The following is a 110,150-nucleotide window of genomic DNA, read 5'->3' on the forward strand; positions in this document are numbered from 1 at the left end:
GTATTTGGGAATTGTTTTTCAGAATAAATAAAAATACAATAGAAGCTAGATAATGCTAATTTGTGGTTTTCTAAGTCAATTTGCAGTCATCCTTAGGGATAGTTTGGTGTTCCCTGTTTCTATTTGTTAGACACACCTCATCCAGTTCAGCTGTCTCAGTTGACAAAAGCGGAAACTGAGGACTCTGAGAAAGGGGACTTGACCTGTCATATCTATAGTAAATCAGGGTCAGGATTTGAACACAGGACATAACCTCATAGACATACAGCTGGAAGGGACCTCAGAAGATATTTAGTCCATTTTTCTCATTCTACAGATAAAGACACTGGAGACCACAGCTGAAGGGTCTTTCCCAAGCTGTCATTATCAAAAGTGGAAATTAAATCCAGATTCGCTCACCACTAGATATTACTGCCCCATCCCTATTGGTGCAGAGCCCATTGGTTCATGGCATGGAGGTTGCAATTCTCACTAGAATAGTGCTTGTTAAATAGCCTACACGGAGGCTGTCCCAGGCCCTCTGGGGCTTCTTGCTCCATCCCTGAGAACACGGCCCTTGAGTGCCATGGAGAGGTAGTGAGCTCTCCATCACCGGAGGACTTCCTGCATGGGGATGCTGCTTGGCCAAACACGTGCAGAGAAGTCAACGTGACCTTTGAGATACCTTCTAGTCCAGAATCCCTGGGGCTCTTTGAGGGCAGAGCTGGGGGAGAAAATGGCAAACAAGGCCCACAGCAGGGGGACTGCAGGGACAGATTAATGAGGGGAGGAAATGAAAGGAAGCAATCTCCGGGTTGCCTTGGCTCAGTGACAATCATGGAGAGGAAGGACAGGGACAGTCTCGCCCTGCCGTGTTTGCAAGGTGGGAACTCACCAGGGGAACGGAGCTATTTCTGGGAACATCCAAGGAGGCGGCAGGAGAGGAGAGGGAGGAGGGAAGGATGGGGGTGGGGGATGCCCATCCATTAGACGTGGCAAGGGATACAGGGAGGGGACAAAGTCCTGTCGGGTTCTGAGTAATGGATCGTGTCAGGGAACTGGGCCGACGTCACTCACTTAATATGAATCTGGACCAGATGGCTCTGGAGGGGAAAGTGAGGCAAGAGACCTTGCACAGCCCTCCCTCACTTAACTCCGTTTCCTTTGCATGTTGCGGCATCTTGCCCCTGATGTTTCGGTCCTCTTCGAGAACAAAGGACAAAAACCAATAACAGCATCAATAACAACAAAAATAACAACAATAGACAGTGCCAGAAGGGATGGTGAAGGCTATTGAATCTCCTCATTTTACAGATGAGGAAACTGAGGTCCAAGCAGGAGACATGACTTAGAATTTCACAGATCCATACATAGATGGGAGGGACTCCAGAGATCAATGAGTGCAGAAGAATCAGCTTGCCCATGGTTACTGGGGCGTCCAGTTGGTCCCAACTAGCAAAGTGAGGATTTGAACTCAGGGGCCCCAAAATCAGAGCCTTTAAGGTTTCTCCAATTCTGAATCTAGAATTCCTCAGCCCTGTCTGTGACTGAGTAAATCCTCTCCCAAAAGAGGCAACATGATAGTGGCGGGGAAGGACCTGGGTTTAAAAGGGCCAGAGATTATCAAGCCCTGAATGATCATCTCCATTTTACAGAAGAGGAAAAGGAAGCTCAATTTGTTTTCATCTGACAAGCCTTGGACCGAAAGCCGGGGAGACCGAAAATCCCCAACAAATCTTGATTTTTAGGAGTTAACATTTTTTCACCAAATGCACCCGCAAAAGGAATGTAGCCTTTTGTCCATTTTACAGATGGGGAAACTGAGGTCCAGAGAGGAAAAATTCTTTGGCCTAGGTCACCTAACTTAAGGGGTTAGTTTCAGTGCCCTGGAACTCCGGGATGTATCCTTTTCTCCAAGGACATTGCAGCCTGGCTGTGACTGCAGCACCGCCTAGGGGCCTCCTTGGGCACTGCAGCCCTTCCAGTTGTTTTCTGGGATCGGAAATGGAAGAAGTCAGAGAATGTAGTCCTAGAACAGAGGTCATTTAGTCCTATCCTGTCATTTTACAGATGAGGAAACTGAGGCCTAAAGGACATAAGTGATTCTCCACAGGTGTTTTCTTTTCCTTGCCCAGGTTGAGATGAGATGTTTGTAAAATAGCATACAGTAGGTGCTCTATAAATGCTTATTCCCTTATGCAGAAGTAAGCTCAGAGACAGCATCCAGATCTTCTTTCTTACACTCTGCCATCTAATTGACTCATTATATTACAGCTGGGGAAACTGAGATCCAATCAAGGCAAAATGACTTGTCCACAGTCCTATCACCAGCGCTGGAGGTGCAAGGTTCAAATCTTGTGGCTGGAAATCTCCCAGCTCTGTCATATACCAATTATGTGACCTTAGATAGACGACCATTCTGATGGTAGATGGATGGATGGATAGGTGGATAGGTGGATGGATGAATGAGTGGATGAATGGATGGATGGATAGATGGATGGTGGATAGATAGGACCTATGACCTCCTAGGTTTTTTCTCTTCTGTAAATGGGAGAAATCCTAATACTTGTACAAACCATGCACATCTCATGGGGAAGCAGGCTCCAGGAACCCCAAATCTATTCAGGTGAAACACCCTTTGAAGGGGAGGGCATCAGAGAGCTCCCAATCATGCAGCTTGCAGGTTTCCTGGCTGGTATTTTGGAGACCTATTATAGCATCCACATTTTACAGATGGGGAAACTGAGGCCCAGAGAAATTAAATCACTTGTTCAAGAGTATATAAGGAATGTTAGTATGTGTGTGTGCAGATTTGAATCCAGGTCCTCTTATTCCAAATCCAATCTTTCCCTACTATGCCAAAGGGTAGCTTTTCCCAGCTTTCTTGACTCTTCTCAGAGAGGGCGTCCAGGTAGTCCCAACTAGCAAAGTGAGGATTTGAACCCACGTACTTTTACCCTAAAATCAGCATCTTTAAGGTTTCTCCCAATTCTGAATCTAGGATTCCTTGATGCTCAAAGGAAAGGCAAAGGGGGACTCCTTATGGAATCCCCCAAATCCCAGGGGAAATTTGCTAATGCCCTTGATTAGTGAGTATGAAAGAGGGGGGAGAATGGGCTTTCTCAAGCACAGGTTAAAACTACAGGTAAAGAGGAAAAAAATCCCAGCGTCAGCTCCTTGAGGGCAATGATAAAATGATGGGTCAACCAATCAAGAAGTACATACAAAGCACCTATTCTGTGCACACACTGAGGATACAGAGCCCCCAAAATGAGAATGGTCCTTGACCTCATGGAGCTTTCATTCATATGGGAGAAAACATGGACCTAAATCTACCTCTAAACTACCAGTTTCTGCTTAAATGATGGCCCTCACCAACAAGAGCAAGTCCAAGCTTTTGGAAGGCAGTGTCCAGGGTCTTCCCGGGTCTTTTTCTTCTTAACCAGGCTGCCCTCCTCCACTGTGACCAGAACCTCTTAAGAACTGTGGCCAGAGGAAAGCGCTCAAGACTTTGGCCTTGTTCAACTCCTGCTCAACAAGCCGCCATGGCTCCTCCTTGCCTTGCTAACCAGATACGACATGTCTGCTTGGCATTTAAAGCCTTTCACAATCTGGCTCCGACTGATCTTTCCAGGCTGATGACACATTCCTCCCCCTCATACACTCTCTGTTCCTGTGGAACTGTCCTGTTCTCCGGCTGTTCCCTGAGCACATTCATCTTCGACCTTGGTGCCTTTGTATAGAGTTTTTGCTGGAATCCCAGGGTCCTTTCAAGGTTCCCACCAAATGCTAACTCCCTCAGGAGTCTTCCCTGATTCACTCAACCGGCAGTGTCTCCCTCTCAGTTTTGTCTCAAGAGGAATGGGAGGAGACAGATGAGCTCAAGATTAGAGGTTCTTAACTGAGGGTCCATGAATTTTTATTTATATATGTAAGTATATGTATATGCACATATTCATACATGTGTGTATATATAAACACACATTCCCACACATATACATATACCTATTTATGTACTGGTGGATGGATGGATGGATGGATGGATAGATGTATAGATGGATGGATTGATGGATGATGGATGAATGGATGGATGGTGGATATGGATGGATGGATGGTGGATAGATGGATGGATGGTGGATAGATAGAGGGATGGTGGATAGATAGATGGATGGATGAATGGATGATGGATGGTGGATAAATGGATGGATGGATGAATGGTGGATAGATAGATGTATAGTGGATAGATAGATGGATGGATGAATGGATGATGGATGCTGGATAAATGGATGGATGGATGGTGGATAGATGGATGGATGAATGGATGATGGATGGTGCATAAATGGATGGATGGATGGATGGTGGATAGAAAAATGTTTGGATGGATGGATGGATGGTGGATAGATGGATGGATGGATGATGGATAGATGGATAGACAGATGGATGGATAGATGGATGGATGTCACATAAATGGATAGGTAGATAACTATATTTTAACATAACAGCTTTCCTTTATAATCCTATATATTTTATTTGTACTTTTAAAAAATGAATGGGAGAAGAAGACCACAATATTCAGGTAGAGGAATCCAGGATACATAAAAGATGAGAACCCCCTGAGCATTAGCTGTGAACCTCTGGTGTTCTGAGTTCTGTTTTGGTATCAGGGAGCCTTGCTCTGACACTCTCTTCCTGTGGGATCTTGGAAGAGACCCTTCCCACTCTGGATTTCAGGTATGTTCTCCATGAAATGAGTATATTTATCTTGCCCAGTTTGCTGTCAATGTCCTTTGGGAGGATTGAGGGGCTCCTGTGCAGGAAAACAATTTGTTAACTAGATAACGCCTCGCCTCCAAGGGGACAGACCACAATTTTTCTTGGCAGCCCTGGGTTCCCAAAGCCTCTCCCAGGAGAGCATGGATCCTGGCAGGTCTGGTGTTCTGGAAAGCCTTTGGGCCTGTCTCAGAGATGGAAGATATCTCTATTGAGGAGGACCAGCTGAGCCGAGCCGGGAGGGATTCGTCACCGGGTGGGATTTGTCACCGGGCTGTCCACAGGGCGAGAAGTATTTTTGGCCACAGCCTCCCCTTTGCCTGTAACTGAGCAGCAGGGGTCTGTACTGATAGAAGCACGGGCCCTGCGGTGTGGCAGCAGGTAGCGTTGGCAACACGGATGTGGCGGACAGGGAAACAGATTTAGCTTCATGTGATTGAGAGCTGGAAAGCTTTGTGGAGATATTCTGGTCCAACCCTCCTCCCCTTTCATATAGAAGATATGACGATATTGTGCATCAGAGAGCATGAGTTCAGATCTATTGATGTGACTATGGAAAGTCAGCTTCTCCAGCCTCAGTTTCCTCACTTGTAAAAAAAGTGACAGGACATGATATCCTGTGAGGTTTCTTCCAGCTACCATGTTCTCCTCCCCATCCCTCCTGGGGAGGAACGCTTCTCCCCTCCCCCTTTCCCCTGTATCCCTCTGTCTATCTGGAACTAAATCTGGGATCCTATGAAACCCAAAATGAGTGTGTCATTTGACCTAATTAGTCATTGGATTCTGCATCAAAGTTTGTTTAGTCATTTCAGTCATGTCTGACTATACGACACCATTTGGGGTGTTCTTGGCAAAAGTACTGGGTGCTTTTCCATTTCCTTCTCCAGTTCATTTGACAGATGAGGAAACTGAGACAGACAGAATAAATTAACCTGCCCAGTAAGTGTCTGAGGACCTGCATCAGAAAACATGGATTCAAATCCTGTCTTGTCCCTTAGCCTCTTTCCCCAGTCTGAACCTCTGTAAAATGAGAGGCTGCTGCAGTCTCTCACAGCTAGGAATAACAATCCTGTGACCATAAACACGGGGTTCCTTCCACCGACTGCACAAATATCCTGGTTCCTTCACTTACCAGTGGTCCTGGACATGTCATTCCCCTTAATCTGTAAAACAGAAATAAAAAGCAATTTGTATTTTCCGCCTCATAGTGTAATTTCCTTTAATCTGTAAAATGGACACAAAAAACAATTTGAATTTTCTACCTCATAGTGTTTTTTGACAATCAAATAAGTTATAAGTATAAAGCAGAAAAAAATAATGAAATAATTGGAGATAGCATTGCAAGTAGATGATGATGATAACAATAACAACAAGAAAGCATAATTGGCAAGTGGTCCTCAACTTGTAATTTCCTTTAATCTGTAAAATGGTAATAAGAAACAATTTGCACTTTCTACATTCGGATTTCTGAATTTACAGTCTGCCCAGGTCCTCCTCCCCCTTCTCTCATCCTTCCAAGGCCATTTCTCTACCTACTATACTACGCTCCCACTACTTGGATGCTAACAATCCATAGACTATTTCTTGAGAAACTACTTTGCAAAATTCAGGCATTTTGTTCCACCAAGAACTTTACTGCCACTTCAGCAGATTCTAAACAAATACTTTTTTCTTATTAAAAAAAATAAAAAACAAACAAAAAGAAAACCGTAGGGGTTGGAGGAGATGACCTTTTAAAATTCTTTTCAGCTTTGGATGGAACAATCTCCTTTTCACTGGAGAGTGATTCCCCATATAGGCCACAAGAGAGCAGCACGAGTCTTGTTTAGAGCTGTCAAAGATTTAAAGCTTCTTTAAGCTGCATGATCAGGGCGAGGAAGGATCTTAGAATTAAGAGCATCAGAATCGAGACAGACCCTGAGATGCAAAATGTCGGCTTGGAGAGAGAATTTAGAATGGGCAGTGTCCGAACTGGAAGGAACCATAGAACATGGAATATGTCAAAGGCTGACTAAACTTTACATTATATTACATTATATATAGTATGTTAAAATATAAATTTAATGACCCAATTTTGCCATATCCCCTCCAACATTTGTCCCTTTTCCTATCGATCATAGATATAAAATGAGTTTTTTTAAAAAGGTTGTGTTAATTTTGCATTTTTCTAATAAATGATTATTTAGAGCATTTTTTCATAACTACAAATTGTTTTGATTTTTTCATCAGAAAACTGCTTGTTCATAAACCTCTTCATCGGAAAACTGTATCCTGTGACCATTTATCAATTGGCGAACGATTCGTATTCTTCGATTCGACAAGGTTCATTACACTTGAGATATCTGAAAATCTGCCTATAAAGTTTTCCCTTAATTTTCTGCTTTTCTTCTGCTCTTGACTATATTTATTTTATTTAGATAAACCCTTTTAAAGTTAATGTAATTAACATTATCCACTTCACACCTTACACTGCTCTCTCTATCTTGTTTATTCATAAATTCTTCATCTCACTATAACTCTGAAGATAATATGTTTCATGTTCTTCAAATGTGTCTGTAATCTCTCTCATTATATCTAGGTCATATATCCATTTTGATCTTATTCTGGTAAATGTTGTAAGATATTGGTCTATGCCCAGTTTCTACCAGTCTGCTTTTGAGTTTCCTCCATCCATAATGAATTCTTTTCCCTCAAAATTAAGCCTTTACACTCGTCAAATACAACATTACTATATTTATTTGCTGTTGTATATTGTATGTCCACTCCATTCCACTTGATCTACCTTTACATTTCTTAGCCCAAACCATTTTGGTTTTGATTATGACAACCTTATAATATAGTTTAAGATCTGGTACAACTCAACCTCCTTCCCTTATATTTTTTATTAGTTCCTTTGATATTCTTGACTTTTGTTTTTCCAAATGAATTTTGTTATTATTTTTTCTAAATCAGCAAAATACATTTTTTTTTGCAATTTAATTGGGAAGGAATTGGGTATATAAATTAATTTCAATAAAATGATTTCTATTACATTGGCCCTGCCTATTCATGAACAATATTTCTCCAATTTTAAATCTGATTTTATTCATATAAAAAGTTTTTTTAAAAATAATTTTGTTCATATAGTTTCTGGGTTTGTTTTGGCAGGTGTATTCCCAGGAATTTTACATTGTCTAGAGCTATAGCTCTTGCTATCTCTTCTTGCAAGGTTTTGTTTGTGATATATAGAAATAATGATGATTTATTGGATTTACTTTATATCCTGGTGTTTTGCTAAAATTATTAACTGTTTCAACTAACTTTTTCGTTGAGTCTTTGGGATTTTTCAAGTCATTTATGGTGGAATTGTGAAGTGATCCAGCCATTTTGGAGAATAATTTTAAATTATGCCTAAAGAGGGTTTTTTTTTTCCTGAGGCAAGTAACCAAATTGCTACTAAATTGCCTTAATCTAGCAATACTACTAGTATGTCTGTTTCCCAAGATGATTAGGGGAAAAGAAAAAGAACTTATATGTTCTAACATTTAGAACTTTGTGATGGCAAAGAACTGGGAATTGTGGGTATTCCCATCAAGTAGAGAAGAGCTGAATAAGTTATGGTATATGATTGTGATGGAATATTACTGTGCTAAAAATGATAAGCTCGATGATCTTAGGAAAACATGGATAGACTTTCATGAAAGAAGAAAGATCAAAATGATCAGAACCAAGAGAATGCTGTATACAGTAACAACATTATTGTTTTAGGAATAACTTTGAGTAGCTTATTTTGATTACTATAAATATCCAAAATACCTACTAAGAATGTATGAAGGAAGATGATGCAGTACCTGCATCCAGAGGAAAAACTGACAAAGTATGCACAGAATGTTTTTTTGCATATTATATATACATACCTATGCATATTTGAATACTATGCATACATACATACATATATACATATATTTTGTCTAACTGAAGCTATCTCTAGAATAAGGAAGGGAGGAAGAAAATTTAAAAAGTTATATAATAACTTTATTATGTATTTTAAAGAAATAGCAAGTTGGGGATGTTACTACATTGTTGGTGGAGTTGTGAACTAATCCAACCATTCTGGAGAGCAGTTTGGAACTATGCCCAATGGGCTATAAAACTGTACACCCAGCGGTACTGGGTCTGTATCCTAAGGAAATCATAATGGAGGGAAAAGGACCCATCTGTGCAAAAATGTTTGTAGCAACTTTTTTTTTGGTGGTAAAGAATTAGAAAGAGAATGGACGCCCCTCAATTGGGAATGGCTGAATAAGTTATGGTATGTGAATGTTATGGAATATTGCTGTTCTATAAAAAATGATGATCAGACTGATTTTAGAAAAGCCTGGAAATATTTACATGAACTGATATTGAGTGAAACAAGCAGAACCAGGAATACATTGGACACAGTAACAGCAAGATTGTGTGAGGATCAATTATGAAAGACTTGGTTCTTCTCGGTGGTTCAGTGATCCAAGGCAATCCCAATAGGCTTTGGATAGAAAATGCCATCTGAAACCAGAGAAAGAACTAAGGAGACTGAATGTAAATCAACACATGCTAGGTTCCTTTCTGTTTTCTGTTGTTTTTTTTTTATCTCTCCCATGATTTTCCCCTTTTGTTCTGATTTTTCTCTCCCAACATGATTCATAAAGCAATGTCTATTAAAAATTAATTAATTAAATTTTCGAAAAGAAATAGCAAGTCATAAATCATATATTTATAGTTTCACATACAATCTTCTTTCCCCCTCCATTCTACTATGAAAATGCTTGCTTTATTTCTTAAATTCACAATATAATAAATAAAATTTAGAACAAAATAAAAAGTAAGGTTGTTGAGCTAGATGAGACTTTTAGATCAGTAGAAAAGGGAATGTTAGTGGAGCCGGCATCAGCCCCACTTCAAGCCCCTGTGTCCACCCCCAGCCTCTCCCTGGGTCCTGTGTCATCAGCCAAATGGCCCAGAGGGTCTCTCCCTCTGTCCACATATTTCTACTTCTCCTTCTCCTCCCCTGAACATACAGGTGCTCATAGCACTTGGTAGTTGAGGCTCCCCAGGATTTTCCTTCCAGACAGCAGGTGAGGAAAGAGCATTGGGAGCCCGGGAGCAGAAGGTCTGGCTTCTTAACCCTGCTTGGTCTGACTGTGGACCATTCATTTGCTTAGCCTAGCTTTCCCTGTCTGACAAATGAATGGCCAAGATTACATGCTGATCCTCAGTGGGTTTTATTCGAGGGTCTCCCATTCCAAAATATCTCTCACGCTCTTGTCACAGTGCCTGAGATTCCACCATCTCCATTGCTCTTCTAACCTTCTGCTCCAAGACTAGTAGCAATAACAGCTCCATTTCTATGTCACCTTCAGACTGGAAGAGCCTTACATTGAACGTATAGTGTAAACCTTCCTATCCCCATTTTACAGATGGAAAAACTGAGGCTCCCTATCTCTCATCCCCTCTCAATAGATATATACCTTGACCTCTCTCTTCAGACATTCATTCTAGAATTCTTTTTCCTTCCAGACACCCCTGTGTGGATTACCTTCTGCAATCAGATAGTTGGTTGGCTGTCCTAGGAGTCCTGTGGGGAAGATAAGGGGAAGGAAGAGGAAGAAATGTTGAATCCATCAAGGGAGTAGAGGGGGTAATGGTAGTTTGGGGAGAGAGACTTCTTGTCCTTTTCTTAAAAGGCCCAGAAATCTTGGCCGGGAGGAGAGAAGAAGGAATATATCTTTTGTTAGAGAGGTGAGGGACTATGGGTACATCACATCGCATACCCTGGATGACAGGCAGCCCATGTGCCAGTTGGTTTTAGAAGGATATTAATTTCCATTATTTCATTTGGAATAATGGAAATACAAGAGATATCAACAAACTTCACAAACAAAAATCAAGAGCCCCTGGTCTAGATTCTTTCTGAGGCAACCTTGGTCTCCTGGGGCTCCTTTCTGCCTTTGCAGCCACAAATCAACCTAGAAATCAGTGCAGCTGTCCTTCAAGTTCCCTGTCCTTCCCTGTCCTCAGTTTCCTATTCCCCCAAACTTAGAGAAACCTTCCTTATCCTGTAAATCTTCTGAATGCCTCCTCTTCCAGGAAGCCTTCCATCCTCTGAGATGTCCTTTGGCTGGCACTGACCTGTGGGAGAGAGCTGAAGTTTTCTAGCACTTTGTAGCTTACAAGCTGTGGGGGGGGGGGGCTAGTTTCTAGCACTGGCATTTGAAAGATCAAAGGTCTTTGCTTTGAGCTAACATTTCTCTTCCTTCTCTTGGTCTCAGTTTCCTTGTGTGTAAAATGAGATGGCAGCAGGATGCACTAGATTCAGAATCACAAGACCCAGGAGATGGGAGTCCCAGCTCTGACTGTGTCTAAATCACTTCCCTAATTTGAACCTCAGTTTCCTTCTCTGTAGAATGGGGGAGGAGGTGCCCTTGATCTCAAGGCACCCTTCTAGCTTGGAGCTGGCAGCAGTGAAAAGCAGATTCCATGGGGCAGGCAGAAAGAACCCGGTCTCATAGGAAGTGATCTAACTCCTGGAGGGCGAAGGAGGCCAGGACTCATCCATCTAAATTCCCTCCACCTGGATCCAGGCCAGGGGAGAGGGCCTTGTTAGCTCATGTCGGATGCTAGGCCCTATCTATGGCAGGGCTGTGTCACCATCTCTGTGGGCAGAGAAATCTTTCCCCTGAAAGGCTTTCTTGGTCCCCTGATAGCCTTGAGTGTTGGAGACTCTGAGTTCGAATCCTTCCTCTTATCTCTAGAATCTTGGACCATGTCCTTCCCCCTCCTTGCCTGCCTCCTTTATCAATGAAAACATTGACAAACTGGCCTCCATCTACCTCTACAGCTACCATACTTATGTGCAGAGACAGGGGAATGGGCCTCTCTACACCCTTTCTAGATCTTCCTGAAATTTCCACCTTTTTCTCTGTCTTCATCATGAAGAGAGACCACTATCAGAGTGAGAAAAAGATCTTGGATCTGGAGTCAGGAAGCATGGCGTGGTTTAAATTTATGTGGATAAAGCTTGCTTATTTATATTGTTTCTTTGTTATTATCCCCATTTGATTTTAAGCTCCTTGAGGGCAGGGAATGAGGACCTCTTTTTGTATCTCCAACATTTTGTACAGTGCCGGACACATATCCGACACTTGACATTCATCAAGTTTATTGATGGATCGATTGATTGGTAGTACACATGTCGATACATGAAGGTAATGGGATATAATTGTTCTATAAAAAATGATGAACAAGCTGATTATACAAAGGCCTAGAAAAATTTACACGAACTGATGCAGAGTGAAACAGGAAGAACCAGGGAATACATTGTGTACAGTAACAGCAACAATGTGTAATGATCAACTATGAAACACTTGGTTCTTCTCAGTAGTTCAGTGATCCAAGGCAATCCCAATAGACTTTGGACAGAAAATGCAACCAGAGAAAGAACTATGGAGACTGAATGTAAATCACTTCTTTTTTTGGTTTTTTTTTTCCTCTCCCATGATTTTTCCCATTTGTTCTGATTTTTCTCTTCCAACATAATTTATAAAACGATGTGTATTAAAAATAAACAAAATAAAATAAAAGTACATGTGTGACCTCAATTGGCTTCTCTCTAAAATGGCTGTAGGAACTTACCTTCCAGCTCTCATCTTCATCTCCTCCTCCTCCTCCTCATCTTCATCACCATAGTCATTTCATCAATCAATCAATAATAATCAAGCATTCCAATGATAAAAACAATCTTAGATACCAGGGAGAGAAATGAAGAGATAGCCCTCTCCTTCATCTTGTCAGGGTGGAGGAAATGGCATATAACATCATATTCTTTTGACATTAATTAATATTATTAATTAATTAATCGGTTTTGATGAATCTTTCTTTTCTGATTCATATCTTTTTTGAAAATTTTTTTATTGAAGCTTTTTATTTTCAAACATTTTCACCATTGACCCTTGCAAAACCTTGTGTTCCAATTGCCCCCTGACTCCCCACCTCCTCTCCTAGATGACAAGTAGTCCAATATGTGTTAAATATAAAAATAAATTCAATACAGGCATAGTATTTATACAATTATCTTGCTGCCCAAGAAGTTTGCTTCATATCTTTAAAAAATATTAGTTCTGAGAGATGTCTCTTTGAAGAGATGTGAGGGATTGATCTAGGGGGAAATCTGGGTAATAAAAATCTTAGCTGAGCTTTGAAGTAATATAGGGAGCAAGAAGCAAAAGCAAGGAGAGAGGCATTCTGGGAATGAGGGATCGCCTGAGTTGTCAATGTGGTGATGGAGTATAAAGAATAGCAAATAAGGCAGTTTGTCTTAAGTGCAGCATTCACGAGGGAGAAGAATGCATGACAAGTCCAGAGAAGTAGATGGAGTCAAGCTTTCAGCACCAAACAATTTGGAATTTTTCCTAGAGGCAATTGGGAGCCACCTGAGCTTCCTGAGCAGGGGTGTGGCCAGGTCATTCGGTGTTGTAGAATGTTTGTTTGGCATGTAGGTGTGTGTGGGGGGGGAAGGAATGAAACAGGGAGAGAGTAGAGGCAGGGAGGCCAGTTAGGAGGCTGAGGTAATAGTCCATCAAAAAGAGCCTCATCAAGGAATCCAAGGAAGCCCCTTCTCCCGAGGCTCCCTTTGTTAAGGTATAGCCCTGCCTAGAATCAGGGGGTGGAATAAATGATGTCTCGAGGCCCTTGCCAAAGTAGAACCCTGGAATTCTTTGCTATATTCCTCATGCTTACATCACTCATATGTATTCATCCTCTTAAGTCATCCCTGTCATCTGCATCATTTTCATTTTTATCCTCCTCCTCCTTCTCCGTTTCATCTTCATCCCCATCAGGTATGTCTCTCTAGTAGAGTGGAGGCAGGGGGCTGGACAAGATGACCTCTCATCTCTCTTTAACATATGGAGTTAATAACATCTTCCATTTATATAATCTTGCCCCCTTAAAAAAAAACCTCCCCCAAATCCAAACTCATGAGTTAAACAAAACAAAGAGTATTCTATTTTATAAAAGAGGAAACAGACTCAAGGAATCAGAGTGGCTTGTTCGAAGTTCAAGGAGACGATGCCTGTAAAGTTTTTTGTAACCTTTCAAGCACCAGGAAAACATGAGTTATTAATGTCACAGAAGGTTTTGTTTGAGCAGAGGCTGGAGTCAGAACTGAACATCAAATCCTTGACTTGTGAGCTGTGTGATATTGGGAAATCACTTAACCTCTCTGCAATTCTTCTTCATGTTTCATATGAAGTATTAGAGGATAATATTTCCCCTATTGGGGTAGGTAAAAATAGGGTAAGTGACCCAGAGGTAGAAGGGATACCAGAGATTAGCCAATCCATTTTACAGGGGAGGAAACTGAGACTTTGGGCTTACCCAAGGTCGAATAATTCATAAGTATCATAGGTGGGATATAAACAAACTCCTCTGATTCCAGGGACACAGTTCTTTTAATTATCTCAGCGATGCAGGTAGCCACCCCACTCTGTCTGCCATTTCTGGATTCTCACCTAAGTTCAACCCAGAAAAGCTCACCCAATATGTTCTTCTAGAGTCAAGAGGAGTTGAGTTCAGTTTGGTCTCAGACACTTACCACCTAGTCACTAAAACTCAGTTTGCCTCAGTTTCCTCATCTATAAAATGAGGATGATATAATGGCACCATCTTCCCAGGGTTGCTGTGAGGATCAAATCAGAAAATCATTATAAAGTGCCTTAGCACAATGCTTGGCACATAGTAGGCACTATATGAACATTAGCTTTTAGTGTGTGTGTGTGTGTGTGTGTGTGTCTGTCTGTCTGGAGAGTGGGAAAGACTTCTTGAATTTCCTTTGTATCACATGGCTCCCAAAGTCACAATCATCCCTTCCCCTTCCCTTTTCTCTCTTTCTTGGATTCTTTGACTCTGCCTCCTTTTAGTAACTCCTTATTTATAACGAGCAGGCACCTCCTCAGGACCCCCCACCCAGGGCCTCTATGGGACCTCCAAGTGAGCCATAATTGTAATCATGGTGTTCCAGTGAGTCAGCACCACCGGAAGGGCAAGGGCGTCCAAAGGATGCCAGCGGTAATATGGCAAAATAACCCTTGCTTGGCTCTCCAGGGTAGTCTTGGGGAATGGGCTTTGTAAACCTGCAAGGACAATCCAAATGTGAGTTATTGTTATTTTTATTATGGTTATGATTCCTGGCAGCATTACCACTAGAAGGTATGTTGCACTTCTAGTCAGTACAGACGTCCAACCTCTGACACTAGGTATAATCATAAGCAATTCCATTTCTGTGAAATGGGTTTTGTTTTATTTTTTCAACTTTTGGCATATGGAAAAGAGAGGAAGTTAGGGATGGTGTACTCTTTTTTTTTGAAGGAGAAGAAGAAAAAGAAAAAAAAAGAAAGAAAGGAATAAAGATAGAAAGAAGAAAATAAAGAGAAGAAATCATTGAAGCATTTTTTAAAAGAATGCACTAAAGAAAAAGGTGAAAGATGAGAAAGAATGACAGATAAGCAAGAGAGCTTTGTAAGTTACATATTGAATTGATTAAAGAGAAAAACAAACTCTTCATAAGAGAGACTCTTGTTTTTGTGTGTCTCTTTTTTTTTCTGTTCTAATTTATATATGGAAATGTCCCTTTTATTTTTTGTGTAAATCCAGAAAAAAAATTCAAAACGAAACACAAAACAAAACAAAAACAAAAAACCACCAAATCTGAAAATGAATCCTTGTGGTCCCTACTTGGCATAAGGCTAATATGAGACTCTAATGGGATGCTATATGCAAATGTTTTATGAGCCTTAGGGAGCCTGACTAGGAAGAGACCTCAGAGGCCATTTTACAGATGGGGAAACCGAGGCCCAGAGAAGGGATGTTATGTGACTTACCAAAGATCCCACGATAAACCCAGATTTGAATCCAATCGCAATCCTCTTTCCATCATCTTGCTTCTGGTAGGGATCCTGTCTTATTTAAACTATAGACACTGAGGAAGGCCCTGACTGAGCTCAGGGTAGATTTTCTCTCTGGAACAGGTCCACTAATGATCTGATCCCTGGGAATTGAGAAACAGGCCTGTGGGATTACTTGGCAGGGCAGGAGGGGGAGGGGGATGAAACATGATCCTCTGTTTTCAAATATCTGAAGGGCTGTCATGGGGAAGAGAGCAGCCTCTGTTTTGTTTGTTCCCGGAGAGCAGATCCAGGACCAGTTAGGGGGAAGCTACAGCGACCCAGACCTCCGCCCCATCTAAGAGAAACCTCATTTCTAACCAAGGGTATGTCCATAGACAAGTCAGCTAGCCACAGTCAGTCTTGGCTTCCTCATCTGGAAAATGGGCATGGTAACACCTCATTTCCCCCACCTCTTAGCATTTTGGGGAAGATCAAAGTAAAATTATGTATGCAAAGCACTCTGTAGACTCAATATAAAGAAGGCCCTTAGGGATGACTCTGGGATGAGGAGGAAAGTATATAGTGAAAGATAATAAGAATGTAAAAGCAGAAGAGATTAAAACAAATATTTTTTTAAATTTTTAAATAGTTTAAGCTGTCCCACAATGGAACAGGATGCCTTGGGAGGTAGTGAGATCCCCATCATTTAAGGAGGCAAGGTCAATCGTCAAGTGTTTATTTTTTATTTATTATATTATATTTATTAAGTATTTATTATATGTGCTAAGCTTTGGGGATACAAAAAAAGGTAGAAGGTAGGTCCCCATTCTGAAGATCACATTCTGATGAAGGCGGCGATATACAATAATGAACACACAAGATAATGTACAGGAATAAAAGAGGTAATCTCTGAAGGAAGGTATTAGCGGTGGGAGATGTAGGTGGGGATGGGGAGGGATGGCCTCTTTCCGAAGCTAGGATTTGAGCTGAGCCTGGGAAGCTAGAACTTAATGACAAGGAGAGAGGGCATTCCAGGCCTGGGGACAACATCCCTCCCTTACAGGAGGGTCAGGAGAGTTTTGGAAAGATAACACCTTGAAGGTCTGATGAAGGAGGAGATACCTGAGCCAGGCTGTGAAAGAAACAGGCTATTCTAAAATCCAGAAGTAAAGAAGCTGTGAATTCTAGTTATAGGGAGGAAACAGCCTATGCAAAAGCCCAGTGGTGGGAAATTGTCATTTTTAAAAAAAATTATTCCCTACCTCTTTGGGGTTTCCTTGGCAAAGATACTGGATTGTTTTGCCATTTCCTTCTCCAGCTCATTTTACAGATGAGGAAACTGAGGCAAATAGGGTTAAGTGACTTGCCCAGGGTCACACAAGCTTATAAGTGTCCAAGGCTGGATTTGAACTAGGTCCTCCTGACTCCAAGCCCAGGACTCTATCCACTGACCATCTAGCTTCCCAATGGTGAAGGATTAGTGGTTTTTCAAGTGAATTCCTGAATGGAGAGGTCAAGCTAGACGACCCTTAGAGTCAACCAATCGACCAACAAGCATTTATTAAGCACCTATTAAGTGCCAGGTGCACTACTAGATGCTGGGGATAGAACAACAAAGAGTGAAACCATCGTTCCTCCCTAAGGATCCCTCAGTTCTGTGTTTAGCTGATCCACAGATGGCTTCAGGTCCCATTTTTTAGAACAAATACAACGGACAACGGGTCCTTTTTTATGTAACTTTGCAAAAGAGACATCCTTTGTTGGATCCCAATCTAGGTCAGGGAACAATGCTCCTTCTTGGTCTAAGTGACCAAGACTGGAGGTGACAGTGGTTAGGGCAGGGGAGGCAGTCACTTTGAGGGGCCTCCAGGAGGGTGAACCTTCATCTGGGGTCCTGACAGTTCCTCTATCACATGACTGTGCCCATTGGCACCTTGGGATATGACTAAAGGCACCTGGTGATGTTGCAAGATCAATGAGTTGTCTCATACCATGGGAGGATGAACAAATACTAAGGGAGGGAGCCACCTTTTGTGCTGATCCAGAGAGAGAGCAGAGGGTCTCCTTTGTTCTTTTTCTTCTTTATCCCTTCTGATTTTTTCCCAGAATGACCTAGAAAATGTTCTCGTGCCCCTCCTTGCCTATAATTGATGCCTTTCCCCAATATTCCTCCACTCTAAGCCTTTTATTTCATGCTTCTCTCCTTGTACCAATTTGTATTCTATCCAGACAGACTTACTGGTTGTTCCTTGAAGTTGGCACTCCATCTACCACCTCCAGGCCTTTGTATGGGCTGTATATATGCCCTCCTCACTTCTCTTTAATTTCCTTCGATTATTACAAATTTATTACAAATATATTACAAATGATTACAAAATAAAGGGTTATTTTGCCATATTACCGCTGGCATCCTTTGGACGCCCGCGCCCTTCCAGTGGTGCTGACTCATTGGAACACCACGATTTCCTTAATTTCCTTTAGTACCTAAATAGCTTAGGTACTATTTCTCATGATAGAGCCTTCTAATTTTTTCTTTAAAAAAATCCCTTAGTTATTCTGGTGAAGTCTATGAATCCTTTCTTAGAATTATGTATTTAAATGCATAAAATAAAATATACCGGATTATAAAGGAAACCAATGGGACTGAAATATTTTTTGCAAAATCAAATTCCTAGACACTCATGGGAAGAAGTCTTCTATGGAAAGCCTGCTATAATCCTTCTCCTCCCATCTCACCCCATCCTACCCCAACTGTTTATACGGTCATCATATTTGATTTACTTCTCTGGTGCTCCCCATAGAAACAGAGTGGAATGATGGATATACCAGAGGGATGCAGGTTCAAATTCCAGCTCTGGCACAAACTGGCTATGTGATCTTGGGTAAATTACTAATCTCTGACTGCTGTAAGCAACATTTAAAGGTTAGAAGTTGGAGAAGGGCCAACCTGTGTCAGGGAGGGAATTTCCTTATTGGGAATACCCTACTTAAGGATATCACAGACTGATCTGCATCCTCTCTTCCCATTAGAATGGAAATTCCTTGAGGGCAAGTGTTTTTTTTGTTTTATTTTGTTTTGTTTTCATTTTTGACTCTTTTCTCTATTTTAATATTTATCATATTTTGCCAGAGGGGTACAAATCCCAATAAATGCCCAGATTTTGAGGAATTGACTGGGGATGGGGATTGCTGTTTATGCTTAGAACATTTCAGAATGTGTGCACATGCATACACACACACACACACACACACACACACACAATTGCTTCTGCTCTTGATTTAGTCCATTGACAGTCAATTCTATCAAAGAACTGCTGAATTGAAAATGACTCATGAGTTCTCAATGAACAATCTTCAAAGGCCAGGCTATTTAATTCAAATAAATGGGTAAGTTCAATTAAAAAATAATCCCATTCAATTCAATCAAGTAACCTGTTAATTTTTTCATTTAAAAAGTACATTATAGCAACTTCAAACCTCCCACTCCTTCACTCCAGCAAACATCAGTTTCACTCAAAAATACCATTGAATTTAGTTGAAAAACCCAGCAAATTCAGTCAAGAAAATAGCCTGGAAATGATTGAAGAATTCATTCAAAGGCAAAGATGATAAAAGAGAAAAATTGCAAAGATAAAAATCGTAAATGTTGGAGGGACTGGGAAAAGCCAGGCACACCAGGGTACTGTTGATGGAAACTGGTCCAACCATTTGGGGAAACAATTGGGAATTATATAAGAAGGGTCCCTATGACCCCATGACCCACACTTTAGTATGGATAAGGTCTCACAAACACAAAAATATTTTTAGCACTATTTTGGGGGGACCAAAAGCAAAATTAGCGTCTGTCAACTTGGGATTTGTGAAGTAAATTGTAGCAAAATCCCAGAATGCTTTAAGGACTGGACCCTCTTTGGCTGGATCCCCGCCCCCCCATTACAGCAGCATCTGAATGTGATGGAATATTATCGCCCTGTAAGAAATGACAAATATGAAGAATTCAGAAACTTGGGGAGACTTTTATGAACTGATGCAAATTGAAATTAAACCAAAACACAAGATGTTTATAAAAACATCAAGGAAAACTACATTGAAAATCTTCTGAACTCTGATCCATGTAGTGATAAGTCTTGGTTTTAGAGGTCGGAAGATGAAACATGCTTCCCACTTCTCAGCAGAGAGGTGGTGAACGACGGGTGTGGAACGAGGCATACACCATCAGATACAGATACAGATACAGATGTGCTGATTTACTTTTTTGACTATGTTGTTGTTCAGTCATTTTTCAGTCATGTCCGGCTCTTCATGACCCCATTTTCTTGGCAGAGATACTGAGGTGGTCTGTCATTTCCTGCTCGAGTTCATTTTACAGATGAAAAAATTGAGATAAACGGGGTTAAGTGACTTGCCCAGGATCACACAGCTAGGCAGTGTTTGAGGCCAGATTTGAACTTATGGAGAGGAGCCCAGTTCTCTAACCACAGGGTCACCAAGTTGCCCTTGTCTTTGACAGTACCTATTGCTTATAAGGCCAGGGAATCCCTGTGAGTCAGGGGAGCCAGAGATATAAAGAGAGAGAGAGAGAGAGAGAGAGAGAGAGAGAGACAGAGAGAGAGAGAGAGACAGAGAGAGAGACAGAGAGAGAAAAGAGTATCAATTTTAAAAATCCATTTAAGAAGCATTTATTAAGTACCTCCTGTATGCCAGGCAGGTATGGGGATACAAAGGAAGGGAACATCCAAGGATCCCTGCCCTCCTTTTCTCCTGGAGGATACACCAGGTACACAGCTCAGCAAGTCCAGGGCCATTTGAGGATTGGGAGGGCCCTCACAATGAGGGGAGAGCTTCCTGGAGGAGGGTGAAGCACCAGAGCCGAGCATGGAAGAAGCCAGCAATCCCAGGAGGTGGCCATGAGGAGGGAGTGCCCTCCAGGCATGTGGGGGGTGGGGAGATGGAATGCCAAGTTCAAGGAACAACAGGGAGGAGCCTGGGGCACTGTCAGTCAAGCTCCTTTGGATGTCTGAGCGCCTGGTCATCCTTCTGAGGCCATAGGATCCAATTTTACAGAATGGGAAACTGAGTCCCAGGGTAGTGAAACGAGCTACTTAGTATCACATAAATGATGGCGCTGGGACTCAAACTCAGACCGGAGGACTCTGAATCTAGAGCCTTAACCACTGGACCACACTACCCTTGTCACTTAATTTAATAATATATGGTTAGCATTTATAGGACTCTCTAAAGGTGAAAAAGAATGTTGCTCTTCACGATAATCCTGCGAGGGAGGGGCTATTTCTTATCTCCATTTTACAGATGAAGAAACTGAGGTTCTGAAAAGTGAAGTGACGGGCCCTGTATTCTCCAGATATTAAATATCTAAAATGGGATTTTTACTCTGCTACCTCCCTGGATTCTTAATTAGACTCTGCCCGCCTAGGAGGCAAATGGGGGTGGATGGGAGCTGGGAGCGGGGAGGACTCGGGATGTGTGTAGGAAGTGTCCACACCATATGACCATCCCCTTCCAAATTATTCGATTTGCGCCACCAAGGACAGACTCCTCTTTAGACTTCCCAGTTCTGCCAGTGCCTCCCATAGTAGTCTACACACAGGAGGCATTTAATGTTTGATGAATGAATAAATAAATGTTTGGCCGATGCAGGTGCCAGATGAAAGCCCTGAAAAAAATGATTGGATTCAGGCCAGTCACCGATTATTTTGAAAACATCCAGTTACTCACTGATCGTTTGAGGGAATTCAATCTTAAAAACAAACACGCGAGATTCTGGGTGTGTCGCCTCCTCCCGGGTCAGGCGGCTCCCCAGGGGGTACTCGGGGACCAGGTACAGAATAGGGGAGGGGGCGATGGTTCCCCGGCCCCTCCTCCCGGTCCCGGCCAGACCCGGTTCTGAATCAGGGCTGTGGGCCAGTTCACGGCCAGTCGATTCCTGGGAAGTTAACCCTGGCAGTGGAGACCTGGAAAGGCTCCAGCCGAATGGCATTTGGGTAAGACTGGAGGGCAGGGCCTAATCCGGTTTAACATTCATGTGTGCCCATGAGCCCTGCTAAGGCAACAGACTGAAACAGTTCCTTTGCCTGACTCAGTAATCCCCGGGATTAAGAGCTGGACAGGACAGAAGCACCCAGAAGGCTGGGATTGAAAGGGACCTTAGAACAAAGAAGGGCACATCTGAGAGGGACATGAGCACAGAGAGTGACGGAGCCCAGAGAAACCGTAGAACGTGGAACTTCAGAGCGAGGAGGGACTTTAGAATCTAGAATTTCAGAGCTGGGAGGGACCTTAGAACATAGAACACCTTTGCAAAATGTCAAAACCAAGGTCTTAAAACAGGGAAGGCCAGAATTGGAAGGGATCTTAGAACAGGGTGTTTCAGAGTTGGGGGAGACCTTAAAAAGTGGAATTTAGAACCGGGAGAGATTTAGAACCTAGGCTGTTAGAGTTGGGAGGGACCTTAGAACACAGAGCATTAGAACATCTTAGAACATGGAATATCTTTTAAAAAATAGGAGGGGCTTTAAAACATAGAATGTCAGAGTTGGGAGGGACCTTAGAACGTAGCACATCAGAACATCTTAGACAAAGAATGTGAAATCTGGGAAGGGCCTTAAAACAGAATGTCAGGGCTTGGATGGACTTTAGGACTGGGATTTTTAAGCTGGAAGGGACCTTGGAAACCAACTAATGTAACCTATTTTTAACCTTAGGTGGTAAGGGCCTAGATTGAGAAGGTTCTAGAGAGAAGAAGACAGGATGTGAAATGATGAGATTTGGCACATTACATTAATAAGTACAACTTCCTAATAACAACCAGGTCGGCAGATTTGAACTCGGGTCCTCCACATCTAAATCCAGGCAGCTTTCTATGACACTGAGTTGTCTCTTATTGTTTATAGTCTCATTATTTATTCAATTGACGGGTAAGAAACTCGGTCAGATTTGAATAGTAGTGAGTAGATGAGCTGGGATTTGAACCCAGGATTCCTAACTCCAAATTTAATTCTTTTTGCCATACTGAGCTGCCTGGATAATGGCAGAGTTGTCTGCCAGACACTCCAGCCTGGGGGAAGAGGAAAATCATTGGTTTAGACATGATCTCATGTAATTCAATGGAAAACTTGGACCAATCACTTATTTGGCCTCAGGCTGACAGAACAGCTGGTTGTCTGGATTTTCTACATGTTTCTACTAGTTATCTTGGCATTTGTGAAAAGACTTTGCCTGATAATGGCTGATGATGAATGTAAAGGAAGAAACAATAACAGCCAGGTCTCTCTGCAGCTCAAGAAGCTTCGGTGGCTCCCTATTGGTTCTTCTTGGCCCTTATGCGTACTTCCAACCTGTTTTTGCAAACCAACTTCCCATTACCCTGCCTCAAAGGGTCATAGGACTGAAAGCTGAAAGAGGCTTTAGAGACCAGTCCAATTTTTTTAATTGACAGAAGAGGAAAAAGGGGGTCACACAGGTAGTGTCTGAGCCCCCTTTCCCGGCTTCTGTCTCTCCTCACATCTGCCTCACTTTGTCTTAGAATTCTTCCCCTCTTCCAGCCTGACTTCAAAAACCACTTCCTTCCCTCATACCAGTAAAATATAAGCTTTTTGAAGGCAGGGATTGCTTCTTTTTTGACTAAATTCCCAATACCTAGCACATAGTAGGAGTCTTTAAAACAATTTTTTAATATAACAAACCTAGAAAATCTCAAGAAACAAAACCATCACAACTGCAAAGAATAGGTTGTATATGAAGTTTTAGTTATACATAGGTTTTTTAAAGTGTATAGGCAGATAGGTGGCACAGTAAATAGAGTACTTGGCCTAGTACTTGCTGAGTTTCCTCATCTATGGAGAAGGAAATGAAAATTCCTCCAGTCTCTTTGTCAAGAAAATGCCAAATGAGGTACTTGGAGTACCTTATAAGCACTTAATAAATCCCTATTACACTTAATTAAATAATAGCTACTAAATAAACCAAACAAAAAAAGTAAAAAGAAAATAATAGCTGACATTTCTATAACCCTTGAAGGTTTACAAACCTATCTCTTTTGAAATATCCCTTACAATATCCAAATAGGTACCATCCTCATTTTACAGATGAGGAAACTGAGGAGGAAAGAATGAGTCACACAGCTTATAAATGTCACCATGTCAAAGAGCTATGATTTTATTGGTGTGGGAAGACCCTTAACATAAGCAGATTGTAACCCTTTTGTAAACAGTTTTCTGAATTGCCATGCTTAGGAAAAAAAATTATCTGATATCACCCAAAGATGATAAAGTCTCTGTGCCCTTAGCTGGTCTGGTCTTTAGACAACAGACTCACAGTTGGATCTCAAGTATAGTGGCACCCGCCATAAGGGAAACATTTCTTGTATAGTAGGACCAGCTTAGGGTAGCTGGGTGGTGCAGTGGATGATAGTATGCTGATCTGGAGTCAGGAAGACTCAACTTCCTAAATTCTAAATCCGGTTTCAGACATTAGCTGTTGGATCCTAGGTAAGTCACTTCACCCTCTTTGCCTCAGTTTCCTTATCTGTAAAAATGAGCTGAAGAAGGAAATGGCGATCCACTCCAGTATTTTTGCCAAGAAAACTCTAAATAAAGTTACAAAGAGTTGGACATGATTGAAACAACTCAAAGACCACCACCACAACAATACCAAAAGGACCTGCTTATTCCCTGCTGACAAAACCCAGAGAGATCCGGTCATGTGCATAGGACCATGAGACATACAAAGAGCACTTGGGGAGGAGAGGAGGTAAATGAGACATTAGACATTAATTAATGATTACTGTGATGATGGTGATGACCAAGAGGGTGATGACAGTGATTAGGGTGACTGATAGCATAGACAAGGGAAAGAGCATTAGCTTTGGGGAGGTAGGAAAGGGGGATAAGAGCTAAATCTGTCTCTGGCTAACTATGAGACCCCGCAAATTTACTTCTCTGGCCCTTATGAAAGGGATCTGAGCCCCCATCTCCCTCCACCCATAATGGACCAAGAATCTCTTCCAACTTTCCTTTCCCTTCTGGCAGAGAGGCGGGGGCTAGTGGGAATACTTGTTACTGAGCTTTCTATATCACCTATTTTTTGGTTAATTGTTTTCTTTGTCATTTTGGAGAATTGGGAGTAGGAAGGAATTGGGATCTAAAGACAAAAGCCACGAAACAAATGGATTTTTTTTAAAAGGCTTCTTCCTAGAACATCTCCCCCAGCAAATGGCAATCGCACTCTGACTGGAGTCTCCCGCTGAGATTGATGGGCTGTCTTGGAAAGTGAGGGGCTGCCCTTCCTATACCGATGGTTGGAAAACTGGAGCCCACTTCTGCCTCTTTGCAATTTCTATGTCCATCCTCATCCCTCCCTGGGTTCTGCCTTCTGGGATCAGAGACAGGGCAAGTCCCTCTTCCCTTTGGCAAGCCTTCAAATGTAGGAGTATGGGAAATATGTTGTGTGCCCCCCCCTCTGTCTCCTTTGCCTTCTCTGAACACAGCCGGCTCTCCTAAGGTATGTCCTCCCATCTTTTCACCATCCTAGGTGCGTTCTATTTAGGGTGACTTTCCTTAAGTAAAGCCCCCCAAGCTAACACCCTTCCATAAATGGTCTGGCCATCTTTCTTTTAAAGTAGCTTTCTCATGAGCCCATATCGAAAATTAGGGTTTATGACCTCGATGTTGGATCAGGACACCCAAATGGTGCAACCGCTATTAAAGGTTCGTTTGTTCAATGATTAAAGTCTTACGTGATCTGAGTTCAGAACGGAGAAATCCAGGTCGGTTTCTATCTGTAAATTCGGCAAAAGAACCAGGGGAGGTTTTGGCCCATCTTGGAGAGTCTCTAAACAGCCTTCTGAAAGCCTCTGAGGCTCCTAGCACCTCAAACCTGGCCCTTCTGGAGGGGGAGCCCCCCTGATTGCTCTCAGCATGCCTTCTGCTAGCCTGGAGCCCCAGGGACATATGAGGTGCTCCGGAAGGAATCAGGGCTTCAGGCCCATTTCACCCTCTAAGAATGAGAACCATGAAGTAAGTAATGGCAGCCAGGGGCAGCCAGGGTGGGGAGGAGCTGCGTTGGGGTGACGCCTGCTGGCTCCACCCACCAGACTGGCAGCTTCTCTCTCTCCACCTCAGCCAGCCTGAGTCCTACCTGGAGGGGACAGGTGTGAGCATCTCTACGGGGCCTCCTGGATCATCCCTCAGGTAACTACTACCTGCTAAGGAAACTAGGTGGGAGGTGAAGGGCTGGCTAAGGGCACGGAGGCTGTGTCTGGCAGGGAGGGCAGCCCTTTGCTGTAAAGAGAAGGAGCTGGGGTCTGGGTGGCCCTCTGGTCTGTCTGGTTATCTTCAAATCACTTCTTGGGGGGGGGGAGGAATGAATTTAGAGACAGGAAGTCACGGGAAAAACAATATTGGGCTTGAATTCTGGAGGACTTGGTTCTGGATTCTGCTCTAACCTAAACTGTGTGATTCTGGAGAAATCACTCAGCCTCAATTTTTCTCATCTGTCAAATGGGGAATAATTAAGGTTGCCTCTATCCAATCACTAGAGTTATTGTGACAAAAGCACTTTGTAACCTTTAAAGAACTATTAAAACAGGCCTTTGATTTTGTCCAGACCAGATGGGGAACTCTCAGTCTGGAAACTCTTAACAACACTGATCCATAATTCTGCTGCTTTAGAGTTTTAAAGATCTGCCTGGAACACTGAATGGTTAAGTGACTTGGCCACGATAAAGAGCCATCTGCACCCAGAGAGACTGTAGGGACTGAGTGTGGCCCACAGCATGACATTGTCTCTTTTTGTTGTCGTTTGCTTGCTTTTTGTTTTCTTTCTCATTTTTTCCCTTTTGGATCTGATTTTTCTTGCTCAGTGCGATAATTGTGGAAATACGTATAGAAGAATTGCACACATTTAACATATATTGGACTATTTGCCATCTAGGGGAAGAATTGGGGGGAAGAGAGGGAGAAAAAAATTGAAACCCAAGGTTTTGCAAGGGGGAATATTGAAAATGATCTGTGCACATGTTTTGAAAATAAAAAACTTTATATAAAAAATAAAGTAAAAACAATGTATCTGAGGCTGGAAAAATAAAGTGACTTGGCCAGACTCACACACAGCCAGATGATGTCAGAAGGAGGAATCGAACCCTCCTTGTCTTAACTCTGAGACTGGCTTTCTAAGGTTTTTTAATGGGGGCTGTTTTCTATGTTCAAAAAACCTTTCCTGCATTGACATTCAAGTCTTATTATTATTACGTAACCTTGCACAAGATTCTTATATGTAGGGGTTCTACTCTTACCATTGAAACAAGCGCTCTTGGGGTCTTCTAATGATTTCGAGCCTCAGTTTACTTTTGAGTCAAATAAGACAAGAAGATGAAATGAGGCTGTTTGGAAAAGGGAGCCAAGACACCAGTCTGGCGTCAGGGAGGATCGAGATTGGAAGGAGATCAAGATTAGGGAATAGGAGAAGGGAGAGACTGGGGAAGCTGGGCCCAGCTACGGAAAATCAGGGTACCCTGAGATACAGCCTGTTTTGTTCTCCATAAACTGGGAAAGCTGGATAAGGATTCTAGAGTCACTTCAATTTTCAGATTTTCTGTTCTAAAGTCTCTGCTAGTTATGACATCCCATGTTCTAAGCTCCCTCCTGGATCTGACATTCTATATTCTAAGCCCCTTCCTAGCTTGGAACGGTTTTCCTCTTCTGAAATCCTTCCCAGTTTTGATGTTCTATGTCCTTAGCATTTGCATACTTCTGGTGTTCTCTGTTTTAATATTTTTCTGATATCTGATATTCTTTGTTTTAAGATCTCATTTAGCTTTGAAATTCTTTGTTCTGAAATTCTTTTCACGTTCTAAGTTCTTTCCCAGTTCTGACACTCTGTGTTCTAAGTTCCTTCTAAGGTCCTCCCTACTTCTAAAGTTCTGCATTCTATGGTCCCTCCCAATGACGTTCCATGTTCTAAGGTTTCTCCTAGTCTTGACATTCTGTTTTAACAGCCCTCCCAGCTCTGGCATTCTGGGTTCTAAGATTCTTCCCAGCTTCAATATTTCTGACATGATCTGTTCTAAGCTCCCTCTCAGTGCTGACATTTTAAATTCCAAGATCTTTTAAGGCTTTTGTATTACACATTCTAAGATCCTTTCAAGCTCTGACATTCTCCCATCTCTGAAATTCTGTGTTCTAGGGTCTTCCCTAGTTTTACCATTCCATCTTCTAAACTGGATATACAGTGTGGCTCTGGCATTCTGTCTGGTAATAACGTCCCTCCTAAACTCTGACATTTTCTGTTCTAGGCTCCCTCCAGCTCTGATCTTCTCTATTATAAGGCCTTTATCCCTTTTGACATTCCCTCTCCTAAGCTCCCTCCCAGCTCTGACATCCCCTGTTCTAAGCCCCCTCCCAGCCCTCACATCCCCTGTTCTAAGCCCCCTCCCAGCCCCAACATCCCTTGTTCTAAGATCCTTCTTAGTTCTGACATTCTTTGTTCCAAGGGCCCTTCCAGCTCTGACCTTCCACATTCTTAGCTCCCTCCCAGCTTCTTTCCAGATCCTGAGTTCTAGGCTTCTACTACATATAGAGGCCAAAGAATCTCAGAGAGCCTGGGCTCCTATTTCCCATCTCTCTCCTATGAGATCTCTAAGTTCTACTTTTGCTCCGGCCACCTTTGCACCTTTGGGAGGCAGAGTGCTCCAGAGCACACTGGAGGCACGAAGTTCTCATCCCTCCTATCCCTGACACTTTCTGTGTGACCTTGGAGGAGAGCCTCAACCCCTGAGAGCTTCTGTGCTGCCACTTCTGGCAGGAGAGGGTTGGGCTGGCCTCCCCCACAGCCCTTCCAGCTCCAGCGCTCCCCGGCTTTCTGGTCCAGGCTGGGGGCTATTCAGGCTGGTGTTTCTGGTCCCCCCGTATGTGTACACACATACACACATACACACATACACTCACTCACTCACACAAATGCACTTTTAGTCCCATTGTCTAGTCGAAAGTGATATATTGCGGGGGGGGGGGGATATAAATGCATGTCTAGTAAGGTTTATTAATATAATAATATGTCTATCGATCATTGATTATATGTATAAATTAATTGATAATTTAATATATAACTTAATATCTAAACATTGTATGTCGTTATTATCTTTAATTAATAAAATGTCTAATCATCATTCATTGAATTGCACCATTATGGAAATAAGCGCGTGTCCGATATTCATTCTCAGTTGATGTCCGGTTGAAATGTTGTTGGTCTTGTTATGTAAGTCTGCACTTTAAATGGCATCCCCCAGGCTCCCGCCCTGGTGATAAACCACCCCCAAATTACAGAAGGGGGTCCGTGGCTTGTTGGTTGTGCTGAAAGGCTCGGAGGAATTGTCCGGGGTTTTCCCTCCTGACTGGATGCAGTGAACTGGATAGCAAGAACAATAAGCACAGGGAGATGGCAAAGTCACGATGGGCTGGGAACTCTTGGACTTCCCTAAGGACGCTTTTTGGGGGCCGTGGAGCAAAAGCAGGAGGGGGAGGGGGGAGCATGGCCAGAATCAGGTAATCGATCAATTAATAATGATGAGCTAAGGACAAAGTGTGTGCCGAGCCCCGGGCTGGGTTCCAGAGACACAAAGCAAGAAAGCCTCAAGGAGCTTGCATTCTATCGGTGGAGGACAATCTGCATGCGGAGATTATAGAGATATACATATATAGGGGTTCGTGGATATGCATATATGTTAGGTAGATAAAATATATTCATTACATCTATATATGTACACATATATGCACATATGTTTATGTGTCTATATAGGTAGGTAGATAGCATGTATTCATTACATGCATATATGTACAGGTACATTGTGTATGCATGTAGATAAATACATTAATTATATCTATATACACACATCTATAGGCATATATATACACACATTGTGAATGTATGTATATATGTAGATAACATATATTAATTGCATGTATATGTGTATACATACATGTGCTTATGTATTAATTCCATGTATATATGTACCCACATATACACCCATGTACATTGTGTATGTATAAATGTAGGCAGATAAAATATACCTATTAGGTCCATATATACGTGTATGTACATGTGTGTATGTATAGCAATTACATGTATATATGTACACATGTGTGTGCATATGTGTATAGGAAGATAAATATATTCATTACATCTATGTCTATATACACACACATATAAATATGTATATATATGTGTGTAGACAGATAAATTATACCCATTACATGTATATATGCACATATATGTGTATATATAGATGTACATGTGTGTATAACATTCATTACATCTATATATGTACACATATACATACACACAGATATGTGTATATATATGCAATATACAGGCAGATCAAATATATTACATGTGTATAATGTGTGTGTATATCTATATAGTTGTGTATGTATATGGTAGATAAAATATATTCATTACATATGTATATATGTACACATAGAAATATGTATACATAGGCATATGTATGTGTATATATGTAGATAAAAATCTATTCATTGCATATGTATATATACACATATCCAGGTATAGGTACATATATTATTTATATTTCTACATAGGCATATATGTGTGTATATGTATATGTAGGTAGATAAAATATAATTATTACATATGTATATGTGTACATATATAAGTATATATGCTAATATAGGCATATATGTGCTTGTATGTGTATATATATGGGTGAGTGTGTATATGCATATAGATGTATATAGATAGATTAAATATATTCATTACCATATATATGTACATATATAGTTGCACACATACAGGCACGTGTATATACATATGTACATGTATAGACAAGATATATTAATTACATATGTGTATATATAGGCATATGTATGCATTATAGAAAAAATGATAATTACAATATATATCTGTACATATAGGTATGTTTATACATGTATAAATATGTGTTCACAATATGTTTATAGGTATATAAATATATTCATTATATACTTATATGTGTACATATATAGCTGTATAGCTATAGATAGATCAAATAATTACACACGCATATATGTACATATATAGGTATGTTGATACATGTGCCATATGCATATGTATATAGATATATAAATATATTCATTATACACTTATATGTGTACATATATAGGCATATATGTGTGTATCTATAGATAGATTAAATGATTACATATGTATATATATATATAGGTATGTTTATAAGGCATATATGTGCATATACATATATGTATATAGGTAGATAAATATATTCATTACGCACTTATATGTGTACATATATAGGCATATATGTGTGTATATATAGTTAGATAAAATACTATATATATATATATAAACTACATTCATTACCTGTGTCTGTTATAATATAGGCCTGAACCTCAGCTGCCATGGCTATAGGGAGCCCCCCCTGGGCAAGCCCCTTCTAAAGGAGCGTGGTGCCCTTTCTAATAATCCTGGTGAGTTGCCCGGCCCTCAGAGAGCCTGGCCATGTCCCCCAGGCCACACAGCTAGCAAGTGTCAGAGGTGGGGCTGTAAACCCGAGGCTTCCTGATTCTCAAGCAGACTCCCAGTTAATTAAACTCTCACCGCATCCAAAGATTCTTTCCAGGACCAGGCTCACAAAGGTAGAAAACAGTATTAGAGACCGCTGGGGGATGTAACAAACGCAAGATGGCACGTGATCAGGAGCAAGGTTCTTCTTTGGGGAAATTTGACAGACAGACAGAATGAATGAATGAAAAAGGATGCATTGAGCGTTGCGTGCTAAGCCCAAAGATACGGAATGGAAAAACAGAACACTGTGCACTCTTTAGAACTATCCTCCTCCTGGTCACTCCAGCTTATAACCCTTCCCCTTCTCTGGCCCACTCCCCTCATCCAAGTCCCGTGGGGTCTCCCCGCTCTGCCCCATGCCCCGAGGTGACCCTCAGCCCCTCTGACCTGGGCTATGGCATTAGACGCTTGTAGGCCCCCCTCACTCAGCTGTCAAAGTGAGCTTCCCAAAGCCCAAGTATGATACTCTCAACCAACTTCAAGAACTCCCTTTTTTTTCCAGCATGATCTGGAGAAAACCCAAGCTTTATAAGCCATCTTTCCTACTTTTCCAGTCTTCCCTTCCTTGTTCCATCCTTCCACTCCCTAAAAGGTTCTCCTGAAAGATTAACAGTGATCTCTGCTGTTGATAAAAGAGCTTCAGATGTTTCCTAGCTGAGCGAAGGCATTTTATCCTGCTTCCCTCAGTTTCCTCATCTGTAAAATGTGCCGGAGAAGGAAATGGGAAGCCAGGTCATTAAGTGAGGTGCCCAGTGACTGCCACGCACTTCTGCCAGGGCCCCTAAATACCAAGGGCCAAGAAGACCCAAATGGGGTCCCAGAGAATTGAACGTGACTAAAAAAACTACTCGCCCAATTTTGCTGTTCCTCAAACAAATTCATGGGATGCCTCCCATGCCATGAAATGCTCTCCCTCCTCATCTCGGCCTCTAGCTTCCTCAAGTCCTAGCTAAAACCCCCCTTCTACAATAGGCCGTTCTCAGCCCCCCCCCAACTTTAGTGTCTTCCCTCTGTGGACACTCCTTTCTACAGCGTGCTTGTACACAGGATTTCTCCCATAAGCCCCAGGTTGTATGGCCAGAGTTCTGCTCCATGTCTGGCCTTTGGGAAGAGCTTAAGAAATGCTTGTTGACTGACTGGACTGACCAGACCTTAGAGGGCTGGCTCTCCAAATAGGGACACCGCAGGCTCCAGGAGGGATGATGGGCAGGGCTCCTGGTAGTTGCAGACATCTCCAGGATCGACTACAGTTCTCAGAGTTAGGGTCAGTGGGCACAGAACTGGCCTGGGAGCTCGGAAGGTCACCCGTACAAATGAGCTGTGGGACCCTGGGCAAGGTTCTCTAAGCCTCTGAGGCTCTGGATTGCAGATAAGGAACCATCTGCATCAAGAGAGGGAGCGTCCTCTGCCAAAGGCATCATGGGTCTAGTTTTTATCCTCATGTCTAGAGTCAGAGGCCGGAGGTGGGTGGAAGGGACAATGTAAAGTCCAGCTGATCCAAGCCACTGGAGGAGCCGTCCCTGATCAGTGCCCTGGGAACCAGGGTTCCAGTCCCAGATCTGAGAGGACCACTTCCCTCTGAGAAAGCAGAACCTTGCATTCTAGAAGATGCAGCCTGGGGCCCAATGGTCCATAGGACCATAGCATCAGGAATTCGAGTCAATGAACATTTTCTAAGCATCCACTGAACAAGGCTCTGATCCAGGAGCTGGAGAGTAAGAGTCCCAGTCCCTGCCCTCGGGGTGTTTACCTTGGGGAGGGAGGCAGGAACTTCTAACCTGTTTGCTGACTTTTTTCCTTGTTCTTTTGGACTCTTTGTGACTCCATTTGGGGCTTTCTTGGCAAAGATCCTGGAACAGTTTGCCATTTCCTTCTCCAGTTCATTTTCCAGATGAGGAAACTGAGGTAAATAGGGTGAAGTGACCTATTCAGGGTCACCCAGTAAGTGACTGAGACTCATGAGGATAAACCTTCCTGATTCCGGGTCTGGCATTTTACCTCCTGAGCCATCTAATTATCTCTCTCTCTCCCTCTCATAAGAAAAATTTTATTTATATGATATATCTACAGTAAAAATATAATATTTATAATTCATATAACATATTATATCATATATATACTATAAATATATTTGTGTTTATATAAAAATATCCTTGTATTATATTTATACACAAATATAATATATGAATATGTAAAGGATCTATTTCATCTATAATAAAATTTATTATAGATAAAAGTAATTTATAGTTATATATTATAATTGCATTTATATAGGACATGTTTACGTGTATAAATGTAGATGTAAATATAGATAGATTTAAATACAGGTGGCCTGTAGTAGGACAAAATGGAAGGCTGAGAGAACGCTCTCACTCGGAGGGCTGGGGAAGGTGACGGCCTCCTGATGGGGGCATAGGAGCAGAGGGTAAAGGGCAAGAAGGAGTCTAAAGGTGGAGGTAAAGAAGGGAATTTATCACCCCATTTTGGAGTTTGTAAACTTGGAAAATGATGAGAAATGAGCCATAATGGATCTCACACAACAGGTGGATCATTTTGTGCTGTAGCTAGTAGGTGATGGGGAGCCAGGGATGGGTTTTGAGCTAGGAAGTAACCTCACCATGACTAGGAGTTTAGGCGGGTTATTTTGGCAGCTCTACTAAGACTAGATAGATGAAGAACCGGGCAGAGAGAAAGGGATGAGATTTATAAGTTGAGTCAGGTCTGGGGTGGACAGTGCCAGAAATCCGGCGCAAGAAGCTGGGAACACCTGGAGAGAATGGGGGTAGGGAGAATAAGAATTATTCTGGGTTGGCTGACTAGAATCTCTGTGTTTGAAAGGACCTAAGGGCACTTACTCTAAAAGAGAACCGAACAGAAATCTCTTTTACGGAGTCTCTGACAAATAGTCCGTGTTTTAGTCCTTGCTGAAATACCTCCGGCGATGGGTTACTCATCACCTCACAGAAAGTGTGCTCTGTTTGGGAAGTTGTTTATTTCTGGCCTTTTATTAGCATTCACCGGGCAGAGAAAAGAGCTTTCTTGGGAGCCGAGTCTGCTGCAAGGCGGGTGACATATAATTTGGAAGCTGAGAGAGACAGGGAGAGGGTGTTGGCGAGTCTCTGAGGACCAAGAGGGCGACCTCTTGGATGGGGACCAGGGATCGCTGGGCCACGTGGAGCTGGTGGGGGCCGGAGGGGCCTGTAGCCAGCCAGCCAGGCCACGTGGGAGAAGTTTCCGAGGGGAACAGCCCCGGGAGCTCGTAGGAGCCACCCCAGAAAACGATCAGGAAAGTGACATCATCCCAGGGAAGCCCATAAAAGCACAGAGGGAGGGGGCCCGGGCTAGAACTCTGGACAGCGTCCACTGAGAGGGAGAGGCAGGACAGACACCCAGCGAGGTGAGGGCCAGCCTGGAGGAGGAGGAGCTCAGGTGGGCAAGAAGGCATCGGGAGAAGGGAGATCGGCCAACGGGGAGGATGCGCCCTCAGCGGGGCTGTCTAGGCTGGCCCCAGAGGAGGCAGGTGGCGGAGCCGGCCCGAGACTTCTGAGAGAGCAGAGACCCAGGTATGTGGGGAAGCAGGTCCGCCCAGGTGAGGGCAACGGGAGGAGGCAGGAGCAGGCAGGGGAGCAGCCCTGCCGAGGAGGGCCCCCTGCCCAAGGGGGAGAGGAGACCCCAGCTGGGGGAGGGCGGCCACCCGGCGGCCCTGCCCTTGTCTCCCTCACACCCACGGCGAGTCACGGAGTCATCGTCATCCATCCTTACGCTCATCACTTCCCGAATGACACCGAGAACAGCCCTGAGAACTGGGCGGGGGGCGTAGGCAAAGGGTTCTAGGGTCAGGTTGAGTCCTTAAAGACTGTTCTTTCTAGAGCTTGGCCTGACAACTGGGCAGTGGTCTTAGAACGGGGAATATGGGAGATGGAAGGGTTTTAGGGCAGGAAATGTCAGAGCTGGGAGGGAGCTTAGAATGCGGAATGTCAGGGTGGGAGATGTTGGACCTTAGAACAAGGACTGTCACAGCCGGGGGAGCCTTTAGGGTTCACAAGGCCTTTAGAACAGGGAATCTCAGAGCTGGGAGGCAGCTTAGAACAAGGGAGTTTATTCTTAAATTTCCTCTTAGATGTTAGAACCGGAAGGAGGCTCAGAACAGGGAATGTCGGGACTGGGAAGGGAGACTGGAACACGGAATGTCAGGATTGGGAGGGACCACAGAACCTAGAACGCCAGAACCCAAAGGGGCCAGCTGGTGTTTGTAAACATGCAGTATCCTTAGAACTTGAAACGTCTAATGCGGGAGGTCACGTGGTCCAACCTCCGCACTCCACAGATAAGACGGAGTCCGGAGGACTGACGTCACGGGTCAGCCAGGTCAGCGACAGAGCCTTCCTTTCCCAGAGTTCTCTATCCTCTCTGATGTTCCCCCTCTGGGAAGGAGGCAGATGGCCCAGCCCAGAGTGTTTGTGGGTCTCCAGAGAGCTTGGGAGAATCTCATTAAAGCCCCCAGTACCACAGGTCCCCAGAGGGGAGGGAGACTAGCTAGCGGGGGGGGGGGGAACCCGGGGTTCTTCCAAAGCTGGGAGGGCTTCCTGGGGAGCTTCATTCTTTGAGTCAAATCCCTGGGGTCCTGGGGCCCTGCAGAGAGGAGAGGAGGGGAGATTGAGGTGGGGAAGGGCGACCTGCAGGACCCTTGAGCCTGGAAGGAACCTCAGACAAAGTCTCTCACTCTATGACCTTACCTCCCCCTCTCCCCCCACACCGTCCCAATCTGCAGCATCCCTGAAATGTAGAATCTGTTTGCATCCCTCTAGTGATGGGGAGCTCTTTCCCTCTCTCAGGCAGCTCTAAACATGAGGGAGTTTTCCCTTTAGAATACGCCAAAATCTGTCTCTACAAATGGGAGGGATGGCAGGGAATCTGGGCTGTCTGGGGGGAGCTGTGTGGGGGGAGGAAAACCAGCAAGCCCTCCCCACCCCCAGCCCGGCTCTGCCGGGGTCCCTCTGCGGCTCCCCAACTTCCCCCGGATTCCCTCCGCCGCCCACACCCAGAAGAATGTTTTGTTGAGCGCTTGGTATTTTCTGGATCTCGGGATTTGGGATTTGTCAGCGGGGAGGGGGGGACACAAAGATTCCTGCAGCGGCCCGGCGAGGCTCCCGGAGTAGGCGGCAGGAATTTCTGGCTCTTCTTGTTAACTAGAGGCGTGCCCTTCTGGGGCGCCTCAGTTTCCTCCTCTGTTGCACCAGAGGATCTGGCTCTAAAGCTCCCTGCGGAGGCTTGGTTTGTGTGACACTGTAGAAGTCATTTCACTCCCCGGGCCTCAGTTTCCCCATCTGTAAATTTAGGAATCAATGACATCTAAGGTCAGTTCTAGAATCAAGGGTTTTTTAAGCGGAGGTCCATGAACTCAGTTTCCCTTTTAGAAATCTTTTCATCACTGTCTTTCATTATAATGAGTATTTTTTGTAATCCTATATATTTTATTATATGCATTTAAAAACATGATTCTGAGGAGTTTGTAGATTTCCCCAGACTGCTGTCAGAGCCATTTGGCCCAAACCTTTCATTTTCCATGTGGGGAAACTGAGGCACAAAGTGATGTAGAGGCTTGCTCGTGAGCATGAGATGACCTCTAAGAATCAATCTAGCATTTTATCTCTGATTGCACCATCTGAAGTCGCTGGTGCTCAGTTTCCCCATTTGTAAAGTGAGGGAGATAGAATAAATGATCTTTGAGATTAGTTCTAGAATCGAGAATCATTTTATTATTTATCATTTTATAATTTTTTATATGAGCATATAAACTTTCTGAACCACATTGGGAGAGGAAAATTGGAACAAAAGGAAAAACCACGAGAGGAAAAAAACAACAGAAAAAAGAGAACAAAAAGCGAGGGTTTTTAAGCTGAGGCCCACGAACTTGCTTTTCTTTTTAGAAATATTTTCATCACCGTCTTTCATTATAATGAGTCTTTTATAATCCTGTGTATTATTGGGTATAATCCTGTATAGAACTGTATAATCCTGTGTATTATATGTATTTAAAAACACAATTCTGAGGAGTTCCTAAGTTTTATCAGATTGACTGCTAAGAGGTCAAGAACTCTTGAGAAGTCCATGAAAGGGGGCCGGGGGTAGAACGCTGGCTCTGGAGTTGAGTTCAAATCCAGCCTCAGACACTGAACACTTTCTAGCTGTGTGACTCTGAGCCAGTCCCTTAACCTCAAATCCCCCCCCCCAAAAAAGAAGAGGTTGGGAAATAACCATATGCAGCAGCAAGTATTTATTAAGCACTTCCTCCGTGCAGGGGCCTGCCCTGGCCCTTGTGGCAGGTACATGGAGGCAGGCTGTGGTGAGGGGTTCTGACACAGGCCTCTAGGAAAGTGGTGGGAGAGCCCGAGGATTTCCCAGCAGGCTTCCTAGGGCAGGGGCTGCAGAGGAGCTGGCCAGGTGAACCCAGGGAGGAGCATCCCGGGACGGGGCAGGGCCTGGCCCATAGGGGCGAGCGCACCAGTGGGAAGGCCCTGATGGAAGCAGGATGTGTTTATGAAGGGAGGGCCCCAGTCTGGATTCCTAGATGGCGGGACCTTGGCTCCTGCTGTCACCCACAAGTACGTCTGCTTTAATTTGGAGCTTTGCCCGCAATTGTGCAAACGCCATCATCTTAATAAGCCTCCTGGAGCCTTTCATCCCTAGATCTCCAAGCACGCTGGGGAGCCTTAATTAGCCAGCTCTTCCTCCTGAGCTCTGGAAGAAGGGGTTATTAGCGTTCCCATTCTGCAGATGAAGGCGGCCCAGCTCCCAGGGAAGTGATTGATCCAGGGGCATGCGGCTTGCCAGCACAGAGGCCAGGAATAGAAGCTGGCTCTTGAGAGGCTGGACTCAGGCGCTTGGTCATCAACATCCTGGTTCCTGCTTCTTCCCAAGCCGCACCTTGGCAGAGTACCAAGCCTTTAATAAGACCAGAGGGGGTCCCGGGTGCAGTCACCTCCAGGTCCAATCAGTTCTCTCCTTTGGCCTTTGTTCCGGCCCTCGGGCCCTCAGAGAGTCTGGGGCAGGGAGGGAGGCCGGCCTCCAGGGAGGCTGCAGGAGAAGCTGCCAGGCTGGGAGGTCAGCCTTCCCACCCCAGCTCTGGGTACCAAAGCCCGACGAGCACAAAGGCTGAGAGCCCCACACTCCTGGAGGCACTGGGGGGAGACGCAGGGGCTGGAAGCTGCCGAGGGGCCTGTGGTGTAGTGCAGGGAACCCTGGGCCTGTCTCTGAGGCTTGCTTTGGGCCAGAGCAGGAGAGGCCCAGGGAGGGGCTGGGTGGTCTCGGAGGCCTCTGTCAGGCCTGATTTTATGAGCTGGTGCTTTGTGACCCGGGGGATGTGGGTCAAGTCACTTCATCTGTAGAATGAGGAAGTGTATTAGGCAGCCTCAGATCACTTTTGGCTGAGCCCATGGCCTACAGTAGAGAGATTTGTGTGAGTGTATACATGTGTCTAGATATGTATATATACAGATGTGTTTGTATATATATGTGTGTGTTATATCTTTAGTTCTCTCTTCCTGCTCCTCCTCCTCCTTCTCCTTCTCCTCTTTTTCCTTCTCCTTTCTTTATCTTCTTTCTTTCTCTCTCTCTTTCTTCTCCCTTTTTCTTTCTTTCTCTCCCTCTTTCTTTCTTCTCCCTTTTTCTTTCTTTCTTCTCCTTTCTTCTTTCTTCTTCATCTTCTTTCTTTCTTTCTCTCTCTCATTCTTTCTTCTCCCTTTTTCTTTCTTTCTCTCTCTTTCTTCTCCCTCTTTCTTTCTTCTTCTTTCTTCTTCTTCATCTTCTTTCTTTTTCTTTTTTTTCTTCTCCTTTTTTCTTTCTTTTTCTTTTTTCTTCTCCTTTTTTCTTTTCTTCTTCTTCTTCTTCTTCTTCTTCTTCTTCTTCTTCTTCTTCTTCTTCTCCTCCTCCTCCTCCTTCTCCTTTTTTCTTCTTTCTCATTTTCTTTCTTTCTTCTTTCTCTTCTTTCCTTCCTTCCATTCTTCTTCTTCTTTTTCTTCTTCATCTTCTTTCTTTCTTTCTTTCTTTTTCTCTTTTTTCTTCTTTCTTCTTCTTTCTTCTTCTTCTTCTTCTTCTTCTTCTTCTTCTTCTTCTTCGTCTTCTTCTTCTTCTTCTTTCTTCCTTCTTCCTTCTTCTTTCTTCTCCTTTTCTCTCTTTTAATAGAAAATCCAGACCAAAGACTATGTATGTGTGTGTGCTTAAACATTTGCATACATACATACAAACACATTCTATATATATACACAATACACATACAAATATCTGGCTAGTAGCCAGATATTTTGTATGTGTATTGTGTATACCCATATATAGACCCATATTTGAGCTGAGCTTTGTAGGCTGAGGACAAAAGGCATGCCTTCCAGACCCTGACAAAAGCTGGTACAGAAAAGAGGCAGAAAGTTTCAATAACTTAGGGAATACTGAGTGAGAGAAGGGGAGTGATGAGCAATAATAATTTGAAAATAATAATTATAGGCAGCATGTATATAGTGCTTTACAAATATGATCTCATTTGATCCCCATAATAGCCCTTGGAGATGGTTGCTATTATTATTATTATACTCATTTTGCAAATGAGGAAACTGAGACGTGGAGAGGTTGTGACTTACCCAGGATCACACGCTAGTAAGTGACTTTGAACATCCAAAGCATACTTTTAGAGGTTTAGGATAACTGTGTCTCTGAGATACTGCCCACCTTATTGAAAACCTATTCATCCCAGAACAAAGCTTTGTTTGCCTCCCCCCCCCCCCCCCCCCCCCCCCCCCCCCCCCCCCCCCCCCCCCCCCCCCCCCCCCCCCGCCCCACCCCAGTGGGAGCTTTTCCATCCTGCCCCATCCGGTCAGATGATAGCTTCTCAAATGGCCCATAATTCCCATGCAGCTTTTTCCACTCTCTGGATGAGCAGTCCATTTCAGATGGGTCGATTTCAAGGCCTATGACTTCTGTCTAAGGAACTCCATAGGACTTCTAGGGAGCTAAGTTCTTTTATAGCTTTTTTGTAAAAAAAAAAAAAAAAAAAAAATTTATTATGAACCTGACAGTCACCCACAGGTAAAACATTTCCATATCTAAAGGGAGAAAAGAGTCTGAATACTTACGAGACACTGCATTTCTGCTACATACAGTTGTTAAACTAATAATTTAAAGTTTGTAAAATATTTAAAATTAAAAATAATTTTAAATCTTTTACATTTAAAATATTTTGAGAATCTTTTACATTTAAAACAATTTAAAAATCTTTTGCATTTAAATAACTTGAGAATCTTTTACATTTAAAATAATTTTAAAATCTTTTACATTTAAATAATTTGAGAATCTTCTACATCTAACATAATTTAAAAATCTTTTAATTTAAAATAATTTGAGAATATTTACATTTAAAATAATTTTAAATTCACAAGGGACTATCGTTGGGATTATTAATCCTGCTTTCTATAAGAAGAAGCTGAGAACCAACAAGTAAGACCTGGTATGGACAAGTCACTTTGTTGGATTCTGTGTACCTCATTAAGCTAAGTGTCACAGCTAAAAAGCAGGACTTGAATCCAGATCTCCCAATTTGAAGTCTAGAGAGGATCTTTTTCAGAACTCAATTCAAGCACTATCTTCCATCTAAGACTTTCCCTGAGTTTCTGGGCTGCTAGTATGTTCTCCCACACATTATTTTGTGGCCTGTGGCACCATATTGGATTTCGGGGAAGAGAGATTGGGTACAAAGTTGGGAGCCTGAGGAACTAGGAGGATGGTGTTGTCTTTGACAGCCATAGGGAAGGAGGAAAGACAGTTGAAGGCATGAGATTGAAGGTCAGCAGAGAGGTTAGGGAAGGCTCGGTAGATCTGATAAACATCAGCACATGGATGGTAATTAGACCCATTGGAGTTGATGAGATCACCCAGTGAAATAGCATTGAGGGAGGAGGGCAGAGGGCCGGCACAGAACCCTGAGGATGTGATCTGGAGGCGGATCCAGCCAGGAACACAGAGAAGGAAGGAGAAGAACCAGCTGTCTCCAAACCTAGAGAGAAGGGAGAATGAAGGAGGTGAAAAGCAACTTCAAAGAGAAAGAGAATGGAGAAACTGGATTTGGCCATTGGGGATTTGAGAGAGTTTAGGTGGAACCCTGGGATTGTGCACTTAGTAAGGGGTTAAGAAGAGATTGAGGGAAAGGGTGAAGGGATCTATTGTAATCATCCTTTTCGAAGAGTTTAGTCATAAAACATTTCCATATATAAAGGGAGAAAAGAGTCTAAATATATATGTACGAGACATTGAATTTCTGCTACATATAGTTATTAAACTAATAATTGGAAATGAAAACGTTTCCTGTTTAAAATAATTTTTAAATCTTTTACACTTGAAATAATTTTAGAATATTTTAAATTGAAACTATTTCCCATATTTAATGAAATAATTACATTTAAAATCCGTTTACATTTGAGATCCAGAAGAGATCCATAGCTAAGCAGGGATGGAAGGATCAGGGGACAGGGGAGAAGAGAGCTTGTTGGTGGGCAGTAGGGAAGGAGCCAGTAGAGAGGGAGAGATTGAAAATAAGGGAAAGTGGGGGTGATCTGTTGGAGAAGACCGGATGGAAGGGAGTGTCCCTTGAGAAGGGAGGGGGGAAGGCCACCTCATTAAGTGAGACAAGGAGGAGGAGACAATGGCAGAAGGAACACTCAAGTGCTATGAGATGGGAAGAGGGGAGAAGAAAGGGCTCAAGGGGAAGAACCTTCTCAGCTGAGAGGGAAGACAGAGAGGATGGCGGAGCCATCTTGGATTCCTTGAGTAGTACACATATGGCGCTTAATAAGTGCTCACTGACAGTAGGGACTCCATAGTAAGTCCTTAATATATATTGGTGATTGATCCATCTTAGAAGTCTTATAGTTGAACCCCCTCCCTTTAGAGTTGGTTGGGGGAGGCGGGGCTTGTACCAGTGTCTGATTGGGAGTCTGGAAGCGCTGAGTTCGAATGCTGACCCACATGTTTACAGGTTGTGTATACCTGGGAATGTTTCTGTCTGAATTTCTCATCTGTAAATTAGGAATGATAATAGCACCTGCTATTATAATTGTTATTGTTGTTATGGAAGAGGAAACCGAGGTCCTTCTACCCCAAAAGGGGAAGTGACTTTTCTAAGGTCACACAGGTGGTTAATGGCAGGCCCAGGTCGCGGAACCCGAAAGTCAGCATTCCTTCCATGACACCACCGCGCTCCTCTCCCTATGCGGGCCCAGCTTCCCTCCGGTTTGTTGGCTAATTCCATGATGAATAAGCCAGTTGGGAGCGGGTTTCAGATTTCCGCGTTTATTCCCTTCCCCACCTTTGTGGAAGGAGACCGGATGGGGGAGGGGAAGGCTGTGTTTCACTTTCTCTTTGAGTATTTAGGAATAAGCACAGATTGCGAATCCCTCCTGGGTCGGTCCATGAACCGGGCTCAGTGCTGGGCTCCGAGGGGCCAGTGGGAGTGTTTATTAAGCGCCTACTGTGTACACCAGGCGCGTGGAGATAGGGAATCGATCAACAAGTGTTTAATAAGCAACTTTGGTGTGCGGGGCGGCGAGGCGGAAAGCCCCCCCTTTTGTCCCCTCCCCCGCCTCCGGAGGGGAATGCCCCCCCCCCCGTCTGGGGGGGGGGTGTGCGGGAGGGAGATCTCTGGCCTGAGAGATGCGCACAGCCCCAGGCCAGGGAGAAAGCGAACCCGGGGGGAGACGGAGTCCTCCGAGAGCCGGGACTCGGCGCTGCGCCGCGGGAGCTGACCAGTTCCCGGTTCCCGGGGAGGGCGGCGCCCGGGCGGGGCCGAGGCCCGGGCTGGGGTCCCCAGGGGGTCTCGGGTGAGGTCGAGGCCGGCCGGCCGTCCTGGCCGAGCCCCGAGCCCGAAGCCGGGCAGTGTCCCTTTAAACGGGCGAGGGAGGGGGCGAGCTGTGCAGGATGACATCAGTGGGTTTGGCCAGCGGGCTCAATGGAAAGTCAATGAGCGAGCGAGGGAGGGGGAGCGGCGCAGCCCCACGCGGAGGCCGGAGGGGCGGGGGGAGGAGGGGGAGGGGAGACAAGAAGGAGGAGGAGGGAGGGGGCAGCAGCTGGGAGAGAGGCAGGCGGGCGGGCAGCGGGCGGGCAGCGGGCGGGCGGGCAGGCTAGCAGGCGGGCGGGCGGGCAGGCAGGCAGGCTAGCAGCTCCGGGCTGCGAGCTGGGTGTAGCTTCACCTCCCCTCCTTCCCCAGCCCAATCCTCCTGCATCCTCCAGCCCTCGGACGCCTGGGTCCCTGGCAGCGCCCGGAGCAGGAGCTGGGCACCGGCCCCTTCCCCGGGGGTAAATTTGGGGCCGGGGGGCCCCTGGGGGAAGGGGGGGAAAGGGCGCCCCTGGCCCTTTGTTTTTCTGGGAGACGGGGGGGCGGGAGGGATGGGGTGGGGGGTGGGGAGGGAGGGGGAGGACAAACCCCCACACCACAGCCCACACGCAAACACTCACCCAGGCCGGTGGGTGGTGAAGGGGGCGCCCCGAGAAAAAGGGTTTTGGGGTTTTGGAATGTTTGGGCCCGGGGGGTGGGGTTTCCCGCAGGGGGAAGTCTTTTGGGTTTTGTTTGCCGCCATGGAGTTTAAAGGGTGGGATTTGGAGAGATGGGGGTAGGCCGGATTGGGAGAGGGAGGGGACCCGGTTGGGGAAGGTGGTGTAGTGTGGGTTGGTTTTGGGGGGGGGAGGGGTATGGGGAGGGAGTGAAATGTTTTTTGTTTGTACCCCCTTGTTTTTATTTTTTAAAAATTACCTTTTTTTTTTTTTTTTTGTTTTGGACCCGTTTCGGTGGTTGTTTCTTTTTGTTTTTGTTTCTTTTTTGGTTTCTGTTTTTTTTCTGTTTCTTTTCTTTCTTTTTTTTTTCTTTCTTTTTTCCCTTTCCCTTTTTTTTTTCCCCCCCCTTTGTTTTTTTTTTTTTTTTCTTGTTTTTTTTGCTCTTTTTTTCTTCCCCTTTTTTCCAGGAGGGGGGATGGGGTGGGGGGGAAGATTTTTTCATTTAAAAAAGTGTTGGTGGTTTTGGATGGATGTGTGTGTGTTGGGGGGGGGGGAGACTTGGGAAAGTTTGGATAAAAAGGCCCAGAAAGGTTTTTTTGTGGAAAAGGGAGGGGGGGGGGCAGTGAAATGACTTCTTTGGATTTCCTCTTTTCTCTGAGTGTGTGGCGTCTGTGATGTGCATATATATACATATATGTGTGTGTATATATATATATATATATATATATAGAGAGAGAGAGAGAGAGAGAGAGAGAGAGAGAGACAGGCTTTTGAGTGTATGTATGTGTACAAAGATATTTATATAGAGAATATTTATTCATATCTAGAGAATTGACTCCCTTGCAATATCCAGGGCCTCCAAGTGGGGTGAGCCCCCTTCCCCCAACAGACTTTCCCCCTGGCTCGCTCTTTTGAAGTAATTCAGATCAAATAGAAGGACTGATTGGAAGGGGTGGGGGAGAGAAACAAGGAAGAAAAGGAATCATGAATGTTGTTTTAAAAATGCCTGCTTTGGTTTATTCTCTGTCTTTCATCTCTAGGGTGTAGCTTCTTCCCACCCTCCACTCCCCCCACCCATTAAAACATTGTGTGAATCTAAAGAAATGGATGGGGGGTGGGCAGAGGGGATGTTGGAGGGGAACTGGGGGATTCTGGGGGATTATTTTATAGAGAGAGAACACCCATTTTTTTTCTTTCTTTCTTTCTTTCTTTCTTTCTTTCTTTCTTTCTTTCTTTCTTTCTTTCTTTCTTTCTTTCTTTCTTTCTTTCTTTCTCTTCTGGTCTGGTCTCTCCTGGCCCCCTTCCCCACATGAAGAGAGTCAGAGTGTTGGAGTAAAAAGCTCGAGTTATCTCTTTATCAAAGGCTTCTCCTCTTTCCAAAGGCACATTCCGTCCTCCCACAGTCTCCACCGTGTAGCCGGGGAGCACTCATCCTCCTCGGATTTTTTTATTTTTGATTGCAGGGCCAGGGGTAGATGGGGGCGCTTCTCAGGCCCCTGGGGACCCTCGTGGAGCATGTGAGGAGAGGAACCCTGGGCGGGGCTGGGGGGAGGAGGTGGGGGGGTCCGCTTCTCCCTCAGATCAATTTCTCCTCGGGTCCCATGGTCCCTCCCTCTGCCTTGCCTCCTGACAGCTCTGGAGGAGTGTGGGGGGTATTTATGTAAGAGGGCCAGACAAGCTCTGTGTCTATTTACCTAACCCGGCGTGGGTATTTATGTAATATAGGATGAGGGCGGATTTATTGGCACCAGCCTATGAGTGCCCAGGCCCGGATGTGTGGTCCCCGGCTGGCACACGCCAAAAACGTACGTCAGGAGCGTGTGTGAGTGAGTGGAGGTTCGCTGTGCATCCGTACTTTTCTCCCTTTGGAGTGTACATACTTGGGAAAGAGGGGCTGGGCTCGCCTCCTGCGAGCACACGCTTGTGCAGTGCTATGCTCATGGTGTCCTTTGTAAACATTTATCCGGAGCCTCCATGACAGTTTTGAAGAGGGGGGGCATGTGGTGGGCGGCAGACTTAGGAGAAGGCCAGGATTGCCCCTGGATTTTGAGCTGGAAGAGCTCCTCTGGGCTGCCCCATTCATTTTACACAAGTGGAAACTGAGCCTGAGAGAATGGAGGCTTTGGCCCAGCTCACGCTCCTGAGACCAGCCGCTTCCTGCATGGAGACCGAGAGTAGGTCGTCATTTCTCAGGGTCCCGACTTGTCCAGGGTGAGGTCAGGCCGGTCTGTGCCATGTCGGGGAGACAGCACGGGGCAGTGGGAAGGGCGAGTCTGGAGGGAGCAGATTCCACTCCTCCATCTGTATAATCCTGCAGAGGTCACTTCACCTGTGTCTCCATTCCCTCATCTGCAAAATGGGCATGTGCTCGTCTCAAAGGGTGGTCGTGAAGTCACAAGGAGATGGGAAACATGGCAAACCTAAAAACTTTATGGGAATGTCAGGTCTGTTGTTCAAACAGCAGTCCAGGTCGTTTTGTGGCGGTTTGAAGGTTTACCCAGTTCTTTCCTCAAAATGTCCACTGTGGACACTGAATTAGTCTTGGTTTTTAGGTGAGGAGGCCAGACCTAGAAAGAGGTCACCAACTGACTCTGCTCTAGAATAACCTCTGGTCAGTGACTTGACCAGGGACTGGACGTTGGGACTGATGTGCCCGTCTTGTCTCGTGCCTCCTTGGCACTGAGTTTTGTTCTGTCTCAGAGTGAGAGCCTGCCCAGGGAGATGGGAAAAGGAGGAAGGAAAAGGAGGTTGACCTGGCTTTCTGTGTTTTCCTGTGTGATTCTGGACAAATTTCTTCCCACTCCTAGGCTCCTCATTGGCAAAAATGAGCAGATATTTCGAGATCTGATGTTCTAGGACTCCTTTTCTGTCCCTGTTCTTCCATGTAGGGAAGAGAGATTCTTCTAGGGTGGTCCCTAAGTCCACACAATTCAAGTCTCCAAAGAGCTCTTGGACAGGAAAGATGGCGGCCTGGGAAGTGGGACTGGATTGAGATCTTGGTTCATAGACCAGGGATGTTTTTGTGTAATGGTCTTGGGACCTCGGGAGCTTCAGGGCACCTCAGAAGGAAAAGAATCAAAATGGATGTCCTCCCTATCCAATCTCCCACAAACTCCCCTATTTCTGAACTCCAGAGACTCTCGCTCAGCCCCCTACCCATCTTATTTATCTCTGATGGGATGTGATGAGCCTTTCAGGGAACCTTCTGTCCTAGACCTTAAAAGGTACCCCAAAGGTACCTTTGGGGTGTAGGTAAAGGGGGTAGCTAATTTCACAGTCAGAGGACATGAATTCAAATGCTGACCTACCTACCATTTATTGACCATATGACCTTGGGCCAAAAGGGTCTCGCAGGTCCTTCAACTCCTGGTATCTTTTCAAGCCTCGGGCCCTCTGAGACCCTGTCTCTGGTCTCCTGAGATATCAGAGGGTGTTGTTGGGAGGGATTCCCCAACCCCTTTTTAAAGGGGGTAGTCACAGGAAGGGGCTGAGTATTGAAGACCAGATCTTTTCAGGAGTTCAGGGGGATCTCTACCCTCAATGATAGCAAGCCTTTCCCCCACTTCTAGGGCAGAGGGAAAGACAGCGCCTTGTGGTGTAGTGAAGACGCTTTTGGATTTGAATTTAGGAAAAACATGGGTTCAAATGATCGCTCAGCTGCCCCCTGATTCTATGAGAAAGTCACTTAATTTCTGAGCTTGTTTCATGTGGAAAACAAGGAGGTAGATAAGATGCCTTCTGAAATCTCCATTATGAGATCCGTGAACCCTTGAGCAAGTAAGACACTGTACAATGGAAGGGCTTGGCCAAGGAGTCCCCTCAGGTCTTTCCCATTTCTGGACCTAAGATCCAGACATGGGGATTGAGAAGGGATTTGGGGGCAAAGCAGGAGGAATGTTCTCTGAGCAGGTCAGGGTGACACTCCGCCGGATAGAGACGGCCCAGTGTCTGTGACCTCATGGTCCATAGCTGTCCCTAAATGTCCCCAAGATGAGCTGGGAATGGGCCAGAGAAGACTGATTGTCTTTCCTCTAATGGACTCCCCCAAAACCAAGAGTGGGTCATCTATTCTTGTCTCTTTTCTCCCCAAAATCCCCTCTTTTCTCTACCCAGTGAGTTGAAATTGAATGGTGGTCACTTCCTTAACTTATTCATTGTTGGGCCATTGGGCAGCCACCCTGAGACTGGCCTCTCGCCTAGAGCCAACGAATGGCTAGTTCCTAGTGGGTGCCCAGTCTGAATGGTCCCTTCCCTGTCTCTTCTTCTGTCCCTTCCCATGACCAGGGTATGGGTACCTGGCAGGCTGAACGCCCAGGTGTCTCTGGGCACCGAGAAAAAAGGTGGGAGAGGGAGCAAACCTTTCCCTTTCTCTTCCAGAAAAAAAGTCACACCCATTGCTCACCTGGGGTTCCTGAGAGACACCCTCTTCTTTTTTCCTGGCCTTTAGGGATGGGTGGGGTCCCATGGGAAGGGCACCCTGCTCTGGCTTCCTCTGGAGTCCTGTTCTACACCTGACCTGGGTTTCCCCATTTCTCCTTTCTTGCAGGGAAACTAAACCATGGAGCTTCGTGTGGGGAACAAATACAGGTTGGGCAGAAAAATTGGCAGCGGCTCCTTTGGGGACATCTACTTAGGTAAGTGCTCTGGTTTCTGGGTCTCCTGGTGAGGACTTGGGAGGGGATCTGTCCCCGGAGGCAGAGCGGCACCTCCAGGGCTGTGACCTGGGCCTTTGGACCCCCAGCTTTAATGTCTGTGCAATGAGGTGACAAACCCATTCCAAAAGTGTTCGCCCGGGCTATTTGTGTGGGGCTATTTGTGTCGGACCCGTGGCCGAGACCCCGAGCTGGTCAGCCCACTCTGACAGAGCCATGTCCTTTTGGGCCCTTGGAGGACAAAGGACAGTCACCAATCCCATCTCATAGCATTGTTAAGATCTGAGCGCTTGGAAGGTTGGAAGGTGCGGTAGAAGGCCAAGCAGAGAGCTCCCTGGTTAGATGGCAGAAACCCCGGCTTCCAATCCCACTTTCTAACCGGGCGACACTGGACAAACTCCTTTTCCCCTCTGGGTCTCAGTTTGCTCATCCGTAGAAATTAAGGGACCTTTGAATCCCAAGCTTCCACCTTAACTCTCTGGTCCTCTGTCCAGGCGCTGGAGCCAGATGCTCTTTGGAGAGGTCCCGGCCCCGGGGGCGCACATGCGCTCTGGGGTGGGGCCGTGACTCCTCCCCCGCCCCCTCCTCCCGGCCGGGGCGTTTGACCCTTCGCGAGCCCTCTCGCTGAAGGTGGTTTGTCCCTGTTGCCGCTGCCACGGCAGCAGCGGGAGATATTTTTAGCTCAGATTACCAGCTGGGGTGACCCAGGTTTCCAGGCCGGGCCGTGGGAACAGGCTCCAGGCGGGTTCGGATCACCCGCCTGCCCTTCACCCCCTTGGAAGAGACTGCTCACTGAAACCGAGCGGAGATGGGGCAGCTTCTGGCCCGAGGCAGCCTCCTCCGGGCCTCCCCACCCCCTTCCCTGCCGGGAGCCCTCCCTGCAATCCGACCCCCCTGAGTCGGCGTCCTCCCTGGGTCCTGTGTCCAAAGTGACGCAGGCTCCCCCATGCGCAGAGCGCCTGGTCCCGGAGCTCGGGGACCTCCCTGCCCGGAAACGCTTCCTGTTGAAAGTTTCAGCTTGCCCTGGTTATTTTTATTTTATTTTTTCACTGAGAATTATGTCTTTCTTCCTGGCTCACTGCCAATCCCCCTCCAGCGAGGAGCGGGGAGCTCGGTGTGTGCAGGATACCCAGAATCCCCAAACCTCCAGAGAGCCCGGCGGCTCAGAGACCCTCCCAGCCGGCAGAAATCTCCATTCCGCCATCCCTGGCGAGGGGAGAGCCAGCCGGTGGTGGGGAGCCCACTTCCCCCAAAGGCAGTTCCATTTGTGGACAGCTTCCTGTTTGGGGTCAGAGGGATGGGGGAGGGAGCAAGCTGCTGAGGAGAGCTGACACAGATCCCTACTCACCCTCTGGATTTTTCTGAGCTTGATCTCCTGTGTATTTTATCTTACCAGATATTCATTCATTCATTTACTCATTTGGTTGCTTGTTTGTTGATCTATTTATTTATTTACTCGTTTGCTCATTTATTTATTTATTTATTTATTTATTTTATTTTGGTGAGGGAGTGGAGAGGCGGTTGGCCATCTAAGAGTTAAGAAGGTCTGGATTCAGATCTTGCCTCTGACGCATACTGACTGGGCATTCACTTAAACTTTCCTGGCTGTCCGCCCGGAAGTAAAAAGAGCTGTCAGTTTGCATCAGTGGAGGGAGTTTTCCATATTGGGAGTTCCCTATAGTAATGAAATCATAAACAGGACAGGTCTGGACTGAAAAACATTCCTTTCAGGTGGTGACCTCAGGGCGGGAGCTGGGGGGGCCGTTACCCTGTCCCTGCACCTAAGGAGCCATCTGAGAGTGAGCTGAGAGTGAAGGGATTTGGCCCCCAGGTGGAATTTGAACACAGACCTTCCTACCTCCTGGGATAATAGATGCTGAGCTGGGAGAGAACTTCGAGGTCCCCCTCTAAATTCACCTCATTTTACAAGGGAGGAAATAGGCCCAGAGTTAGAGCTAGCAGCTGTCTGAGCTGGGATTCGAACCCAAGTGTATCTGACTCCAAGTCTGTGTTCTCTCCGCCATAGCCTCTGAGGCTCTGAGTCTGGGGGTGGGGAACGGGTGCTGACTTCATTAGTGAGCTGTCTGGAGGGTGTCTGAGAAAGGAAGAGCTTTGTTAAACAGCATTTACTAAGCACCTATTAAATGTCAGGCCTGGTACACTGATGTCATCCTTCAATGCTTCAGAGCAGTGGGGAAGTCGTGGCAAGACCTATTTGCAAGATGAAGATGGGATGACAGAGCACACCTCTGTCCTTCAAGGACCCTCAGAGCAGAGTTCAGAGATTCTTGTTTTAATCTAGTGGAAAGTCATCAATAAGCATTTATTAAATACCTACTGTGTGCCAGGCAGATGAAGGACCTGAATTTGAATCTTGGCTCCATTGTTTACTAACTGCATGGCTTTGGTAAATCCTGAAGCCTTAGTTTCCCCTCCTGTAAAATGAAGGATTTGGGTTTGGTGATTTTTTTTATAACTGAATCTACTGGTTTGGTGATTTTTATAACTGAATCTACTGGACTCTGAGCCAAGAAGACCTGAATTCAGATCCTACTGCGGAGCTTAATTAGCTGTGTCATCCTGAGTAGTACACCTAGTGCCCAGGTGCATTCTCCATAAGTGAGATGATTAGTCTAGAAGCCCTCAAGGCTCCTTCCAGTTGTAAACTTCTGTATCGATGATCATAGAATGTAAACTCCTTGAGGGCAGGGACCGTTTGGATTTTGCCTCATCCAGGCTCTCCCGCATAGTAGCCTGTTGATGTAAACTGAGTCACCAGGATGGTAGAGGATGATGGATTGGGGGCCAGAGCAGTTTCTAAACCCCTCGCCCTAAATTGTGTTTGAGGATGAAGACTTAGAGCCTTGAATGGTGACCTCTTAGCGTCCATTGGGTCTTTCCCAAGCGTCACCTCTGTACCTGTGTCCAGGGTCCCATCTGGACACTGTGGGAGGGACAGTGAGATATAGAACAGTCTTTGACCTGCAGAGTTTTGTAGTACGGCTTGGGAGAGCGGTTCATGTCCATGGATCAGAGAAACACATGCATGCTAAACTGTAGATGGGCCCTGCATGGATGAAAGCAATTAAGGAAGGTTTTGTGGAAGAGGCGATTTCTCCCGAAGTGTTTTAGCCACTCCAGGGAAGCTTCAATTCCAATTGTACTAATGTAGCAGCTCCAGGATGTTCGAGTTCCAAAAAAAAAGCTCTGGGAAGGACTTTGAATATCACCTAGGCTCATAACCCCTCCTCTCCACCCCCATTTGGCAGATGAAAACATTAAGATTCCAATTAAGCATTCATTAAGCACCAGCTGTATACAAATGACTACTCTTGGTGCTTGTGGAGAATTCCAGATAACAACATACCTGAGAGTGTGGGAACGTTTATTTTCTCCCTGATGTCGAACAGACATATTAACTTATTTCCAAGTTGGTCTAGTCTGGGATTGAACCCTAAGGACTCACCTTACCCACATTCTCACAAAATTGTATTGAGTGTCAGGAAATTCTGAATTCAAATCCATTCTCAGACACTTAATAACTGGATGACTGGGCCAAGTCACTCATCCCTATGAGCTGGAGAAGGGAATGGCAAACCACTCCACTATCTTCCAAATTCCAAATGCTGTTACAGGGAGTCAAACACGACTGAAAATGTCTGAACGATAAGTTACTGTAAGGCTCAAACGAGATCATATTCATAAAGTATTTTACAAACTTTGAAGCCTTGTGGGAGTGCTAGCAATTATTCTTTTGATTATAATATCTATAATATCCCTGGGATGGGAAGCTCACTACATCCCAAGGTAACCAGCTCATTCTGCTTGAAGACAACTAATATTCATGAATTATTTTTACAAACTTTCAAGCCTTGTGGAAGTCCCAGCAATTATTCTTTAGATTATAATATCCCTGATGATATCTTTCAGTGACGGGAAGCTCACTACATCCCAAGGTAGCCAGTTCATTTTCTTGAAAACAACTAATATTCATAAATTATTTTACAAATTTTGAAGCCTTGTGGAAGTGCTAGCAAGTATTGTTCTTTTGATAATCTGCCATACCCCTGAGAGTACCTTTCAGCGACAGGGAGCCCACTACATAGCCAGCTCATTCTGCTTGAAGACAACTAACAATATTAGCAAGCTCATAGAAGATGCTAAATAAATGCTAGTTGATGTGATAATTCACCTCACTCTGACTCTCTGCCCCCCCACTCCCGCCCCCCAGCATTGATCCTCTTTGTGCCCTCTGGAACTCAAACCCTCTTCCACCTTTTAGGAAATTGAAGGCACCGATCATGTTTCTTCCAAGTCTTACCTTTTCCAGGCTAATTGCCCCCGGTTCCTTCAAACGATCCCTGTCACCCTCCCCTGGACATTCACCAGCTTATCAATATCCTTCCTAAATTTCGGCGCCTGGAACCGAACCCAGTCCTTCACGTGGGGTCCGCCGGGGCAGAGCTATCGGCAACCTGGTCCTGGGCACTGTCTCTCTGGGATCTCATTGGCTCTTGGGGATTCTCTGTTACACTCTTGAATCAGGCTGACTTCTGTCCACTAAAGCCTCTTTCAGAAGGCTGGGTGTCCCCTTGATTCCCCCTTCCCCACCCTCTGGGCTCAGTATCCATCGGCCCAGGCTTGTTTTGAAGTATTCCTCAGGATTCGGGTTTCCCTGCCTCTAGATGGGGACGACTGATGGCCACCGGTTCTCTGGGCACCCCCTTTCTCTCCTTCCTTGCCACACTCTCCGGCCCTTCCTGGGGTCTTGTTGTTCTCCAGAACCCCGGGACATCACTGACCGTTCATTCGTGAATTGCACAAAGGCCTCTGTCTTGTCCCACTGCCTCTTGTCCAGGACCCTCAAACCTGTAACGAATCCTAGCTTCGGTCTGGTTTCTGGAACGCTTTTCCTCTCTCCTGTGTTCCTCCTGGCCCTCCATAGCGTCGATGACCCGTTTCCCCCTTTGTTCAGAGTTCTGGCCAATTCCTCCAAGCGGGTGATGGGACTCGGTGGGGGTGATGGCAGATGGACTCCGCAAGTGGGGAGGGAGGCTGGGCCCGCCACTGGTGCTTCTGTCGCTTTCTAGGACTGTTGGGCTGGCCAGAGGGTTGTGTGGGCCCTGTGGAGGTTGGAGGGCTCGGAGGGTGCATTCCCCCCGTCCCGCTCCCCAAGGAAGACAGCTGGTAGGTAGCGGTGTGGACATTATGTCTCAGACGGCGGTGGTATTGCCCAGCTTGGTTCAGTTGCCTCTTACTCTGGCCAAATGGAGACCCAGGTGCCAAAGTCCCCTTTTGGGGGCAGGGAGCAGAGTTAGAGGAAGGAGTCTCCTCAGGGAGACCCTGCATGATGAGCCAGTTCTTGTCCTGCCAACTTGGCCCCCGTGGAGCTGGGGTGGGCTAAAGATCAGCAGCCTCTCCAAAAAACAGTTGTTTTCCAGACTAGCATGAGTCCCATGAAAGGGAGGTGGAGGGTCAAAGGGAAGAGAGGAAGCTGTTTTGTCCCATCTGCCTTCCTTCTGTCCTTTCGACATTGGAAGGGCGGGGAGTGACAGACCGAGGGCTGGACCTCTGCAAGTCCCATGGCGTGGCTCAGCGGGACTGCTGGGCTAAGATGGCAGGGGCCAGAGGTCAAGGATTGCTGGACTAAGTTGGCAGGGGCCGGAGGTCAAGGCCAGTTACCTTGTTTTCTACTAGAGGAGGTAGGTCTTTGCCGACCCAAAAGCTAGGATTAGCCTCTGACCCACAAGGTCATTGCTCCAGAGCTGGATAACCTCAGAGTTTATCTACCTTATTTTACAGAGAGGGAAACTGAGGCCCAAGAAGGTCAAGTTTAAGGTCACACAAGCAACAAGCATTAAAGTTGGGATTTGAACTCCGATCTCATCCTGCCCTTTCTCCTCTCCTCATTTTTCCATGATCCCCAAAGATACAATTTGTGGATGGTTTTATTTACTTCATTTATTCATATACTCATCTAGTAAGCATTTATTAACTACCTCTGTATACCACATAGGATCCAAAAAGTGAGGGAGAATGAAAGAATTCTGGGTGATAAACATGAATTCACCAGATACTATGTGTTTCCTGTATTCAGGAGCAGTCCAGCATTCAATGTTTGGGACCCAGTCAGGGCTGCTTGTGCTCCTTTTCCCATCTCTGTACACCACATAGAACCCAGAAAGGTGAGGGAAAAAGAATTCTGGGTAATGCATGAACAATTTGGCAAACATTAAGTGCCTACTGTATATTCAATACTGCATTTATTGCTTGGAACCCAATCAGGATTGCTTGTGGTCCTTTTCCTTCTCCTTTAACCACCTCTGTATACCACATAGAACTCAGAAAGATGAGGGAGAATGTAAGAATTCTGGGTAATGCATGAACAATTTGGCAAACATTAAGTGCCTATTGTATACTCAGTCCTGCATTTAATGCTTGGAACCCAGTCAGGGCTGCTTGTGGTCCTTTTCCTTCTCCTGAGGTCTCAGTTTCCTCATTTGAGGAATAAGAAGATTGCCTTAAGTGACCTGTAAGATTAGTGAGGTGGGGTCCCTCCTCCTCCCTTCTCCCCCCCACCCCTCACCCACAAGGAGCTCACCTGTAAAGTTAAATCAATCCACCAGTGAATTTTGCTCCCTTGAGCGTTATGAGTATTTTTTGGGAAGAGGCTGGAAAGCCTAGTGGAAACATTCCTGGCTCGGGTGAGTGGGAAGGAGAACCTAAAACATTGGTGTCTGGAAGGATCCTGCCCACACCTTCACTTTCCATATTAAAGTCCTCCCTGGGGGTCACACTGCTAAGAAGGAGCAGACAAGTGAGCCCTAGGCTATCCAAGTGGAGACGAGCCATGAGGACATAGAAAGTCGGAGCTGGGAAGGAGCCATTTTTCAGAGAAGAAAACTGAGACCCTTTGAGAGGGAGAGACTTCTGACCTAGTGTCTGGAGCTTTCAGGGGCTGTGGATTTGAATTGTGACCCTGGAGACAAGTCATACAAGGCAGTTCCCTCAGCCTGGAAAATGGGGACAATAAGAGCAGTTATGGATGCTGTATTTGGATTGCCTTGGTACTCAAAGGAGATTGCTCCAGACTGTTTTATCGGTGCGGGTTATTATTATTCAAAACACCGGCAACAACGGCGATGGTGATGGTAGCCAGGATTCTGGACCGGGTGCCCTTTCCAGGCTGTGACTTAGAGAAGGTGGCAGGAGACATCGGGCTGGGCCTAGGGAGTCTGGGTGTGAGGGGAGGCTCCCCAGGAGCCGCATTTGGAGGAGTGATGTGGATCACTCTGGCTGGAATGGGGGGGGGAAGAGGGGTCTGAATGCCATGCTGAGGTCGGGCACCCGGGGGGGTGCCAGGAGGCAGATTGGGCCATTCCTAGGCCAGGAGCAGAGGGAGGGGATGGGGAAGGCAGCTATGGCGGGCCGGGACCGCCGGAGGAAAGGCCTTCTTGTGTTTGTGAGCTGGGAATTGTCTGTCGGGCAAGGCATTATGGGGCTGCCGCCGATGGGTTGTCAGGGGCGCCTGTTCCTGGGGCTGGGCCCCTCCCTCGGTGGGTGGGAGGGAGGGAGGCAGAGCTTTGTGCTCCTTTGTCTCAGGCCTGTTAACTCTCTCACCCCTTCCAACTTGTGCCATCTGCTCCAGCCCTGGTGGGGGGGGGGGGCGGAAGGAAGGGGGGGAGAGCCGGGCCTGGGAAGGCAGCCTTGCCCGGGCCTGCCCGGCCTATCTCAGGGCTGCCCGCGGGAGAAACAGCTTTCTGGGTTTGGGGGTGAGAGGGGTCAGAATGTTCTCAGATGTTCTCAGTTCCCCTTTTGGGGGTGGGGAGAAGAAGCAAGGACGGCAACAGAGTATTTTGTAATTTACTGGATATGGAGGCAAAGGTTTAAACTGTGAGACTTACCAGCTGTGGGACCCCTGGCTCCGGGCCTGGCCTGCCCCCTCCGTGGAACAGGAGGGTTGGGCTGGACGATGTCCAAGGCCCCAGGGAGAAAGAACGCGGGCTTGGGAGTTAGAGGGCCCAGCCTGAAACACCCTTTCTATCACTCACTCCCTGTATGACCTTGCCATGGCATTTTTCCCTCTGAGCCTCAGTTTCCCCAACTATAAAATAAAACCGTTGGGCTAAATGAGCCTGAGGGTTCTTTCCGGCTCAAAATCCTTGATTCTAGGAAAATTAACCATTTCTTGCTTCTTCCTTTTACTCCTTTGGGGTCACCCAAACCCACTTACAGGGGATCTGCAAGGTCTTAATTTCTAACACGATAAAAACAATAGATAGAACCCACCGAAACAAAAGCTTTGATAATTTTTAAGACTCTAAAAGGGTCCTGAGACCAAAAGTTTGAGAATCGCTGCCATATTCTAGTGCAAGAGGCTGGAGGGGACTCAGAAAGGGGAAGGAGAATGACAGAATTCTGGGTAAATGTATGAGCGATTCAGCAAAAGTGAATATTCAGTCCTGCGTTCAGTGCATGGGACCCAACCAGGACTGCTTGTGGTCTGGGTGACCCGGAGTGGGTTCTTTTCTTTCCCTTGGACTTCAGTTCCCTTATTTGAGGAAAGAGGAGGTTGGCCCAGGTGACCCATTAGGGCAGCTCTAAGTTCTGTGATCTTTTTGTTGTTTAATCCCGTCCCGTGACCCCATTGAGGGTTTTCTTGCCATTTCCTCTTCCAGCTCATTTTACAGATAAGGAGACTGAGATAAACAGAATGAAATTACTTGCTCAAGGTCATATAACTAGTAAGTATCTGAGGCTAAATTTGAACTCAGATCTTCCCGAGTCCAGAATCAGCGCTCTGTGCACTATGGCCCTACCTAGCTGCTCTCTATGATCTGCAAGAGGAAGTTTTTAAAGTGGAAATTCCCTTTCCTGGACTGAGCTGAGATAGAGAAAGGATTTGGTTCTTACGACATCTTAGAAGGATCTAAGAAGCCAGTATTTTGTGTTATTGATACCTATCAGATGTTAAGTTACATTATCTGACAAGAATCGTTATTGTTCCAACAGCTAATGAGCATTTATTAAACACCTAACATGTGCCAGGGAATACAAAGGGAAAAAAATGAAGCATTTATTAAATACCTATCATATGACAAGGAATACAAAGGAAAAAATGAAGCATTTATTAAACACCTACCATGTGCTAGGGAATACAAAGGAAAAAAATGAAGCATTTATTAAATACCTATCACATGCCAGAGAATACCAAGCAGAAAATGAAGCATTTATTAAATAGCTATCATATGACAGGGTATTCAAAGGAAAAAATGAAGCACTTATTAAACACCTACCATGTGCCAGGGAAAAAATGAAACATTTATTAAACACCTACCATGTGCCAGGGAAAAAAATGAAGCATTTATTAAATACCTATCATATGCCAGGGAATACAAAGGAAAAAAATGAAGCATTTATTAAACCCCTCCTATGTGCCACTGCTATGTAGTGGAAATACAAAGAAAAAATGAAAGCAGCTTCTGTCCTCAAGGAGCTTATATTCTGTTAAGGGGACACTGTATATACAAGATAATTGGGGGAAGGAGGCACTGGCAGCTGGGGAGATGAGGAAGGGCTTCCTGGAGGATATGATTCTGAATCGAAAGAAAGAAAGGAAATAGGGGATTCTGGGAGGCAGAAGTAAGAAGGGAGTATGTCCTGACATGAGTTACAGTTTGTTTAAAGACCAAAGGAGATGTAATGTCGTGTGTCCACAGAAGAGGAAGGTCCAGATCATGAAAGAGCAGTGTCACAAGAGGGAAGAGGGGGTTGAGGAGGAGAAGGTTCTCTCAATTTTGCTGTTGAAGTTTATACATTTAAGGCACGTTACAGGCTCTTTGCTTCATGTTTTTGGTTCCTCGGAACTGTTCTCTGAGATATGTTTTTAGCCCCATTTTAGGCCCAAGAAAGCTGAGGTTCCTGGGGATGTGGAGTCCAGAGGCTGGGTTGGAAGTCTTTTGTCTAGTCTTCCTCAGGACCCCATCTGTCTACAGTAGTGAACACCTCCTCCTTGGTATCTTCTTCTAAGAATCAGGAATCGTGCGTTTGAATCTATTCCCTGACATTTAGTAGCAACACGGACCTGAGGCCTTTCTGGGCCTCAGTCTCTATAGGTGCGATATTTGCAGGGTTGGTGTAGGAAAAGGGCTCCGTGTGATTGTGCCTGGTGCCCGCCCTTAAAACTCTGCCCATTATAGCCAGGCGTGGTCTCCTGGGTGTCTCCTCTCATGAAGCTTCTGGCTTGTTTGGAGTGTGGTTTGGGTTCAAGGTGGGGTAGGCGGTTAGCAAAGCCTTTGGCCATGTCTGTGCTTTTCTTGGCTTAAACTAACTCTCTAACCACAGGGCTTCTTGTCACCCAGAGCAGCTGCTTCTGGGCTTGGAAGAAGGCTGGGGGAGGGAAGGAGCTCTTGCCATAGATTCTGAGTCAGGAGCACCTGGGTTCGAATATTGCTCCTGTCCCTTGTCGTCTGCCAAATCAGGGCCCTTCCCACTCTGAATTTCTGCACTCAGACTAGTGAAGCCTTCAAATTCGGAGCATATTTTGCTTTTCTTAGTGAAGGTAGTGTGGTGTCCACCAGTTTCCTGGGGTGATCTGGGAAGTATGAGGGAAAGAGTGGTTATGTGGACGCAGAGTCCAGAGGCTGGGTTTGAAATGCTCTGGATGGCCGTAGGCAAGTCAGAAAGACTCTCTGAGTCTTAATTTTCTCCTCTGTAAAATACTACCCGTCTCTCTGAGTTATAGAGGGGAATAACTTTTGAAATAAAGAACTATAGAAGAAGCATGAACTAGAAAGAACCCCACCCCCTGCATTTCACATAGTTATTTTTCTTTCATCCCCGTGATCTGTGCCTTTCTTACCTTACTTACTCTTAGACAGTCCCATCTGCTCTCATTTCTGTGGTTGCTAGACTTACATCCTCAGCCTGGGGCTCTCATGTTTGTTTTTAAGGCCTTATGGAAATCCCAGCTCTACTTTTTCTCCTGAAATATGGGGAGAAAGCTTGTAGGGGAGAAAACAGCCTGCTGATGTCTGCTGTCCTAACACAACACACATCCCGAGTTATCAGTGTGGTCCACGGTGGGAAAAGAGTCTCAATACTCATCCGGCTAGACTACCTCATTTCTAGTCTCAGCTCTGCCACAGATTTGACTGTGTGATATTGGAAAAGTCATTTCTATTCTTTAGATCTGTTTCTTCATCTGTAAAATGGGTTGGTGGAAATGTCCATACTTGTCAATGTCAATGTCAGAACAAACAAAGAGATGAAAAATTGATTAAAATAGTCTTTCTGTGTCTGTTGTAGACCCCTCTGGCAGGCTGAAGAATCATGATTTTAAATACATATGAATCCAAAGGAAACTATAATGAAATATAGTTTATTATATGTTTCTTAACCCCAGGCCATCTCTAAGGCTTGTTCCAGATCTAAATCTCCCCTGCCCTTACACAACCATTATAATAAGACCATAGGGGCCTAGATCTATCTCAATGAAAAAGGATTTCAAGGTCTCCTTTTATAGAAGTTTAGTGACTTGCCCAGATAGTACTCATCCGTGGTAAGATTTGAACTCAAGACTTCTAACTACAGAGACAGGGCTCTTTGCACTCTACTTAACAATGTAGCATTACATTAAACATTTTGAAATTAGTTTTCTCACTTGAATGTCAACAGTAACCTCAGGAAATAGTAACATGTAACAGAACTGGCATTAGCATACGTACTTTAGAGATGAGGAAAGGGAGGCCAGACAGGATTAGAAACTGGTCCAATAAATATGGAAATATGTTTAAAAGGGATTGCACATATTTAACCTATATTAGATTATTTGCTGTCTTGGTTGGGGGTCAGATCTTCCTGATTCCAGGTCCAATAGATAAAAAAAAATCCCTTGGATAAGGGAAGGAGGGAGAAAGAAAAATTTAGAACACAAGGTCTTACAAAAATGATGTTAAAAACTATCTTTGGAAAAGTAAAATATTATTGAGAAAAAAAATATATTGAAGATCACACAGGTGTTTGAGTCTGTCTGGATTGGTACCCAGGTTCTTTGACTTTTAAGGAGGTTCCATGTGCCCTTAGAGCAATATTCCTATTTTTTATCCTTAATCAGCTGCTCAGGCTTCCCGTTCTCATCCTCCTGAAAGATATCTTCCTTGGCTAGCTCAGAACCAAGTTGAATCCTTTTTTTTTAAAAAAAATAGTATTTTATTTTTCAAAAAAAATGCAAATAATTTTTAACATTTACCTTTGCAAAACTTTGTGTTCCAAATTTGCCAAGTTTAATCCTTGAAAGAAACCTGCAGGCCCCCAGCAAAGCCTGCAACACCCCACCCCCGACTTTTGATTTTGAAACCAGTTTGGCAAGGCTGGGGATAGTAAACCAGAAATGGAGAGTGGGAGTTGAGGCCTGCTTCCTCCCCTCCCCCTTCAAGTTCCCTGCAATTCTTAGCAGCTAGAAGAGCAAAATGGCAGAAGTGTGCCTTCTGCTCACTTCCTCCTTCTCAGGCCTGCTCCAGCAAGGGCCTGGAGAGCTCCCATGAAGAGACCTTTGCTTTCTTTCCATCAGAAGGGACCGATCCAGTCTGCCACAAGGGAGCTGAAGAGATCAGAAGCCCTAAAACTAAAAGGGATTTTAAAGATTATTGAATGGAAGGTAATTTTATGGACGGGGAAACTGAGGCCCATATAAATGAAGTGATTGGGTTGTTTCACCCAGGGATTAAGAAGAAAACTCAGAATTCAAACCCAGGTCCTTTGACTCCAAAGCCAATGCTGCCTTCCCCAAGTTAGGCTGGATCACTGGAATTATTGAAGTGAGAAATCTGGGCAGTGGAGGTGATTGAGGGAGTCCCCGGTACAAGGTGCCTCGGCACTGGCCACTTCCTTATGGCAAAGTGGGTAGGGAGATATAGAGCCCTGGCTTCTGACCTAAAAGGTAGGCTCGAATCTTCTCTCTGGCATTTACTAGCTGTATGACCTAGGGAAATCACTTCCATTTTATGGACCTCCCTATCCTCCTTTATAAAATAAAATTAGATGGTCTCTGAGCCTAGATCTATGAACTTTAGAAAATGATGAAGATAATAATAATAATAACTTAATAACTAGCTTATAGCACTTTAAGGTTTAGCAAAGCACTTTATAAATATTTCATTTGATGCTCACAATCACCCTGAAAAATAGATGTTATTATTACTATACCTGTTTTACAGATGAATAAACTGAGGCAGATAGAGGTTGAATGATTCTTTTTAGAGGTTACAACTTAGGGTTCTTAGGGTCACAAAGGTTCTAAGTGTTCGGGGTAGGATTTGAATTCAGATCTTTCTGATTCCAGGGCCAATAGATAAAATATTTGGGGCTGGAGGGAAGAGCTATAATTTCTGACTCTAGTCATCAGGAAGAAATGTTTATTAAAGTATACTAGGGCAGTTAGATGGCACAGTGGATAGAGGACAGGCCCTGAAGTCAGGAGAATCTGAGTTCAAATTCATCCTTGGATACTTAGTACATACTGTGTGACTCTGGACCAGTCACTTAACTCCAGTTACCTTGCAAAAAGAATTATTAAAAAAAAAGTATAACAGGTAGTTTACCTATCTGCCCAGTCAGCTTACCTCCCTGGGCTTCAGCTTCTTTGACCATAGCCCTCTGGGGTCTTTTTCAGTCCTTGATCTATGATCCTGTAGCCCCCGGTTTGTCAGAGAGTCTGCAGCTGAGTAAGATTCTGCTCTGATCACAGATCTCAGGGCTGGCTATCTCAGAGGGAGCGCAGTAGCACCCAGAGACTCCCAGAGAATCCTCACTAAAACATAACTGACCGGTCATCCAGCCTCTGCTTTAGGAGGAGGAGGCCACCCCCTGTCTCTTGTGGTCAAGTCTAATTGTATCAAGACTCAACTTCCTTCCGTCTATTGGTCCAAGCAAGGCCAAGTAGAACAAGACTAACTGTCTTTGGGATACCAGGAGCCCCCTTGATGGCCTCTGTCAGCCAAAGGACAGTCCCCATCCTTGTGGGATTCCTCTACGCCTTTGCCTGTGAGAGGAGAGCAGGGAAAGGACAAAAGGACAAAAACACCCCTTCCTCTCCTTCCCCTGCCCTGGCGACATTCCTCCCAAGTTAAAAAGACTGGATTTGAGAGTCAGCAGACCTGGGTTCAAGACTCAGCTCCTGACCAGCTGGGTGATCTTGGATAAGTCACTTCACTTAAGAGATGCTGTTTCCTCGTTTGTAAGATGAACAGATTGGACTCGATGGTTTTTTTCAGTCCTTTTTGACTCTAACTCATTGAGCCTGTGACCATATAATCCAATAGACCCGAGTTCTGGTCCCCGGGCCTTCAGGAGAGTTGTTGAGAGAGTCCTTTCCCTTGCCAGGAGAGAGCTACGCTTGCCCTGTGGGCAGGCAGGTGGGGGAGCTGGGAACTATGTGCGTCCAGGAGATGGAGGGAGTCTCACATCTGTGAAGATCTTGGTCCTCCTCCCAGATCTCCTAGGGGTAGACGCAGTGGGGATCCCCCATCTGTGAGATCAGTGTCCTGACAGGACAAGGCCGGAGCGGCCTTCCTCTCCCGGGCCACTTGCCTAGAAGGGAATGTTCAGTTCTAGCCCGTTGCTGGGGGAACGCTGGGAGGGACCCTTCCTGGCTCCTTCTCCCCACTCCCTTGACATCTCCTGACCTGTTATCTAGATGGGAGATTGGAGAAACACCTTGGACTCTGAGCCTCCCGAATGAATATCTGGAACAGCTTGTGCTGCCCGGTAGCGATCAGGGTGGTGTTCGGGCCTCCTCTTGGACTCTGGCCCCTCCACATGGGACAAAAGAGGAGAGGAGGGATTGGTCAGTCTGTGCCATCCACACAAACACAGATACAGCTCTCAGCCCCTTCATCCTCCAGGTGGATTTTGGAGGAGGACTCTGTCCTTGGGCCGCTGCCAAGTCCCGTGTCCCCTCCCCTGCTCTAGGACCATAGAATTCAGCTTCCTCATTTATAGAGGAGGAAGCTGGGATTCAGAAATAGCAAAGAAACTCAGCTGGGATTCTAGAATCTCGGATCTGGGGGGAAGCTCAAAAGCCGGATTCCTTTCTGCAAACTCCTTTTATATATATAAAAATTATAAATATCAATTAAAATATATTTTGATATTTTATTTTATTGATATGAATTATTGTCAAACATTTGTAAAACGTAAAACTTTTTTCCCCAAGAAAAAAGAAATGAGGGGCAGCTAGGTGGCACAGTGGATAGAGCTCCAGCCCTGAAGTCAGGAGGACCTGAGTTCAAATCTGACCTCAGAAATTTAACACTTCCTAGCTGTGTGATCCTGGACAAGTCACTTAACCCCAATTGCCTCAGCAAAAAAAAAAAAAAAAAAAAAAAAAAAGAAATGAGTAAAAAAAGAAAAAAAATCAAAATCAATGGACATATCTTAAAATAACATATTATATTCATTGTTCCATACTCATAGGCCCTTACCTCTGGAGGGAAATGGATAAAGCTGTCTTGTCATATCACTTTTTTTTTTTAAATAATAGAGTTTTTAAATTTTCAAATGATAGTTTTCAACATTCACTCTTACAAAACCTTGTGGTCCAAAATTTGCTCCTTTCCTTCCCCCCATCCCCTTCCCCTAGACAGCAAGTAATCCAATATATGTTAAACATGCTGCAAACTTGTAATAGGGGTGCAGATAAGGACACATTTGTTCCAGAACAGAGAGCCTGGATTCAAATCCTGTGCCTATGACTTATCAACTGAGTGACTTAGTAAGCCATTCACCCCTCTGGGCTTATTTTCCATTTTGGTAGAATGAGGGCCAGTCAACAGATGTATGATCCATAAGTAAGGAGAGATCCTCTGCTTTTTGATCTCCAGTGCTGGGGAACTCATTGCCTGCCCAAGCATGCTACTTGAGGCTGTACCGTACCTTCTAGAAAGACCAGGTCAGAATCTGCCTTTCGCTTTCTTCCACTCGGGAGGGAACATGGAGTATTCCATTTAGAGGCATGGGCATCCTTGGGGGAGATACTGGAGACAGCTCTGCTTGGCAACCAGAGTCCCTGTCAAATCATTACTTTTGTAGCTTCTGGCACTTAGGAAGAAAAGAGGTTACGTGGGTAAAAATGACGTAAATAAGGATTTGCTCTAAGTGCCACAACTAGTGATCAGACAAAGGTAGGATTTGAACCTAGGTCTGTCTATTAGTTGCTCTGTCCCCACAAATGTTCTTTGGTTGGTTGATTGAGGTTGTGTCAAAAAAATCAAAATCAATGGACATATCTTAAAATAACATATTATATTCATTGTTCCATACTCAGGAAGTATGGTCTCAGAAAGACCCTCAGAGATCTCTAGTTTCAGCCTTGTGAATTACAAGGAAAATTAATTTTTAAAAAATTATTTTTATATCATCTTCATTTCTTAATTTATTCTTTCCCGCAGGATATGTAGTGTTCCATACCCGTTGTCTCCCACCTCTTTAAAGGAATCATTTCAAAATTCAGTTCTGATTGCTTTGTTGTTCCTTCCATTTGTGATGTTAGAGTCGCTTTGTATGGTGTCTTCCAACCAGGAAGAATTTACCAGTCTGAGACTGTTTGGGTTTATTTTGGAGAGGCTAAGGTCTGAGAAAGATGTGGGGTCCGGTCGTATTTCTACATACACTCACTGTGTGACCTTGGACAAGTCACTTAATTGCACTTAATGGCGACTTTCCAAGACGAAAAGGAAATCTCCACGTCTTTGAATCCTCCCCCAGATATTTACTTGGTGACCTTGAAAAAGTCATTTTTGTCAGGCTACTCCCACACAGCTCCATTTGGTTAGAGCGAGTTTCTAACAGTGTAGAGATCACTGGTCAAAATCAGAAAGCTTCTTTCCCCCCCAAATGTACCTAGTCTTCTGGGAAAACAAGTTAAAAAGGAAAAAAGATGGTGTCCAAGTCTCTCGTCCTTCATCCTGCCATAAAATGTGATTCATTGCAGGTCCTGTGACGGTCTGAGATGAGGCTGTTCATACTTGACTCAGTGTCAGGAAATCAGGTCTAAGTTAGAAGCCTGCCCCAGACACCCCCCCAGCTGGCTAATCTCTTTATGAACTCTCTGACTCTGTTTCCCCATCTGTAAAATGGCCATAATGATGATAATTACAGGCGAATCTGTAAAATGGCCAGCATCATCCGTCTCACAGGGTTGTTAGGGGGACTCCAGTGAGATAATGTGTGGAAAGTATGTGCCAACCTTCAAGTACTCTATAAATGCTGTGTATAATTATAATTATCAGGAGAAAAGAACTCTGTCCTGAGAGTCATGAGACTTGGGTGCTCAATTTATTTATTTATTTTTTTACTAATGCTTTTTATTTATAAAGCATATGGGTAATTTTGGGGGCTCATTTTAGCACAGCCACTAACTTATTATGGGAACTTGGGCCTGTGTTTTCCCATTTATCAAATGAAACCCAGCAGCCCAACAGACAAATCTGGCTTCAGATCCTACTTTGGTCCGCTTACTGGTCGTGGACGGTGACTTTGCCCAGATCCCTTGACCTGTACCAGCCTCAGTTTACCCATCTGAAAAATGAGTATAATAACACCCATAACTACCTATCTCAAGGGGTTATTTTGAGGATCCGCTGAGATAATGATGTAAAAGAGCTTTGCAAACTTTGAAGGTTTATATAAATGTCAGTTATTATTCTTACTCATTATGATGATGGCGATAATGATGATGGGGTTCAGCCAGATGAGATCTAGGGCCCCTTTCGGTTCTGATGTTCTGTGATGGTGGGGCCCCAAAGTAGACAAGAGAAGAATAAATACATAAAGTATACCTGGCTTCCAGGGCTTTGAAAGACTCATCAGGGTGATTATTTAGAGCAGGAAACTTTAGAGCTGGCAAGGTTCCAGAGGGCACCTTGTCCAACCTCCTTATTTCACACAGAAGGAATCTGAGGTTCAGACAGGTCAAAGGTTCATTGTCTCAGAGATTTAGAGTTGGAAGAGACCTTGAAGACCATTTAGGTCAATCTGCTCATTTTACAGAATGGGAAACTGAGGCCTAGAATGGCTACATGACTTTCCCAGGATCACACAGCTAGTATGTGCTTGAGGAAGGAAGACTTGAACCCATATCTTCTGTACTTGACTCTGAGTCTATCACACTCTCCACTGACAATCTATTTTTTCAGATCTGAGTTGGATTTGCAGATGGTTGCTCGGATGCTTTGAGCTTCTCTGGTTTTTTTTCTGGCCCTTCTTGGCTGCATATTAGGATAATTGAGCTCTGGCTGGGTATTGGGCTAGCTAAGTCCTGGCTGAGTATTAGGGTAGTTGAGTCCTGGCTAAGTATTGGGATAGTTGAGTCCTGGGGGTATTAAGATAGATGAGGATCCTCCCTGGACCATTCAGCCCATTCCTGGCTAAGGAAAGTGAGACTAGAAGAAAGGTACTTGTTAGGCTTTGACTGCACGTTGGAACTGTGGGTGACCCACTCACAAAATTTATACCAGATAGAATCTCGGAGCCTCCATCTTGCCAGACAGCTGGGAGACAAGTAGGGCCTTGGAGGAGGGACTGTCTGGGCTTTCTGGGTTCAGGTAGAGGTAGAGGAGGTGCTGGAAGACAGGGAGGCCTCCCTCCCCCGGCCTTCTGGGAGCCTGCGGGGCAGCAGATCTGCAGCTTGTTTTGTAGGAACTTTGGGGGAAATGGGCCGCCCATTTAAATTAATTTCTTTTTCTGGACAAAGGATGCATCTGTATTAATATCCTCAGTGGAAGAATCTTTGTCTTCGCCATTTTCAAAGGCCATTACCTAGGAGCCCAATGAAAATGGGCTTTTCAAAGTACTTGGGAGATTCCCTGATTGGTGGGAAAGGACCTGGACTCGTGAGCCATCCACGGCACTTGACTGACCAATCTCAAATCCCAGGGGGTGGCCTGGGAACAGAGAAGATGAGAACACTTTGGGAGGGGGCCCTGTGAAGAGCCCGAGTAGTCTGGGAGGACTTAAGCTAGCAATAGCCAGCAAGCTCGAACCACCCACTCAGTCTGGACCGGGGAGAGATCTTTAATAGATACTCTCTCTCTTTTTTTAGATTTGTGAATACATTTCATTTTGTTTATGACTTTCATTTCCAAATCTTGCCCTCCCCTATTCCCTTTCCATGGAGCCACTCCCTGTGACAAAGAATAAAGAACTAGGCAGAGAGTTGGAAACCTATAATCCCACTGACGAGATGGGCAGATCTCTTGAGCTTGCAGTTGGGCCAATGAATTGCACCGATATGGTGGACTCCAGATGCCCAAGGAGAGGGGCACAGGTCCAGATTGGAAAGGAAGCAGACTCTGGGCCCAGAGTCGGGAAGGCTTCAGTCGCCAACTAGCTGTGCCATCCTTGGCAACTCAGTCTTTGCCTCAGTTTTTTCAACTGTAAACTGGGGATAATAATAGCGACTACCTTCCAGGGGTGATGTGAGGATGAAATGAGATATTTGTAGAGCATTTAACACAGTGCCAGGAACATAGTAGGCGCCATATAAATGCTTATCTCCTTCCACTTCTTTTTCCTGCCTGGTGCTGATCAGTAATGGGATCAATGTAAGAGTAACCACTGTACTTTTAGTCTGGGTGAGATAGGGAGACCCAGCCTCAAAAAGCAAAAGAAAGAAGAAAAGACACAAGGAGAAGGGAGGGAGGAAGGAAGGAAGGAAAGAAAGAAGAAAGGGAAAGAAAGAAAATAAGAAAGGAGTGAGGGAGGGAGGGAGGAAAGAAAAGAAAAAAGAAAGATATGGAAAGGAACAAAAAAATTAAGAAAGAAAAGAAGAAAAAGAAAGGAAGGAAGGAGAGAAAGAAGGAAAAGAAAGAAATTAAGAAAGAAGGGAGAAAGGAAGGAAGAAAAAAGAAAGGAGGGAGAAAGGAAGAAAAAGAAAGAAAGGAAGGAAGGAATAAAGGAGGGATGGAGGGAGGGAGAAAAGAAGGAAACAAGGAGGGAAGGAAGGAAGGAAAAACAGAAATTAAGAAAGAAAGGAAGGAGGGAGAAATGAAGGAAAAGAAAGAATGATGGGGGGAAGTGGGAAAGTGGGAAGGAAAGAAAGAAGGAAGGAAGGGAGGAAGAAAAATATAGAAAAAGAAAAAGAAATTAAGAAGGAAAGGAGGGAGAGAGAAATAAAGGAAAAGAAAGAGAAAGAAAGAGGGAGGGAGGGAGGGAAATAGGAAGGAAAGAAAGAAGTAAAAAAGGAAGGAAGGAAGAGAAGAGAAGAGAAGAAATTATACAAATAAATGAAAGTTTAAAAAGCAGGGTGGGGGAAGCATTTTAGCAAGACTAAGCGACATACCAGCTACATCTGTCAGTGTATGTAACATCCCGCTCCTGTTGCCTCCCACCTCTGTAAAGGAGAGTAGGAACATTGCCTCAGTCTCTTCTGTGGGTATTCTCACTTTCCGGAACCCTAGAGACGGCCTCACATGGCCTGCAGTGCCTGGGAGCAGACAGGGGAAGAACCAGTGGGGGCCAGAACTAAGGGCCAGGAGTTAGTGGCTGCAGGGAGGGACAAAGGCAGCAGGGCAATCTGGGATCAGGTGTAGACAGTCTGCAACCCCAGGGAACTAAGCGGGTTCAGGAGCCCACATGGGGAATCTGGGACTTAGCTGTCAGTAAGAGGAGAAATGTGAGGAGGAGAAAGCCTGGGGCTCAAAGGTGAGGCTCCATGGATCCCTTCCAGGGAACAGTAGATATCGAAGGGATTTCTAGGGCCACTGAGTCCGGCACCCGCCTGAACAAAGGTCCCGTCCTCCACGAGGGCCCAGATAATGACTTCAGCGGGGGGTTGGAGACCACCTTCCAGGACTCCACGGTGGGAGGCTTCTCACACTTAGGAAGAAAGAAACCTGCCTCCCTGGCCCCAGGCTGGAAGCCCTGGCCCAGGGCTGAGGCCTTTGTCGGGGGTGGCTGCTATGGCTCCAGATGAGGCTCTGAGAGGAGGATTCAGGTGGGAGGACTCTGGGATGGGAGGAGGGCAGCCATGGCTCCCACTTCTCACCCCAGCAATGCTTTCTCGGGGAGGAAGACCCAGGTTTGAGCTTGTCTGGCGGAGTTAAAGTTGCTCTACAGCCAGCAGATGGAGGCCGAGCCTTTGGATTAGGGCTGGTCAGGAGTCCAAGACTCCAAGGTCAGAGAGCTAACATATCCCAGGAAAATGATTTGTATCCAGGCTGTGTGACCCTGGGCAAGTCACTTAACCCCAATTGCCTCAGCAAAAAAAAAAAAAAAAAAAGGAAAAAAATGACTTGCCCAGAACCATATAGATCGTCAGGAGCGTAGCTGAAATTTGAACCCTTGTCCATTCACTCTGTCCCATGTTCTGCCACCTGGAAAGACCCCCCTCTATTCTTCCTCACTGTGGGGTCAGTGCCCTCACATGGAGATGGTATCACCCCTATGGTGAGTGCTCAGGACCCAGGAAGTGCTTCATGTTAGATGAAGGAAGGACGGAACAAAGGGCACTGCTGGATTTGGTGGAAACGGACCCTTTGGTGACAGAGGTGGAGGGGAAGTGAGATGGGACATTCCTGGATAGATGACAGAAGAAAGGGCGGGGCTGAGTAGGAGGAGGAGGAGGGCTTCCCTTGGCTCTTGTGCCAAGTGAGGGTGAGAGGGGGTCTCACCCTCTTGTGTTATTATGTGGTACATGGACGGTGGTGGTCAGTTGGTTGCTACTGAGTAAACACATGACAAACTTGAGTGGGGAGCAAAGGAGAATTAAGCTGGAAAGTTAGATCTAGATTAACATTTTCCACCCATTTATCTTTTTTTCTTTTCCTGAGGCAACTGGGGTTAAGTGACTTGCCCAGGGTCACACAGATAGGAAGTGTTAAGTGTCTGAGATCAAATTTGACCTCACTAGTGCTCTCTCCACTGCGCTACCCAGCTGCCCCCTATCCATTCATCTTGCAAACTTTTATTAAGCACTTGCTGTATGCCGAGCATGGGGTTAGAGACTGGGAGAGATACTCAGATGCACTAGTGGCTCTGGGGTTTCATCCATGAGGGTATTTCCCAGCGCCGTCCTGTGAGGTGGTTACAGAAGGTCCAACTAGTGTCCCGGGCCCTCCTCGAGTTCTTGGTCAATCTGTGGGTCCCAGTGGCCCTCATGGGCCAGCCTTAGGTATCCCCAAATCACACTTCCCGCCCTGGCTCACCTCGTTTTTCCCCCTCGCGTGATCTCGCTTACTTTGCTTCCCCTGCGCAGTTCTAAGTTTGTGATGTCATTTGGAATAAGGTGCAATTGTTCAGATAAAATGGATCCCTTCCCTCATGGTGCTTACAGGTGGGTAGGGAGATGATTTTGCAGCGAGGATGAATGAGGCTGCATTTGAACTCGGGTCTCCAGGCCCAGTGCTTGTGCCGTGGGGCACCCCTGGCTGGCCACGGCTGTGAAGGGGGTGGGAGAGGGAAAGATGGCGGAAGTAACCGGGTGGTATAGTGGGAAGCGCCCCCGAATTTTGAAGTCAGGGGGAATGGGTTCCCACACTGACCTTGCCACGTGCCACATGGACATCCTTGGGCAGGGTATTAGTGTTCTGGACCTGCAGCCAGGAAGCCCTGAAGCCAAAACCAGCCTCAGGCTCTGGCTAGCTGTGGGACTCTGGGCAAGAAGCTGCAGCTCCCAGGTTGTCGTGAGGATCGAAGGACAGAATGTTTCCAACCCTTGAAATAGCACAAAGTGCTCCCCATAAGTCCCTTTACCTCTGTAAAAAAGACCAGATGTTCTCTAAAATCTCTTTCCCAGCCCTAACAACTAAGCTTGGCCATTTCCTGTTTTCAGGCCCCTCCCAGCTCTGACATCATCTGTCTAACATTCCCTCCCAGCTCTGACATTCCATGTTCTAAAGTTTCTTCTCTGCTCTGACATTTCCTGTTCTCAGGGTCTCTCCCAGCTCTGACAGTCTTTGTTCTGAGGTTTCCTCCCAGATCTGATATTCCATGTTCTAAAGTTCCCGACTAGTTCTGACATTGCTTATTTTCAGGTTCCCTCCCAGGTCTAACATTCCACATTCTAAGGCTTCATCCCAGCTCTGACATTCCATGGTCTAAAGTTTCTTTTCTGCTCTGACATTTTCTGTTCTGAGGTTCCCTCCCAATTCTAATATTCCATGTTCTAAAGTTCCCTACTAGTTCTGACATTGTTTATTTTCAGGTTCCTTCCCAGCTCTGACATCCCCTGTTCTAAGCTCCCTCCCAGCCCTGACATCCCCTGTTCTGAGCCCCCTCCCAGCTCTGACATCCCCTGTTCTAAGCTCCCTCCCAGCCCTGACATCCCCTGTTCTAAGCCCCCTCCCAGCCCTGACATCCCCTGTTCTGAGCCCCCTCCCAGCTCTGACATCCCCTGTTCTAAGCTCCCTCCCAGCTCTGATATTCCCTGTTCTAAGCCCCCTCCCAGATCTAACATTCCCCATTCTAAAGCTCCCTCCAAGTGTCCAGCATCATCTGTTCCAACACTCCCCCCCCAGGTCTACCATTCTCCGACATTGCCCGTCCTAGGGTCCCCCTGGTTCTGTTTGTTACCTACGCTCCCCAGGAGCTCCTTCTGACCTCATCCCCCCTTGCTTCTCTCTTCAGGTGCCAACATTGCTTCGGGGGAGGAGGTGGCCATTAAGCTGGAATGTGTGAAAACGAAGCACCCCCAGCTGCACATCGAGAGCAAGTTCTACAAGATGATGCAGGGAGGAGGTGAGCGGGGGTCCCCGAGGGGACACATGGTGTCCCCTCCCTTGCTGGAGGGAGGTGGGAGCTGCCATAGTGTTGGGGAGATGGGCTTGGCCGTTTTTTCTCCACTTCTGGCTCCTCTGATTCTCCAGGTGACCTTGGGCCACTTACTGCCTTGGGGAGGACCCTGCCAGAGTTTTGGGAAGGAGGGGGCTATGTAGGCCCAGAATTCCTTGACAAGGGGGATCCCCTGAGCCTGTGTCTCAGGGTGTGGGACTTCCCTGGGTCCGGGGGCTGGGTTGACAGTCTGTGACCTTAGAGTAATGCCCTTTTCCCTCTGCCCCTTGCAGTGGGGATCCCCTCCATCAAGTGGTGTGGCGCAGAGGGGGACTACAACGTCATGGTGATGGAGCTGCTGGGCCCCAGCCTGGAAGACCTTTTCAATTTCTGCTCCCGCAAGTTCAGCCTCAAGACCGTCCTTCTCTTGGCCGACCAGATGGTGAGTTCTGCGGCACATAACTGGCATCCTGCCCCCCTTCCAGTCTTCTTACACCTTGTATACTTGTCCGATGCAGTGACCCCGGCCCCTTAGCTGGGCCTGGTCAAACAGACGCTGCATCTCTTGGCTTTGGATGTTTTCTCTGGGCATCCCCCAAGCCTAGAGCACTGACCACTGACCTTCCTGCTCGCCTTTAAGTCCCAGCTTAGAGCCCACCTTCTACAGGAAGGCTTCCCCAACCTGTCTTAATACCAGGGTCTTATTAGCTATTTATCCTGGATCGAGCTTGTGTGTGTGTGTGTGTGTGTGTGTGTGTGTGTGTGTATGTGTGTGTGTATAAATTTATAAAACAACATATAAATATATGTTGTTGTGCAGTTATTTCGATCTTGTCTGACTTTTGGTGATTTTATTTGGGGTTTTCTTGACAAAATTCCCAGAATGCTTTGCCATTTCCTTCTCTACCTCATTTTATGGATGAAGAAAGTGAGACAGAATTAAGAGACTCATCTGAATTTGAACTCGGGTTTTCTTGGCTTCAGAGCCTGTGCTCTCTCCACTGTGCTGCCCTATAGAAATATATAATGAAATTATCTATGTTATATTTCATATAATACACATAAATGTATACAAATTCATACACATGTGTGTTTATATATTTATAAATACATATGCATTCATACACACCCGTGTGTGTACATACAGATATACATATTTGTATTTATATGTGTGTGTATGTATGTGGGTATATCCATCCATCTTTCTTTCTTTCTCTCTCTTTCTTTCTTTCTTTCTTTCTTTCTTTCTTTCTTTCTTTTTCTTTCTTCCTTCCTTCCTTCCTTCCTTCCTTCCTTCCTTCCTTCCTTCCTTCCTTCCTTCCTTCCTTCCTTCCTTCTTTCTTTTTCTTTCTTTCTTTCTTTCTTTCTTTCTTTCTTTCTTTCTTTCTTTCTTTCTTTCTTTCTTTCTTTCTTTCTTCTATATATCTAGCTATCTCTGTCTTTTTCCTATCTTTCTATCTGTTTATCCTTCTGTTTATCTGTCTAGCTTTATTTTTCTATCTCTTTATCTTTCTTTTTCTCCTTCTGTCTCTGTCTCTATTTATCTATCTATATTCATTTCTCTCCCACATTAGATTGTAAGCCCCTTGAGACTGTTTTTTGCTTCTTTTTATATCCCCAGCACTTAACACAATGCCTGATACATTACCAAATGTTTCTTGATTGACTGACTTAATAAATGCTATTGATTTGACTTGAATAGTGAATGAATATGAGAGCATTTATATGCATTTACTATATACCGAGCACTCTGCTAGGCACTGAGGATACAAAGGAAATCTCCCAGGGGTCCTCAAACTATGGCCTGTGGGCCAGATGCGGCAACTGAGGACGTTTATCCCCTCACCTGGGGCTATGAAGTTTCTTTATTTAAAGGCCCACAAAACAAAGTTTTTGTTTTGACTATACAGACCTCCAACAGTCTGAGGGACAGTGAACTGGCCCCCTATTTAAAAAGGTTGAGGAGCCCTGTGTTTAGACAGTCTTGATTCCCAACTAGCTTGACATTGTAACACATAGAAAAGGAAAAGGTGCAGTGGTCCATTCTCCATGGAGCTTCTATTCCCTAAAGGGGATAAGACATTCAAAAAGATTAGTCATAGTGCATAGCATTCCATGGGAAAGGGATGGAAAATTTACAAAACTGAGTCGTGAGATGTGAGAGGGAAGGGCATTGCTTCTTTGATGGAATAGGGAAGGCTGCATTGGACTTTAAAAGGATAGAAGGGAATTAGTTGGCAGTCTAATGAGGAAGATGATACATGTATGCATATATATATATTTATATATATATATATATATATGTATGTATACATACATACATATATTCAGTCAACCTCTTTACAAGATAAATAGGAAATAACAGAGGGGAGACCCTAGAATTAAGAGGCTTGGGGAAGGCTTCCTGGAGAAGATAGGATTTTAGTTGAGACTTAAAGGCAGCCAAGGAGGTCAGTAGTTGGAGCAAAGGAGAATATTCCAGGAACTCCAGGGCAGCCAGAGAAAATGCTCAGAGATGAAAGATGGAGCAAATTGTTCCTGGGACAGCCAGGAGGCTAGTGTCACTGCATTCAAAAGTACATATGGGGGAGTAAGGTGCAAGAAAGCTTGAAAGATAAGGAGTCAGGTTATGAAGAGCTTTGAATGCCAGGAAGAGGATTTGTCTATGATCCTGCAGTTGATAGGGAGCCATGGAAGCTTATTGAGCAGGGGAGTGATATGATTAGCTGCATTTTAGGAATCGATTTGATGGCTAAATGGATCATGGACTAGAGTGAAGTAATAAGTCAGGACTCCTCATCGTGTGAGACAAGGTGACCTCAGGGACCATCCAGCCTATATCCCTTTCACTTAGAGTCCAGGAGAAGGGACCTAGAAAAGTTGGGGCTTGCCCAAGACCACACAGCCACCAAGTATTGGTATTTGAAGCCAGATTTTCTGACTCCAAATCTGGTGTATTTCCCAGGCTACCATTCACGAATCCATTCATGATTTCACATGAGTTTTACTAGTGAATGGAAGATGGATGTCACATGGGTTGATGTATAGTGATGAAACAGAATGCAAACTTTTGAGAAGCAGTGAAGGAGAGAAAAGGAGACAGAAGTGAAGGAGAAGAAAGAAAAGAGGAAAGAAGATGATGTTTGACTGACATAAAAGCGCCAAAGAAAACCTTTTTTATTATTAAAGCTTTTTATTTACAAAAATATATTTATTTATAAAACATACGCATGGGTAATTTTTCACATGACCCTTGCAAAACCTTGTGTTCCAAATTTTCCCCTCCTTCCCCCCACCCCCTCCACAAGATGGCAGATAGTCCAATACATGTTAAATATGGTAAAGTATATGTTAAATCCAATATATGTATACATAGTTTTAAAAAAAGGATTAGTGACCAACCATTCTGGAGACCAATCTGGAATTATGCCCAAAAAGTTATCAAACTGTGCATACCCTTTGATCCAGCAGTGTTTCTACTGGGCTTATACCCCAGGGAGATCCTAAAGAAGGGAAAGGGACCAGTATGTGCCAAAATGTTTGTGGCAGCCCTGTTTGTAGTGGCTAGAAGCTGGAAACTGAGTGGATGCCCATCAATTGGAGAATGGCTGAATAAATTGTGGTATATGAATGTTATGGAATATTATTGTTCTGCAAGAAATGACCAGCAGGATGAATACAGAGAGACCTGGAGAGCCTTACATGAACTGATGCTAAGTGAAATGAGCAGAACCAAGAGATCATTATATACATCAACAACGATACTGTATGAAGATGTATTCTGATGGAAGTGGATTTCTTTGACAAAGAGACCTAATTCAGTTTCAATTGATCAATGATGGACAGAAGCAGCTACACCCAAAGAAAAAACACTGGGAAATGAATGTAAACTGTTTACATTTTTGTTTTTCTTCCCGGGTTATTTTTACCTTCTGAATCCAAGTCTCCCTGTGCAACAAGAAAACTGTTCGGTTCTGGACACATATATTGTATCTAGGATATACTAGGACATATTCAACATATACAGGACTGCTTGCCATCTAGGGGAGGGGGTGGAGGATAGGAGGGAAAAATCGGAACAGAAGTGAGTGCAAGGGATAATGTTGTAAAAAAAAATTACCTTGGCATGGGTTCTGTCAATAAAAAGTTACTATAATAATAAAATAAATAAATTTTTAAAAAATAAAAATAAAAAATAAAAAGGATTTGTGAGATCGGGGTGTATTTGTAAAGATAGGAAGAATCCAGTGGCAAGGGAGCAACTGAAAAGGCATGAGAGAAGGGCAGAGATGGCTGATTCTAGAGGCACAAGGGGACAAGATGGGAAGGAGAGGGCTGAGATCTAGCACATAATAGGAAAAAGCCATCTCTGGGGACCGATATTCAGGAGAAAACAGGATGCCTTCTGAGGGGTAGAGGAGGAAGCTCCCATCGGATGGTCTCTTCTCCTGGGGTGGGGAATGAGACGTGTACGTGGCTTTGGCAGCCTGGCTTTGGAGCAGTCACTGTGGGGAATGACACACAAAGAGGTTAAAGGTAAAGTGCAGGGCTGTGGGGCTCACTGCTGGGTAGAGAGCTGATCTCAGAAGCAGGAAGGTCCAGTTCAAGTCTTGCCTCTGAAAGAGTCCGACTGTGTGACCTTGGACAAATTATGCAATTTCTCAGTCTGCTAGGAAGACCTCCGGGATTATTGATTTACCGAGCAGGTCCTAATCTGTATTGTAGAGATAATTTCTTTACTAGGAATTCTCTCTACCAATGAAACCACAGGTTCAGTCTAAAAAACGTAGGATGGGGAGGGACAAAACAGGAACTTTACTGATTTCAACAAGCACAACAGGGATGATGTGATGATGATGATGATGAAGAAGCTGAGAGACTAGAACCGAGGTTTCCTAGCTCTTAGTCTAGGTCTCTTTGTCTTATAGAGAGGGAGGTAACACAGGACAAACCAGAGGTCTGAGAAGGGCCATCTTGGGCTGATGGTCTCCCCCTCTCTGAGCCTCAGTTTCCTTATTTTCAAAATATTAAATACACCCAGAATCAGGAGGACCTGAGTTCAAATTCAGGCTTAGATGTTCCTTAGCTATGTGGCCAAGTCACTTTACCTCAGTTTCATCATCTGTAAAATAATCTGGAGAAGGAAATGGCCAAAACTGCAGCATCTTTGCCAAGAATATCCCATATGGGGTCGTCAACAACAACAACAACAATGTCAGTCCTCCTTTGTCCACAAGGTTGTTGGGAGGAGCAGTACAAATCACTTTGCAGACCTTAAAGAGGCAACTAGGGGGCACCATGGTGCATAAAGTGCTGGATCTGGAGTATTTCCTTTATACAGAATGTCCTAAAAGTCTTAGAGCAATTTGTAGTTTTAATAATTTAACTGCACTTATTTTTAGAAAGATATTTTGTATATTAATATTAATAAACATATTCATGAGGAAAACAGTATTTATATCATCTATAAATATATGTATGTGTTTATGTAAAATATAGAAAAATAATATAAGCAATAAATATAAATAAGTAATGATAGATTACTTATATAAAACATGTTTATATATAAATATATATTTCTATGTTTCTCTGTGTGTGTGTGTATGTGTGTGTGTTATTGTCTCCTCCAATAGAGTGTAAGTTCCTTGAAGGCAGGATTTCTTTCTTTTCTTTTCTTTCTTTTTCTTTCTTTCTTTCCTTTCTTTCTTTTTTTTTTGTTTTCTTTCTTTCTTTCTTTCTTTCTTTCTTTCTTTCTTTCTTTCTTTCCTTTCTTTTCCTTCCTTCCTTCCTTCCTTCCTTCCTTCCATTCTTCCTTTCTTTCTTCCTTCCTTCCTCTCTCATTCTTTCTTTTCTTCTTCCTCCTCCTCCTCTTCCTTCCTTTCTTCTTTCCTTCGTTTCCTTCTCTTCTTTGCTCCCCCTCCTCTTCTCTCCTCTTCTCTATTTCTCCCTCCCTTCCTCTCCCCCCTTTTTTGTTTCTTTTTCTGTGAAAAGCTTGTTAGCAGAGGAGGATAATGAAGCTTCCCAAAGAAATTAGCATTTGAATTGGACAGGTTGAATGGGTAGAATCCAATCAACAAAGTAAAGGAAAGAGGGCATTCCAGACAGAGGGTACAGCTTGAGCAAGGACCTAGAAGCAGGAAGTACATGTTGTGTTCAGTGTAGATTACTGGAGGCATTCTATCACAATGTTATGAGAGCAGGGGACAGTTATGTTGGAAGCAGATCTTTCCCTGACCTGGTCTTATACCAATTGACGCCCAGTTTTCTTCTCTTCTCCATCTTCTTGGAGTCAGGGCATTCACTGTTCTCACCCTTGTCTTCCTCTCTCCCCAGATCAGCCGCATTGAGTACATCCACTCTAAAAACTTCATCCACCGGGACGTGAAACCTGACAACTTCCTCATGGGCCTGGGCAAGAAGGGCAACCTGGTGTACATCATTGATTTCGGCCTGGCCAAGAAATACCGGGATGCTCGCACCCACCAGCATATCCCTTACCGGGAAAACAAAAATCTGACTGGCACTGCCCGCTATGCTTCCATTAACACCCACTTGGGCATTGGTGAGTGGTCTGAACTGGGGGAAGCCAGAACTGGGCTGAATATGGATGTAATTGTCCTCTTAAGTCCACATGGACTCTCAGCTGGGGCTATGGACTCCAGCCCCCATTATAGCAGTGCCATTTATAGTACTAACAACAAGAGCAGTGGTTAATATGATGTAGATGTCATCCTTATGACCCTCTATGCTACTAAAATTGTTCTGAGGCTGCTTTAAATGGTCCTAAAGAGAAGTGGCTTAAGCCTCAGTATTCTTAGTCAATCACAAAAGGAAGTCATTTACTTACTTTGCAATAATCCACAAAACATTAAATTAAGAAGAATAACATCAGTCTCTCTCTATATTTTGAAAATAAAAAGCTATAATTAAAAAAAAAAGAATAACAGCAAGGTTAACCATTTGTCCCAAGCCTGCTTTCATCTGAAACCCATTGAAAAAGATGAAAATGAAATAGACTAGACTGTGTGGGTAAAATTATGACTTTGAGTGTTGGGGGTGACAAGGAAGGCAAAGGAGGTAGAGATCGGAAATTGGGCTTGACCCAGAGTAGGAGAAAGTTTCTTGTCTTAGTATTAGTACCTGCTTTTCTATTTTGGCAAAAATCAAGGTATAAACTACCTGAATTATTTCTGGTCATGGAGTTGGAGGAGATTATTGAAATGGATCTGGGTGCTTCCTCCCCTTAATCTTAAAAAGGAAGTCATTAAAATAATACTTAATGCAAGTCTGAAAGCATCTGTACCTTTGTCAGTGTAGGCTTTCTGTCCTCTGACAGCTCAGGACGCCGATGTCCCTGTGCTGAGAGATGCTCTGAACTGGAGCCTAGGCAAGGCCTTCAGAGGCCTTTGTTTGACAGATAAGGAGACTAGGGTCACTTGTCCACTATCACAGATCATGGGATCCTGGCTTTAAGGCCAGAAGGGTTCTCAGAAGCCATCTGGTTATTTCACAGAAGAAGAGACTGATCAGTTCATCCAGGTCCAGTGACCTTCCGGCAGTCACAGAAGTTATAAAGATCCTGGGTTAGAGGGAGAAGGGGTTCCAAAGTTCACCTAATGCATCATCTGCTCACCCCACTTACGCCTGTGCTCACCACAAAAGAGATTAAAAGGGCCTTACCCAGAATCACACAGTTGGGACATGAGGGCCTTTTCATGATGGAACCTCCGTTCTTTTTGTATCACAAGAGCTGGGGGGTGGAGAGGAAAGAGCATTAGATTTGAAAACAGAGGACACAGTTATGATGGAGATGGTGATGTAAAATAAGAGGATTGGATTAAATTAATTTAACAAACATATTTATGCCTTATGCCTACTTGGTGCAGAACACTGTACTAAATTCTAGGAAAAATGAAGTTTTGATAAGACATTCTCTAAACTCATAGAGCATATAATCTAGTAAAATCTGAAGTTAGAGAGCTTCCTGCCCCTTAAGCTGATACACATTAGGATTCTGCCTTAATAATTTGTCAATAATAATTAATAATTAGTTAATACACCTGTCAACTTCCCTCTATATTTCATAAGCCGGACTATAATTAGTGAAGCCAGACCAAGATCCATTGCATCTTACTGGCCTGACATTTGTTGTTCCCAGGCCTAGGCAGTTGAGGTCTGGGATTTCTTGAAAGGCTAAATTTATTATTAATTTTTTCTAATTAAATTTTTTTTCATTTGACAAAATTTCATTTTCTTTCACTTTCCCCTTCTCCTAATTGGGGAAAAAAGAAAAGATAAAACCCATATCTTCAATGTAAATAATCAGAGTCAAGCCAAATTAATTCTCTCACATTAGTTAAGCACCTACTACATCCATAGCCCCATACTTGGTTCTGAGGGAACCACAAAGGCATACCTGCCCTTCACAGAACTTACAACGTAGGTGCACTGCAAGACAATTGCAACATGAGTCACAAAATAATGCTCATCATAAAAGAGGAAATTCAAAGGAGGAAGAAATCCCTTGTAGCTACAGAGATGGGGATTCGGGAAGATTTCATGGAAAAGCTAGCCCCTGTGTTTAGCTTTGAAGGATAGATGTAGAATTTTGATATGCTTAGATTAGGGGTAGGGGCAATTGTAGGAATAATATGAACAAAGGTGCAGGGGTTGGAAAGGGCAGAGCTTGTTTGGAGAACATAGAGTGGACCAGTTTGGTTGTATCACAGGACATGTATAGAGAACAGGATGGGTTAAGGTTAGGACCTAAAAGGGTTAGGACCAGATTAGGGGAGGAGCCTTGAATGTCAGGCTGAAGAGTTTGGGCAATGAGATTAAGCAGTGGGGACTGTTGAGAATTTTGGAGCAAGAGAATCAGAGGAAGGGCCTGTGCATAAGAAAGATGGAAGAGAGAAACTGAAAATAAGGCCATCACTTGGCTATTGCAGTAATCTAAGCAAGAGGAAAGGAGGGCCTGAAGTGGGTATGAGAATGCCCCAAGCTGTACTGAAACCTTTGGCCTTCCTTTATTCATTCAACAAACACCACTGAGTGTTGTAATGCAGTGACTCTAGGTGGGAGACAGAGGCAGGTTGACCTGTATTACTCTTCCCAGCCTTATCTAGTCAGAGGCTTCAGGGGGAGTCTTGTAAGGGCCAATAGATTGAACCAGATGGCCCCTAAAGTCCTTCTTCCTGAGATTTTTAGGATTCCAGGAGGGAATGAAAATGAGGGATGTAGTGTCCAGGTTAAGCTGGATCTTGCCTATGGATATTCTGTTCAGCCAGTAAAAAGTATCTGAGATAGCTATTCATAATCCAAGACTGCCTCTTTGTGATGATAGATTTTATTTTATTTTATTTGGGGGGGGAAATCTAACAAAAGAAATAACTTTATTAGATGATCATTAGATCATTAATATCAAGCAAAGAATACATAAAAAAGGAAGAATATGTCCATTAAAAATACAGATGATGGATTTTAAATGGTGGCTCGGTTGGCTTCTGCTCTCTGGGGCTTCTGGTGTCTTCCCTCTTTGCTCTCTGCTTTATGAGCTGGTGCCTGACTGTCTCTTCCTTCTCTCCCCCTGCAGAGCAAAGTCGCCGTGATGACCTGGAGAGTTTGGGTTATGTGCTCATGTATTTCAATTTGGGCTCCCTGCCCTGGCAAGGCCTCAAAGCAGCCACCAAGAGGCAGAAGTATGAACGTATTAGTGAGAAGAAAATGTCCACACCCATTGAGGTCCTTTGCAAAGGATACCCTTGTAAGTAGCTCCAGTAACCAGAATCGATTATTCCATCAGCAGACATTATTTAACCATTGCCACGGGCCTGGCACTGTGCTGGGTGCTGGGGATACAAGATAAAAGTGGATCATCCCCTGCATCCACCTTCCCTTCCAAAGACACAGGTGTAGAGGGAGATAAAAGATATCTGTGGTGCTGTCCAAGGTGCTGACAGCCACCTAGCTTCCTGCTTGGCCCAAGGCCACCAGCTTGAGGACAATGAAAGGTTTGTAGTTGTCATGGTTGAGTAATGGCAAGGTGATGAAGAAGGGACCAGTAATCTGTAGTCTTTCAGGGACATAGAAGAGGGAAACTCTGGATGACCAGGTTCCTAAGCTCAAATAGGACAGTCCTAGAGACTTTATAAAGAAGAATCAGTCAAGATTTATTAAGCTTCTACTTTATTACAGTAGGACCTGGCATATAAGTACAAAGACTGAGACAATTCCTACTCACAAGAATCTTACATAATTTAAAAAATTTTTTATTTTTTAATGAACAGAAATGTATTTTCTCTCCCTCCCAATCTCCTCCCCACTGGAAAAAGAAAAAAAAAGAATAATCTCTTGTAGCAAACATATCTAGTCAAGGAAAAAAATCTTTACATTGGTTATATATAAAAATGTTGGTCTCATTCTGCATCTTTAGTCTATCATCTCTTTATCAGGAGGTGAAGAGCAGGTTTTGTTTTTCAAATGGGGAATATTACCAAGTTCATATAAAAAGGAGGCTGTCTAACATCTCTTCAGTCTTATATCTATGATCCTCTCAGTGCATGAATAGAGGCACCTTCTTAAGACTAGAATTGGGGGGCAGCTAGGTGGCACAGTGGATATAGCATGAGCCCTGAAGTCAGGAGGACCTGAGTTCAAATCAGGTCTCAGACACATAATACTTCCTAGCTATGTGACCCTGGACAAATCATTTGACCCCAATTGCCTTAGCAAAAAAAAAAAAAAAAAAAAGACCAGAATTGGCTGAGCAGGGGTCCTTCTACAGTGGTAGTGGACAGTTTTCTTCCCAGAAATTGTCTGTACCAATAAAATTAAAAAATCGATTAAAAAAATTCATTAAATTGTCTTCTCAATGAACAAGAGAAAGACTAGAGGGAATGGGAGAATTTGGAACTGAAAAATATTAAAATATTAAATTCAACATTTAAAAATAATTAAAATTAAAAAATAATGAAAAAGGAAATATATTAAGGCTAAGCCAGGCAACTTTACTTCAGACATATGCTTAAGTCTGATCAAATGTGGCAGTGATCAGTGTTCATAGTTCTGGCAAGGCTTTTTCTTATCTTATAAGGGAAGCGACAGCCAGATAAGCATTCACCAGTCAGTACTCAACAAGCATTTATTAAGTACCTACAATGAGGACCTAAGTTAAATTCAGCCTCAGACAATTCCTAGCTCTATGACTCTGGGCAAAGTCACTTCACCCTCTTTGCTTTATTTTTCTCATCTATAAAATGAGCTGGAGAAGGAAATGGCAAAATGCTCCAAAACGTCCAAAATACTTGTTGCCAAGAAAATCCCAAATAGGGTCACGAAGAGTCAAACATAATGGAAAATAACTGAACAACAGAAGTATATGTCAGGTGTGGTACTAAGGGCTCAAAGAACCAAAAGAAACTTATAATCTAATGGCAGCAGAGATAATACACAAAATTATATACAAACAAGATGTATACGGAATGAATGAAAGGGTAGTATTATGAGGCAAGACAACTCCCTTGTCCCATTTTAGGGATTGTAGTATTTTTAAGAAAAAATAGTTTGGCTGGGACACTAATACATTGTTGGTAGAGCTGTGAACTGATTCAACCATTCTGGAGAGCAATTTTGAATTATGCCCATAGGGCCATCAAACTGGGCAAACCCTTTCTTTAATCCAGCTGTCACTCTATTGGGCTTGTATCCCAAAGAGATCATAAAGGATGGAAAGGGACCCACATGGGCAAAAATGTTTGTGGCGGCCTTTTTTGTAGTGGCCAGGAACTGGAAACTGATTGGACGCCCATCAGTTGGGGAATGGCTGAATAAGCTGTAGTACATGAATCTTATGGAATATTAATGTTCTATGAGAAATGATCAGTGGGATGATTTTAGCCTGACAGTCGATGCTGAGTGAAGCAAGCAGAACCAGGAAAACATTGCATCCAACAGAGAGATTTTGTGATAATCAACTATGATGGACTTGGCTCTTCTCAGCAATTCAGTGATCCAAGGCAATTCCAAAAACTTTGGATGGAAAACGCCATCCACATCCAGAGAGAGAACTGTGGAGAATGAATACAGATGGAAGCATGCTATTTTTACCTCTTTTTCTTATGTTTTTTTTTTCCCTTGTGGTTTTCGCTTTTGTTATGATTTTTCTCACCCAACATGATCCAACAATAGGCGGAAGGAAGGAAAGAAGAAAGAAAGGAAGGGAAAAAGAAGGGGAGGGAGGAAAGGAAGGGAAGGATGGAAGGAAAGGAAGAGGGAATGAGGGAGGGAAGAAAGGAAATAAGAAAGGAAGGGAGAGAAGGAAAGGAGGAAGGGAAGGAAGAGGGAATGAGGGAGGGAAGAAAGGAAAAAAAAGGAAGGAAGGGAGAGAAGGAAAGGAGGAAGGGAAAAAAGGAGAGAGGAAGGGAAGGAAGGAAGGAAGGAAGAAAAAGGAAGGAAGGAAGGAAAGAAAGAAAAAGGAAGGAAGGAAGGAAGGAAAAAAAGAGGGAGGGAGGGAAGAAAGAAGAATATACATGTATAACCTATTTTTTTAAGAGAAAAAAATGAGAGAAAAAGACGGAGGCTGGCGGGCACTGGGAAGCCCTTGGAAGGCCTCGCCGGGCGGCAGCGACTCACTGTCCCCCTCTTCTCCCCCCTCCCGGCCTCTTGCAGCGGAGTTCTCCACGTACCTCAACTTCTGCCGCTCCCTCCGGTTCGACGACAAGCCCGACTACTCATACCTGAGGCAGCTCTTCCGGAACCTCTTCCACCGCCAGGGCTTCTCCTATGATTATGTCTTTGACTGGAACATGCTCAAATTCGTGAGTCACCTCCCCCCAACCCCCCCTTCCCGAGCCAGCGAGGGAGGGGCCGAGGCGCGAGGCGCGGCACGCTCTTCCGGATGCCTGGCGCGCAAGCGCATCCCTCCCGGCCCCGCCCCTTGGCCCCCAGCGAGCGTAGGTGGCGCCCCCCGGGGTAACTGCTTCTCTGTCAGCAGGGCCAGGCCGGAGGCGGAACGGAGGGCCGGGCTCCCCCTGCAGTCCGGGCGCCGAAGAGCTGGCTTCTCTCCCTGGACCCCCTCCGGGCCTCTCGCTGGGGGGGGTGGGGGTTCCTGGGTAGCTGCCTGACCACCTTCCTCACCGCGGCGCTGCTGCTCTCCCTGCTCTTCCCCGCGGCGGCCCGTGCCGCCCTGCGCGTGGCCCTCTTCCCCCCGGCCTCCCTGGCCGAGATCTAGGTGCGGGAGCTGACCGCCTTTCCTCACCCCTCCCCCCGACCGCCTCCCTAGCAAGCACCGCCTTTCCTCCGACGGCCGCCTGGCCGAGATCTAAATCAGGGAGCCGCACACGCACTTTCCTGCCCCCATAGCTGCTCCTCATGCCGCCTTCTCACCCCCGACCTGAGCTAGGTGCGGGAGCCGCACCCGCCTTTCCCCCTCCCGACCCCTCTGGGCCGCACGCACTCCGCCTTTCTCCCGGGCGCCCAGCTAGAGAGCTAGGGGACCGGAGCGCACTCCGCTTTCCTCACCCTCCCCGGGCCGCCCGCGCTCGCGCACTCCCCTTTCCTCCCGGCCGCCTGCGAGAGCTAGAATGCGGAGCCGACCTGCCTTCCTCCCCTTCCCGCGGCACCCGCCTTTCCTCCCGGGCCGGCCGCTGTCCCGGCTCCCTCACTCTGTCACGCTATCTTTGCTGGAAGGGGCCTGTGGGGCGCTTAGTCCGGGTGGGGACCGGTGTAGGACCTTCCGATCCCATGTCTTCTCTCTTCTGAATCTCTTCCCGGAAAGGGAGCCCGCCCGGGACGGTCTCAGTCTTTGGAGAAAGAAGTCAGCCCCTCCCGACCCCTCCGGCCTGCCCGCATTGGTAGGCAGAGCGCCGGCTCGCCTCGGCTTGTCGTCGATTCCGCGGCGCACCCGGCAGTAGCCCTGCTAGCTCGCCCGCTTTGTGCTCTGTCCCCTTCCAGGTGCCCAACGCCCCTGGGCACCCCGTGCCGGGCGGACGAGCAGGTGGAGGAGGGTGAGCGCATGGAGGAGCTGGGCCACCTTAGCCACTGGCCCCTGGTCTGGACCCCCCCAGGGCCCCAGTTCTGACCTCAGGGCGGCCCGAGTGTGCAAAGCTGAGCGAGTCTCCTAAACCAGGACCCGTGGATAAGGCCCAGGCGGCCGAACTGTGACCGAGAACAAGCGGTCGGGCCGCCCAGTAGTGGAGTCAGACGGCTGGGCCGGTGTCGAGTTCTAAGAGGAGGGCATCCCGAGTGGTACTGGGACCGCAAGCAGACTCCGAAGTCTCCCAGGGTGCCAGACGGGACCTGGATCCACCTTGAATGCTCATGCATCTGTACCAACCGAGCTCATTAAAAAGGCCTCTTCCTCACTCTTCTGGCCGTGACTGTCTCTTAATGTCGTCCATGCCCCCTCCTAGCTCTTCTCTTCCACTCCTCAAGCTCCTCTTTTCTTCTCAATTTATTCCAACAAACATTTAGTCAGCACCTGCTGTATGCAGACTGCCCTGATGGACACTCCGTCTCGTTGTACTTTTCACTTTGCCCTCCGGGCCTGGGGAGCAGCCTGCATTTCTCTTACCAGTCGGCTATTTCTCCAACAGAGGGACAACTGAAGTCATTCAGGGTAGGAAATGAACACTGTGTGGTGAGCTAGGGAAGAAGATGAAGTCAGGACTTGGGGGTGTCGCCGTGGGGTCTCTAAAATGCACATAAAACTTTCCAGGTCGTCTCAGTGGTCGTCTCATTGGCTCCTCCAGGGCCAGAAGCGGCCAGAAGCTAGAGGTTCTTGAGAGGGTATTGATTCCCCATCTCTTCCACCAAGGGGACGTGGGCCTAGAAAGCACCTGGAATTCCCCTGAAAAGTTGTGTGTGTGTGTGTGTGTGTGTGTGTGCGCACACGCGCACTATGTTCCCTTCCTTGTCATTTACACACTGGTCACTCCCAAGACATCACTACCTTTCAGAGACCATGAGAAATTCCAGCCTGGACATCATACCAAACCAGCCCTGGCCATTCAAAGAGGGTCTGAACAGTTGTGACTCTGCTTGACCCGGCAAGGGCCGTGACTTCTGGGACGGATCCTTCGAAATCACAGAATTTGAGAATAGCCATTTAGTCCAATACATATCACAAAGGAAGGATATGACAAAGGAAGGTCATACAACGTTAGTATGGCCCTAACATACTTGATGGATTGAAAACTTCCAAGAAAGGGGAGCCCATCCATCACCTCTTGAGGCTATCCTTTTAAAGAAAGAGCGAAGGGGGATCCCGGATAAGCCTACTTTGAAGAAGGCTGAAGAGACTTAGAAGGGACTCCATGGGGGGCTCATTTCCCATCATGTCACTGGGATATCAAGTGACATCAGGCCTTCAGTTTGCTGGGAAGGTAGATGGAACCATCTACACCCACTGTTCCATGGCCACTTTCCTGTTGCAGTTTCATGGCTGGGCCATCTTCAAGTGTCTGTTTTATTTTGGATTTGGCTGCCATCACTGAATTGATTCCTGATCCTCCACTGCTATTGACATAGTGATTTGGAAGACTCCCCTTGTGGGAAAGAACATCTTTAGAAAACAAGTTGATAGAAAGTGAAGTGAATGACTCAGAGACCAAGGGAACCTTTTTGCAACATCCCTGATGGATGGTTGTCCAGCTTTTGCCTGAAGACCTGCTGTAACTAAGAAAGAGCTCACTATCCATCAGAGAAGCCCATTCTACTTTGGGGCAGTTCTAAATATTAGGATGTTTTTCATTGAGCTGAAGACCAAGTAGGTGGAGTCTCCAACCATTCTGTTTTCTGGGCAAAACAGAGCAAAGTTAATCCCTTTTTCATGTATCATCAAAAGATCCTGAGGTCTCTCCTATCAAAGTCTTCAAACTGAGCATCCCCAGTTCCTCCATATTCATCTGTACTCATCCACAAGGGATGATGGAAAGTAGAAATGTTTGACTATGGCATGATCTCCATTTCTCCCATCATTCTCTTTGTCCCTCTCTGTTCATGGTCCAGCTTCTTAATATCCTTCCTAAAATGGGGCCTGGGGCTCCCGATAAGCTATATCAGGCAGAGTATCCAGCAGGACACACCTTCCTGGTCCTGAGTGCTACACAGCCTTGGCTTGCATCTCCCCCCCCCCCAATCCCTCTTGATGTGCCAGAAAGAAAGGGGTCAAGATCTTGTAAGCAGCTGTCTCCATAGTACACAGAGAACTGCATCTGGAGTCAGGAAGGACAGGATCACCTAATCTTCTCCTCAGTTTCTTCATCTGTAAAATGGGGATAATAATGGCACCTACCTCACAGGGTTGTTGTGAGAATCAAATATTCGTGAAGCACTTTGCCAACCTTATATGAAAGCTACTTGTTATCATCATTGTTATTATCATGATTACTATGTCACTATTTGGGCCCACCATTTTGAAAAGAGCAGAAGGTTAGAGATGGATACAATCACACCATCACGTGGAACCTTTGGGTCTTTCGCCATGACTCTATCTCTTAAACTTCAGGTTTCCATTTCTTGACTCCTCTTCCCTTTCTTTTCTTCTTCCTTCTTACCCTCCCTCTTTTTCTATCCTGAGACTGGAAAAAGAAGCCAGGCTTAGTTCCAACCTGAGTCTGGACTGGAGAATAGACCATTGGACTCAAGTTCAGAAGTGGCCAGACACCAGCCACTCATTTGGAGACCCCAGGAATCTTTTGGTTCTTGAGCTGCTGCTTTGCAAACTGTGTCTAGCCCTATTTCACCCAGGGATAAGATCAGACATTCCCTGAGGAGGGATAAGGGAGACTAATGCTTGGTCCGAGGAGGGAGGGGTATGGCTCACGCGTGAGGTCCCTTTCCCACCCCATGCATCTCACCTCATTTTGGGATCTCCCCATTGACTGTGTGGCTATCAGGAAAAAATCAGATTTGCAATCCAAGGATTTAGATTAAATCCTGTTTATACCATTTCTTAACTGGGTCACCTAGAACAAGGCTCCTCCCCTCTCCCATTCTCTTCCCTGCCAAATATGGGGGTTGTATTTTAGTCTAGCCTATGCTCCGCCCTGGTCTGGGACACCCCCCACCCTCGTGGCTTTCCTAAATTGTTAGTTGTTGACTCTAGATGGGATTTTTGAGAAGTGAAAACTGAAGGGAGCAGGCTGATGAGTATTATCTGAATCTTGCTCCTGTTGGGGAGATTTTTTTTGGGGGGAGAACTGAGGCAATTGGGGTTAAGTGACTTGCCCATGGACACACAGCCAGGAAGTGTTAAGCATCTGAGCATAGATGACTTCAGGGCTGGTGCTCTATCCACTGTACCACCTAGCTGCCTGTGGGGGAGAATTTTTTTAATTGCTTCTCCATTTATCTTGGACTAACCCTTTCTGGTTATTACTTATCACTCCAGCATTAGCTGCTGTCAAATCAGTAATCCCCTTAACAGGGGGTCTGAGTCACAGCTAATAGGACTTTATTTGCTTATTTGAGCCCTTTCAGAAATGCAGAGGTGTGAAAAGGGTATTTTATTGATAAGAGAGTGGAAGAAGAAAGGAAGTTTAGAGAATGACAAAAGAGAGACAGGATGTTCCTTGGCATTTCTCGTCTGGTTGTCCCATTAGGGATCAGGGATCCTCAGTGATCTTCAGCAAGGATCCAAAGTTCTTTCATTCCTTTCCCCAGTAAATCAAGACCTGATAGTACCAATCATTAAGCATTTATTAAGCACCTACTATGTGTAGATGCCATGCTAAGCATTGGGAATTTTAAAAAAAAACCAAAACAGTTCCTGTCCTCAAAGACTACTTTCTCTCTGGAAAATACAGAATAATACAGAATTAATACAAGATCATTAGAGAGAGAGAGAGCAGGGATAGCTAGGTGGCACAGTGGATAGAGCACCAGCCCTGAAATCAGGAGGACCTGAGTTCAAATTTGCCCTCAGATACTTAACATTTCCTAGCTGTGTGACCCTGGGCAAGTCACTTAATCCCAATTTGCCTCAGTCCAAAAAAAAAAAAAATTAGAAAAAAAATGAGAGAGAAAGAGGGAGACATAACTAACAACTCAGAGGGGCTCAGGAAAAATCTCAGGAGGAGATGGTAGTACTGGATCTCAGCCCAAGGGAAAAGATTCTACAAGGCAGAAGGAGGGCCTTCAGACATGGAGGATGATGGATTCCAAGACCTAGATGAAGATGGGGTGTTGTGTGGGAGGAGCAGAAAGGCTGTTCTGGGTATCTCTAAATGCTTCCTTTGATTGAGGTTTTGCTGGGATTCCCAGCATGGGGGAGCAGGGCTGTGAGATACCCATTGCCACTCATTCAACTCTCACACTTCTGCTTGGGGTTGGGGTAAGAAGAGGGACGGGTGGCAGGTAAGGCAACCCCTCCCGTCAGTGATCAAGACCGGCAACCTTTTTGGAGCACCCTGTGGAATTCGGGGCTCCCTAGGGAGCTGGCTCTCCCTCCAAGAGCAGGGGCAGGAGGTGACTCGGTGGGGCAGTCCACCAGCATGTTCCGATTCAGCCTCAAGTTGAATTGATCGCCTCTCATGAGGTCTCTTCCAACTGTGAGGAATTCACCCGGAACCGGGAGCACCCGTCCTTCCCAGCACTCTTGGGGCCTTGTGAAGAATGTTGCCCGCCTTCAGAAAAGTCCCACTTGGCTCTCTTTGGTCTAAATGATAATATCCAGTAGATAAGATGGAAGATGTTTTTCCCGACGTTCTAAAGTGGAGTTTTTGAGTTCTCCTGAATTAATAAAAGAAAAACAGGAAGGATGTGGGTCCCATCCCCTCCATTACTGCTTATATAGAATAACTAACACGTGGATAGAACATCTTAATGTACTTGTAAAACATTAATCCCCCACACTAGAGATAGTATGGTCTGGTGGATAAGGGCTGGTCTGCAAGCCAGGAAGCTCTGGGTTTCTGTTAGTCATTTTTCGTTGTTCACACCCATTTTTTTTTTTTTTTATTGTGAATTGCTAGGTATTATCTTTTTTTTTTTTTTTTATTTAATAGCCTTTAATTTACAGGATATATACATGTGTAACTTTACAGCATTAACAATTGCCAAACCTCTTGTTCCAATTTTTCACCTCTTACCCCCCCCCCACCCCCTCCCCTAGATGGCAGGATGACCAGTAGATGTTAAATATATTAAAATATAACTTAGATACACAATAAGTATACATGACCAAAACATTATTTTGCTGTACAAAAAGAATCAGACTCTGAATTATTGTACAATTAGCTTGTGTTCACACCCAATTTGCAGATATGGTGTCAACCTGAATTGGTGGAGGGAGTTTCCGGCTTTGGGAGTTCCCTATGCCAATGAAAGGCTGTTTACAGGATGGGGGCAATGTCCCTTGTCTCTTCCCTGGGAGCTGAGGGACAGGTTCCTTTCGGCACCTCCCCCACACCCCCACTGTGACTCTGGGATTGTCTGTATGTGTGACCCCCAACTTAGCCTTGAGCTCTCTCCTCTACAGATGCGGCCCCCTTCCAGTCCGCCCCCTGCCCTTCCCTGCGCTGCGCCCCGGGACCAATTAGGTAACTTGCTGTCACTGGCTCTGCACTCAGCTCTCTGGCCTCCCTCTCTCTTTCTCCCCTGAATCTGGTCTTAAAAACTGGGAGCCAGCTGCTGAAGAGCACACCCCGGGGGGCTTCAGTACCATTCAGCCTTTCCCTGCCCTCTTGATTGTCCCCTCTGCTTCCTCGGGGCTTCTGGGCCGGCCCATCCGGATCTTTCATGGCTTAGCAAGGACCACTGTGGAAAGGGATGGTACACGTAGCCTCCAGGAAACACAGGGGATGTCGGGGGTGGGGCAAGGCAGAATATGCCCCGCCTCCCCCCCTCCCCCCCCACCTCTAGACCTCTTTCTTCATCTCTTTGTGTATCTTTTCTCTTCTGGCTTTGCTCGGATCTTGGTTCTGCCTTTTATACCATGCTTGATCTTGGGCAGATCATTGCCACTTCTCTGAGCCTTCATTACCTTCTTTATAATGTGAGGGGATTGGACAAGATCATCTCTAAGGTGCTTTTTGGAACTCGAGCTGGTGGTCCTCCCTTCCCGTCACTCTGGTCTGGGAATCCCTTTCTGGGGGCTTAAGGTTGCTCTCTATCTCGGGACAAAGCCAAACTCTCCCCATCCCTATTCTGTCTATCACACCCTCCCCCAACCCCCACAGGGTGCGGCCCGGAACCCCGAGGATATGGACCGAGAGCGGCGGGAGCACGAGAGAGAGGAGAGGATGGGGCAGTTGCGAGGATCTGCTACGCGGGCCCTCCCCCCGGGACCCCCTGCTGGTGCCACTGCCAACCGCCTCCGCAACGTGGCCGAGCCCGTGGCTTCCAATCCGGCCTCCCGCATCCAGCAAGCTGGTGAGTCGGGGCGGGAGAGGCTGGGTGGGTTTGGACCCTAAGATTGAACCATCAGAGCCAGGAAGGGCCTTCCACAGAGGAGAAACGATTTGTGTGTTGGCAAGCATTTATTAAGTGCTTACTGTGTGCAAAGTAAGGCAAAAAAGCAAAATAAACCCTTGCCGGGATCACCCAACTGAGATTTGAACCCAGGACTTTATGGTCCACTGCTCCACATCCCTCCGCCTCTAGCGGCGCTCAAGAGCGTCTTTTCTATTCTTCTAGGCAATACTTCTCCCAGAGCGATCTCACGGGTAGACAGGGAGAGGAAGGTGAGCATGAGGTTACACCGAGGGGCTCCGGCCAACGTCTCCTCCTCCGACCTCACAGGACGCCAAGAGGTGTCCCGGATTTCAGCATCACAGGTGGGTGGGTGTCCTTTGCTCCCTTCCTTCCTTCATGCCCTCAACAGGAATTTATTGAAGGGCATAAGGAGCTTTTTGAAGCACCAGGTACTGTGTAAAGTATGATGAGGAAAGGCCGAAATGAAGACTCTTGGTCTTGGAGAAATTTACATCCCTCTTGGGCAGGATGTAAGACAGGGGAAAATTAAAGTAGATGTTACATCCCAGTTGGGGAGGATGTAAAATGCGGGAAAATAAATGTAGATGTTACTTTCTACTTAGGCAGGATATAAAACATGGGAAAATAAACGTAGATGTTACATTCCAGTTGGGCAGGATGTAAAATGCAGGAACATTAAAAATAGATGTTAATCCCAGTTGGGCAGGATGTAAAATGCGGGAAAATAAACGTAGATGTTACATTCCAGTTGGGCAGGATGTAAAATGCAGGAACATTAAAAATAGATGTTAACCCCAGTTGGGCAGAATGTAAAACACAGGAGAATGTGGAAAGATAGATAGCAAGTAATTCCCAAGATGGAGGGTATTAGCAACTAGGGGAACTGGGAAAGGCTTTGACTTGAGCTGAACAGAGAAGGAAGTAAGAGCTTCTCAGAAGCTGAGAATGCATGAGGGAGTGTAATGTGGAGTAAGTCTGGAATGATAAATTGGAACCAGATGGCAAAGCCAACTAGAGGACTCTGCATTTTGTCCTATAGAAAGTGGGGAACCCCTGAAGTGTCTTGAGAAAGGGAAGTCACGTGCTCAAGCCTCTGCTTAGTAATACAAATTTGGCAGTTGTGCAAAGACTGGGTAGGGAGACTGAGGATAGTGAAGCTAATGAGGAAGTAGTGCTCCTGATGACCAGTGAGGAGGACCTGAACTCAGGTGGCAGCTGTGTGAGGGAAGAGAAGGGATTGGATGTAAGAGATTTGGTGATGAGACTTTGCAGCTGATTGAATATGACGGGGTGTGAGAGAACTAGGAGGTAAGGATGACTCAGGTTGTATGCATGGGCGACTGGAAGGATGATGGCATCTTCAATGGAAACAGGGAAGTTTGGAAGAAGAATTTCAGGGTCAAGAGAGTTTAGTTTTGTATGATGGACTTGGCTTTTTTCAACAAGGCGATTCAAGGCAAGTCCAATAGACTTGTGATGGAAAGTGCCATCCATATCCAGGAAAGAAATATAGAGACTGAATGTGGATCAAAGCATAATATTTTTTGGTTTTTTATTTGTTATTTTTAAATTTTTATTTGTTGTTTGCTTCTTTTTTTTCTTGTGTTTTTTTCTTTTGATCTTTTTTTTTCTTAGTGTGACAAATATGGAAATATGTTTAGAAGAACTGTATATGATTAAACTGCATCAGATTGCTTGCTATCTTGGGGGAGGGAGAGGAAAGGGAGAAAATTTCGAACATAAGGTTTTTCGAAAATGAATATTGAAAACTCTTTGCACAAATTTGGAAAAATAAAATACCATTCAAAAAAGAGAGAGTTTAGTTTTGGACACATTGATTTTGGGACATTGTGCTGCTTGTTTGTTTTAATTTAATTTTGTATTTTTCAATGAACAAAAATCAATTTTCTCTCCCTCCCACCTCCCTGGCCCCAACTCCAACACTGAAGATTTAAAAACAAACAAACAAACAAAATCATCTCAGATTTCTTGTAAAAAATATTGAGAGTCAAAAAATTCCCACACTGGCCACGGAGATACCTGATTTGAAATGTCCAACAGCCAAGTGGGGATCTGGGGCTGAAGTTCAAGAGAGAGGCTGGGCTAAATACACAGACCTGCGAGTCATCTGTTTAGGGATTATCTTTAAACCCATGGGAACTGATGAGATCACCAAGAATGAAGAGAGAATGGGAGAGAGCACAGAGTACTAAGGAAGCAGGATCTGGGTGGTGATCCACCAAAGGAGCAGAGGAGGAGGCAGCATGGGCACTTCGGTCAGGAGTGGACAACAGCACGAGATCTTAGGGAGGAAAAGGTATCTAGAACTCCAGTGCAGTACCCACTATCCGGTACTGCAGAGTGGTCCAGATGGCTGTGGAAGGACAAAAACCATTCATGGGACTGAGTGATGGTGAATTATCAGTTACCTGGGAGGGAGAAGTAAAAAAGCTAGAGATTCTAAGTTGGACATGAGGAGGGAGCAGATCCATTCATTCATTCCAGGTATAGCATTTCTTCCTTATCTCAAATATGAGGTAAGGAGAGAAGAGACATCTCTCACCCACTCCTTCTCCCCCAACCCAAAGCCATTTTTAATGAGGTTGGCAGTTGCTGGGCAGCCTGGACAGAACACTGGGCTGGGTGTCTAAAACAGATGGATTCTAGCCTTTGCCCTTAACTCACCTTAGGATCTTTAATAAAAAATTAATGTATTCTTTTAATTCTCACACTATATTTACTAAAACAGTAACAGCTGAAATTCATAAAGCACATTAATTCACTGAATTTTCATATCAACCATTCAAGATAGGTACTGCATTTATCCCCATTTTTCAGATAAGGAAACTGAGGTTCAGAAAGGGGTTAGTGATTTGCCCATGGTCACAAAGGAAAGAAATATCAGACAGGCCTGAAACTCAAGCCTCCTAACTCTAAAGACAGGACTACTCAGTCCCCAGTCCTAGGTAAGATCCCGAGGGGAAGATCTAAGAGTAGCAGTGAAGCTGGTCCCTGCCCTTGCGGAGCTTACTTTCGAAAGAAGCAGTGTTCTGGTTGTTGTTGAGTCCATTCAGTCATGTGAAACTCCATGACGCCATTTGGTTTTTCTTGGCAGAGATTCTAGAGTGCTTTGCCCTTTGCTTCTCCAGCTCATTTTACAGATGGGAAATGGAGCCAAAAAAGGTTAAGTGAGCCATCCAGAGTCACAGCTAGTAAGTGTCTGGAGGTCAATTTTGAACTCAGGATGTTGAGTCTTCCTGATTCTAAGACCAATCAATGCTCTATCTACTGAAGCGCCCTTAGCTGCCGGGAGAAGCAGTGTACCACAGTGATTAGAGTGAGACTCACTTCAAATCCTTGAATTCAAATTCAAGTCCTTAGAGACTTCGGATTTATGTGAGTTGACAGGTGGGATGGAAGTGAGCCTTAGTTTCCTTGTTTTACAAATTGACTCCAACTTCTCTGCGTAAAACATTTATAAAATGAAGGGTTTGGATTCGCTCTGTCTGTATTCCTATAACATCTGGGTACCCTTTGTTCTTCTCCAGACAAGCGTGCCATTTGACCATCTCGGGAAGTGAGGGAAAGATGCTACCGGACCAGTGTTTGCTTAGGTAAGTCTTCCGAGAGTGACTTGCCGCTGCCCGTCTCCCCAGCCTTAGGACCTGTCCTCCTGGGTCTATCCAAGGGCAGTGGTGGGGTAGCCCAGCTTCCTTTAGGAGATGGAGTCGGAGACAGAAGGGAGGCAGATGAACTCTAGGGAGTCATGGATTAAGCAGCTATTCTGTACTGGGCACTGTGCTGGTCACTGGAGATATAAAGACTGACCATCCCTACCTTCTTCCCTTGGGGACATTGGAAGGACGGGATGGCTGGGTCTGGCCCTAGATGGGATTTGATAAAGATGTGATTAAGTCCCTACTCAAGGTAAATTGACTTGCCTAGGGTCACACAGCTTGGGAGTGTGGGAAGCCAAATTTGATTGATTTCTTTTCCCTACAGTCTATCTGAGTAGGCTATGGCATAGTCGAGGAGAAGCGGGGAGTGATGGGATACGAGAGAGGTCAATCCTAATTATTTCTCTTTCTCTGTCCCTTTCTAGTGTCTTCACTGTATTTTTCTTTTAAAAAAAAATTTAAAAAAAGACTTAAAAAAAGAACAAAAAGAAAATGAAAAAAAAATCCCACAAAACAGACAACAGATTTTTGTTGCTCTCTGGGATTTTTCTTTCTTTCTTTCTTTTCTTTTCTTTTTTCTTTTTTTTTCTTTTTTTTTTTGCCAATGGAGAAGAGACACAAAGCTCCCACTGTACCGACCTCCGGCCCCGGTGTCTGCCTTCCTTCCCGGTCTGCCTTCTGCCCTCTAGACCCCTCCAAGAGACCCTTTTGGGGACATCACCACTCACCCTTCCGGGAGCCACGCCAAGCCGCTCCCCATGTTTGCCCTCCCTGCACAAAGGGGAGCTCTCCCTCTCCTCCTTCTAACCCAGACTGAAGGTCTCTAGGGGTCAAGGCCCCTCAGCCCTCCCACCCTACACCCCTGTTCTCTGTGTCATTGTTGATCTGAGCACCCTCTGCCTCCAAGGAGCCAACCTCTGGATGAAGAGGAAAGAGAAGGCTTGGACAGGGCAGAAGCTGTCTGGATTTCATTTTGTTTTGTGAAAGTAAACTCGTGACTCCCTGAGCTGTCAGCAGGGGCTTGGGTCTCTTGGTTAGACGGGCCTCGGAGCCTCAGAAGACGCCAGCTTTCAAGGGTCACTCGTGGGGTCCCTGGGCTCGTCCCTGCCCCATTCTCTCCTTAGCACTGATGCAGGGGCTGTCCCGGGCCGAGCTAGGGGCATGGACCCCTCCTTCTCTCCCTACCCTCTGGAGCCTGGCAGGGAAGGGAAGGCAGCTGTGACCCCGGAGCCTCGAGAGGCTTTCTAGGAAGCTGGGGTAGGGGGGTGGGGGTGGGGGGCAGTGATGGATGGTGTGGCTGTGGGTATGTCCGAGAGTGTGCCTGTGTGTGTCTATTGCGTTTGTGTATTCTCCAGGATGAGCGTTAAGGGCCTGGGAGGGTCCCCGCAGGATGCTGTGGGACGACAGGCCCCTCTTCCCCCCCAACCCCTTCATATTTCAGTTTGGCTATCCCGGTTTTGATGCTCGGAACGCTTCTCTCCTGGGCTGCCCAGGAAAGGAGGGGAAAAAAATCCAAGCCCTCCTCGGATCCAATCCTGCAGCAGAGGGGAACAATTTCCACTCCCACCATCCTTGTTGGAGAAGAGAGATCCTCGGGAATGATTACCGACAAACGGGGAGAAATTGTCCCTTGGGTTTCCAGTGAACCATTGGGAGCCCAACCCCTCCCTCTGTGACCTTCCGTTGCCCTGTTAGTCCAGATGTGGGGCCTCGGGGGGGCCCCTATGGGATCCACGAGAGGATGAGATGTCCAAGGGGAATTGGATTTTTTTAATGCTTTCTATTTAACACAAGTTTTTGTTTTTGTTTGGTTTTTGCTTTTGTTTTGGGCTATTTTTCCTAATTTATTTACCCCTCTTTCTCTGTCTTTTTTTTCTTTTTTTTAACTAAAGAGTAAATCTTTTTATTACTTTGTAATTTAAAAAAATGGAAAAAAAAAATACTGAAGAACTTTGGGGGGAATTTTGTACTTTTTTCCTGTGTAAATATTGGACTTTTTGGAGCTTTATTGTGGTCGTTAATTTGGAGTAATAAAGTAGAAAATAATCAAGTGACTTGGCTTACTCCCCCGACTTTTCTTCCCATCCCCTTGCTATTCTCAGAACTAGAAAGAAGGTCCAGGTAAGAAGCCCAGAGAGGGGGGAGCACAAAGAAACGCCAGCTGGAAAGGTGCCTTCAAGGCTTGCTGGTTGGATCTGCCTATTTTATAGATGAGAAAACTGAGGCCCATTTTGCATACACAACTGACTGCACCACTCCTGTACTCAAGAAGCTTCAGTGGCTTTCTATTGCCTCTAAAAGAAAACACAAACTTCTCTATTTGACATTTAAGTCATAATAGTCTAGCTCCGACCTCTCTTTCTGTGTTGTATCATCCTTTCCTCCCCAACATCCAATAATAATAATAATAATAGTAAACAATAGCTAGCTCTCCAGGGTTTGAAAACTTCCCTGTGTGTAATCTCTCTTGAATCCCACAACAACCTGAGAGATAGCAGCACCTATTCTTATTTTACAAAGAAGTAACCAGAATCATGGGATAGCTGGGCCTAGAGTCTGAAAGATTTGACTTCAAATAAACCTTGAGACACTAGTTGTGTAATCCTGGGCAATTCATTTAACTAGAGAAGGAGATGACAAAACACTAAAGTATCCTTGCCAAGAAAACCCCAAAAGGGGTCAGGAAGGGTCGGATATGACTGAAAAATGACTTAAGAACATGACTGGGCTTAAGCTCTCTAAATCTCAATTTTCTTTTTTAAAAATCATTTTTTTATTTTCAAAATATATGCAAAGATAATTTTCAGCATTTACCCTTGCAAAACTTTGTGTTCCAATTTTTTTCTTCCCCCTCACCAAGACAGCAAGCAATCCAACATAGGTTAAATATGCAATTCTTTTAAATATATTTTCATATTCATCATGTTGCACCACAAAAATCAGATCAAAAGGGGGAAAAACACAAGAAAAACAAGCAAACAACAAAAAGGTAAAAAGTACTCTGTTTTGATCTACATTTAGTCTCCATAGTTCTCTCTCTGGATCACAAGTCTATTTGAATTGCCTTAAATCACCTCATCGTTGAGAAGAGCCGCGTCCATCTCAGTTGATCAGCACATAATCTTGCTCTTACTTTGTACAATATTCTCTTGGTTCTTCTCAATTCGCTCGGCATCAGTTGGTGTAAAACTCCCAGGCCTTTCTGAAATCAGCCTGCTCATCGTTTCTTATAAAACATTAATCTTCCATTACATTCATTGACCACGACTTATTCCAATGCCTTTCTTTAGAGGCCCAGTTGACTTCCCACTACCTGCAAAAGGCCTTCTCTGACTAGGCTAGCCCTTAAGCGGTCTCCTACCTCTGTACCACTATACTTCCCACTTCCTATGGTTCCTTGAATCCCCATCAAAGACATAATCTACAAAAACCTGGAAGATTCCTTTATCCTCTGCTAGAGGAGCCAGATCACTTCCTGAAGATCGTGCTTGTTTTTGGCCTTTGACAAGGATTCATGGACATCATGAATAGTCTATCTGGTGACTCCAAAGGTCAACGGAAAGTGCTCTCTAAAATGGCCCATGATTTCTTACTCATCAAATCTAAAGGCCTTCATTTGACCAGCCTTTCCTCATGGTTTCTTTCTTCTCTCTAGAATTTCATGACCTTATTCCCTCCCTATTATTCCTCTATCTCTTGTCTCTTTTTCTGACTCATTAACCTTATCATATCTTTAACCGTGACTCCTTCCTAGAACTCTGTCCTAGTGATCCTTTCCCGCTGCACTTTTTCTCTCTTCCTAAACTCGTCAGCTTTTGTGGGTTCCATTATTATCTTCTTGCAGATGACTCCCAGATCTCTGTCTCCAGTCCCAGCCTCTCTTAGTTCCACATCATCAACTGTCTAATTAAATACTTCTAGTCAGATGTCCCATAGACATCTCAAATTTCATACATCTGTTTTAGATGAATTTATTCTCTTCCCCGACCCAAACTCTTCTCTCTTCCTAATTTCTATTTCTGTCAAAGGCACCACCATCTTTAATTCTCCTAGATTTGTAAGCCTCAGCATTATCCCCTACTCCCCATCCAATCGGGGCTAAATCTTGCCATTTTTACTTTCTCACTGTCTCAGACCCCACCACTTTCTCTACTTCTATCGTAGCTCAGATCTTCATGTGGATGGCCCTCCCTGCCTAAAACCTTTCCTAGTCCAGTCCATCCTACATACAGCTGCCAAAGTGATTTTCCTCAAACATGATCCAACCATGTGACTCTCTTACTCAACTAACAACTGGCCATTACCTCCAGGATTAAAAAAATACACCTTTTTTAGCTTTAAAAGTTCTTCGTAAACTGGCCCAGCCCATCTTTCCGGCCTCATAGACTTTCTCTCTTTTCCTTGTACACAACATTTTATGTCCTGTCTTTGTGTCTGGAATGCACTTCCTCCTCGAGTCCTTCTTAGATAATCTCTTTCTTTAAGCCCCAGCTCAAGTACCACATTGTACACAAAGTCTTTCCACTGCTGGCGCCCTTCCTCCCAAACTGCCTTGCACTGACCACTTTAGATTCATTTCTATTTATTCTTTACATACTTCTATGTACTTGTGGTTTCCCCTATTAGAAAGGGGGTTGTTCCTTGAGAACAGGGATTGTTTCTTCTTTTTGCTCGGCACATAGTAGGTACTCAAATGCTGGTTAATTGGTTGGTTGATTGATTGCAATTGATTGACATTGAAAAAGGGTTGTCCCATACCGGAATGGGCTGCTTTGGGAAGAAGTGAGTTGGCCCATCACCAGAAGATTTCAGACATTGCTGGACATCTACTTGCTGGGAATGTTTGTGGGGAGGATTCTTTCTCATTGATGGACTGGACTAAATGGCTGCTGAAGTCTCTTCCAACTCTGAAATTGCATGATTCCATAACTAGATAACTTCAAGAGTCATTCTAGTTCTAAACCTATGGATGCAGAGAGAAGGCAAAGGTTCGTTGGATGCTTGGAGTCAAGTATCTGGATTTGAATTTCAGCCTGACTGTTCACTACTTAAGTAACCTTGAGCAACTCAATTAATGTCTTCAAGCCTCAGTTTCAATATCTGTAACAATAACTGACATTTATACTGTGCTTTAAAGTGTGTAAATAGGGCAGATAGATATTAATATTGACTAATAAATGGATGGATGGATACATAGACAGACAGATACAGGGATGGATGGATAAAAAAACAGATGATAGATAGACATATGAAGGGATGGATGAATAGATTTATAGATAGATAGAAAGATGGATGGATAGATAGATAGATAGATTATGGATGGAGGGATGAATGGATGGATAGATAGACAGGTAGATAGAGGAATAGATGAAGGGAGGAATGGAAATAGCTAGATAAGGGGATGGATGGATGAATAGATTTAGATACAGACTTAGAGGAATGGATGAATTGATAGATGGGTGGATAGATAGATAGATGGAGGGAGGATGGTTAAATAGATTCATGGATGGATGGATAGATAGACAGATAGAGGGATGGATAGATAAATAGATTAATAGAGAAATGGAAGGATGGATGGATGATAGATTGATAGAGGCAGATAGATAGATAGCTGGAAGAATGGATAGATGACTTATTAAGTGTTTTATCAAATTCCAAGCACTGGGCTAAGGACTCGGGGCACCAAAACAAGAAAATAAGTCACCCCCTGTCTTCAAGAAGCATATGTTCCAACAGGGAAAGACAAAACATAAATGTGCATTGGAAAGTGTAGTGGGGGGTTGGAGGAAAACAGCCTCTGTGAAGATAGCACAGAGAGTGAGCTAGGAATGAAGTGAGCAATGGGGTTGGAGCACTTTTTACATCCATCATCTCATTTGAGTTCCATAACTATGTGAACTAGGGGTTATTATTATCCCCATTTAAAAATGGGGAAATTGAGTCAGATGAGTTCAGTCATACCCATGGTGATACTACTAATAATAACAAGATGTACTAGGGATTTACTGATCCTGGAGAGACAAAGACAAAAGTAATATATAAAATATATTATGATACATTTATATTTATAATATAACAAAGCTCATATTATAAATGTTACATTGTATATGTATAATGTTACATTATGTAAAATACATAATAAATATGTACAAAATAACATATAAAATACATAAATATATACAGAGTAATACATAAATATATAATACAGAAAATACATAAATATGTACAAAATAGTATACAAAATATATAGTATATGATATATAAACACATACAAACATATATAAATATATGAAAATATAATATATAAACATATATAGATATATTCAAAGTAATATATAAAAATATAATATATTAAACCATATATTAATACATACAAATATAGAAATATGTATTGTGATATATAAAACATAACCATACAACATAATTATATATTAAAATTACAAATATGTGCAAAGTAACATATACATATGATATATACAAGGTAATAGATAATTTACATAAAATACATACAAAGTAATATATATATATATAAAATATATTATATAAAACATATAAATGTATATAAAGTAATATCTAAGGAGGAGGACCTTAGCTTCCTGGGAAATCAGACTAGGCTTTGTGTTAGAGTGAACTACCCTTTTCTAGAAAGAAAGCTAAGGATTCTAAGAGGTAGAAATGAAGTATGTGCAAAGACAAGGAGGTGGGAGATGGGATGCTGTGAATGGAGGATAACAACCCGGTCTCCTTCCTGACCCAACCCAGCCCTCCCTTCCTTCTGCCATGCTAGTTCTATAACTTAGGGCAACGGGACCAGATCAGGGGTTCTTCATCCATGAACTGTGGGAAGATTTCAGGGGATGTGTGAACTTGGGTGGAGAAAAGAATCCCGTGTTGTTTTCATTGACTGAAATGCAGCATTTCCCAAAAGTTTCTACTTTCTTTCTAGAAAGGCGACACATGATTTTGAGCATGACTTTACCACAAGCTTCGTCAGCCTAATGGCCAAACCAAGTCAAGAACTCTCTAAATCCCTCCAAGATCTCAAATGTCCCTCCAAGTTCCAAGACTTATGGTTGTAATTCCATGCACTCACACCACTCAACGCTCAGTTTCTCCCTTTGTAAACAGGGTTGATGGCCTGAGTGGCTTGACATCCCCTCATGAGAAATGCCAGAGTGCTGACCCAGCCCAAACCCTACACTTCCTCCCCGTTTTTAAAGACTCCAAGTTTCAGAGCAGGTAAGCAGCTCTCCCTGCCTGATTTAACCCCAGGAGTTTGCGGTCACTGGGGCCTGTCCCTGACTTCTCCTCCCAACTGCCCTGATTCACGCTAGACAGGAGAATTCTGCTCAGGTCCCGGTCAGGCAAGACGACCTCTCAGTTTCCTTCCAACTCTGCCCCGCCGTGAGTCACGCTCTCAGAGGCACGGCCGGCCTGGACATGAGCTCACCGGGAACAGAGTGGATGGGCAGCTGGCTCAGGGACTGGAGACAGGGGCAGGCGGCTTCCTGGAAAGTCACCTGCTTGCTTGGAACTGTGCCCAAAGGGCTATCAAATAGGGCGTACTCTTTGACCCGGCAATGTTCTTACTGGGCCTGTATCCCAAAGAGATGTTAAAGAAGGAAAGGACCCACATGCAAAAGTGTTTGTGGCAGCCCTGTTTGTAGTGGCCAGGGACTGGAAACTGAGTGGATGCCCATCAGCTGGAGAATACCTGAATAAATTGTGATATATGAATGTTACGGAATATTATTGTTCTGTAAGAAATGATCAGCAGGAGGATTTCAGAGGGATCTGCAGAGACTTATAGGAACTGATGCTGAGTGAAGTGAGCAGAACCAGGAGATCATTATTCACATCAGCAATAAGGTTATACAATGATTAATTCTGATGACGTGCCTCTTTTCAACAATGAGATGATTGAGAGCAATTTCAATGATCTTGTGATGGAGAGAGCCATCTGCACCCAGAGGAAGGGCTGTGGGAACTGAGTGTGGATCACAACATAGTATTTTCATCTTTTTTGTTATTGTTGCTTACACTTTTTTCTTTTTCATTTTTTTCTTTTTGATCTGATTTTTCCTGCACAGCATGGTAATTGTGGAAATATGTATAGAAGAATTGCACATGTTTAATATACATTAGATTGCTTGCCTTCTAGGGGAGGAGATGGGAGGAAGGAGGGAGAAAAATTTGGAACACAAGGTTTTGCAAGGGTGAATGTTGAAAATTATCTATGCACATGTTTTGAAAATAAAAAGCTTTAATAAAAATAAGGGGAAAAAAAGAAAGTCACCTGCTCTTTGTAAGTGCCTTTGGGGAGCCTGCCATTCAGGGGAAACTTCTGGAGAATCCTTCCAGAGTATGAAAAATTAGTCCCTGATTCATCTATTGGATTTTTCTCTTTCTTCTTTTCCTCCTTCCCTTCTGTTTCTTTCTTTCTTTCTCTCTTTTTCTTCCTTTTTTCCCTTCCTTTCTCTCTTTCTTCCTTCTTTCCTTTCCTCCTTTCTTCTTCTTCTTCTTCTTCTTCTTCTTCTTCTTCTTCTTCTTTCTTCTTCTTTTTCTTCTTCCTCTTCCTTTTCCTTCTTCTTCCTCTTCCTTCTCCTTCCTTCTCCTTCTTCTTCTCTCCCTCCCTCCCCCTTTCCCTCTCCTTCTTTCTCCCCTCTCTCTCCCTCTCCCCCCTTTCCTCTTCCCCCTCCCCCAGTCTCTCCCTTCCTCCCTCCTCTCTCTTTCCTGCCTTCCAGAGGGTTTCACTCTGTCACCAGCAAATAACATATATAAAATGCTTTGTAAATCTTTAAAATGCTATATAAATGTTAGTTATTATTATTATTATTCCGTACAAGTCTGTTTTGCTTAATCATTATTTTTTTGTTACAAAGGTAGGTTCTATATTGGGGGAGAATTATCAAAGTGACTGTAGAGTTCAAAAGGAGGATGAGTCAGTGAAACCTTAGTAAACTAAACAAATTAAGGACCAGGAAGAAACCACCCCTTCAGACACAAAGACTAATCTTGTTCATCTGCCTGCTCAGCCATCGCCCTGAAAGGAGGGAAAGCTGAGCTGGAGAATGTTCTTTGGCTGAACTATCAGGCCCACCTGGGTCATGTCTCCTGGGCTCTGAGACTTGGAATTCTTGGGTCTGTGACTGCTCGCACACTGTGTCTTCACAGGTCCAGCTTCCTCCTGACAGACATCCATGAAATATGAGCACTATTTCCCTTGCCCAAGGCGATACCATCCATTCATCCATTCATTCTTTGTTCAAAGTGTTACCATCCACCACCCATCCTTCTATCCATTCTTTCATTCATTCATTCCTTGCCCTAGGCAATCCATCCATCCATCCATCTACCCATCCATTCTTCCATTCTTTGCCCATGGTGATCCATCCATCCATCCATCCATCCATCCATTTATTCCTTGCCCAAAGCAATACTGTCCATCCATCCTTTCACTCATTAAAGGCCTATTACTAATGTGTGTCAGACATCCCACTTGGTGTTGGGGATTCCAAGACCCTCCCCATTTCTGCTTGTCTTCATCCATGCTTCCCTTCCTTCATGACCTCATGCTCTCTGATGGCTTTGACGATCACTCTCACCCAGATGACTTCCAGCATTCCCCAGCAGATTATGCCTTTCAAATGCACAGTTCTGACCAGGCTACTCTCTCACACCTTGAAAGTTAGCATGGCTTGGGAGTCAGAGATCATGGGTTCAAATCTTCCTGTGACCCTTTTGTGACCTGGATGATCAAATCATTTAACTATGTCCAGTATCAACGATTTAGAAAGGAAAGGACAGCAAAGACTATTTAGACCAACTCGTTCATTTTATAGATGAGGAAATTGAGTCATATAGAAGTTGTGTTTGACTCAAGGTCTCACAGATAATAAATGTCTGAAGTGGGATTTGAACCTTTTTTCCCTACAGCAAACTTTCCTTCATTAACTTCAGTTGACTATCTAGCCTCAGTTTCCTCATCTGTAATATAACAACTTTCAGCTCCAAGTCTGTGATTCTTTGTCATTCAATGACTCTACTATATACTAAATAAAGTACAAGTTTCTCACCCTGGCATTCAAGGCTCATCATAGTCGGGTACCAACCAGCTTATTTATCTCATCTCCGGTTCTTCTTTACATCATCACCTCACTGACTAGCTCCCATTCTCCCCATCTTCTCGAACTTGGTGCCTTCCTATATGAGTCCTTAACCTTGTGTGGAATGAGCCCTCTGTCTTCCTGCAAAAATCCTTCCCCTTTTGCAAAGGTTGATTTAGCTATTACTTCCTCCCTGAAGCCTCCCCTGAGTGTCTCCAGTTCTTACCTAGCAGGTGACCTCTTTTTCCTGGAAACTCTTCTATCCCTTTGGGTCTTTTCTCTGATCGCTAATTACCCACCTTGTTTTTTTCTGAGGAGAACTCAAGACCCAGAGACAGGCAGCAATTTGTTCAAGGTCATACTGTTAATGACAATTATATGTTGTTATGTTAGGGAATCAAACTCATGTGGCTCATTTGCCTATATGGCGGGAGGGGTGGGAGGAGGGAGGAACATTTCCCTATATTGGGTCCTATAGACAAAACCTAAAGCCTGTCTACAAAAGACATATCCCAATGTGGAATTATAGACAAAAAAGTCAACAATCACTTACTCTGTGCTAGGGATATTAAGAAAAGCAAAAACATGGCGCTTTCCCCCCAAGAAGCTGATTGGATCCAGAGATCACACTGCTGGACATATATCCCAAGAAGATCAAAGGCAAAAAGGAAGGTCCCACTTGTGCCAACTTATTCCTAGCAAAGTAGGCATTCCCTTTGGGAATGGACAGAACAGATTGTGGGGCATGAATGGGATGGAAGACATTATTTTTTATTTTTTAATATAGTATTTTTCCGAATACATGCAGAAATAGTTTTTATCATTCACTTTTGCTAAACCTTGTCTTGCAAATTTTTCTTTCTCCCCCCCCCCATGCTCCCCAAGACAGCAAGTAATCCGATGTAGGTTAAACATATATAATTCTTTTAAACATATTTCCATATTCATCATGCTGTGGATTAAAAAGGAAAAAAAAAAAACAAGCAAAGAAGCAAACAAACAAAAAAATATGAAAATACTCTGCTCTGATCCACATTCAGTCTCCATAGCTCTCTTTCTGGATTCAGACGGCACTTCCCAATGGAAGGCATTACTGTACCAATTTCTACTTGGGGCTTTCTGATTCTAAATCCAACTCAGGACTGTAATAATCTAAAGGAAGAAAACTACCCTAAATCCCTCCAAGTCCAAGTGTCTGACCTGTGACTCTGTGTCCATGAGGGCTTTTGTATATTCTCTTTGACTCTAGGGAGCCAACTTTTGGCTTTTGTACACCCCCTTGGCTCTCGGGCCAACTTTCTCCCCCTCATACACTTCCTCCAACACATTTAGCAGACACTGTTCCCCTGCTGTCCAGTGGGATAATACTCCCTTCATTTCCGGTATTGGAAATACCAACACGTGGCGTCTCTAATTTAGGGCCATGAGCAACAATTAGAACTATCAACTTTAGGTTGATTTCTTTCTGGTCCCCTGTAGGCCCAAACAGGCAAATTTCCCCAGACTGGAGTTGAGAAAATCTGAACTCAGGGACTTAATAGCTGTGTGACCTTAGCAAAGTCACTTTGACTCAGTTTCCTCATTTGTAAAATGAGCTGGAGAAGGAAATAGCAAACTACTCAGTGTCTTTGCCCAGAAAACCCCAAATGGGGTCACAAGAATCAGACATAAGTATAATATAACAACAAAAGGGGAGAAGCACTGACTGGGACTCAGAAAGGAAGGGCAATTCCAACCCTTTAATGGTGGAGGTCCAAAATACCCATCTTTCTTCCATGTGTAAGCGCTTTACAATTTATACAGAGACTCAAGAAGCTTTTGTTTGATCCTCACATCTCTCTGAGGGCTGATGGGAAAGTGGTTATTGCTCCATTGTACAGATGAGGAAGCAAACACACAGAGGGATTATGAAACTTCTAGGATTCGCAGCTGCTATTAATAGACCCATAAATGACTGTTTTAGGCTCACGCTGCCTGGCTTGAATTCCACAGTAGGTCATGGGATTTCAGAGCTAGAAACAAGGGTGGAATCCAAGTCCCATAGCTGAACTCTCATCCCTTCTCCAATATATGAGAAGAAAATGCTTCCTGTTTTTCTAAAGCTTTCCCATCTTTTTCTTAATACTTTCCTTACAAAGACCCTTTGGAAGGCAATGAGTGAGATGAGAGTTTTTCCTATTTTACAGATGTAAAAACTGAGGTCCAGTGAATATCAATAGAAAGACTTGTCTTGAATCCCATTTTGGTCACTTAATATCCTTGTGACTTTGGGCATGGGATTTCACTGTTACGGATTTCAGTTTCCTTATCCCAAAAGAGAGAGAGTTGAGTTATCAATCAATCTACGTCCTAACAGGCGTTTATAAATCACCTACTGTGTGCCAGGTTCTGTGCTAAGTGCTTTTTACAATTATTTTCTCATTTGATCCTCATAACACTCCTGAGAAAGAGGTACTATTGTTATCCCCATTTCACAGCTAAGAAAACTAAGGGAGACGAGAAGTAAGTGACTTGAATGGGATCACACAGCAGGATTTGAACTCAAGTCCAGGCCCTATCCATACGAAGATCAATGGCTTCTACTCTGAGGAAAATCACCCATCCCCAGGAATGCTATAAAATCACTTCTTACTGGAGCAAGGCCTGGAAGAAGCAGAAGCCTTTCCAGACCTAATCTGTGTCTTGAGGGACCTAGGGGACAGGGAGAGGCTCTCTGACCCAGTTTCCATTTAAACATATCATTCCCTCACTCCCTTACTCCTCCATCTAGTTTAATTTCCATCCCAGAATAATTCACTCCTGTCCTAGGACAGCAGATCAGGGAATAAAGGGAGGGGAGGGGTTCCCTAAGGCCCAGGGTCTCCATTGGTCTGTCCCTCTGCTGAACCCCCCCCAAAAAAAAACATTTTAAAGTTAATTTTTTTCAAGTATCAGACATTTTTTTCCTCTCCTTCCTACTTTTTCTACCCTGTTTAAAAAAAAAAAAAAAAAAAAAGGAATAAAAAAGGAAAGGCAAGAACGACCAAAAGAGAAAAGGGAAACGCCTTATGACAAATATGCAGAGGCAAGCAAAATGAGTTCCCTCCTTGGCCATGTCCAAAAGTGTTCATCACATCCTGTTCCCAGAGTCCATGTGGGCGGCCTTCTTCCCCATCCATCAATCCCCCCCATACAAGGTTGATCACCACATTGTTATGAGGGCTTAAGTCTTGTTATCCATTGTCCCTGTCCCCATGACTGCTCACAGGTGTTATTATCACTCCCATCTGGCCAATGAGAACACTGAGAGACTTGCCCAGAGTCACATAGCTAGTAAGTGTCAAAGGAGGAGTCATCCTGATTAAAAGAGCTGACATTTATAGAGGATCTACTATGTGCTAAGGGTCTCAGAAATGTCATCTTGCTTGATTCTCACCACAGCCCTCAGATGTAGGAGTTATTACAACCCTCAATTTACAGATGAGGAAACTGAGGTAAACAGAGGTTAAGCCATTAGCCCATGGTCATACAACTATTATGTATCAGAGGAATGATAATGATAATAATAGCTCACATTTACACTGTGTACACTGGGCAAAGCACTGGGCTTTTTTTTTTTTTTTTTTAAGGATCACCAAATTTTATTCCTTTATAACATATAAGCTTATGAAAACTACTACAAAAAAGGTTACATATACAGTCACATTTCTGGAAACCAGCTTTATTTCAATAAGAATTTAAATATATTATTACATCACATTAAAA

General features: G+C 44.7%; 1 protein-coding gene across 3 annotated transcripts; it reads left to right on the forward strand.

Moving 5' to 3' along the window:
• The first annotated feature begins 25,803 nt into the window (after positions 1–25,803).
• Positions 25,804–96,749, forward strand: CSNK1E (casein kinase 1 epsilon). 3 transcript variants are annotated; one of them, XM_031939874.1, is made up of 12 exons: positions 25,804–25,858; positions 48,319–48,406; positions 72,047–72,157; positions 72,484–72,632; positions 78,524–78,752; positions 81,783–81,953; positions 84,857–85,005; positions 91,668–91,728; positions 92,368–92,560; positions 92,825–92,964; positions 96,172–96,237; positions 96,726–96,749. In XM_031939874.1, the coding sequence occupies exons 2-11, from the start codon at positions 48,331–48,333 to the stop codon at positions 96,186–96,188; spliced, it is 1,296 nt and encodes a 431-aa protein (XP_031795734.1). In that variant the 5' UTR covers positions 25,804–25,858; positions 48,319–48,330; the 3' UTR covers positions 96,189–96,237; positions 96,726–96,749. The 3 variants fall into 3 exon arrangements, with proteins under 3 accessions (XP_031795734.1, XP_031795733.1, XP_031795735.1); XM_031939873.1 differs by lacking the exon at positions 25,804–25,858 and adding an exon at positions 34,507–34,804; XM_031939875.1 differs by lacking the exons at positions 25,804–25,858; positions 91,668–91,728 and adding an exon at positions 34,512–34,804.
• Positions 96,750–110,150: the final 13,401 nt, after the last annotated feature.

The sequence above is a fragment of the Sarcophilus harrisii genome, chromosome 5 (genome assembly GCF_902635505.1).
Source record: "Sarcophilus harrisii chromosome 5, mSarHar1.11, whole genome shotgun sequence".
Taxonomy (NCBI): Eukaryota; Metazoa; Chordata; class Mammalia; order Dasyuromorphia; family Dasyuridae; genus Sarcophilus; species Sarcophilus harrisii.

What these genes read in the sequence shown, in the direction of transcription:
- CSNK1E (XM_031939874.1), top strand. Translation starts at nt 48,331, where the DNA reads ATGGAGCTTCGTGTGGGGAACAAATACAGGTTGGGCAGAAAAATTGGC. An exon ending in CCTTTGCAAAGGATACCCTT is followed by an intron (nt 81,954 to 84,856) that starts GTAAGTAGCTCC and finishes GGCCTCTTGCAG; the next exon opens with CGGAGTTCTCCACGTACCTC. An exon ending in TGCGCCCCGGGACCAATTAG is followed by an intron (nt 91,729 to 92,367) that starts GTAACTTGCTGT and finishes CAACCCCCACAG; the next exon opens with GGTGCGGCCCGGAACCCCGA.